Genomic DNA, 144179 nt, shown 5'->3' with positions numbered 1-144179 from the left:
TTACCAGTCTGCAGAGAGGAGAGAGAATTGCCGTCCTATGAAGAGGCGATCAAACATCCGGTGTTGGAAGAGTAAGGAAGTAAGTATTTAAGTAGCGTAAGTAAGTAAGACTACATTTCGTTGTGAAACATCAACTTATTCACCGAAGGAACAGTGTTAGTGGAGTTCTAATATAACTGTTTTTTCTAATCTTGCTTGCTTGCCCCTGCGTTTACTATAACATGAAATAAATATTGGGATCAGTCAATAATGATCCGCATTTAGGGCAGTCGCCCAGGTGGCAGATACCCTATCCTTTTCTTAAATGATTTTCAAGAAGCTGGAAATTTATTGAACATCTCCCTTGGTAAGTTTTTCCAATCCCTATCTCTCCTTCTTATAAACTAATATCTGCCCCAATTTGTCCTCTTGAATTCCAACTTCATCTTCATATTGTGATCTTTCCTACTTTTAAAGACACCACTCAAACTTTTTCGTCTACTAATGCCATTCCAAGCCATCTCTCCGCTGACAGCTCGGAACATACCACTTAGTCGAGCAGCTCGTCTTCTTTTTCCCAAGTCTTCCCAGCACAAACTTGGCAACATTTTCGTAACGCTACTTTTTTTGTCGGAAATCACCCAGAAAAAATCGAGCAGCTTTTCTTTGGAGTTTTTTCCAGTTCATGAATCAAGTAATCCTGGTGAGGGTCCCCTACACTGGAACCATATTCTAGTTGGGGTCTGAACAGTGACTTATATGCCCCCTCTTTTACATCCTTACCACAACCCCTTAACACCCCCATAACCATGTGGAGAGATCTGTACCCTTTATTTACAACCCCATTTATGTGGTTACCCCAATGAAGATCCTTCCTGGTATTAACACCTAGATACTTACAAATATCCCCAACATAAACTTTCACCCCATCAACGCAGTAATTAAAACAGAGAGGATTTTTCCTATTTGTGAAACTCACAACCTGACTTTTAACCCCGTTTATCATCATACCATTGCCTACTATCCATCTCACAATATTATCGAGGTCATTTTGGAGTTGCTCACAATCCTCTAAGTTATTTATTACTCTATACAGAATAACATCATCCTCAAAAAGCCTTATCTCTTATTCCACGTCCTTCCTCATATCATTTATATATATATTAGAAAACATAAAGGTCCAATAATACTGTTTTGAGGAATTCCCCTCTTAATTATTACAGGGTCAGGTAAAACCTCGCCTACTCGAATTCTTTGACACTATTTTCTCGAAATATAGCAACCCATTCAGTCACTCTTTTGTCTAATCCAGTTGCACTCATTTTTGCCAGTAGTCTCCCATGATCCACCCTATCAAATGCTTTGGACAGGTCAATCGCGATACAGTCCATTTGACCTCCAGAATCCATGATATCTGCTATATCTTGCTGGAATCCTACAAGTTGAGATTCAGTGGAATAACTTTTCCTAAACGCGAACTGCCTACTATCGAACCAGTTATTAATTTTGCAAACATGTCTAATATAATCAGAAAGAATGCCTTCCCAAAGCTTACATGCAGATTATGTCAAACTTACTGGCCTGTAATTTTCAGCTTTATGTCTATCACCCTTTCCTTTACACACAGAGGCTATTATAGCAACTCTCCATTCATTTGGTATAGCTAATTCTTGCAAACAATAATCAAATAAGTATTTCAGATATGGTACTAAATGCCGCCCCTTTGTTTTTAGTATATCCTCAGAAATCTTATCAATTCCAGCCGATTTCCAATTTTTTCAACTTTTGTATCTTATTATAAATATCATTATTATCATAGGTAAATTTTTATACTTTTTTATATTTGGTCACCTCCTCTATCTGGACATTATCCTTGTAACCAACAACCTTTACATACTGCTGACTGAATACTTCTGCCTTTTGAAGATCCTGGCATACACACTCCCCTTGTCCATTAATGATCCCTAGAATGTCCTTCTTTGAACCGATTTCTGCCTTGAAGTACCAACACATACCCTTCCATTTTTCACTAAAATTTGTATGGCTGCCAATTATTTTTTACATCATGTTATCCTTAGTTGAATTCTTTGCTAGATTCAATTTCCTAGAAAGTTCCTTTGCAGTTATTCGCAGTGAGGCACTGAAGGCTCGCACATACCAGTCTACAGATCGATAGTGTCTTTCCTAGCCGCGGGCGAATCTCTATTCACCCTGCGTGGAACTTTACAATGAAGGATGACGGAAACTACAGAGAACAAGAAACCTCAAACGTAATTTGTCCATGCGTTCAAAACTCTTTATTCAGAAATTCTCTAATTTAAGTAGTGTTTCCCCTGAAAAACGGTAGCTCATCTAGAAAAGAAACACGCTTGTTATCAATCACCTCTTTCAAAGGAATGTCTTTCAGATCACTTATTGTAATGCCATTGTCTTTCTAGACGTTCAGCATATCGACGGTGCAAGATAAATACCTCGTATCCCCCAATGCTCTTCCTATCCATTATTTTGCTTAAGACTCTGAAAACCTCTCAGCCACACATGCATAGGCAGTGGTAGGGTAATGTCAGGTTTCCGGATCAGGATCAAGTATCGTTCGGATAAGTTAAGCTAAGCTAACCTCACACTGTGGCTAAGGGTCTAACCCAACTTTGGCCTGCACCTCATTCTGCACCTCGTTGCAACTCAATTCGGACCCTCAACTTACTGAAGAACTAGTGATGATCAGGGGAGGATCTAGTAATGATCAGGTGGGGATCTAGTAGGGAGCGGCTGAGGGTCAATTGAGGAACAAGTGAGGATCAAGTGAGTATCTAGTGTAAAAAAGGTGAGGATCAAGTGAGGATCGGGTAAGGAGCAAGTAAGGATCAGGTGAGGAGCAGCCCATTTTGTTAGCTGGAGTGTGAAACCCGATCCTTACCTAAGGTGTAAGCCCCGTTAGGGTATGAGCCTCCAAACTTAGCCAGAGTAAGAATTCAAGGCTCTGCCAGGGTGTGAGGTTATGGCCCTGTCAGGTTAAACTCCTGCAAAGTGTGAGTATAGTCCCATGTGAGGTTAAGCCGTTAGCCAAAGTGTGAAGTTAGGCCCCGCCAAAGTGTGAGGTTAAGCCATTGCCAGAGAGTGAGCCCCGCCAAAGCGTGAGGTTAAGCCCCTACTCTTAACTAGAGTGTGAGGTTTAGCCCTTACCTCGCGTGAGTTTAAGCCCTTATTTAGTGTGATGTTAAGCTTAGACTCAGCTCTAAAGACCTAAGATAACTCAGACTTGGGTCGAGAAAGGCAGCCTGCTGTAAAGAAGGGCAGCCAGTTAGGTTAGAGTGAGGTTAACTTCGCGAACGTTTGAAGTAAGGTTAGTTTAACTTAGCCGAGCAATCCCTGATCCTGAACCTATAGGACGCGGGCAGAGCCCTGACTTTACCTTACTGGCAGTCCATGAGAACTATGTTCGTTGCGTTCAGTTTCCTATGTTGCTTTATAAAGGAAAATGAACCGTATTGTACCTTACCGTTGGAATGTATATCATTGGCTTTCTTTTAAAACCTCGTATATCCCAATGGTCTTCCTATACATTATGTTCCTTAAGATTGGCATCACCTCCCTGCCACGTATTTATCTGCAGACCAACAGAATAACTTTCATTGTGTTCATTTTCCTATGCTGATGTGTAAAGGAAAATGGGCCTTAGCACACTGTGTTGTAGGGATGTTGTTTGCATGGCGAATTTACGCAGTCCTACAGTATAATGCATTTGAGGTCCATTTTCCTTTACACACTAGCACAGGAAAATGAACACAACGCACGTTGTTCTAATGGTCTACATATCCATGTGTGGCTGGGAGGCGTGACTACGGAGGTTAATAAATCGGAAGAGCATTGTGAGATACAAGGTATTGCTCGCGCACAGTTGATATGGAAAATTTACCAAATTAATTTCGGGTGGATAAGAAACAAGCCAATAACCTAGCCATGGTTAAATACCGGATACCGAGAGATCTCCGAAGTTAACTGGCATTGGGTATTGGCACCACGTGGATATCCGCCTCCGTAGCGTAAATCTTAGCGCTATTAGCTACCGTCCTCGAAGGACCGGGTTTGATATTCGGGACTGTTAGAAATTTAAAGAGGGCAGGAAGGCTGGTATGCGATGCGGTTGAAAAGATTCATGCAGCTTACCTCCATTGGGGAGTACCTGAAATAAGCTGCACCACCTTGGAATGGGGATATGAGTTTATATTACCACTTGGGTGGGATGTTCACGCAATGCTGGTTATAAGAGAAGTAGAAAAAAATTATCATTCTACAGTAAGTAAACTCTGCCTCAAAATGCCGCACGAGTGACCTTTGGCCTAGCTAGAGTGATGAATAAATCGCCAACGTCCAAGTTTGGTTGAAGAATTTGGATACTATTATTATCATCATTAGTGTATAATAATAATATTAATAATAATAATAATAGTAATAATAGTAATAATAATAGTAGTAATAATAATAATAATAATAATGATAATAGGGTTCGGACCCATCGCCGGCAGCCCTGAAATGGTTGATAGTGGTTTCATATTTTCATTCCCACTCCTAGCCCTTTCCTATCCCATCGTTGTCGTAAGACCTCTCTGTGCCTGTGCGACGTAAAGAAATTTGTAAAATGAAAAAAATTACATAATGTAAAGACATGATAATAGAAAAGTAAATTGTAGAAATGAATGACAAAAACGAAATTAAATGAAATGAAATAGTATAACATAATAAAAATCTATGTTACTGCATTTATCTTGCGTCCCTTCCATATCGTCCTAGGTATTAAGGCACTCCGTTGTGTCGTAATTTTGTCCGGGACAGTTCTTTGCCATACCACAAAGAATGACACCGATTTATTGCATTTAAACATCCTTAAATGCCACAAACTTCGTTGAAATTTGAACCCACGAAGATGGGAACAGAATGAAAGTGAAAACAGACTGCACCACAGAGTAAGTACCAACTGGTGGTGGTGGTCGTGATGACTTGTTTTAAGAGAAAAACAACGCGATTATCAGCCGTGAGGATGATGAAATACAGTTACTTACATACCAATAATACACGCACGGAAATAAATGTCATGCAGTAGAAGATATACTCTGGATGTTACGATAACCGCCCCCTCCCCATGGCACTACGGCCCTTGAAGGGCCTTGGCCTACCAAGCGACCGCTGCTCAGCCCTAAGGCCTGCAGATTGCGAGGTGTCGTGTGGTCAGCACGACGAAACCTGTCGGCCGTTATTATTGGCTTTCGAGACCGGGGCCGCTATCTCACAGACAGTTAGCTCCTCAATTCCAATCTCGTTGGCTCAGTGGACCTTGAACCAGCCCCCAGGTCCAGAAAAAAAATCCCTGACCTGGACGGGAATCGAACCCGGGGCCTCCGGGCAAGAGGCAGGCACGCTATCCCTACACCACGGGGCCGGCATCTTACGATAATGTTAACCTTAAGTAAATTATACTCGAGGAGTTCGTAAATAAGTCATGCAAACGTACATTCCTATAGCAGGTTCATTTTCCTTTACACGTCGGCATAGGACAATGAACACGCTGTTAGGGTGGACTGCATCTAAATATGTGGCTGGGGGGAGCGTGTCCAGTCTTAAGGATAATAATTGATACGAACTCCATTGCCAGACGGGTGGATTAGAATTAAGCCGTCGGTAAGTATGTTTCGGTTTTGAGCCCAGTTGACCTTATTCCGGTAGGTAGCCTATAGATTACATCTTAAACTGAGGATTGAGCCCCCAGGCACTTTAAAACAATTAAGAGCTTGTTTAGGAATACAGTATAAACAATGAACGACAAACATGCACCGTATGGCAGTATTACGTAAACATAATATCGACGGCTTACTTCTAAAACCTCGTATGTCCCAGTGCTCTTCCTATCTATTATATTCCTTAAGACCGGTCACGCCACCCAGCCACATATTAATATGCAGCCCATCAGAACAATTTTCGTTGTGCTCATTTTCCTGTGGGCGTGTGTAAAGGAAAATTAACCTTAAATACATTATACTGCATGAGTGTGTAATTTCGCTTTCAAACAACGTCGGTACGGTAAGGTCTATTTTCCTTTACACATTAGAACAGGAAAATGAGCAGAACGAAAATGATTCCGATGGACTGCATATAAATATGAGGCTGGGAGGAGTGACCAGTCGTAAGGCATGTAATGGATAGGAAGAGAATTGGGACATACGAGGTCCCAGGACGGGTTCGGCTCGCCAGGTGCAGGTCTTTCTATTTGACCCCCGTAGGCGACCTGCGCGTCGTGATGAGGATGAAATGATGATGAAGACAACACATACACCCAGCCCCCGTGCCATTGGAATTAACCAATTAAGGTTAAAATCGCCGACCCGGCCGGGAATCGAACCCGGGACCCTCTGAACCGATAGCCAGTACGCTGACCGTTCAGCCAACGAGTCGGACATTTTGGCTTTGATATTTGCCCACTATTATTATTATTATTATTATTATTATTACTATAATTATTATTATTATTATTATTATTTACTGCATAATTGATGAGGTACGGGAGCACAATTCCTTCTCCGATTGTGAAACATGGACACTGCACCAATATTTTTGAAGAATAGTTGGCAGTACGTGACGGAAATGTTATAGATTCAAGCCACCTGGATAAAAATGTTTTATTTTACTTTCGTTCTGTTCTATGGGTCACGAGTTTGATCCAAATATGCTGCGGGAAATTTTATGGAACGTGAAGCTGTATCTCAGCACAAGGTAAATCAGAACAAACGCCACCATCCTACCTCACGTAATCTACACACTAGGATGCATTGCCAGTAGTTAAACGTTCACAGGATTGCGTTGGTTTCAATGAATGCATAATAATCCGCGTACCTACGGTCCGTTCGCCGTAGAGAATAGCACAATTTCGCCCAATAACGCTCCTTAATGCAGTTATAAACTTTTCATGAAAATGATAGCGAACAGGATACGAACTCACTTGGGAGAACTAACCAGGTTACATCAAAAACATATGCCATTCGCGGTAGGAAAATAACTCATGATATACAGGCGATATGGAATGCGTTTTTACAGTATTTTATGAAGTTAACCCTGATAAACAAGATGCAATTTTAAACCTAGACTTCCGTAAAATATTTGACAGTGTGCACCATGGATACCTCTTAAGTGTACCGCAGCACATGGGCTTATCCCATTCGCTGTATGAATTAATTAAAAAATATCAGTTCGCTTATTCTTGTGTTTTAGTTAATGGCTTCTTCACTCGACCAATCTCCACTGAAACATCAGTTAGACAAGGATGCCTACTGTCAATGATCCTTTCGTTAAGCGTAGAACCGTTCATAAAAGCTTTTCACGACCTCCTGGAAACAGTTCGCAAAGAGAGCAGATTGTTCACAATCAGAGCGTATGCCGATAACATAACATTATTATTAGACTACAGACTCCAGCCCCTGATCCACAACTAACAGAGATAAGGGATACTTACGAAAAGACCTCAAACGTGCGCACCACTTACAAAAATTCTGAACTTCTACTACTTGGAAATTGCTCTCAGGCAACTACGATAGCTATAGTCGGAATCAAGCAATGAGCAACATTTTAAGGATTAACCTTCATTAGGATAATGGACGAAATAATTGAAACTAACTGGGCGTCGATTATTCGGTATATCGTCGCTGCCGGAACAAAACCGCCTAGGCCTATGTGAAATATTTTAGCTTAGAACTTTGGCCGGTAAGGTTCTGTCATGTAAGGTGCAATATTGTGTGAATATTGTTAAGGCATTCTCGCTCTTCATAATGTGTGTGCTGCGGGTCAGTATATCTCCAGAAATATTATCACATAGGAGGTTTTGTCCTGGCAACGACGATATTCTGAACATTCCGTCAATAGAGTTAAGTAGGAATCTGAACTAAATACAAAGAGTATGGCAGATACAATTATTTTCCCTTTATAAATTATGGTGCGTTGTGCAAGTCTTACGGATGCCAGAAAAGATAGTCCAATGAATTGAACTTTTTATCAGTTGTTATTTATAACTGGGCTAAATATTCCCTGTAGGGAGGCCGTAAGTGAAAATGCCAATGGATCAGGGAGGTTTAGGTCTGATAATAGTATCAGAGAAATTAAAATCGCTCCTCATCAGAGACATACTAAGAAGGATTAAGGGAACATCAGATGAATGGATATCCATTCCTGGTCCTCTGTGCAACAGAACCGTGTGCCACTTCCACGCTGCTTCAGAAAGGTCATGAGGGCGATAGACACTTTACAGTTCAAAGGCGAACCTATACCTAACACGAAGAGAATCTACAAACATATCATAACGAATAACGATATCGCACTGCACATTGTGCGAAGGTAACCGAATAAAAACTGGTAGAATATCTAAATGCAATTCAAAACAGCACAAAACGCAGTGGAGTAGAAGGTAACCGTACTTACAGAACTCGGAACGAAATCAATGCCAAGGAAGAAAGACTGTTTCGCCATACTATGACACAGTCTCCGCTTTGTAGAATATGTTCGTTAATAGATACACAGTTGCACAGACTTACTAACCGCGTGATCTAGAAGTGGATCAGTACATTGTTGAAACAGATGATCGGATCAAATAATCCCAGTGATAAACACCGGACAGAATTGGTGTTGGTCAGGGACGGTGGACGCCAGAGGTTTGCTGAAGTGTGACTTGAGATGGGATTCATTTACTATACGCAAAGACAGGAACATTGTTCAGTGGCATTGTTTAAACCGTATCTAGGAACTACGAAAGACAAGTTGGCAAAACAGAATTTCCACAGTGCTCCAGAATATCTGCAGAAATTGCATGAAATAACCCTATAAATTGCTATCAACAGTACTTCCTAAATTATAGGATGTGATTTGTGAAGAAATTGATGTGAAAAGTAGTGATATAGTAACTTACGAGAGTGTAAAAGTTAAGTGAAACTTGTCGAGTCATTCCCCAAAGCTAAATGAAAAACATTCTTAAGTCAGGTGTATGGTCGTTTATTAAACATGAAATATTTTTTTTTTTTTTGCTAGGGGCTTTACGTCGCACCGACACAGATGGGTCTTATGACGACGATCGGATGGGAAAGGCCTAGGAGTTGGAAGGAAGCTGCCGTGGCCTTAATTAAGGTACAGCCCCAGCATTTGCGTGGTGTGAAAATGGAAATATTTCTTGTCTTTCTTTAATATTTGTAATAATTAGTAATAGAACAGTGTGTTTTATTCTTAAAATTTGATTTATTGAAAATTCTGTTGAAAATAGAATAAGACGAAAGTTGTGCGTAGCACCTATATAACCAATGTTGTGGGAATAGATGGGTGAGGTACAGAATTCTCTCGGAAGGTGGTGTAAACGAATATAAAGAGGACAAACGGAACGAAATATTTATGATCAGTGCAGTGCAGCGTTTCAGATCATGTTATGTGAAAATAATATGTCCCTGTTACTGTATTTTTATCATGTACTAGCAAAGTACCCATGCTTCGCTACGGTATTATACTGAAATTTATAATTGAATGCTTTTTGTTTTAGATATATAATCCGCCGAAATTCGCGATCTGACATGTTTTCAGCGAGAATCCACCAAAATTCCCGATCTGACTCGTTTTCTATTAGATTACGGCACGTTTCCTCCCATTTTTCAATATTCCTTTCCAGCAATCGATTTCGTACTTCCCGGGCTAGGCTCAGGTATTCTTCTCGGTCAGTTGGGTCCGTAAATCTTTGCCATACCGTATTTTCCTATAATCATTTTTAATCTGGATAAAATCCTTCAGGAGATCCGGCGTGGTGTCATATTGGGTGCCTTGGCGGCACTGAACCCGCGGCCGAACTGCATTCTTAGTCATTACCCGTCCAGGAGTGGTTTCCAGCGCGGTCCGCATATTTGACGACGGTCCGGAATATTATTATTATTATTATTATTATTATTAATGTTATTCTTATTCTTCTTATTATTATTACTATTATGTGTTGCTGGGATGAATGATGACAGGGAAAACCAGAGTATCCGGATAAAAACCTGTCCCGCCTCCGTTTTGTCCAGCACGAATGTCAGATGGAGTGACCGGGATTTGAACCACGGAACCCAGCTGTGAGAGGCCGGCGCGCTGCCGCCTGAGCAACGGAGGATCCTTATAAGTACATTAAGAACAGTAAAATCAATTGGTGTCACCTCCTTTTACACTCCACCGCCGTTAGTTTTTACTGCCAACCCCCCCCCCCACCCAAAAAAAATTAAAAGAAGGCGTGTTTCTTTATGTTTAAGGGAGATTCCAAACACCAATGTTCACGTCTATTACCTTCAGTTTTGAGATATAAGTATCCCCATAAATATAATTTACTTTTGTCACTTCATTTCATACTACTCCCCCCCCCCACCAAGTGAATTTTCCCGCAAAAAATACTTGTTTCATTAATAGTGAAGGATCTTCTAAATACCAATTATCACGACTCTAACTTCTTCACTTTTAGATTTATGTGTCCTCATGGAAGGAATTCAACTCCTTTACACTCCCGCCCCCCAAGATGGTTTCCCCCCCAAAACGCGTTTTTCTTTGTTTTTAAAGGAGATCCAAATACGAATTTTCACGTCTGTAACAACTTTAGTTTTTATTAGATGTATATATTCTCATACAATTAAAGTCAATTAATTTTTCAATTCTTTCACCCCCCTCCCCCCGCTTCATTGGATTTTCCGAGAATACGTGTTTCTTTACTTTTAAAGCAGATTGCAAATATCAAATTTCACGTCTGTAACATCTTCATTTTTAAGATATCAGTAGCCTAATTAAAATAATTCAACACCATTTTCAGTCACTTTCACCCACCCTCCACCCAAGTGGTATTTCCGAAAATTAAAAATACACGTTTCTTTATGTTTAATGGAGATAAAAAAACAATTTTTCACTTCTGTAACATGTTAATTTTTTTAGATATACTGTAAAAATTCGCATTTTAAAATTTCACCCCTTTTGGGTTCCCCTTAAGTGGAGTTTCCAAAAACAAATCTTCTATGTTTCTTTACATTTACAGGAGATTCCAAACACCCACTTTTTACGTCTATAACATTTTACGTTTCCAAGATAATCTTTCAAAAAATTCACCCCAATTTGTCACTTCTGTTTAACCGCCATTAATAGGATTTTCCAAAAACTAAAAAAATACGTGTTTCTTTATTTTTAAAGGAGATCCCATGTACAAATTTTCAGTTCTGTAATATCATCCGTTTCTGAGATATATGTATCCTCATTAAAGGCATTCAACCCACTTTTTACCCTTTTACACCCCTCCTATTGGGATTTACAGGAAACAAAAAAATACGTGTTCCTTTATTTTTAGAGGAGATTCTAACTACCAATTTTTACATCTGTAAATTTTAAAGTTTTAAGAAGTAGACACATTCATTTTAAAAAATTCACCCCCCTTTTCACCCCTCAATATTTGGATTTTCCAAAAACGAAAAAATACGTGTTTCTTTACATTTAAAGTAGATCCCAAATACCAATTTTCAGGTCTGTAATATCTTCAGGTTCTGAAATATAAGTAGCCTCATTAAAGGCATTCAACCCATTATTCACCCGTTTACACCCTTCCTATTGGGATTTTCCGAAAACAAAACAATACGTGTTTCTTTATTTTTAAAGGAGATTCTAAATACCAATTTTTACATCTATAAACTGTAATAGTTTTGAGATATAGATACACCCATTTTAAAAAATCACCCCCTTTTCACCCCCCCATTAATTGGATTTTCCAAAAACAAAAAAATACGTGTTTCTTTATTTTTAAAAGAGATCAAAAGTACCAATTTTCAGGTCTGTAATATCTTCAGTTTCTGAGATATAAGTACTGGTATACTGATTAAGGGCATTCAACCCATTTTCCCCATTTTCACCCCTTTTCACCCCTCCTATTGGGATTTTCTGAAAACAAAAAAAATATGTGTTTCCTTATTTTTAAAGAAGATTCTAAATACCAATTTTTACATCTGTAAACTTTTAAACTTTCGAGATATAGACACACTCATTTTAAAATTTCACCCCTCTTTTCACCCCCTTAGCGAAGGAATATCAAAAAATCCTCTCTTAGCGAGCACCTACATCTTAATATGAATATATCCCCAAAATTTCATTTCGTTACGTCCAGTAGTTTTGGCTCTGCGATGATGAATCAGTCAGTCAGTCAGTCAGTCAGTCAGTCAGTCAGTCAGTCAGTCAGTCAGTCAGTCAGTCAGGACAAGTTACTTTATATATATAGATATGTCCTTTTCAGGAACGCAAAACGAAAATATGGGATATTCTATTTCCTTTTCTGTAATTGTACCATTCTGTTTCCAATACAATTCTTGACAGAATTTCGAACATGTCAGGTAAAAGTTTAATATTTTAACAATTCCAATCGAAAATAAAATTTAACACTAGGCAAGGCGTACAAAAACAAAGTAGACCGATTGATTAACAGGATCAGGGATTTCATGTAGTAGTAGGTTAAGATCCAAGTTCGATTCCTTGGCTGAAAGGTCATTATTAAGGTCTTCGGTTCAGATGGTCCCTGTTGCGACTCGCCAGCACGTCGAGGATTTTAATGGCGTCTGATTAATTCCTGTGATTATTTATTTTATTATTTATTTATTAGTACCTTTTTAGTAGCAACATTTACAATACGTCATTTGTTGTTTAGATATTTAAAGACGAAAACCGCCGAAGGACTGGTTTGCTATTCTGCTCTCCCCACAAATGCAGGGTCCGACCCAGAATCTATCGATGATGATAAATCTTCGAAACAGTTACGAATAGTTCCTTGATTACCACTTTGTTCATGTAAATAGACTTTAGGCCATAAATAACTCAGATCTAAGGAAAACGTAAGTGGAAAAATTATATCAGGATGCAGAAGAACATGTTAAAAGATGATCATAATGGCAGTATTGGAACTCCAGAATGATATTATTATTGTATTTATACCCAAACCTGGCCCTCGGGTCGGGGGAGGATAGTTAGTAGAATGGTAGCTTACGAGAGGAATGGAATACACTAGCTTCCTCATAATGGTTATAACTTTTGATTTGTTAAAATGTGCACTATTACTTTCCTTGGTATATTGACTAAGTCTGTAACCTCTAAATGACATCGTGTATGTTAGTGATATACTCAGATTGGAGTAGGGGATTACGTAAAGACACCGGGAAAGTGAATTTTCGAACAATTAATATTAAGGCGATTACAGAGACAGGTGCAATTATTTGCCTGCATTTCATACTTCACAAGCACTTGGGAGAAAGTAAAGTGGCACGAGGCACAGGCTATCGAATGTCAGAAGTTAAGTAATATTTTATAGGTCAACGATTACCCAGCACTATTTAAATGGCTTACAGAATCTTTATTTTAACACAAAGTTGAGTTTTACGGTTGATTAACACGTGGCAAAACTCTCAAGGGGGTGATCAAGTTAAACGATACTAAAAACGCTCATAACATAGAATCGAATTAAAAAAATTAGTAACTGCATAAGTAATTGAGAATAAATAAAATAAAACACACGAAAGAGTTGTGATAGTACATACATCACACCCTCGCACTGTATTTAGAAATGAGAGATATTATCGTCAGTATTCGATTTATTATTATTATTATTATTATTATTATTATTATTATTATTATTATTATTATTATTATTATCAGTATTGCAGTTGTATATTTTGTTATTAATATTTGTAAGCTGGGACGTCTCCATATGTGGTATGAGTAATTAGTTTTGTACGACAGCTGGGAAAATCATTGCTATAAAAACTCAGGAAAATCGTATGACTCCTGCAGGCATCCCAGTCTGATAGGATGGACTTGTTTATATAGTCGGAATCTTCCGATGACTCATGTGGAACACCCTAGAGTCCGTTGATCTTGTGATCGCCTTGTGGCACTGGAAGAGATTCAGTGCGTGGTCTTGAAATGTGGATCTAGTCATGTTTGGCTGGCCGGGATGAATCTCGACGTATCTGTTTGAAAGGACGGGGGAAGCAAAGCTCTATATATGCATGACACACGATACGGCGAATGAGAGACACACACACGATACGGGGAGTGAGAGACAACACTGTACGGGAATGAAGCACTGGTACACTTACAACTGGATACACGGTACTGGAGTGACACTGCTGCAATATACTGGAGCGGACTTCAAACGTTTGTGGAACATAGTATTTTTATGTTTTTGGAACGTGGCTGACCTACAACTGTGGAGTACTTAGGCACTGGGTATTGTATCACTTTGTGGGGGCCTGGTTTTATATGTTGGTGAAAGCTATCTCAGACTTTCCATAATTTATGATCAGGAACGACTAGCGGGTGTTGATCAAGTGAATATATCTTTAATACAAGTGTTATAGTCAGTGACCACAGTATTATGAGGTACAGTACCCGTGTGATATAATAAGTGCCGATTATAAGACTCCGCAAGTCGTGTTGATACAGAGACAGTGAAGGGTACTTATCTACATATATGTACATTGTTCAACGGACTAACTACAAATGGTGGCTTAGTTCTCGCTTTCGTTTTCCCACTGTTTTCATTGTTGTTGTTGTTGTAAATATGGAGTCTTCCAGTAATATTTTTTGTGTGTATTATATGTATATTTTGGTGTGTTGATGAGGTGCTCATGTACGGATTTTATTGAGAATATAGTTAGTTATTTTAGAATCAGTGGAGTTATTGATGAATATAGAAGTATCCGCTGCTCAGGCGGCAGCGCTCCGGCCTCTCACCACTGGGTTCCGTGGTTCAAATACCGTGAGATTTGTGCTAGACAAAGCGGAGGTGGGACAGATTTTTCCGGGTACTCCGGTTTTCTCTCTCATAGTTCATTCCAGCAACACATTCCAATATAATTTCATTTCATCTATCACGCATTAATCATTGCCCCAGGGGAGTGCGAGAGTCTTCGGCAGCCGGCACAATTCCTATTCTCGCCGCTAGATGGTGCCACCATTCATTCCATTCCTGACCCGGTCAAATGCCTGGAAACAGGCTGTGGATTAATCATTGCCCCAGGGGAGTGCGAGAGTCTTCGGCAGCCGGCACAATTCCTATTCTCGCCGCTAGATGGTGCCACCATTCATTCCATTCCTGACCCGGTCAAATGCCTGGAAACAGGCTGTGGATTTTCATTGATGAACCTAGATGCAGTTCTTATCTATTTAGTTTTTTCAGAAGGTTAGGTAGGGCCCGAAGCAGATGTACCAGTACGCAGCTTTCATGTACACGCCCTGGGAGAGAAAGAACTTTTATCATGCTCTATTAAAATTCGAGAGATCCTATCTGGTGATCTCTGGCGGCCATGCTACGGATATGATTAATTATTGTTATTAATTTTATTAAATAATTTTATTTCAATTATTTTATGAAGTTTTTGAGTAATTTTCTTTATGATCATTTATATTATTAACAGGAAAGTTAATGAGTGCTAGGCGGTAAAACAAACAACATAAAAATAAACTGATAAGACCGCTTCCAAATAAAATGTGTTTGCTTCTAGTCAGACAAATTACAGAATATTGAAAATTAAATCGTAACGACGAGTTATTTTAAGGCATTTGGCCTTAGAGAAAACTGATATACAACCAGACGGCCTGAAAGCAACGTCTCGTCAGTATCACGACATCCATAGTCTTAGAACTTGGCTTTCTCGCCGGGTCTACTATCTCCCAAATCAGTTGTTCACTTGCAATCATATGACAGAGGGCCCCGTTCCGGTCTACAACCCAGGATTAGAACACGTGGGACGAGGTAGGAAACGATCCCAATGTAGTAGGATAGCAAGCGGACATATTGCGTACACGCCTCAGGATTGACAAAATTTTGTAACACATATTCGAATAAATATCTACTTTCTTGCAAGTTTCTCGACGTCACAACGACACAAATAGGTATTATGGCGACGATTGGATCGGAAAGCGGTAGGAGTGGGGAGAAGTGGCTGTAGCCTCAATTCCGGTACAGCCGCAGCATTTTCCCGGTGTGAATATTGGAAACCACGGAAACTCATCGTCAGGACTGTCAACAGTGGGGTTCGAACACACTATCTCCCGTATGCAAGCTCACAGCAGTAAAATGAACCCTAAATACATTATACTGTCAGAGTGCGTAAGTTCGCCATGCAAACAAAATCACTACGATACGGTATTGCAAGGTCAATTTTCCTTTACGCTTTAGAATAGGAAAATGAACGCAACGAAAATTATTGTGATGTACTTCATATAAATATCCAGCTGGGAAACGTGACAAGTCTTAAAGAATATAATGGTAGGATGAGCAGTAGGTTCGAACGCCACTGCCGGCAGTTTTGTCAGTCACTACTGATCTGCATTTAGGGCAGTCGTCCAGGTGGCAGATTCCCTATCTGTTGTTTTCCTAGCCTTTTCTTAAATGATCGCAAAGAAATTTGAAAATGATTGAATATTTCCCTTGGTAAGTTATTCCAATCCCCAACCCCCTTCCTATAAATTAATATTTGCCCCAATTTGTCCTCTTGAATTCCAACTTTATCTTCATACTGTGATCTTTCCTACTTTTAAAGACACCACTCAAAGTTATTCGTCTACTGATGTCCTCCCAATCCACCTCCACGCTGACAGCTCGGAACATACCACTTACTCGAGTAGCTCGTCTCCTTTCCCACAGTTCTTCCCAGTCCAAACTTTGCAACATTTTTTAACACTACTCTTTTGTCGGAAATCACCCAGAACAAATCGAGATGCTTTTCTTTGGATTTTTTTCCAGTTCTTTGATCAAGTAATCCTGGTGAGGGCCCCACACACTGGAACCATACTCTAGTTGTGGTCTTACCAGAGACTTATATGCCCTCTCCTCTACATCCTTACTACAACCCCTAAATACCCTCATAACCATGAGCAGAGATCTGTACCCTTTATTAACAATCATATTTATGTTATTACCCCAATGAAGGTCCTTTCTTTTATTAACACCTAGGTACATACAATGATCCCCAAAAGGAACTTTCACCCCATCAACGCAGTAATTAAAACTGAGAGTACTTTTCCTATTTGTGAAACTCACAACCTGACTTTTAACCCCGTTTATCAACATACCATTGCCCACCGTCCATCTCACAACACTCTCGAGGTCACCCTGCAGCCGCTCACAATCTTGTATCTTATTTATTACTCTGTACAGAATAACATCATCTGCAAACAGCCTTATCTCTGATTCCACTTCTTTACACATATCATTGATATATATAAGAAAACATAAAGGTCCAATAATTTTGCCTTGAGGAATTCCCTCTTAATTATTACAGGGTCAGATAAAGCTTCGCCTAGTCTAATTCTCGGAGTTCTATTTTCTAGAAATATAGCCACCCATTCAGTCACTGTTTTTTCTAGTCCAATAGCACCCATTTTTGCCAGTAGTCTCCATGATCTACCCTATCAACTGCCTTATATCAAATCAGTCAGTAATTGCGAACGTGTAATCAGAAATGAATGGTTTCCCACAGCTTACAAACAACACATATCAATTTGACGGGACTGTAACTATCTGCCTTTATCACATTTTTTTCCTTGTCCACTGAGGCTAATATTAAACTTTACATTCATTTTTATCACTCCTTCATGTAAACAGTAATCAGATAAGTATTTCAGATAAGGCACTGTATCCCAACCCATAGCCATTAATAAACTCCCCAGAAATCTTATCAATCCCAGCTGTCTTTTTAGCCTTCAACGTTTATATCTTTTTGTAAATGTTTTTATTATCACAGGTAAATTTCAGTAATTAGCCATTATTAGTTGCCTCCTCTTTCTGGACATTATCCTTATATCCAATTAAATTTATAATGACTTTCCATTCTTTGGATCTTCTGTCTGACTTTTTACTCTAACACGGGAAGTTAAAGCCAAAAATTCAGGAAGCACCTAACTTGTTTACGAAACAGGTCCAATACTTACTCGTCATCGCAGGTAACATCTTCCCACCAGGTTGACCCTAGTTCGACACTCTATTGTTTCCCAAATTTATGACTGGTTTGAAGTTAAATCCAGGGATTAAAGCCCTCGACCATTCTTAAAGTGTATTTCTGTGTCCTACTTCAATTCTCGGTGAATTCTGAGATCCTGCCTGACATACAATATGTTGTACGGTGGTTTCCTTTGAAATCTTAGCTCCAATTTATTACGCACACTCATATCGTCTTTGCCGGGACAAAACCTCCTATGTGATAATAATTTTGGAGATTTACTGACCCGCAGCACATACATTATGAAGGGCGAGAATGCCTTGGCCACATTCACACAATATTGCACCTTAGTTGACAGAACCTTACCGGCCAAAGTTCTAGGCTAACATAGGAGGTTTTGTCCCGGCAGCGACGATATACCAATACAATACCACACTGAATATCGTTATCAGACTTACTTCATTATCTACATACTCTGAGAGCGAATGCCGAGTAAGGTCATCGATGGCTTCTCGCCGAGGTTGCCAGTGAAGCGAAAAGCAATGTCCTTGTAGTTGTATTCCAAGTAAGATTGGATATTAATACGATTTGTTAATAAGAAGGGCATATTTTCCAGTGTCCACTCAGTTAATGTAACTTTAAAGCTTTCCAGCGTGACGAAAGCACTTATTATCACACATATAACACAGGTGTAAAAGGAACACACATTTCTTTTGACATGATGTCAATATTATTCTTATTAATATCAATATTACAATATAACTGTCGTGTATGCACACAAATATTCACTGATGATAGGCCTTAGTGTCCGAAAACTAGTTTAATCGCTTCATGCAAAAAGGCCGTAGGTCCAAAATATCCCCTTTTTGGGAAAACATAAAAATAATATTTTGAAAAAATTATCATCTGAATTACATTTAAAACAAGTTCAATAGGTAGGTTACAGTTCAGTTATGGATTGTGTAAGAACATGTCAATGTTTAGCTACGTCATATTCCATTCAGAGGCTGTCAAAATCACTGGACAGAGGCACCTTCTGCGCAAGTCACGAACAAAAGAAACCAAATTGTAAATATAACAAGAATATCAAGGTTAACACACTCCTGAATTTTAACATGTTATTCAGATACAATAAATGCGTTTCAGAGTTACAATTATTGATTATTGTAAGCTTTCAACTTTAAGAGTCTCTAGACTGAGAAATCTCTGCAGAAATCGCCTATAAATAGCAGCACCTTGGCTTTATGTGGAAGAGGCCAGAATCTGCGACTGAGGGCCTTTTTCCTTGAATAGTGTTGATCGAATCCTCGTTTACTGACTACCATGAAGCCTGACTGAAGTCTTTTGAACACGAATACATGCATTTAGGAGTTTAAAAAACGCTGATATAAAAATATCATTTTTGTAAAAAGTGGACTGAGGCCCTTTCTGCATGAATCGATTCAGTTATGAAGTCAATATTTGTGAGTTATTATGACTGTTAGATCTTACTAATAATACAACCATCAGCACTGTTTATAACAGAATAGCTTTGATATTGTATAATGATTATGATGTCAACAATTACATACAATTGCAAGTTTGTTTGCGACGTTGTATCGTTCCTGCGTATATTATTTATCCAGTTTGTAACATTATTTTCATGCCTTTGCTGGCGAGACCTAGTATTTACAGTGCACTATGTCTTCTGCTATGGGCTAGAGCAATTCTGTTACTTTCACTCATCTGTCTCAGTCTTATCTTTGGTTTTGACAGTATGAAAATGACCGAGGTATGAGCGATGCTAGTAATGCCATTCCTTATGCAGCCAGTCCGCGCTATGAATGGTCTGAACATGTTGCTCATAGGGTCGGTTGCTGTATGCATTTCAGTGGGCTTGGCAGACTGATATGCAATAGCAACATCTGGCTCAGTGAGGAAAGCAACGGGAAACTACTTCACACCTAATTTCCCTAGTACGCCTCTTCAGTGATGGCTAGGCCATCTGTGACAGCTAATGGTGGATTTGATGATGATCCAACCAGCCTTCGGGTAGAGGACCGAACATACACCTTATTTTCACAGAATATCTCTGGGAAGTATCTCACGAAACAGCCGGAATGAAACAAATGAAATTTTGAAATGTTATTTTGACTGGCAGTTTCTAAAATTATGGGAGTTGTCATATTTGACATCCTCAAATACATTTGACTTCAGGCAGGTTCGAGCAGGCTATCATGGAAACGGATTGATGCTGCAGTTCATTTGAATTTTCGGTGGGAAATAATAAGTTGTTATCTGTTCATGTATAATTTAGCCTCGCCCACTCATTGCGTATGTAATCCGCAATGTTAAACTTTATTGTTGTGTGGTTTTGTCCTTGCGTGTGTTAATTTGAATGAGAGATTCTGAAGGACTCTGTCGCTGCCTACGGTAAAGTATAATGTAAATATGAGCACCTGAAGGCGAATATTGCGCTAGACTATTCCACGGATAAGCAAATATCTATTTGCATACGTATGCGGCTCAGATCAGCCTCCGTGGCTCCGGTAGCAGAGCACTGGCCTCTCATCGCTGGGTTCAGTGGTTCAAATACCGGTCACTCCATGTGAGATTTTTGTACAGGAAAAAGCGGAGGCGAGACAGGTTTTTCTCCGGGTATTCCGGTCTTCCCTGTCTTATTTCATTCCAGCAACACTCTCCAATATCATTTCATTTCATCTGTCATTCATTTATCATTGCCCCAGAGGAGTGCGACAGACTTCCGCAATTACAATTACACGCAGGTTCGCATCATATCGTCGTTGCCGGGACAAAACCTCCTATGTGATAATATCTTTGGAGATATACTGACCCACAGCACATATATTATGAAGAGCGAGATTGTCTTGACAATATTCACACAATATTGCATCTTAAATGACAGAACATTAACGGCCAAAGTTCTAAGCTAAAATATTTCACATACGAGGTTTTGTCCCGGCAGCGATGATATGGTGCAAGTAGTGGCAAATGATCTACAGAGATCGACGCCATGAACAAATATATATATTTTTAAAAAAGGGCCGAAGATGATGTATGTACGATATTTATAATTAATTTATTTTCATTTAATTTATTTTTACTTTATTTTATTATTCCAAACTGTATTACCACATTTGTTTAATGTGTACTGTTATTAATAACTTACCATTTTCATGGTGTGACGCAAAACAAATTGTAAAAACCATATTTATGGTGGACAAAATACATAATTTTCCTTAAGACGGGTCACGCTTCCCAGCAACATATAGATATGCAGTCCATTAAAACAACTACCTCCTATGCTAATAAACCTTATCGAACCGTACTGTAGGAATGTGTTGTAAGTAACCCCGACAGGGATAGGTGTTATGGAGACGATGAGGCAGGCAAGGACCAGGAATGGATAGCAAGCGACAGTGGCCTTAATTAAAGTACAGCTCCAGCATTTGCTTGGTGTGAAAATGGGAAGCTACGAAAATTATCTTCAGGGCAAATTGAACTGTTGATTAGCTGTATATCGTTGCTTAAGGAATAATACCGCGTATCCGACAATGCCATTCCTATTCACTATTTTCTTTAAGACTGGTCACGGTTCCAAATAAAATATGGAAATGCAGTCGATTAGAAAAAAATTCCTACGCCAATGTGTAACATTGTAGGGATGTTGTTTTGCAAAGACGTATTTACGCACTCCTATAGTTTAATGCATTTATGATTCATTTTTGTTTACACATAAGCATAGAAAAACGAACACTAAGAAAACTGTTGTGATGGAATGCATATAAATATGTGGCTGAGAGGCTGACCAGTCTTAAGGAGAATAATGGACAGGAGGAGCATACGAAAATGATCACAACGACAGTTGTTTTTGTGTACTGCATGTCTACGACTTTCTTTTAAAACCTCGTATGACCTAATGTTCTTCCTACCCATTATATTTCTTAAGACTAGTCTCGCCTCCCAGGCACATATTTATATGCAGTCCATCAGAATAATTTTGGTTGTATTCATTTTCCTATGCTAATGTGTAAAGGAAAATGAACCTCACCTTACCGCATTGTAGGGATGTTGTTTGCATAGCGAATTAATGCACGCCAGTATTATATACTTAAGGTTCATTTTCCTTTGCACGTTTGCATAGAAAATGAACACAACGAAAATTATTCCGAAGGACTGTACATGAATAGGTGGCTGGGTTGCATGAACAATCTTAAGAAATATAATGCACAGGAATAGCATTGGGACGTACAAGATTTTAAAAGAAAGCCATCGATATCCATGTGTGGCTGGGAGGCGTGACCAGAGTTAAGGACAATGACGGTTAGAAAAAGCATAGTTATAAACGCGTTATTGATTCTTAAGCGACGATATACCACCAGATAAAGACTATAAATATTTATTCTTTGGGAAATTCAGATGTATACTTTTATTGGAACAAACCTTGCGGCCTTTTAATTTATCGTTTTAGACATTCATTTACTAAAATTATGTTTCAACTTGTGAATACTAGGCTTGTCCTGTCAGGGAACTGTGAATTATATGAAGTACCTTTTGTGTTTAATTTCATTTGAATATGAAAAATGAATATAGACGGTGATGACAGTAAATAAAATAACATATACACTTAAGCTACGATAAAACGAAGAATACTTCCTCATGATGCAGAAAATCAAAAGCGACAGAAAGTACAGACGGATGAACCAAATTCCTTACCTTATCAAATTAATCAAGGAATTCAGCGTGTCATGTGAAATTCGGCCCAGTCAGATAGCTAGCAGATATTGGGGTTCCATTTGATCAGCCTGGTGACATCCTCACTTGTATTGCTTGGTTGCCTTCACTGGTTCTGATGCCCCATTATCAACAGCTCTTCAGTGGTATTCTCAAGGCTAAGTAAACCCGTATCAGCCCTACTTCAACGATAAAACAAGCTCAGATGATCCGAGAATCTGAGGAAATCCTTCATAACTGCGCTGGCTGAAGGTAGAGACCTACCTGATAAAATGCAGGTGGTCCATGTTTTAGTTTATAAAGAAACAGCAGTGTTGCATCAATTTGTCTTTCTTGGTAAACAGTGTTTTTTCCTGTCCTTTGTTTGCTCTCTGTGTTCGTGATTACAACAAGAATTATTGGGGCGGAAGTAATGAAAATTATTAATGTTAGAATAACAGCTTAATCATGTTAAGAATCACCATCTGACAGCTGACTGCTGGCGGGAAGAACGCTGGGTAATGAAATCCTGCGCCTGATTGGCTAGCATGGAGTTCGCTGTTTTCGAAACTATGAACGACAACAGCTTGTAAAGTAACGGCGAATTTAATTAATGATATTCATTTGAATCAAGTGTAACTTGATTTTTTAAATACGTAACTTTTGAATGTATATCGTCGCTCGACCGATAAAAGGTTGTATTCCACAAAGCTCTTCCTATCAATTATTTTCCTTAAGACTCGTCACGCCTCCCAGCCACGTATGGATATGCAGTCCATCAGAACAAATTTTGTTGTGTTCATTTCCCTATGCCGATGTGTAAAGGAAATTGAACCTTACAGTACCGTACTGTAGGAATGTACGTTTGCATTACGTATTTACGCACTCCTAGTGTACAATGCATGTAAGGTTCATTTTCGTTTAATCGTCGACATAGGAAAACGAACACAACGGACATTATTCTGATGGACTGCGTATCCATGTGTGGCTGGGAGGCGTGACCAGTCTTAAGAAGAATAATGGATAGGAAGAGTATTGTGGGATACAACGTTTTACCGGTGAAGCGACGATATAGTAAAATTGCATGGAAATGTAAAAATATCTGATGTATTCTTTTTTTTTTCTTTTGCTTCAAGACACCCAAACTATGCGTACCTAATTTAATTTTTGTGGGAGAAGTTTTGTCTAAAAGAAAAACGTAGAATAAAAATGTCTTTATCTGAATATTCAGTATGTTTGATATGACATCGTCTTAATATTTTATTTCCGAAAACATTCACCCATAGTGTATATTTTCATAAATTAGGATGACTGACGGAGCTGTCACATCTCAGAAACAAGTAAAAAATTGAGCCTTGGAATCTGGGATTAATGTTATCCACATGCTGCATTGATTGCTCTGGAGATAGTTCGTAAAATCTCCGCTAGAGCAAGTCGTGTGAATGACCAACCCCTTTCTCGTACCTTGTGCCCCGCCCTCAGTGTTCTACCCAATACACTTTTAATGCCATCTGTTGGTTAAACCGTGTACTTTTACGGTGTCGCTTCAGACCTTGTATTGATCGGTGGCGTGGACGTCGGTAATGCAGTAACTGAAGTACCAACAGTCATAACCTAAAAGGGTGATTACGTAGTTTTGTCGCATTATATCTTCATTTGCCTTAATTGATTGTCAAAATAGTTATTTATGTGTATAAAAAGGCTCCATCGCAATTATTCTGATGAAATATAAAAAAATAGTCATAAAAATCAATAAAATATCAAGAGTTACCCAAATCACCCACAAATTAAACACTCATTTCCAAGTAGGGCCTATGGTATATGAGTTCTAAATATAATAAAATATTTTGATCACTCAAATTTCTTGATATAACGCAATGATTCATTTTTACGTGAATGATGCCATGCTTTGTTGAGACACTGGAAGTTGAATTAACTCATATTTTAACCCATAGGACCAAACATTTCAACAAATGTTGATTTAATAACATCGGTACCTCGCACATAAGATTATATTATAGTTCTGAAAGAGATTATCAGTAATCCAAGTAAACGATTTGATTACGGACCTTGTGAGGTTCTACAAAATACCATGTTCTAATCAAGAACATCTCCGCGGGATGAGATTATTTGAGTTATTTTGGAAACGAATTATATATCTGGTTGTATTTAAGCCCATACTCAGTCAATTAATTCCCTTGAAAAGGAAAATGACATACAGACGTGTACACGAAATTTGATTTGTATATTGTATTTTTGAGTATATTTAACATAAGAAAACAATTGATAACTAGAAATATAATCATGCCACTATGGCGTTTTTAGTTTTTAATACTAGAACGTTAAGGATAAATTTCACCTTCACCAAAATCATGACAATATTCCGAAAATAAAAGAGAATAACATTTCATATATGGCGCGTGTCAATTCTCTTTCCTGCAGATCATAACTACGATTACTTCCCCTAGGACAATGAGTACAAAGTACGTAAGAAGTCAGTAGATGTGAAGAATGAAGGCTGAAATGGGTGATGTTGCTCTTTAGCAATGCATTAGTAGGATATTAATAATCACGGCGCTAGCGTCCGTAGTGAAGGCAGGCATTAAGTTCCTGTAGTGTATAGTAAAGGCTGTTGGCAGCCAGCGCTTCCCCTGCAATGACGTCACTCGCCGACCGGGCAACTGCAGAGACGTTGCCGTGTCGCAATGCGCTCTCGACGTTCTGACGTCATCACTACATAGTTGTGGTTCACTGCCGCACCGCTAGATGTCTCACCCTTCACAACTCAGACCCGACTCCTTCCTTTTGGTTTGTTTATTTTTCTACTGGGTCTATTTTTAATTCTAACTTGGCAGTAACAAATTGCTCTCAAAGAGTTTATTCATAAATTGCAAGTAGGCAGGGATATAGAGCCAAACTGATATGGATATGAAGTATCGAAGTTTGTTAAATTATGGATAATTTCGAATGACACCAATAATCTTTTGCAAGTAAGATAAGTTCAAGTATGCTGTATTCTTATCCCTAAAAGGTTCAGTAGACAGAATTTCATTAGGCTTCGTTATATAGTAAAATTAACTGCCGACGGAAACTCTAAGAATAATAATTGGGACGCTGCTGTAAACGTGCTTTTCGAAGTATTGTTTGCTACTTGCTTAACGTAGCACTAACCTATCGAATGTTTTCGACGACGGAGAGACGGGAAAGGGATGGGAATGGGAAGGTATCGGCAGTGGCCTTAATTAAGGTACAATCCCAGCATTTGATTGGTGTGACAATAGGAAACCACAGAAAACCATCTTCAGGGCTGCCGGCGGTGGGATTCGAACCGACTATCTCCCGAATGCAACCTCACAGCAGCGCGAGTCTAATCGCATGGGCAACTCGCTTGGTGCCTTCGAAGAATCTTTCTTTTATTGTTGATGAATCTAGTATTATTTAATATGATGATGATGCTTGTTCTTTAAAGGGGCCTAAGATCTAGGTAATCGGCCCCTTTTTTAATGATACTTATTCGTGGCGTCGACCTCTGTAGATCTTTTGTCACTACTTGCACCATATGATATGAACCTGCGTGTAATTGTTATTGCGGAAGTGTAAAGTGTTGAATGTGAGGAAAGGAACGTTAAGGACGACACAAACACCCAGTCCCCAAGACTAGGATATTAATAATTTGAAATCATAAACCCGTGACCCGGCCGGAAATCGAACCCGGGGCCACCGGGCGACCGGCGGACGCGTTGCCCCCTACACCGCGGGGCCGGTCCATCAGCGCCTTACTGAAAAATGAAATGGCGTATGTCTTTTAGTGCCGGGAGTGTCCGACGACAAGTTCAGCCCGCCAGATGCAAGTCTTTTGATTTGACTCCCGCAGGCGACCTGCGCGACGAGATGAGGATGAAATGATGATGAAGATGACACATACACCCAGCCCCAGTTTCAGCGGAATTAACCAATTATGGTTAAAATTCCCGACCCTGCCGGGAATCAAACCCAGGACCCCTGTAACTAAACGTCAGCACGCTAACCATTTAGCCATGAAGCCGGACAGCCCCTTACTTAATACATGAAACAAGAAAACGATATTCATCCACTCCAGACGATTGCAAACAATACCACGTTTGCTATTATTAAACTGGCATTTTAATATCATAGAGTCTCCGTGGCTCAGACGGCAGCGCGTCGGCCTCTCACCGCTGGTTACCGTGGTTCAAATCCCGGTCACGCCATGTGAGGTTTGTGCTGGACAATGTGGAGGCGGGACAGGTTTTTCTCCGGGTACACCGGTTTTCCCTGTCATCTTTAATTCCAGCAACGCTCTCTGTTCTCATTTCATAGCATCTATCAGTCATTAATATATCACATTGGGAGTGGCGACCCCATCGTAATAACGGCCTATATATGCTTCATTTATTACATCCCTGACCCGGTCAATGACTGGAAAACTGGTTGTAGGTTTTCATTTTCATTTTCATTAATATCATAAGCATTATTCCCTGCCAAATATTATAGCATTATTCAGAAACATGTGGAAACCTTTACGCATGTCTTACAAACAAGTTCCTTAATAAATAATATAACAATTAAGCAATAAATTATAGCTTTTTCAGTGAGATGAATTTAGAAAAATTGTAAAAATATTTGATCTCTAACCTCTATCTCCCTTTAAGGCCTGTTACATAGGAGTTAGCGATCAATTGCCAAATAAGGAAATTTAGATCAACGTTTCTGCGCGTCCAGATTAGGATGAAATGATGATGAAGACGACATATACACTTAGCCCCAGTTTTAGCGGAATTAACCAAGTATGGTTAAAATTCCCGACCCTGCCGGGAATTAAACCCAGAACCCCTGTGACCAAAGGCCAGCACGCTAACGATTTAGCCATGGAGCCGAACAGTCCCTTACTTAATATATGAAAAAAGAAAATGATATTCATCCACTTCAGACGATTGCTAACATTACCACGTCTGCTATTATTAAACTGACATATTAATATCATAAGTATTACCCCTGCCAAATATTATAGCATCATTCAGAAATGTGTGCAAACGTTTACGCACGTCTTACAAACAGACATAAATGGCTTTTGTGTAAGGTAAATTCCGATAACTTTTAAATGGATTCTTGTACTTCGCAACGGAAAAATCACTATTTTTGGTGAAGAAGTAATTAAAATACCTTTTGATTCAGATTACATAGTTTCACTTGGCCGTGGCATTATTTAAAAGGAATAACACTCACCTGACTAAAGCTAGGCAAGTATTTCATGCAAAAACGAATCTTTAAGTTCCTATATTTAAAAATGGAAAAAAATCGATATATTGTCATACAATTCTTCACAACAGATCAGGAAACGACAGCTGATTGTCACAACACGATCAGCAAGGATCTAAAATCAGTACTGCCTCAGTGACAGCGCGTAGGAACACCACATCATAAGCTACGTAAAGATTTACAACTCGTACTCTTGTCTGTTTACGCATACATTAGAATCAATGCAAAATAAATTTCGGGAAAAGTGACATTTTAGTGTTTCGAAATGTATTATTATTTCACTTGTGTCTATTTTTAACTATAAAACTAGTAAACGTTGATTTCAACATTTAAAAATTCTGCCTATAGGCCGCCTTCTAAGAAAAGCCCTGCAACAGGCTTCTCCTTTGGCCGTACGCCATTATTACATAAAAATTAGTCCGCCTCCGTGGCGTAGCGGTTATTGTTATTAGCTGCCGTCCTCGGGGGCCCGAGTTCGATTCCAGGTACTGCCAGAAATTTAAGAATGGCCAGAGGGCTGGTATGTGGTTCAAATGGTACATACAGCTCACCTCCAATGGGGGTGTGCCTGAAAAGAGCTGAGATGGGATGAGGACACGTGTTTACTTTTACACAAAAAATATTTGTTTTACTATTAATTTACATAATATGAGCTCTGTTATTATTGATGTAATATGAAAGAGGTCCCCGAAGCAAATACCGAAAGAAAATAGTAACTATATTCCGTTAATTTTGAACAATGTTATGTCAAGAATTATTTTTCTTTTTGCTTGCTGTGCACTACGCATTTCAGATTCTTGTTTCGAATTACACAGTTAACATAATGTGACAATATTTGTGAATTTTGTAACAATATTTTGCAGAATGTCCTGGGTTCGATTCCCAGCCGGGCCGGGGATTTTAATCGGGTGTGATTAAATCTTTTGGCTTGAGGACTGGGTGTTTGTGTTTGTCCCAACACTATCATCATCATATTCAGACAACGCACTACAATAACAACCACCACAGAAACAAGCAATAGGGATTACATCCCTCCATATAGGGTTGACGTCAGAAAGGGCATCCGTCCGTAAAACAGGGCCAAACCCACATGTGCGGCACAGTTCGCTCCCGTGACCCCACAGATGTGGGAAAAGCGGTAGAAGAAGAAGAAGAACAAGAAGAGGAAGATTTTGTGTAACGCTGCGTGATTTATGAATAGCTGTGCGATGTCTTTGTAGGCTGCATAGTGATATTCCAGCTAAGGAGGCATATGGCTCTGGAGTTCATTCTGCCTTCAACCGAACTGAGCATCTAGTTAATACCAGGGTAACAAAGGTGGCCAGGAATAGGGTTATTCACTCTGTGCCACTTAGTTCCGGGAATGTGAATAATGTAGGGCATAACCATGTTCTTAACCAGAGCCCTTCATGCCCTGACTTATTTTTGTATAATATTCTATGTCCAAAATATTGGGAAAAATAAAGTATTCTAGCTAACAAATTTAAGTCCCAATTTTCTAAATAAAGATTACATTTTTTAAAAATATTTATATTGAATGTATCAGAGTATATAAGATGAACACAGTAAAACAATTCTGCGTTGTTAGTTGTGATTTCAATTTACAACTACTCAGTCTACAGCCTTGGCAGGAGTTCATTGTGGGCGCTTCTCCTCTGTTCAACCGCGTTCAGTTTTCGGTTCTGACACTAATTTTAGTCTCGAAAGTACTCCAGTATTGATGTTGTTGTTTCATTCTGATGATCACAAGTTCGGTACTGCATACCCAGAAAGTTTGAGGTGATGTCACCAAACAATGGCCATGCTCATTTATGCTGAGATGATAATCAACAAAAATATCATGGAGGATTCCTTCCGACCCAGACGACCTTAAATACACACACCAGTACCAACACTACAGTTATACCGGTTTCATTCTGACAATACAGTTCCAGGCCCGATTAATTATAAAAAGATATGAAAACTTTACGTATTATTAATGAAATGGCGTATGAAGCTTTTAGTGCCGGGAGTGTCTGAGGACAAGTTCGGATCGCCAGGTGAGATCTTTTTCTTTGACTCCCTTAGGTGACCTGCGCTTCGTGATAAGGATGAAATGATGATGAAGACGAAATATACACCCAGCCCCTGTGCCAGCGAAATTAACCAATCGTGGTTAAAATTCCCGACCCTGCCGGTAATCGAACCCGGGATCCCTGTGACCAAAGGCCAGCACGCTAACCATTTAGCCATGGAACCGGACACGTACTATACAATAACGGCCCCACAGTCCACTCAGAAGCCCAGGGTTCGATATCCGGCCAGGACAGGGATTTTTACCAGGGTTGAGGTTCACGCAGCCTACGCGAGGACAATTCAGCAAATATTTGATATTGGGGTAGCGGTCACGGTTTAGAAAACCGGGAAAAACGGCCAAGAACATTCATTGCGCTGACCAGTCGTCCCTTCGTAATCTGCAGGCTTTCCAGCTGAGCAGCGGACAATTCGTAGCCCCTGGCCCATGATAGTTTTAGTGTCATGGTTTTTTTGTATACGTGCTCTAAATATATAGAATATATAGAAATGAAGTGGCCTATGATTTTTAGTGCCGGGAGTGTCCGAGGTCAAGTTCGGCTCGCCAGGTGAATGTCTTTTTATTTGACCTGAGCGTCCTGATGAGGATAAAATGATGATGATGATGAAGACGACACATACACCCAGCCCCCGTGCCAGCGAAATTAACCAATGATCGTTAAAATTCCCGATCCTGCCGGGAATCGAACCAGCTATCCCTGTGACCAAAGGCCAGCACGCTAATCATTTAGCCGTGGAGCCGGACTAAATATATGGAAGTGCAGTTGGAAAGTGATAACTACTTATTTTACGAGCTTTTCCGTACACTTGCGTCATTGTGTACCTACACCGCCCCGTGCACGCACAATTCGTGCAGTTTAATCATAGATAACATCCATGCCACACATAGCAAATGCACTCACTACTTGTTTTTGGAAGTTAGCATGACCTCCAAGGGTTTATGAACTCTATCTTGATGTAAAGAAATGCGGGCTGAGTGACTCAGACTTTGGAGTGCTGGTGTTCTGATTCCAAATTTGCAGATTTGAACCAGGCTCAGTCCGATGGTATTTAAGTGTATTCAAATGTGCCACCCTCATGTCAGTAGATTTTTTTCCGGCACCTAACGGAACTCATCATCATCATCATCATCATCTGTTTACTCTCCAGGTTCGGTTTTTCCCTCGGACTTAGCGAGGGATCCCACCTCTACCGCCTCAAGGGCAGTGTCCTGGAGCTTCAGACTCTTGGTCGGGGGATACAACTGGGGAGTATGACCAGTACCTCGCCCAGGCGGCCTCACCTGCTATGCTGAACAGGGGCCTTGTGGAGGGATGGGAAGATTGGAAGGGATAGGCAAGGAAGAGGGAAGGAAGCGGCCGTGGCCTCAAGTTAGGTACCATCCCGGCATTCGCCTGGAGGAGAAGTGGGAAACCACGGAAAACCACTTCGAGGATGGCTGAGGTGGGAATCGAACCCACCTCTACTCAGTTGACCTCCCGAGGCTGAGTGGACCCCGTTCCAGCCCTCGTACCACTTTTCAAATTTCGTGGCAGAGCCGGGAATCGAACCCGGGCCTCCGGGGGTGGCAGCTAATCACGCTAACCACTACACCACAGAGGCGGACAACGGAACTCATACGACACAATATTGCTTGCATCTCGCCGTCTCTCAGAACTTTAAGAGTAGTTAGTATCATTGTTATTGTAAAGAACGAAATCTTCACCAAGTTCATCATAGCGACACAATATTACTAACACGGCTCAGTCAATTTTATGTTCATTCTCATATTGCCTACGATGAGACAGAGACTGATCAATGAATGTAACAAATTTGATCTGCTTTAGGAGTCAACCACCCTACACAATGCACTATAAATAATATACCACAGCAGAGATCAATCAATGAGTCAATACTGATCTGCATTTAGGACAGTCGCCCAGGTGGCAGATTCCCTATCTGTTGTTTTCCTAGCCTTTTCTTAAATGATTTCAAGGAAATTGGCAATTTATTGTACATAACCATTGGTAAGTTACCCCAATCCCTAAAGCTCCTTCCTATAAATGAATATTTGCCCCAGTTTGTCCTCTTGAATTCCAACTTTATCCTCATATTGTGATCGTTCCTACTTTTAAAGACGCCACTCAAAATTATTATTCTACTAATGTCATTCTACGCCATCTCTCCGCTGACAGCTCGGAACATACCACTTAGTCGAGCAGCTCGTCTTCTTTCTCTCAGTTCTTCCCAGCCCAAAATTTGCAACAATTTTGTAACGCTACTCTTTTGTCGGAAATCACGCAGAACAAATTGAGCTGCTTTTTTTTGTGGATTTTTTACAGTTCCTGAATCAGATAATCCTGGTGAGGGTCCCATACACTGGAACCATACTCTAGTTGGGGTCTTATCAGAGATTATATGCCCTCTCCTTTACATCCTTACTACAACCCCTAAACACCCTCATAACCATGTGCAGAGATCTGTACCCTTTATTTACAATCCCATTTATGTGATTACCCCAATGAAGATCTTTCCTTGTATTAACACCTAGATACTTACAAATGATCCCCAAACGGAAATTTCATCCCATCAATTCAGTAATTAAAACTGACAGGACTTTTCCTATTTGGTTGGACAGAAACATGGAAAATCTTCTTCTTCTAACGCCTTTCACACTCCTGTGAGGTTGCGAGTGCGAACTGTGTCGCACATATGGATATGGCCCTCTTGTACGGCTGGATGCCCTTACTGACGCCAAATCTATGTGGAGGGATATTCCCTGTTGCGTGTTTCTGTTGTGGTTGGAAGTGTGGTGCGTTGTTTGAATATGAAGAGGAGAGTGTGGGGGAAAACAAACACCCAGTCCCTGAGCTGGAAGAATTAATCAGATGAGATTAAAATTTCTGACACGGTCGGGAAGCGAACGTCTCAACGCTGACCATTCAGCCAAGGAGTCGGCCCGTACAAATACAATAAAAATGAAATGTAATATTTTATTGGATCTAGCATGTACAATGTTACGTTTCTCTGAACGCATTTTACAAATTAAACAATTCGCGTTTAGTTATTTTTCTAAAGTTCACATTAGATTAATTTTCAAATATTAGTACCTTCAAAAGTGAGCAACCGCGGATCAGGCGGCTGTGCTGGACAGAGCGGAGGCGGGACAGGTTTTTTCCCCGGGTACTCCGGTTATCCCTGTCCTGTTTCATTCCAGCAACACTCTCCAATATCATTTCATTTCATCCGTTAGTCATTGATCATTGCCTCAGAGGAGCCCGACAGGCTTCGTAGCCGGCACAATTCCTATCCTCGCCGCAAGATGGGGACTTCATTCATCCCATCCCTGACCCGGTCACTGACTGGAAAACAGGTTGTTGGTTTTCATTTAGAGCAACTTCATAATTGTAAAGGCTCTTTTTCCTTACAAGTAAGAGTAGTAGCCCATAAATAAAAGAAGCGAAAATAACCTTTACCATTGATAGGAATAATAAATTATTATTATTATTATTATTATTATTATTATTATTATTATTATTATTATTATTATTATTATTATTATTATTATTATTATTATTATTGCTGTAATTTCGTGTGGTTATTGCTAGCCTTGTACCCCTTGTCAGGCAGACTCTCCGACGACGGTGGGAAACTGCGTATAGATGTGGTGGAGGATAGTGTTGTGTGTGGTTTATGAATATTGCTGGTATGTTGGGAAACGCAGAATAACGAAGTCCCCCAGTCGAGATAATTAACAGTTTAGGATTAAAATCCTCGACCCAGACGGGAATCATACCCGGGAGCCTCTGAATCGAAGGTCACAACGATGACCATTTCAGCCAAGTAGGTGATGATGATGATGATGATGATAATAATAATAATAATAATAATAATAATAATAATAATGTCGCATCGCCTCTGCTGGATTATTTTGGGTTGACACCTCATGTGCGACTTGCTTGTCAATTTTGATGCTTCATTCCCATTACTAGGCTTATTACAATACTAGACTACATTCAGCATTCTATTCGGAAAAATCTTTTTTTTTTTTTTTTTTTTGCAAGTTGCTTTACGTCCCACCGACACAGATAGGTTGTATGGCGAAGATAGGACAGGAAAGGGTTAGGAATGGGAAGGAAGCGGCCGTGGCCTTAATTAAGGTACAGCCCCAGCATTTGCCTGGTGTGAAAATGGGAAACCACGGAAAACCATTTTCAGGGCTGCCGACAGTGGGGTTCGAACCCACTATCTCCCGAATACTGGATACTGGCCGCACTTAAGCGACTGCAGCTATCGAGCTCTGTCGGAAAAATCAAAACCCTTCTTAGAGAGATTAGAATGCTGAGATGGTTTATCCGAATGAACATCTAATGCACCGGCAAGAATTCTTTGACATGATGACATGTATGACAGGTGTGCTATCGATTTTCTCATATTCAAAGATGTAAGTAAAAGGTTGCTAATCAACTCGACCACGGGCTCCGCTAACAAAAAAGTTCCGGGCTGAGTAGCTCGGACGGTAAAGCGCTGGCCTTCTTATCCCAACTTGGCAGGTTCTATCATGACTCAGTCCGGTGGTATTTGAAGGTGCTCAAATACGTCAGCCTCCTGTCGATAGATTTAATGGAACGTAAAAAAACTCCTGCAGGACCAAATTCTGGCACCTTGCCTTCTCAGAAAAGCATAAAAATATAGTTACCACGACGCACAAGAAATGTATTTATTATTAATAAATGAATACGTGTGATTACCCACTATTAACGGCTAAATGCTACAGACAGGCAAACGTTTTCCGTGAAATGTGTTCTAATACTGTACTTCTGCCTAGCCGAGGCGGCTTAGTTGTAACTGATTTACCGTAAGGGCGTGGGTTCAAATCCCCGTCAGGAAGTCGAATGTTCAAGAACGATATTTCGACAAATGGAGAGAAACGCCTTGAGGTTCATTCAGCCTACAACAAAAATGAGTACCTTCTTATGGGGATATAAGTGGCAACGCTTTGAGCTAACCATTCTATCATACTTAGTCCGCAGGATTGTGGGCAGTGGAATCCTCTACCTGTCACTCCTCCAAGGGCATTCATGGCTTGTATGGAGATGGTTTTGCTTTTGATTTCATTTGCCTTTATGACCTATACCTGACTTGAAAACTTGTAACACAAGTTGCTCGTAACTAAACGTCCTTAAATGAGCACACATCGCAGTAGTATTTGATCACGCGGCCTTCCGAGTGAAACTAGCACGTGACAAGTTTGCACCGGACAGCCAAACTTCAACGTCAGTGAACTTATTAATAAAAAATAAAAACCCCATGGCGCAATAGCCCTGAAGGGCAATGGCCTACTACGAAGCGATCACTGTTCAGCCCGAAAGCCTGCAGATTACGAGGTATAGTGTGGTCAGCACGACGGATCCTCCCGGTCGTTAGTCTTGGCTTTCTAAATCGGACCCGCCATCTCACCGTCAGATAGCTCCTCAATTGTAACCACGTAGGCTGAGTGGACCTCGAACCAGCCCTCAGAATCAGGTAAAAATCCCTGACCTGGCCGGGAATCCAACCCTGGGCCTCCGGGTAAGGGGCAGACAAGCTACCCCTGCACCGTGGGGCCGGCGAACTTGTTAATACATGCCATTTTATAATGTAGAGTCAATTAATATGGTTTGGGATACATTTAGAAAGCCCCTCTTGAAGTTCGGCCAATAACGATCAAGCAATGACTGTATTCTCAAACATTCTAGCATTACGTCGGTGGCCTTTTTAAAACCTTGAAGCTAATTGATAATTGACAAATATTCCAGAATGTATTTTATGAATACGCACTCGTGAGCCATGAAGAGAGAGGAGAATATTGATGCAAAGCTGTAACCAGTCAGTCGTCCTGCTCCGTGGCAAAATTGTTAGCGTGCTGGCCATCGGTCAGAGGGGTCCCGGGTTCGATTCCTGGCAGGGTCGAGAATTTTAAACATAATTGGGAATTCCCCTAGCACGGGGACTGGTTTTAGGCATATGTGCCGTCTTCCCCGTCATTTCATCACGACGCGCAGGTGGCCTAGGGCCCGATGACCTACGGTGTCAGGCCCCTTAAAACAACAAAGAACATCATCAGCATACAGGTGGCCTACGGGCGTCAAATCAAAAGACCTGCACCAGTCCTATTCCGAAGCCACACACACACACACACACACACACACACACTCCAACCAATCAGGGAACTGCAAAGTAAAGAACATTTTTTAAATCAGTCATCATATCTGAACGCTTTGCTGTACGTAACATTAGGGGTATTAAAATTCGAAATTTGGCGATTCGATCCTGGTCCACGATGTTCTTTGGTTTCTGTCCTTGATGAAGTTTTGCTCCTTTTATATTGCCATTACAGTCATATTCTGAGATCTTTCCTCAAACTAGCATAGTCACGTTTCGTTTAAGACATTGACGCAAGTTTTCACACACAGTATGAATACTAGTTTGCTAGCCCCTGACCAGTTGCCCATTGTACACTCACCTCCTGTTCTTCAAGTTTCTAACCTGAATATGGATTGAATTTTTGGACTTATCTCCCGTGCAACTTACTGCTGTGAGTATTTCCATTCGAAGTTTAGTTGTCAACATTTTCCGCTCATCCCAATTATACATTAACTGGTATCCAAAATGACCCATAGGGTCAACATCAAATCGAACAGTAAGAAACAATGCAGAAATAAACATCTAGAAGGAGAGGAATTTATTAAAAGTGTTTTGGAAGAATACAGAAGAGGGGATACTACAAGCATTGAACCCCGTTCTAGTGTGGAATGCAGGCATTCTGACTTATTTTAAGATAGCGGGTTCAAACCCGGCAGGGGTAGTCAGACGTTTGGAGGGCGGAAAAAATATATTCGACACTCCATGTTGTAGGATGTTGGTAAGCAAAAGACATCTGGTGACACATCTGGTGTTTATCCTACAAAATTATTACAAACTCAGTCATAGACGTCCAAATGGGATTCAGTTTACTCAGCCCTCCAGTACGCCTAGAGTAAAACGAAACGTCGAAATTGACGAGCAATGGCTTCAAATTGAAATGCTTGGAATCCTAAATGGCTAATTCACTTGGCTCATGGACTGCGTTGTTTTGTTTTTTCAACATCCCTGCAACTCGTACACCACACACAATAATATACTTCACCGGTTTAACACGCAGTTTTCCATACGCGGAAGATGTCACCACTCTCGTCGGAAGGTCTGCCTTACAAAGGGATGCACCAGGCTAGTAATAACCCCAAAAATTGTAACACTCAATTATATTATTATTATTATTATTATTATTTTTACTTCGTCTATGGGTCAGTAGTAACAAGTCAGCTTCATGGTCGCAAGATGTCGTGTATCAAGTAGTCGTATATTTGGAGAAAGGAAAAAATTCATTTGGCACTTCATGATCTCTGGTGACACATTCAGTATTTACCCGACAAAATTAATTAAGAACTCACAAAAAATCTCCCAGTGGAGATTTAGTTCTCTGTCATCTAGTAGAGTGCAATGGAAAGTCAAATTTGACACGAAGACTGTCTAAATACACAAATTCAAAATGCTTCCGTATGATAGACGAGACCATATAATAATAATAATAATAATAATAATAATAATAATAATAATAATAATAATAATAATAATAATAATAATAATAATAATAATAATAATAATAATAATAATAATAATCCGGGTGAGTTGACCGTGGGATTTGGGTCGCGGGCATTCAGGAGATGCTGGGTTTGAATCCAACATCGGCAGCCCTGAAGATGGTTTACCGTGGTTACGCATCTTCACATCAGGCAAAATAATTCTGGGGCTGGGTCAGGGTCACTACCATCCCATTGCTATCACTTTCCCACACTTGCGTCGCCGAAAACATTCGATGCGTTACTGCGACTTTAAAACACCCTCGAATAATAATAATAATAATAATAATAATAATAATAATAATAATAATAATAATAATAATAATAATAATAATAATAATAATAATAATAATAATAATAATAATCATTGTCATCTAGACCTTAAATGAAAAACAACAACAATTTAATTCCTTTCATGCCTTTCTTCTCATCTTCTTTGGCGGAGAATTCCTTTAATAGAAATTCCGGCCGTCAGATGCATGGGAACTGGTTTACATTCTTTTATAGTAAAAAGACATTTTCCAATTAGCGTCGAGACAGGACTATTCTGGTACGCGACTGACTGTCTCGAAAGAAAATGAACATTTATTAAGCTCTAATGTTTCTTCTTCCCAAAGGAATATAGGGTATGAGAAATTGGCGGGTAATACGTGAAATATAATGTTTCACATATTACTTTTACAAAGAGTAGTATCATACAGAATTTATCGTGAATATGTAAAAATTGATGAACTCCGTGATGAAATCGGCATGTCGTTGATGTTCCGAAGGTAGTTTGTTCGATTCCAGATGGGGGGTGGTAACGACAGCTCCATACAGCTGGCTTCCGGCACGTTAAAAATCCTGCGGGATAAAATCCCGACATTTTGGTGCTTCATAAAAACTACAACTGAGGGTACGGTAGGCCTCACTTCTATTATTGTAATACACTGACTGACAGAGCAAATGCAACACCAAGAAGGAGTGGTCAGAACTTTATGCCAATTGCAGGGTAGACTGACGTCACTGAGGTATGCTCATGATGTGAAATGCGCCGCTGTGCTGCGCACGTAGCGAACGATAAATGGGACACGGCGTTGGCGAATGGCCCACTTCGTACCGTGATTTCTCAGCCGACAGTCATTGTAGAACGTGTTGTCGTGTGCCACAGGACACGTGTATAGCTAAGAATGCCAGGCCGCCGTCAACGGAGGCATTTCCAGCAGACAGACGACTTTACGAGGGGTATGGTGATCGGGCTGAGAAGGGCAGGTTGGTCGCTTCGTCAAATCGCAGCCGAAACCCATAGGGATGTGTCCACGGTGCAGCACCTGTGGCGAAGATGGTTGGCGCAGGGACATGTGGCACGTGCGAGGGGTCCAGGCGCAGCCCGAGTGACGTCAGCACGCGAGGATCGGCGCATCCGCCGCCAAGCGGTGGCAGCCCCGCACGCCACGTCAACCGCCATTCTTCAGCATGTGCAAGACACCCTGGCTGTTCCAATATCGACGAGAACAATTTCCCGTCGATTGGTTGAAGGAGGCCTGCACTCCCGGCGTCCGCTCAGAAGACTACCATTGACTCCACAGCATAGACGTGCACGCCTGGCATGGTGCCGGGCTAGAGCGACTTGGATGAGGGAATGGCGGAACGTCCTGTTCTCCGATGAGTCACGCTTCTGTTCTGTCAGTGATAGTCACCGCAGACGAGTGTGGCGTCGGCGTGGAGAAAGGTCAAATCCGGCAGTAACTGTGGAGCGCCCTACCGCTAGACAACGCGGCATCATGGTTTGGGGCGCTATTGCGTATGATTCCACGTCACCTCTAGTGCGTATTCAAGGCACGTTAAATGCCCACCGCTACGTGCAGCATGTGCTGCGGCCGGTGGCACTCCCGTACCTTCAGGGGCTGCCCAATGCTCTGTTTCAGCAGGATAATGCCCGCCCACACACTGCTCGCATCTCCCAACAGGCTCTACGAGGTGTACAGATATTTCCGTGGCCAGCGTACTCTCCGGATCTCTCACCAATCGAACACGTGTGGGATCTCATTGGACGCCGTTTGCAAACTCTGCCCCAGCCTCGTACGGACGACTAACTGTGGCAAATGGTTGACAGAGAATGGAGAACCAACCCTCAGGACACCATCCGCACTCTTATTGACTCTGTACCTCGACGTGTTTCTGCGTGCATCGCCGCTCGCGGTGGTCCTACATCCTACTGAGTCGATGCCGTGCGCATTGTGTAACCTGCATATCGGTTTGAAATAAACATCAATTATTCGTCCGTGCCGTCTCTGTTTTTTCCCCAACTTTCATCCCTTTCGAACCTCTCCTTCTTGGTGTTGCATTTGCTCTGTCAGTCAGTGTATATTGACGGCCTAGTTCTTCCTTTCCATTATTCCCCTTAAGACTGGCCACGCCTCCCTGCCACTTATGGATATGCAGTCCATGAAAACCAGTTTCGATGTGCTCATTTTCCTATGCGGCTGTGTAAAGGAGAATGAACCTTAAATACATTATACCGTTGGAATGCATAAATACGCCACCCAAACACACATTCGTGCAATACGGTACGGTAAGGTTCGTTTTCCTTTACACATATAGGAAAATGATCACAACGAAAATTGTTATGATGGACTGCATATCCATTTGTGTCTGGGAAGCGTGACCTGTCTTAAGGAAAATTATGGATAAAAACAGCATTGTGAGGTACGCGATATTTGAACTATATAAGATGCAAAACCATGCTACATAGCATCACGTTCTTTCAAATGGTGTTACTCATCAGAAGGTATCGAATAAATTAAGAATCGGAAAAATGATTTGGATTAAAAATTATTCACCACAGATTACAAAAGTGAGATACATTTTTTTTCAATTCGTGATCAAAAATGAAGCATCCTATTACGTCTAGCTATCATCATTTTGTGCGGTAATGTTCTACAATATACTAAAAACATACGTAAAATATGGCTAAAACAAGCTACTTGAGTCTTTATCATAACAAATGTATTGGCTTCAAAACTCTTAAGTGTCGTAGTAGCGAGGAAGGCACTATTCATAATTATGTTATTCCAAAGTTCAGGTAGTCAATAGGCAACGATTATGTGATATCCTGTGTCAGCCCTGAAATGATAGTCTCGCCCCTAAATTTCTCGTCCACCTGACGGGAATCAAACCGGTGAACATATGAGTGTACCATGCAGGCTTTTACATCCTCGGTTAGGTAGATTGAAATAATAATAATAACAATAGAAAAAACCGTGAACTATACAGCTTATTAAGGTCAGTGGCTCTGTTAAGAAGAAGGCTGTAACGTCAAATGACCTACAAATACTGGGGTACACGTGGTCATTGTGACTACTGGCAAAATTCATTTTGGTTGCATTGGACAGCTTGTCAGTTGAGCTCTCGAGGCTGGATCAATTTAGTTCCAGCTTTCAGAAATAATGTAAGTCCTTGGACAAACTAGGATCGTTTGACCAAGAAGTAGATTCAGTAATGCTATAACACTGGTTTGCCCATAATAATAATAATAATAATAATAATAATAATAATAATAATAATAATAATAATAATAATAATAATAATAATAATAATAATAATAATAATCATTAACTGACGTTGCCATCATGCTAGTAAGTTGAAGATAATGGGGAGATTGTTCTTTGTCAATCTCATAGTTACAACTAAGGTATTGAGCCTCAGAGATTGCCTCAAGATGTTTTCTGGCTGGCAGAAAGGAACACGGTGAAAAAATGAAGAGATATTGGGAAGAAAAGAAGAAGAAACATTGTGCAAAATAAGTTCAAACGCGCTCCACAGCTGGGCACAACGAATCAAAAAATAATAATAATAATAATAATAATAATAATTGTAAAAAATTATAATACAGTTAATAAAAATCATGTGTTAGAACATTCCTTCCATTAAAACTACTATCGTGTATGAACATAGCGTCAGAGTATAGTTAATGTAGCCTCAAGTTAGGACTGAGGAAAAGTACGCGATCAAAGCCAGGCGTCCATTATACCTTCCTTCTTTTGCCTTCGTTTTGGTCGTAAAGGAGCGATTGCTCAAGTGGATTTTGGGTAGTGGGTTATGGATTGAGTTCTTGACCAAATGGAATTTGTTCGAGGTAAATCACGTAGATGGCATCCGTCATCCCTGCACTCAGCGCTTCACTCTCTCTAGGTGATCCACAATGGACTATTTCCGACGCCATTCACACACTTTCCAGAAAGAAGTCCATTACGATGAACACTTTTAGCTACTGTTCATATTGTTCTTGTCATTTCTTTACTTCCCGCTTTAATTCAGAGAACTAAATGATTGTTGAACATTTATATTCAGAAGGGAAATACTGAGGAAAATACAGTCGCTCAAAAAAAAAAAAACAATGAGGGCTCGATCTTATATTATAATATCGTCACGGCTGTGCCAAAACCGAAAATCTGACTATGCAATTCCTATCCATAATTTCCCTTAGAACTGGTCACGCCTCCCTGCCACGCCCACCAGAAAAAATTCCCTTGAGTTCATTTTCCTATATGCACGTGTAAAGGAAAACGAACCTTACTGCGCAGAACTGTATGAATGTATGTTTTCATGTTATACTTACCCACTCCTAGAGTATGATGTATTTAAGATTCATTTTACTTTTCACACGCGCACAGGAAAATGAACTCAACGAAAATTGTTGTGATGTGCATAGCTGCACATGGCTGCGAGGTGTGACAGGTCCTAAGGGAAATAATGGGTAGGAAAAGCATTGTCTGATTTGCGGTTTTGGCAGAGGAACGACGATATTGTAATTCATATAGGTATATTTTCCTCAGACACAATAAATATAACAATAATTATAATTTTTCTGATGAGTATTAACAGAATTTTGTATTTACATGGCATATGAATCGTAGATATTTCTACTGAACTCTGAGAAATATTAAATCGAGGGACATACACTACAATGCTGTAGTAATTTTCTTGAGTGACTGTACACGTAAAGTAGACGTATACTGCATACTATCTGGCCCAATATGCGCAAACTTGGGATTTTCTCCCGTCTCAGAGACTTTAGACTTGATATATGCTATGTCAGCTTACAGATCGATTAATAGATGGATGATATTGAGGAAGGGAGTGACTGACATTATGGAAGACAGCCATCAAGTTAATCGTTTGCCGGAAATCTGAAACTAAATTTATATTTTAAAATTGGTCAGGACTACTTACCATCACAAAGATACGTCAATGAACGTTTTATTTTTTATATATCTATAAGCATATATTTGTAGTTACAAATGCCGTTGATTTAACAGAAACAGTATATACTCATCACTACTCTTCATTACGTATTTTCTATAATAATAATAATAATAATAATAATAATAATAATAATAATAATAATAATAATAATAATAATAATAAATAATATACCCGTCTGGTGGCCATGATCGTTAAGGAGTTGAAGTCTAAACGTTCTGACACCATGGTTAGCAGGTTCGAGTCCCGTTGGTAGAAAAATTTTCCCCATCAGTATGTTGGTCAGCAGGGTAGTAGAGGTGGTGCTATACAATTTCTAATCACCAGATTGTGTGCCAAAAGCATGGATTACATTTTAGAACCTCTCCGCAGTGCTCATATGGAGTGAGGGTATGTGACACGTTTGGTGGTGATTCGTTCATCTGATGGAAGGTTAAGCCTTGAGCAGACCCCCTAGCAGACCTTAAATACATTATACTGCACGAGTACGTAAATTCACTATGCAAACAACATCCCTTCAATACGGAATGGTAAGGTCCCTGTTCTTTACATATGAACATAAGAAAATGAACACAACGAAAATTATTCTGATGGACTGCATATAAATATGTGCCTGGGAGGCGTGCTCACTCTTAGAAATATAATGTGTAAGAAGAACATTTAGACACACGAGGTTTAAAAAGAAAGCCATTTTACTGTTCGTATCGTCGGCACGAATTGCAATAGAGTGGTTAGCTCTAAGTCTGGGCGGGTATTTTCTTCTCACAAAGAGGAATTCTCGTTTCTAGATATTTCGACTTTATGACGAAAGTTGAATCCACGTCATTCAAAGTGATCCGATCGTTGTTTACCGCTGAGCTCGGCTGCCCCGACAAGATGCTACAGCTATGACTTATGCCGGAATGTTTTGTCCTCTGAAGTTTGTTAATTACAGTAATCAAATGTGCGATTTCATGAGAGATAAATTCACACGAGGCAAATGCTGGGGCTGTACCTTAATCAAGGCCATAGTCGCGTCCTTACCATTCCTAAATCTTCCCCATGATCAACGTAAAACCTAATGCGACGTAAAGTAAACTGTGAAAAAACTAAAGAAAGAGAGAGATAAATGTACGTGCACTGGATCCTTTTATAGAGAGCCAACATTCTCTTCATGAAATTAATAGAATATCAAGTTCCAAATAAGAGTTTAGGAAACTGTTACAGATGTCAGTAGGCCTATATATCCATGGATGAGCGAGGGAGTACTTTATCTGAAGTGCAATGTTAAACTAGCAATAAAATAATAATAATAATAATAATAATAATAATAATAATAATAATAATACCAGTGATACACATACCCCAGTAATGGCCTCGAATCTGCTGGGATGACTGTTGTCAAATCAGATTAGCGACAAAATCGATGAGCACATTGTCAATGTGGAAACTTCCTCAGCTATAATATTGATATACACCGAGTTGCCCTTTGAATGTAAAATATGAAACTTCCAGATTATAGAAACAGCACAGGATTCTCACTCTCACTCTCTCTCTCTCTTCTACAGGGTCTAGTGGGGTACTTTCAGTCTCAAATATGGAACTTGCTTAGAGCACTTTCACACCCACTAGCTCTTGAATAATGACTTATTTTGCGATGGCGTTCTTTTAAATCCTCTTATGACTCAATGGTCTTCCTACCCATTACATTCCTTAACACTGGTCACGCCTCCCAGCCACATATTTATATGCAGTCCATCAGAATAATTTTCGTTGTGTTCATTTTCCTATGCTAATCTATAAATTTAAATGGATCTTACCATACAATTATATAGGGATGTTGTCTGCATGGCGAATTTACGCACTCCTGCGATATAGTGTTCATTTTCCCTTAAAAGTAAGCATAGGAAAAGTACACAACGAAAATTATTCTTATGGACTGCACATAAAAGTGTGGCTGGAAGGCGTGACCGGTCTTAAGGAATATAATGGGATACGAGAGCAATGAGACACACGAGCCATGAATATAAAATGTATGCATAATTAATACTACATAACTACAAATTTAGAAATTATGATACTGAATGTATGGTACAAGAGGCTTGCGCTACGGGGCAGTAGAATTTTGTTGAGTGTAATATTAAACACTACGAGAGAAGTTTGACTTCATAGTTCCTCACCTGTATTTAATGGCTCATACACAAGAATTATTGTTTAAATATTCAGCTTTAAGACAGCTTAATTCTATTTTGCATGCTATAATATATATACGTAGCCTCTACATCTGAGCCTACTCCGGCTCCATGGCTAAATGTTTAGCGTGCTGGCCTTTGGTCACATGGGTCCCGGGTTTGATAACCTTAAATTGTTAATTTCGCTGGCACGGGGGCTGGGTGTATGCGTCGTCTCCATCATAATTTCATCCTCATCACGACGCGCAGGTTGCCTCCGGGTATCAAATTGAAATATCTTCACCTGGTGAGCCGAACTGGTCCTCGGACACTCCCGGCACTAAAAGCCATACGCCATTTAATTTCATCTGAGTCGAGATTTCTTATGTAACCTTATCTTGAGCTTTACCTTATTTATCTATTTTTCATTTTAAAACTGCAACAAAATTTGGCAGGCAATATGTTCTCTAATTTTGATCAAAACTCACCATAGATACCAATTTCTTTCCTCCCTTGGATATTCCTTGATTTTCAAAATGTATTCCATAGTGATTCCCTAACGCATTAATGTTTCATGCTTCAATTATATACTTATATTCATGCATACATTACCCCCTCTTCAGTACCACGAAACGGCGAAAGACTACACATACGAGGAAATATATTTTTACCTACGTGTAATTTTGACTGTTACATGATCATTCTTCTCATCAACACAGAATGTACTTCCAACAAATCCCACTCCAATTCTCTTGCACATTGACGCCATCTTGTTACTGTCTTTTCATTATACTCCACCTTTACTGACCTAATATCATCACACTCCACTGCTCTGTGACACTGTAATTCATTTATTATCCTCTTAATTTCCAAAGTCAAGACTCACTTCCAGTTTTGACTCTCAGTATTACAGACACGATATCAGTTTACTCTCTAGAATTTCTCTAAATACCGCTTCCTCTGATCTATGCATCCGTCAGCTCCAGAATTAATTCATCTTGCATGTCAGAAAAACTGCTAAATTCTATTTGCCGCCCATTGCATATGTTTTAAGTTCTTCATACATCTTTGGATTCCCTGTCACCTGACCATACATTTGAGCGTTGTTTTCATCGCATTCCTTTGAATTCCTTTTCCACCCTACAATTGTTTATTTGGATCAATTTATTTCTTCTTTCTAATTTTTCCCTACTTACACTATCTCATCTTTTGAGGTATTTTGTAAACGTAATTTGTACATTTAAATATTTTCTTGACTTCACTCTTCCGGCAGAATATGCCCCATTCATATTTTCTCGCACCGTATCCCTAATATGACCTATTAATTTCACTATCCTATATTTCATTAGGTTCTGTTCTTTGGAACCGTATTCTGATCATGTTTTATCTAATGATGTACGCAATTCATCGGCACCTGTTTCAGGATGCACCGAGAATTGCAGTGGTATACTATTGTACACCTGAGTTTGTATTGTGTATCTCACTATAGCAGTGTCTTGTGCTTCTAATATTTCCACATAAGCACAGGAAGATCGGTCGTACATTTGAATGTTCTATCCGGCCTCGGGGATGGTGACTTAACGTATATGAGTGGCCTAATTAGAAATCCTCGTATCTCCCAAATGCTCTTCCTGTCCATTACATTCCTTAAGACTAGTCACGCCACCCAGCCACACATAAATAAATAAATAAATAAATAAATAAATAAATAAATAAATAAATATCGCTGTGTTCATTTTCGTATGCGAATGGGCAAAGAAAAATGCTTTTAATACATTATACTGTAAGCATGCGTAAATTCGCCATGCAAACAACATCCCTAAAATACGGCATGGTAAGGCCTACTTTCCTTTGCAAGTAAGCATAGAAAAATGAACACAAAGAAAATTATTCTGATGGACTGCATATAAATACGTGCTGAAACAAGTGACCAGTCGTAAGGGACATAGTGGGTAGGAAGAGAATTGGTACATACGAGGTTTTAAAAGAAATCCATCGATATGGATATGAAGTCCATCAGAACAATGTTCGTTGCGTTATTTTCCTATCCTGTGTATGAAAAGAAAATGAACCTTAAATACAGTATACTGTAGGAGAGCGTAAACACATCACTCAAACATACATTCCAATAGTATGGTACGCAAGGTTCAGTTTCCTTCACACACCGGCATAGGAAAATGAACCCAGCGAAAATTGTTCTGATATCCATATTTGGCTAGCAGGCGTGACTTGTCTTAAGGCAAATCGTCGTTGCCGGGACGAAACCTCCTATGTGATAATATTTTTGGAGATATACTGACCCGCAGCACATACATTATGAGGAGCGAGAATGCCTTGGCAATATGCACACAATATTGCACCTTATATGACAGAACCTTACCGGCCAAAGTTCTAATCTAAAATATTTCACATAGGAGGTTTTGTCCCGGCAGCGACGAAATATTGTATATTAAGAGCATTGGGAGGTACGAGGTTTTCTAGTTAGGCCATCGATATGAGAATAATGTATATATGTTTTTAAAAAAAATAACATGTGCTGATGTATGCTTCTCCCATTTAATATTTCATTAAGCTTAATTTTAATTATCGAAATTTAAATCGCCTCCCAAGATGATACCAACTCTATGAAGAACAACAGCGGACATTATACTTCCTAGCTCGGTTGTTTCCAAGGAGTGTGCCTGCGATGAACTTATGCATTACCATGTACTCCTTCTTTTGAGTGAATGTACTTATGTCCAATTACGGTCGCCGAGGACTAATAATAGAATCGTCCGTAATGAGGAAGGGACTTGCTGCAGAAGATCGTTCACAAAAGTTATAGAATGTTAGAGAACAATGTTATAAAACAATTTCTCTGTTGAGTTCAAGAACTAAAGCCGCGAGAGATGTTTATATCTTCAACATACATTGGAATATCCACCCGATTGACGGTTGGCTCTTTTCATATTAGAATTTTTTGGAACTTACTCCAAATGTAGCCATTACAATCGATGAATTTCATTTTAGGTCACCTTGATAACTTTATTCGTCTACGAGGTTTTTACGTTTCCAATTCAGTTATCCTCTGTTAATTAACTGTATTACACATGCCTTCGCCATATTTGGTTCCTTAGAACGTAATCGAGGAATATTCTTACGATTTTTAACCATCCCCGGACTGTCAGCAGGGCAATTGTAGTAATCCCAACTCCTTCTAATAGAGATCATTCCGTCATGCTTTCATCAACAACCTTCAAATTTCATGAGCTGTTATATTTTTCGCGTAGTTTGAAATTTGCCTCTAAGTGTGTCCTATTTTAACTAGAAATACAATAGTTATTGAAGCCTCCGTGGCTCAGGCGGCAGCACGCCAGCCTCTCGCCACTGGATACTGTGGTTCAAATCCCGGTCACTCCATGTGAGATTTGTGCTGGACAAAGCGGAGGCAGGACAGCTTTTTCTCCGGTTGCTCCGGTTTTCTCTGTCATCTTTCATTCCAGCAACACTCTCCATTAACATTTCGTTTCATCTGTCAGTCACTTATCATTGCCCCAGAGGAGTGCGACAGGCTTCGGCAGCCTGCACACTTCCTATCCTCGCCGCTAGATGGGGCTTCATTCATACTATTCCTAACCCGGTCAATTGACTGGAAACCGGCGGATTTTCATTACAATATTTATTCCTCTAAACAGTATTAAACTCCATAGCTACTACCGATCTCAAAGGTGCAGTTAGTTGGGCTTTGCCATTCTGTTCTCAACATAGCGGGTTAGATCCCGGCTGGGGTCATTGGCTTCACACCACTCCATATTTTTGTCGTGCTGCTCATAAAATGACGACACTCCATAGTCCCTTAAAGTCTATAGAATTTCATGGGACGCTAAGGAAAGTTACATTATTGTTATTATCATTATTGATATTATCATCATTAATTGATTAAACATCTTTTCGACTCGTTGGCTGAAAGGTCAGCGTATTGTCCTTCGATTCAGAGGGTCCCGGGTTCGATTACCGACCGGGTCGGAGATTATAACCTTCATTGGTCAATTCCAGAGGCCCGGGAGCTCGGTGTTTGTGCTGTCCCCAACATCCCTACAACTCACACAGCACATATAACACTATCCAACACCACAATAACACGTAGATACCTACTCATGGCAGATGCCACCCACCCTCATCGGAGGGTCTGCCTTACAACGGCTGCACTCGGGGAGAAATAGTCACACGAAATTATTATTATTATTATTAATTAAACATCCGCATTTTCATGGTTCTCCAACTTCTCATAGCTGTCATAGCTTTCCTTCATTACGATAAGGAGCTAGTTCTTTGTATATCCATGCCATCCTTTAGAAACTTCGTATGTCCCAATTCTCTTCCTAGCCATTATATTCCTAAAGACTTGTCACGCCTCCCTACCAGTTATTAATTTGCAGTTTATCAAAATCATTTTCGTAGTCTTCATTTTCCTTTGCTAATATGTAAAGGAAGATTAATCTTAAACATTATACCGTAGGAGTGCATAAATTCGCCATGCCAACAACATTCCTACAATACCGTATGGTAAGGTTCATTTTCCTTTACATGCCAGCATAGGTAAATTAACACAACGAAAATTATTCTGATTAGCTATATATAAATATCGACGGTGCGAGAGCAATACGTCGTATCCCACAATGCTTTTCCTGTCTATTGTTTTCCATATGACTGGTCACGCCACCCAGCCACACATGGATCTGCAGTCCATCACAACCATTTTCACTGAGTTAATTTTCGAATGAATTTTTTAAAAAGGAATTGAACCTTAAGTACATTATACTGTAGAAGTACGTAATTAAGTCATGCAAACATACATTCCTCGAGAGCGGTATAAGTTAAGGTAAGGTAAGGGTGTATTCTGCCCGAAGGCAGGTCTGAACCTCCGCAGAGGTGTGCCTGAGCCGGAGTTTACGTGCGGTATGTTGGCCAGTTCCTTTCCACTCCTCCATTCCCTTACCCCTACCAACAGCGCGTGGCAACCCATCCAAACCTTGACACACCCAGTGTTGCTTAACTGCTGAGATCTCACGGGATCCAGTGTTTCAACACGGCTATGGCCGTTGGCAGAGCGGTATGGTAAGGTAAATGTTCCTTTACAGGTAAGCACAGGAATATTAACACAACAAAAATATTGGTGTGATGGATTGCATGCCCATATGTGGCTGGGAAGCGTGACCAGTCTTAAGGAAAATAATGGATAGGAAGAGCATTGGAAGATATTATGTTTTTCCCGAACAGTGGCAGTATATTTTCGTAAAGTATTTACGCATTTCTACAGTAAAATGCACTTGAGGTTCATTTTCCTCTCCACACTAGCAGTGGAATTTGAACACAACGAGTGTTATACTGATCAACTGCATAACCATGTGTGGCTGGGAGGCGTGAGCAGTCTTAAGGAGGATAATAGACCGAATGAGCATTGTGTGATGCGAGGTATCGCCCGCGCACTGTCGATACTTGGCTAGGAGACTTGGCATTGGTACATACGAGGATTAAAAGAAAGTCATCGATATATACATACAGTAGATACATTTAACGCCGTACAAACACATACAGGTTTTCCGGACTTTGTGTTAAAGAAAGACTAGGACTATTAAAAAAGAAGCAGCTACGAACATAATTAAAGGATAACCCCGGCAATCACCTGGTATAGGAATATTAAACTGAGGGTGAACGATCTTGTTCGAATTCACTAACTCTCAAAAGCAAGTTTACAGCTCCATGACATATACCACGCAACTAACTTACACGGTATGAAAAAATGTATCCACATGATATACTGGATTATTGGCCATCACTTTTGCGGCACCATAGAGTCGTCTTCTCCACGCATCAGAAATGGTATAGAGGCAGTTGTTTTATTTGTGCTGCATGGATGTTCCAAAGTACGGCTAAACAGCAATAAAATCCTGAACGTTATGAATTTGTTCTTGCAAGAGGAAGGATGATCTGGGAAGACGTGAAGACTACCCATTGTCCTTTGCGAACAGTGTTGAAGCAACTGGAAACACTGTAAGGAGGAAGGATAAATTATGTCAGCCAGATTTTGTCTGGATACCTTGTTAATAGCCGGTATTTCTTTTGTAATATTTTTGTCTTCGCAAGGGTACGAAGTGAAAGAAAGACATTATTATTATTATTATTATTATTATTATTATTATTATTATTATTATTATTATTATTATTATTAGTAACCGAACAGGTGGCGGTGTGGTTTGGGTCATGTAGCTACCAGCATGCATTCGAGAGACAGCAGGTTCGAACCCAAATGTCGGCAGCCCTGAATGTGGTTTTCCGTGGCTTCCCATTTTCACGCCAGGCAAATGCTGGGACTATAACTCAATTGAGGCCATGGTCGCTTCCTTTACACTTCTAGTCTTTTACTATCCCATAGTCGCAATAAGACCGATCTGTGTCGGTTCGACGTACAGCTGATTGCGTATTATTTTATTTGTCGTTATTGCCTTTATTGTGAATGATGAGAACATAGAACCATCCTTTATTTTCATCCAATTAAGATGAATAGCTGGACAAAGCAGCATTAATCAGGGAGTGTTTCAGTACAAGTTCCCAACTTGCTCGCAGCCAACAGCAGTTAACAAGAAACACACCCAGTGCGGCAGAGAAACTTAAGCGAACACTTGCAGTTTCTGTCGCGAAACAAGTTGCGTTTGCTGCTGCTATTGAACTCTAAAGCGCATTACTTCAAGCGAACTTATCTCACGCCACTGCATTGCACCCAGAGTCGATCTATTGTACCCTGATTAAGTTTGTTTTGTTCTACCAGTGACTCTATGGTCGAGATTTTCTCGAGAACTTCAATTTATTTGGATTTATAAACATAAGAGCAATGCGTCAAGTTGAACATCGACGTAGCTTTTCTTCTCTTCTGTCACAGTAGCAGGTTAGAGGAAATCTATTCAGTTATACGCTTTGAGGATTCTGCTATGCCTTTTGAGCTGCATAATGCGTATACATATGATGATGATGATAATGATGATGATGATTATTATTATTATTACTATTATTTTTATTATTATTATTATTATTATTATTATTATTATTATTATTATTATTATTATTATTATTATTATTATTATTATTATTATTATTATTATTATATATTTTGAGCCCCCGTGGATCAGGCGGCAGCGCTCTGGCCTCTCACCGCTGGGTTCTGTGGTTCAAATCCCTGTCACTCCATGTGAGATTTGTGCTGGACAAAGCGGAGGCGGGACAGGATTTCCTCCGGGCACTCCGGTTTTCCCTGTCATCTTTCATTCCAACAACACTCTCCAATATCATTTCTTTTCATTTGTCAGTCATGAATAATTGCCCCAGAAGAGTGCGACAGGATTCGACAGCCTGCACAACTCCTATCCTCACAGCTAGATGGGGTTTCATTCATTCCATTCCTGACCCGGTAGAATGAATGGAAGCAGGCTGTGGATTTTCGTTATTAAAAACAAACCGAACAAACCGCATGGCACAACAACCCTTGAAGAGCCTTGGTCTACCAAGCGACCGATGCTCAGTCTGAAGGCCTGCAGATTACGGGGTGTCGTGTGGTCAGCACGACGAATCCTCTCGGCTGTTATTCTCGGCTTTCCAGACCGGGACCACTATCTCACCGTCAGTTAGCTCCTCAATTCTAATTACGTAGGCTGAGTGGACGTAAAACCAGCTCTCAGGTCCACGTAAAAATCCCTGACCTGGCCGCGAATCGAACCCAGGGCCTCCGGGTAAGTGGCAGGCACGCTACCTCTACACCAGAAAGGCGTTCATATACGCCAGCTTCATGTCGGTCGATTTACCACGTACCTGAACTCCTGTGGGACGAAAACCTTAAAGTTAGTTAGTGGGACTTAAACCCATTATTATTATTATTATTATTATTATTATTATTATTATTATTATTATTATTATTATTATTATTATTATTATTATTATTATTATTATTATTATTATTATTATTATTATTACAATTGTATTTACGTGCACCGACACAGATAGTTCTTATGGCGATGATGGGACAAGACAGGGCTAGGAGTGGGAAGGAAGCGGCCATGGCACTGGATTCCCTGTGGGGTCGAGGTTTTAACCTTCATTCGTTTATTCCTCTGGCTCAGGGGCTATTTGTGCCAATGGACGACATGCTAACCAGTTAGCCACCGAGCACAATGGCATTGCCAATATGTAAGTGAGTGTGGTCCGAGCGATGTTAACTATGTCATTCCTTATGGAGCTATTCCCTGTGATGAATGGTCGGTTGGTGTGTGAGTTTCTGTGGACTTGACAGATTGATACGTAGTAGCCTCTACTGGTTCAATAAGGAAATAAACGATAAACTACTTTACTCCAGATTTGTATAGAAAACAATTTCAGTGGGGCACAGCATTTTTGAACAACTGATGTTGGAGTTTTTGGACATTCAACCAGCCATCGAGGTGAAAACACTTAAGTACCGTAAATGTATTTTCTTGTTATTCTTATTCTGATAATAATAAATTATTATTCTTATTATTATTATTATATTTTTATTAATGCTGTGTTGCTTAGCAATTTTAAGTTGATTCCTTCGTATTTTCTTAAATTTTGAACATGTTAATCGATGGTTTTCTTTTAAAACCTCGTATGTCTCAGTACTCTTCCTACCCATTATATTCCTTACGACTTGTCACACCTCCTAGCCACATATTTATATGCAGTCCATCAGAATAATTTTCGTAGTATTCATTTTCTTATGGTAGTGTGTAAAGGAAAATGAACCTTAAATACATTATACTGTAGGAGTGCCTAAAATCGCCATGCAAACAAGATCCCTACAATATGCTATGGTAAGGTCCATTTTCCTTTACACCCAAGCATGCGAAAATGAACACAACGAAAATTATTCCTACGGACTGCATATAAATACGTGGCTGGGAGGTGTGACCAGTCTTGAGGAATATGATGGGTAGGAAGAGCTTTGGGACATCATCATCATCATCATCTGTTTACCCTCCAGGTTCGGTTTTTCCCTCGGACTTAGCGAGGGATCCCACCTCTACCGCCTCAAGGGCAGTGTCCTGGAGCTTCAGACTCTTGGTCCGGGGATACAACTGGGGAGTATGACCAGTACCCCGCCCAGGCGGCCTCACCTGCAATGCTGAACAGGGGCCTTGTGGAGGGATGGGAAGATTGGAAGGGATAGGCAAGGAAGAGGGAAGGAAGCGGCCGTGGCCTTAAGTTAGGTACCATCCCGGCATTTGCCTGGAGGAGAAGTGGGAAACCACGGAAAACCACTTCCAGGATGGCTGAGGTGGGAATCGAACCCACCTCTACTCAGTTGACCTCCCGAGGCTGAGTGGACCCCGTTCCAGCCCTCGTACCACTTTTCAAATTTCGTGGCAGAGCCGGGAATCGAACCCGGGCCTCCGGGGGTGGCAGCTAATCACGCTAACCACTACACCACAGAGGCGGACGCTTTGGGACATACGAGGTTTTAAAAGAAAGCCATCGTAGTGTTGTACTTTCTGGAAAAATGGAATAGGACAGGGGTGGCGAATCTATGACCCGCGTGCCGCTAAGCGACACGCGAACATGACTTCTGCTGCAGGTCAGACAACATACTAACATTTCAATGTTTTTAACATAATAAATACGTCTGAAGTCTAGCAACATAGCATATTGAAGGTGCGCGACAATACGTCGTATCCTAAAATGCCTTTCCGATCTATTATTCTCCTTAAGAATGTTCAAGCCTCCCAGCTATACATGGGTATGCAGTCGATCAGAACAAACTTCGTTCTGTTCATTTTCCTGTGCAGTCGTGTAAAGGAAAATGAACCTTGACTGCATTATACTTTAGGCGTTCCTTTACGTATTGGCGTACCGGGCGAGTTGGCCGTGCGCGTAGAGGCGCGCGGCTGTGAGCTTGCATCCGGGAGATACTAGGTTCGAATCCCACTATCGGCAGGCCTGAAGATGGATTTCCGTGGTATATCTCAATTAATTCTATGGCCATAATTTGTCGCAAATGTTGTTAGGTTAAAGCAAAAATATACCTTATTCTTAAAAGTTACCTGTTTTTAAATATAATTTTCAGTAATTTTTGCAAAAGATTCAGCCGAATAGATTAATAATAATAATGTTATTTGCTTTACGTCCCGCTAACTACTTTTACGGTCTTCGGAGACGCCGAGGTGCCGGAATTTAGTCCCGCAGGAGTTCTTTTACGTGCCAGTAAATCTACCGACACGAGGCTGTCGTATTTGAGCACCTTCAAATACCACCGGACTGAGCCAGGATCGAACCTGCCAAGTTGGAGTCAGAAGGCCAGCGCCTTAACCGTCTGAGCCACTCAGCCCTGCGCCGAATAGATTTATATGAAATGCAATCTAATACCTAAATGAAGTCAGAAGATGGGTTTCACGATGTTTTGAAAAGAAAATAGCCGATTGCACAGTAGACAGTAAAATATTATAAACAACAACTTAATTGACCTGCTAGTTGGTAAAAGTTTGCCATCCCTCAAATGAGAGGTCTCACTGCCTTAACCTTCATCATCATCATCATCATCATCATCATCATCATCTGTTTACCCTCCAGGTTCGGTTTTTCCCTCGGACCTAGCGAGGGATCCCACCTCTACCGCCTCAAGGGCAGTGCCCTGGAACTTCAGACTCTTGGTTGGGGGATACAACTGGGGAGTATGACCAGTTCATTTTGTTCATCAAAAATTGATTTCTCCTCTTTTAGGCTACATTCTCTTCCTTCGTCTTCCCTTTTCTCGTTTCCGTTATTCCTTTCCACGTTTGTGTTATCTTGTCTTTTCTTCATTTTTGCGTTCTTCTATGCTTTAGCTCCACTTTGATTTTCCCTTCCGCTGTTCCTTTGTTTCCTCTTCTATCACCTTTTATTGCCTTGTTTTCTGTTTCTTCCGCCGGCTGCCATGAAGATATTTCTCCGTGGTTTACCATTTCCAAACCAGGCATATTTTGGGGCTGTATGTTAATTAAGGCCATGGGCGTACCTTCCAATTCCCAGGCCTTTCCCACCCTTAAGACGCCAAAACATTCCATGCGTTCGTGCGACGTTAAATCATTAGCATAGAAAACCTCTTTCTTTGTGTTCTGTTACCGTGTCTTGTGTTTTTTCTCTTTCGTAGTCTCCTTTCTATGTCTCCTCTTCTTTTGTATTTGCTCTCTTCTCTTCGTTTCCTTTCATTCGCCTAAGAGTCATATCCCTCCTCCTCTCTGCTCTTGTGTTTCTTTATTCCATTGTCACCCCCAGCTTTGTCTTTTCCTTTACCCCTACTTCTATTGTCTTATCTATCTTTTCTATGTTACCTGTTAATTTCTCTTGTTTTGTTTTCATTTGTGTCCCCTTGTTATTCCTGCGACCCATACGAAATTCTTTTCTCCGAGCAGTTTTCCAGGCTTCAGGGTTCACCCCTGAGGATTTAAATCTAGGCTTGAGTCTTGGATATAGTCCACTCAATTTCGTATGAAAATACCACTGGACCGCTGGACCACGACCACGAATCTCTACTCCTATTTTCATCAGTCAAACACTTTGGTCTGTGCATAAGCGCACTCTTTGATAAAAAGTGGTTCTCGTTTTCTGTGATATAACATACACACAACTGCACATCGTTTTCAGCTCGCTTTATGCTGAACGTACTGTGTTGGAGGGGAAGATCTTCTCGGAATGTAATCCACTTAAGAGTTACTGCAGCAGGGAAGTGTCTTGTATAGTTTGTCTGTAGGGCGCGAAACACATCAAGTCAGAAAAGTTGAGCAACCACTTGACTTTGGTCATGTGGCGCCTCCATCCATGACCTATAAAGACTGGATAACATTGAGGATGTTCTTGGACAAGCAATGAGAGCTGCGATCAACCGTGATAGAATCATGTTACTATTCACTACTACCTGAGGTTACTAGTTTGATCAAATTAGTGATTTTGCACGTAAACGAATTCTGCAGCCTTTCCAGAGACCATATTCGAACTTTCCTAAAAATGCTTATGCAATTCGGAGCTTTCGAATACACTTCATGAAAATATCGGTGGCCTTCTTTTAAAACCTCTTAAGTCCCAATGCTCTTCCCGTCCATTATTTTCGTTAAGACTGGTCACTCCTCTCAGCCACATATGGATGTGCAGTCCATAAGAACAATTTTCTTTGTGTTCATTTTCCTATGCGTATGTGTAAAAGAAAATTAACCTTAAATGCATTATACGGCAGGAGTGGGCACATACCCCACGCAAACTCACATTTCTACAGTACGGTAAGGTACACTTTCCTTTACACGTTCGCATAGGAAAAATGAGCTTAGAACTCTGATCAGAAAAGTTCCGCCGAGCTGAGTGGCTCAGACGGTTAAGCGCTCGCCTTCTGACCCCAACTTGGCAGGTTCGAACCTGGCTCAGTCAGGCGATATTTGAAGGTGCTCAATACGTCAGTCTCGTGTCGGTAGATTTACTGGCACGTAAAAGAACTCCTGCGGGACTAAATTCCGGCACCTCGGCGTCTCCGAAAACCGTAAAAGTTGTTAGTGGGACGTAAAGCAAGTATCATTATTATTAGGAAAGTTCTTGGATCTAAGGTTCCGTATTACGTGAACTGTATCATCGATTTTTTCTAAGTGATACATGTCCTGCGGTTCAGTATTGCGCCCTTCAACATTGTCATCGAGGCACAACGATAGTAAAATGGATTGAGTCATGGTCCGCGTGATGGCTTCCTCAGCCGTATTGTTTGTGATTCTTCATCGGGTACACTGCCTTTCATAACAGAAAGCTTCCCACTTGAACTAATAAGACTGAATGAATAACGTTCCTTATCTACTGGAATAAACTAATTTGATTCACCACGAATCGAACTCAGGGCTCAAGTAAAATGCTGGTATACATCTGAAAACCAAGGGTTTCTCTGCCCATTTTCCCACACATTGGCCTAGTTTTATGGCCGAATTCACCCTATACCGCCAATCCAATGAGAAGGGGTACAATTTAATATTGTCTTCTTCTGTGGTCCAGTACAGTTTGATTCGCTGTGTGTAAATGAAAATGAGTGATAAGATAAACACAAACTGCCAATCCAATAAGTAGAGGAATTATCTGGAGGTGAGTAAATTCGAGTCCGGCAGGCAATCGAACCTATGATCAGTAAAACACTAAAGTCGGTCAAAAATCATGAGGGTATTTTTGCCCATCACATTTAATATTTTATCAGATGTTTTGTGTTCGCTTTACGTCGCACCGACACACATAGGTCATATGGCTACGATAGGATAGGAAAGGGTTAGGAGCGTGAAGGAATCGGGCGTGGCCTTAATAAGGGTACAGACCAAGCATTTGCCTTGTGTGAAAGTGGGAAACTACGGAAAACCATCTTCTGTGCTTCCAACAGTGGGGTTCGAACCCACTATCTCCCGAATACTGGATATTAGCTGCACATAAGGGAATACATTTACCGAGCTCGTTATTATCATTATTATTATTATTATTATTATTATTATTATTATTATTATCGGCACTGTTATTGTTATCTTCATCTTAGGTTTCTTTCCGATTTTTCTTTTCTGGTCACAGAACAAGCAAGGGAGTACAGTATTCTGTGCCCGATGTACTCAGCACCGACAGATCATCATCATCATCATCATCATCATCTGTTTACCCTCCAGGTTCGGTTTTCCCTCGGACTTAGCGAGGGATCCCACCTCTACCGCCTCAAGGGCAGTGTCCTGGAGCTTCAGACTCTTGGTCGGGGGATACAACTGGGGAGTATGACCAGTACCTCGCCCAGGCGGCCTCACCTTCAATGCTTAACAGGGGCCTTGTGGAGGGATGGGAAGATTGGAAGGGATAGGCAAGGGAGAGGGAAGGAAGCGGCCGTGGCCTTAAGTAAGGTACCATCCCGGCATTCGCCTGGAGGAGAAGTGGGAAACCACGGAAAACCACTTCCAGGATGGCTGAGGTGGGAATCGAACCCACCTCTACTCAGTTGACCTCCCGAGGCTGAGTGGACCCCGTTCCAGTCCTCGTACCACTTTTCAAATTTCGTGGCAGAGCCGGGAATCGAACCCGGGCCTCCGGGGGTGGCAGCTAATCACGCTAACCACTACACCACAGAGGCGGACAGCACCGACAGATACGCAATATAACTCCAAGCAATACAAGTTTTCAACTTATAGTCTAGTAATTGCAGACAGGCCAGGCCACCTGCGGATCAGCACGTCTCCTGTGGTGCAAGGACGTAGGATAAGTGACGGTGTTTTCATTTATAGCTTGCGGAGGATAACGACGTACTTTCATTAGCTGACACACAGCCTCTGTGTAGCACTTTGTTTAGCACTGGTGTAAGACATGCTATGCCAACAAATATTAACCGCAGAGAGGCTTGCCATCCTTGTTTGTTCGGGGCCGCCTGGATATGACAACATTCCAGAAGAGAAAATGAACCGTACCAGCAAGTGTGGAGATAGCCTCCTCTACAACAAACTTTGTGATGCTATGAAATATAATATTCCAGGAACTAGTTAGTGCTTTAACGTTTCTCGATTAGTTATGTATTTATTTAATTATTTCTGGCTTTGTGAGCAGTGATGTTAAGCGACATAGCTCTCACATTCGCTTTCTCCTTAGATATGAGTGCTATTATTATTATTATTATTATTATTATTATTATTATTATTATTATTATTATTATTATTAGGGTCGGTTGGTGCATGCATTTAAGTGGGCTTGGCAGACTGATATGTAATAGCAACGGCTGGCTCGGTGAGTAAAGCAACGGGAAACTACATCACTCCTCATTTCCCTAATACGCCTCTTCAGCGACGCCTAGGCTGTTTATGACAGTTGTTGGCGGAGCTGCAGAGGATCAAACCAGCCTTTGGGCTGAATACCCAACATACATTATTATTATTATTATTATTATTATTATTATTATTATTATTATTATTATTATTATTATTATTATTATTATTATTATTGTTTCCTTCATCTTATATTTCTGTCCGGTTTTTCGTTTCTGGTCACAGAACAAGCAAGGAAGTACAGTATTCTGTGCCAGACATACTCATCACCGACAGATACGCAACATAACTCCAAACAATACAAGTCCTCAACTTCTCAATCAAAGAAGCAGCAATCCAGAAAGGAGTGAGGCAAGGCTGCAGGTTGTCCCCCTCTTTTTCAGTGTTTACATAGAACAGGCAGGAAAGGAAATCAAAGAAGAATTTGGGAAGGGAATCAAAATCCAAGGAGAGGAAATCAAAACCTTGAGATTTGCCTATGATCATGTTATTTTATCTGAGATTGCAGAAGATCTGGAGAAACTGCTGAATGGTATGGATGAAGTCTTGGGTAAGGAGTACAAGATGAAAACAAGTAAGTCGAACGAAGGCAGGTGATGCAGGTAATATTAGATTAGGGTCTAAAAGGAAGTAGATGAATGTCATTACTTGGGTAGTAAAATAACTAACGATGGCAGAAGTAAGGAGGACAATATGCAGGCTAGCACAAACAAGGAAGAGCTTTCTTAAGAAAAGAAATTTTCTCACTTCAAACATTGATATAGGAATTAGAAAGATGTTTTTGAAGACTTTCGTGTGGAGCGTGGCATTGTATGGAAGTGAAACATGGACGATAACTAGCTCAGAAAGAAAGAGAATTGGAGCTACTGAAATGTGGTGTTGAAGAAGAATGCTGAAGGTGAGATGGATAGATATAATCACGACTGAATAGATACTGTGTAGAATTGGTGAAAGGAGATCGACTTGGCTAAATTTGACGAAAAGAAGTGATAGAAAGGTAGGACACATATTAAGACACCCAGGACTTGTTTAGTTGGATTTCGAAGGAAGTGTATGTGGTTATAACAGTAGAGGTAGACCAAGGTACGAATATGACAAGCAGATTAGAGCAGAAGGAGCATTCAATAGTTAAGTAGAAATTAAAAGTTTAGGACAGGATAGGGTGGCATGGAGTGCTGTATCAAACCAGTCTATGGGTTGATGACTCAAACAACAGCAATGAGTGCTACGTATTTTCAGATGACAGAAAAGAATTCCATGGATTAATTACTTCCACAACAGTGCATCTCGTCATGGTTTTGGGTCAATCGAACCCATCCGCTGTATAATGTGGTTATACATGAAGAAGTAACTATATATTTGGCCCATGCATCCCCTCATTCTGATATATTTTGAATAACATTTTTCTGTTCTATTAATAATTTTGAAGCGTGTGGTACTGCAAAATCAATTTTCGATCCAGTATCCTACACCTTCAATGTGGCTGAATTGTTGGGAATGTCAACATAGTCATCTTCTGTTTCTGAGTAAGAGAGAAGTTTAATTTGAACTAGGCGGTCAGAAGGTAGACTGACTGAAATGTTGTGTCGGAAAATTTCTCTAACAATTACGTGCTCATGTGAGGTTTTAGGGTCATCAGTCCATAGACTGGTTTTATGCAGCCTTCTATGCCAACCCATCCTGTTTTAATCTTTTCATTTCTTCGTAACTACTACATTCAACATCTACACTAATCTGTTTGTCATATTCATACCTTGGCCCACGCCTGCCGCTTTTACTGCCTACACTTTCCTGAAGAACTAACTGGAAGAGACCCGGGTGTCTCAAGATGTGCCCTATAATTCTCTAGCTTCTCCTGGTCAAATTTCGCAAAATAGATCAGTTCGATTCAATATCACCTGATTTGTGATTCGATCTACGTATCTTACCAACAGCATTCTTCTGTAACACCACATTTAAAATATTCTGAGCCTCCATACAATGCCACGCTCCAGACGAAAGTGTTCAAAAGCGTCTTTCTAATTCCTACTTCAATGTTCGAAGTGAGCAAATTTCTTTCCTAAATACAGGTCTTCCGTGCTTGTGATAGTTTGCACTTTAAGTCCCCCTTACTTCTGTCATCATTAGTTATTCCACTACCCAAGTAAAAATATTAATCTACTTCCTTTAAGAGTTCATTTACTAATCTAATATTTACTGCATCACAAAATTTCATTCAACTTCACTCCATTACATTTCGTCATTGCCGGGACAAAACCTCCTATGTGATAATGTTTTGGAGATGTACTGACCCGCAGCACATACATAATGAGCGAGAATGCCTTGACAATATTCAAACAATATTTCTCCCTAGATGACAGAACTTTACTAGCCAAAGTTCTAAGATAAAATATTTCACATAGGAGGTTTTGTTTCGGCAGGGACGATTTGTTTTGGATTTATTTATTTTCATCTTGTACTCCTTGAACTTCTTCTCCATACACTTCGGCAATTTCTCCAAATAATCTGCAGACTCAGATAGAATAGCAATATCATCTGCAAACCTCAGAGTTTTCATTTCCTCTCCTTGGATTGTGATTCTTTCTCTAAATTTCTCTCTGATTATCTTTATCGCCTGTTGAATATAAACGTTGAAACGGAGATGGGACAAAATGTAGCCTTGCCTCACGGCTGTCTAGATTGCTATAGCTTTTTCATAGACTTCGATTCTTATCACTGCATACTGGTTATTGTACAGATTGTAGATAATCCTTCTTTCACGGTATCTGGTCCCGATCACCTTAGGTACAAACGAAATTACTATTTCTGGTACAGGAATGTAAAATAAGAGATAACGAGGGTGCGCGAGCAATTACTCGCATTCACCAGTGCTCTTCCGGTCTATTATTCTCCTTAACACTGGTCACACCTCCCAGCCACACATGGATATGCAGTCCATCAGAACAACATTCGCTGAGTTCACTTTTCCTGTGCGTGTGTGTAAAGGTAAATGAACTTTAAATAAATTAAACTGTAGGAGTGCGTAAATACTTAATGAAGATATACATTCCTACAGTACGATACAATGATATACATTTCCCTTTATTAATATCATAGGAAAATCAATGCAAGGAACGTTGGTCTGATGGACTGCATATTTATGTGTGGCTGGGAGGCGTGACCAGTCGTATGGAAAATAATGAATAGAAAGAACACTGTGAAATACGAGGTATTGTTTGCGCACCGTCGATAAGTACAAAACAGTCACCCAGTTCCCAGTTGTAAAATGTATAATTTTTATGTTTAACGATCACCGATGATCCTCAATGAATTTGAGAAAGGCAGATATTACTTCAGTACCTCCCGCAATATCCGTGAGCACGGACTTGTTATCATACATAAGAAACTTCATATTCGATCAGTATTGACGCTCTTTTATTTATTTATTTATTTATTTATTTATTTATTTATTTATTTATTTATTTATTTATTTTATGCCTTTGTATGTGGCGAAATTAGGTGAGTAGCCTGCAACGATGCAGAAGGACATAGAATTAAAATATCAAAAGTCCGGTTATATTTTATGTTGGACATATCTAAATTGTTTGCTGTGGGGGATAGCGTGCTTTCCTCTTACCTAGAGGTCGTTGGCTCGATTCCTGGTCAGTCCACGTGATTTCAATAGGGACGTAGTGCAGGAATACGTTCATTCGGGCTTGTGAGGCCAACTGAGGTGTTGCCTGATACGTAACAGTTAAATTAATCCAACTGGGGAGATCTGACTCTGATCAGGTGTTTTTTTAAATATATAACTGTAGTCAAACTAGGCAGCTATTATCTTGATAGACAAAGTTTAAATTGCCCATACGTGGCACGGGTATATATCTTTAATCAAGTCACTCGCTGATAAGTATTATGTTTTGTTTTTTATGAATGCATGATCTTACGTAATAATAAGATATTTTGTTACTGTGGGACTGCTTGACTGATGTGGTATTTTCGGTTCACCCGGAGGAATGTATCCATGATTTAATTCAGAGAACTGAAAAGCACAGCGTTGCAGAAGTCATGGAAAGTACTATACAACGTCTACTTCCGAAGTGTAGTATTAGCTGTTAATGGAAAACCTTGTCTTATGGCAGTAATATTTGACGAAGTAGTCATTGTCAGAGTTTACACAATGATCAAAAGAAACTTTAACTTGCATCATGATCAGTGAGTGAACACCGAGGCTGTGCAATCATCACGGAAGTTCACTTCATGTGAATCGAATGTGAAAACATTCGCTGCACTATTTTATTCAGGACGTCCATATATTTTTTAAAAATGGTAATTCAATAGGCATTCTTCAAGAGTATGTATAAACAGGCTGATTGTTCTAGGGTTGGACATATGAGAGGTAATTGGATAAAATAACTGTATGTATCGGGTCGTTATCACTTTGTGAGCTTCTGAAGTTAGCCAATTAGATCACTTCGCGAACGATTTCAGATGTCCTTTGCAAGGTGGTGTTGATAAATCTACACGTGGCTTATGACCGGCTTGAGAGCGCCTTCAGGGGAGGGAAATGAACAAGGACCTCCCTGCTGATAGGCTCGGCCTATAACAAGCACGCTACGGTGCCAGTGACTGAAACCCATGGTGTTTTGATGTTTGTTGCTCATGTCTTGAAATGGCTCTCAAGATCGAACAAGCCACGTGCAGATTTTGGGATACCGCCTCGTAAAAAATAAATTTTAATTTCGTGTGGCTATTTCTAGCCGAGTGCAGCCCTTGTAAGGCAGACCCTCCGATGAGGGTGGGCGGCATCTGCCATGTCTAGGTAACTGCGTGTTATTGTGGTGGAGGATAGTGTTATGTGTGGTGTGTGAGTTGCAGGGATGTTGGGGACAGCACAAACACCCAGCCCCCGAGCCATTTGAATTAACCAATGAAGGTTAAAATCCCAGACCCGGCCGGGAATCGAACCCAGGACCCTCTGAACCGAAGGCCAGTACGCTGACCCTTCAGCCAACGAGTCGGACGACCGCCTCGTACAGTCCACTGGAATTCGCCCGAGAAGCTATATGATTGGCTAACTTCAGCAGCTGATAAAACGACACCGGCGCGAGATATCGACGTATTTTTTTCAAATTACACATCAGTATGACCAACGATCTGACGCCCATATACTTGGTTCAACGTGTTTCCGACAACCCGACCACACGTTAGCATAAGAAAATGACCTCAACGGCATTCGTTATGATGGACTACATATCAATATGTGGCTGGGATGAGTGACCAGACTCAAGGGAAATAATGGAGGGAAAGAGCATTGTCACATTCACGGTTTTAGCACAGGAGTGACGATATGATCGCCCTGATGAAGTTTTCTTTAGGTAGATTTAACTTTTGAGGCAGAAGACAGATCGTTACAATATATCTTCATTCACTGCTCATGGTACAAATCAAATGTTGGCTTCATGATTTTATAAGCTCCGACAACAACTAAGTTGTGAAATTTGACTCCTGGATCCTGTATGATTGTATTCAGAGACAAAGACTTTTATCATCACGCAAAGTTAAATTTCCCATTATTGCCGTTTGAATAAGATTGTCCATTAGCTGCTAACATTGTGCACTTGACCTAGATGACCTAGACTTAAACAACTCCGTGCTTTCCCGACCTCGAAGACGGATAGGTTCCTTGTAAATGTCGAGGTTGTGAAAGCTCCACTCGCCCGGCTGGTGCTACCCTGCTATTTTTTCTAATTTACTTCATGAACACATTTATAATCATTAAATTAATTACACGCCTACAGTAATTGGTCATGGTAATTGACGCGCTGAACAACAGAAAAGAACGTATTTTAGACTTTAAATATACAACCCGAGAATACATTGCTCCTAATCTATCACTCTAAACCTTTGTTTGACAAATTGCTTCATTCTACTCAATTAATTTAATTAAATCCTCCCATTATGAACTTCATGCGGTTCACAATGAGTAACGACGCTAGACACTCGCTGTTTCCTGTAAGGAGGATCACTGTTAAATATTAAGTCATTCCGCGGATTTTTATCTCATTGAGGTGTGACGAGATTAGTTGTTCCACCAGTAGATTTACTACTCTATGAATAGACAGTTTTGTTACGTTTCCCTACGTAATTTCAGACTTCTAATATGAAAGTATCATGAGGGTTCAGAACAAATGTTCGAGTGTGATCTTGAAGTTGAAAGATTTACGAACATATCACAAACGTGAGGGTAATCAGCTAGTTCTTCTCACGGGCTTTTGACCCAGTGTCCTAGAGTGGTATTTGCATTTGTTTGGCCCAGTCCTGACGCTAACCCTAGGGGCTTATGTCTAGCGATACATTCCCTACGGCGTGCTTAGGGGTAGGTATAGTGGTGTGATGTGTGTACATGAAGAGATGTGCATTAGGAAGAACACAAACACCAGTCGCCGAGACAGAGGAATTAACGATAAGCAGATAAAAGTCATGGCTTGACCGGGAATCAAACTCCGAGCCCTCCGGACCGAAGGCAATTACCCTCCCCATTGAGGCAAGAAGCCGAACAAAACGGGTATGGTATTTGGATAGAAATTATTTCTTGTGTAAATGATTAAGCCGGCCGCGTGGTGTAGGGGTAGCGTGTCTGCCTCTTACCCGGAGGCCCCGGATTCGATTTCCGGACATGTCAGGGATTTTTACCTGGACCTGAGGGCTGGTTCGAGGTCCACTCAGCCTACGTGATTAGAATTGAGGAGCTCTCTGACGGAGATATAGCGGCCCCGGTCTAGAGAGCCAAGAATAACGGCCGAGAGGATTCGGCGTGCTGACCACACGACACCTCGTAATCTGCAGGCCTTCAGGCTGAGCAGCAGTCGGTTGGTAGGTCAAGGCTCTTTAAGGGCTGTAGTGCCATGGGGTTTAGGTTTTAGTAAATGATTAAGGTGGCAACAAATTTTAAGCTTAAGTATTTGAGGCCCCTACAGTCAATCACCACTGATACGCATTTATGGCAGTCACCCAGTTGGCAAATTTCCTATGCATTTTTACCAAGCGCTTTTCTTAAATAGTTGCGAAGAATTTGGAAATTTATTGAATATCTCCCTTGGTAAATTATTCGATTCTCTAACTGCTCTTCCCATAAATAAATGTTTACCCCAATTTGTCCTCTTTAATTCCAACTTAATCTTCATGTTGTGATCTTTCCTACTTTTGAAAACACCGCTCAAACTTATTCGTCTAATAACGCCATTCCATGCCATCTCTCCACTGACAGCTCTGAACATACCACTTAGTCGTACAGCTCGTTTCCTTTCTCCCAAGTCTTCCCGGCACAAACTTTGCAAAGTTTCCGTAACGCTACTCTTTTGTCGGAAATCTCCCGGAGCAAATCGAGCTACATTTCTTTGGATTTCTTCCAGTTCTTGAATCAAGTAACCCTGGTGAGGGTCCCATACACTGGAGCCATACTCTAGTTGGGGTCTTGCCAAAGAATAATATGACATCTCCTTTACATTCTTACTACCCCCGCCCCATTACACTACAGCCCTTGAATGGCCTTGGCCTACCAAGCGACCGCTGCTCAGCCCAAAGGCCTGCAGATTACGAGGTGTCGTGTGGTCAGCACGACAAATTCTCTCCGCCGTTATTCTTGACTCTCTAGACCGGGGCCGCTATATCACCGTCAAATAGCTCCTCAATTCTAATCACGTGGGCTGAGTGGACCTCGAACAAGCCCCATGTTAAGGTAAAAAATCCTGACCTGGCCGGGAATCGAACCCGGGGCCTAGGGTAAGAGTCAGGCACGCTACCCCTACACCACGAGGCCGGCTTTTACATCCTTACTACAACCCTTAAATACCCTCATAACCATATGCAGAGATCTGTACCCTTATTTAAAATACTGTTCATGTGATTACCCCAATGAAGGTCCTTCCTTATCTTAATATCTAAGTACTTCAAGTGATCCCCGTAAGGAACATTCACCCCATCAACACAGCGATTAAACCTGAGAAGAATCTTCTTACGAGAGCTACTGATTGCCAAAGGTGACTTAACTCACAGTTAAGTAACTGCACAGCAGCAAAGCCAGCACTGCCTTGTGTGTCCTCGCGCCAATGTACAGTACCTTACTGTGGTGAAAACGCAACCAGTCACTTCGCACCACGGATACGAGCACCATCAAAATCGCAGTGCAATAAGAGCGAGGCGAGAAACAACAGTTTCCTTTAGAAAGTAACATTGAATTTCTTTGATTAAATTAAGTATATATCAGAAGAATCCACCTTGCATGATTTATTTGCAAATGTACTCAAGATATTTATTTCATCGCCGCAAGAATCGCTAAAATCAGTCATGAATTTATATTCATTTATTGTAATTATTCTTCATGTTGTGTATGTATGTTGTCTTCAGCCCTAAGGCTGTATGGATCCTCAACAGCTCTGCCATCAGCTGTCATAGATGGCCTAGGCATCACTGAAGAAGCGTACTAGGGAAATGGGGAGTGAGGTAGTTTCCCGTTGCTTTCCTCACCGAACCAGAAGTTGCTATTACATGTCAGTCTGCCAAGCCCACAGAAACGCATGCACCAATCGACCCTATGAGCAACCTTTTCACACCATTCATAGCAGGGACTGGCTGCACAAGGAATGACATTACTAGCATCGCTCATACCTCAGTCACTTTCATATTGTCCGACTCGTTGGCTGATTGGTGAGCGTACTGGCCTTCGGTTGATAGGGTCCCGGGTTCGATTACTGGCCGGGTCGGAGATTTTAACCTTCATTTGTTGATTCTAAAGGCCCGGGGTCCTGGTGTATGTGCTGTCCCAAACATCCCTGCAACTCACACACAACACATAACACTATCCTCCGCCGCAATAACACGCAGTTACCTAACATGGCAGACGCCGCCCACCCTCATAGGAGGGTCTGCCTTACAAGGGATGCACTGGGCTAGAAATAGCCACACGAAATTATTATACTTTCATATTGTCAAAACCAAGGATAAGACAGAGACAGATCAATGAAAGTAACAAAATTAAGTAAATTAAACTCGTGTCCTCTTCTCGATGTGGTGCAGCCCGTTTCAAGCAACCGCCAATGATGGTGGGAGGCATGTGCCATTTTAACCCCATACCAGCCCTCTTGGCATTCTTAAATCTCTGGCAGTACCTGGAATCGAACCCAGATCTCCGAGGATGGCAGCTAACAATGCTAATCGTTACACTACAGAGCCGGACATTCCTCGTGTTTGAAAGTGGCATCGAAGAGGCTAAAGCAACAAAGATTATTTTGGGCTTCTTCGACAGCCTTCCACTCTGTCCATGCAGTAGGCTGGAGTTAAAGACCAATGTTATTTGAGCACGCTGTAGTACACCAGTTAAACATACATTGAATGCCTTCCTTCATTTTCGAGGAAGAAAATTCAGCAAGTTTTAGTTTTCCTCTTTTGAATGTCCCCTATATTTCTACACCTCTCTACTGCCTGTTAGCTTTAGTATCGTTTTATCAACGTGTATACCTTGGAAATCTGTCCAGCGTATTACGAAGTAGCTTGCTGAGCGCTATATTATTACAGACTATAGAATTTAGGGGCTGACTAACCGAGAAAGTGAGGCATTCTCGATTCAAGTGGAATGACTTCGATTCGATTCCGTGAGAGGAAGTGGACACGTTTAGGAAAAAAATATCCATTTCAGAAAAAAAGTGCATTGCCCTGAGGTTCACTTAGCCTATAGCAACAATGCGTACCAGGTTCATTCCTGGGGGGTGGGGAAAATGTGAATGGGCTTGGAGAGTTAAATATTCTATCCTGGTTAGTGCCGAGGATTTTTATAGAATGTACATTAATCGTGTAATCTTGTCTCCAACAGTACGGAAGTTAATAATGATAAATCAGGGAGGAGTTTTCTTTATACTCATCTAATACAAGTATGAGTAAAGAAATGTTGTGGCAAATTGTTTGATGCGAGAGAGAAAGTCATAAATAGCAGATAAATATTGATAAGTAGTATCTTCAATTTCCATATCCACGGCATTTTTAAAAACCTCGCATGTCCCAACACTCTTCCTACAGATTATATTCGTTAAGAATGGTCACTTTTCCCAGCCACATAATTATTTTAATGCAGTCCATGAGAATAATTTTCATAATGTTCATTTTCCTATGCTAATGAGTAAGGAAAATGAATCTTAAATTCATTCTGCTGCAGGAGTGCGTGAATTCCCCACGACATGGCAAGTCGGCCGTGCGGTTAGTGGTGTGCAGCTGTGAGCTAGCACCCGGGAGATTGTGGGTTCGAACTCCACTGTCGACAGAACCGAAGATGGCTTTCCGTAGTTTCCCATTTTCACACCAGGAAAATGCTGTGGCTATACCCTACTTAAGGCCACGATCGCTTCCTTCCAACTCCTAGTAATTTCCTATCCCATCGTCGTCATAAAACTTGTGCCAGTGTGACATAAATAAATTTCTAAAGAAGAATACCATGAAAACAACGTCCCTACAATACGGTATGGTAAGGTCCATTTTCATTTACATGACAGCATTGGGAAATGAACGCAACGAAAATTGTTCTGATGGACTACACATGCATATCGATGGCTTTCCTTTAATACCTCGTATGTTTAATTGGACTTCCTACCCATTATATTCCTTAACACTGGTCACGTCTCCCTGCCACATATAGCCTATGCAATCCATGAGATAATTTTCTTTGTGTTCATTTTTCTGTGCTAGCCTGTAAAGGAAGATGAACCTTAAATACATTATACCGTAAAAGTACGTAAATTTGCTACGCGAACAATTCCCAACAATACGGTATGGTAAGGTTCATTTTCCTTTACACATCAGCATAGGAAAATGAGCACAATGAAAATGATTCTGATGGACTGCATTTAAATGTGTGGCTGGAGGCGTGACCATTTTTAAGGAATATAAAGAGTAGGAAGTTCATTGGGACATACGAGGTTTTAAAAGAAAGCCCTTGTTATGGAGACGAGTCGAACTGTCAACATTTGAGGCCAATAATAATAATAATAATAATAATAATAATAATAATAATAATAATAATAATAATAATAATAATAATAATAATAATTTCGTGTGGCTATTTCTAGCCGAGTGCAGCACTTGTAGGACCGAACCTCCGATGAGTGTGGGCGGCATCTGATTTGAGGCCAATAAATAATGATCATTAGTCATGTTTACGAGAATAAATGGAATTTAGACATTGTATCCTATCCTACTTCATTGCGCCCCGCCTATACAAAGTCGCGGACACTGGTTGACAGTACCTTACAATAGAGAGTGCTGAAATGGTATCTGTGTTGAGTAATTCGCAGAAATTACACCACACGATATTGAGCCAACAGCTTCATGAATAATGGAATACAAGGAACTGTTAATGTCACGCAAGGCTTCTTCTGCTGTATGATTGTGTGTATGTGTGTGTGTGTGTGTGTGTGTGTGTGTGTGTGTAGAAGAGGAGTGAGAGAAAACAACTTCATTTTTAGGGGAAATATTTATTTTAATATCTTTATTATAAAACCAAAAGACCTTGTTGGCGAATGAAAACCAACAAATATTCCAAATCTATTATATTAAATCCTTATATTTGTCACATTTTCTATAATACACGCCATCGTAACACAAAACAATAGCGTTAGAGAATAATGTTCTACTTACATTGGGTGATCAAAGAAGAAGGAGAGAGTACTGAAACTCATTGGTGGGGAAATAAATTAATTCCGTGGAACCACAACATTCGTCTGATGAAGCGGTACTCCTGCAATACAGCAGACAGACAAGTTACTGACTTCATCATAAACATGGGTACATTATCATAGCTGTTCGTTTGGTTTTATTATGCTCATTACTGGAATAACTTTCTCAGGTTTTCGGACATTCTATGCCAGCATTCACAGGTTTTACTTTTAAAGAAATATTTTCAGACAGAAATTTTGGAAACCAATTCCGGCATGTCCACTCAGCTACAGCTTTGTCACCATAAACAGCGCACACCTTACTCTGGCTGTGTACACTCATTTTACCCTTGCGACACTGAAATAGTGTTAGGTGCCTTAAATGCTCCTTTGAACTTTCCCTGTGGATAAATAATACTTAACAGAACTTTCTTGCGATATCAGTTATAACACTAAAGAACAGCAGACGACACTGACCGTTGGTTGTGGTGATGTCGGAATATTCTCAATTTTGGTTGTGTAGTGGGTGTGCAGATTCCACATGGAATCGCAATGGATTCGAAATGGAATAGTGATCCGGAACAAATCTGATTAGCGGAATGATCAATTTTTCTTTTCCCCATACTTAATCAAACGAGGGCAATATCGTCGCTCCTTAGCCAAATCCACGAATTTGACAATGCTTTTACTTTCCATTATTTCCGTTAAGACTGGTTACGCCTCCCAACGACATATTTATATAGAATACAGTCCATCAGAACAAATTTCATTGAGTTCATGTTCCTACGCTATCGTGTTGAGAAAACTGAACCTTACCGTGCCGTACTGTAGGAATATATCGTCATTGCCCGGACGAAACCTCCTATGTGAAATATTTTAGCTTAGAACTTTGGCCTGTGATGTTCTGTCATCTAAGGTGCAATATTGTGTGACAGTTGTCAAGGCATTATCGCTCTTCATAATGTATGTGCTGCGGGTCAGTATTTCTCCAAAGATATTAACACATAGGAGGTTTCGTCCCGGCAATGACGATATGTTTGCGTGAAATTTTACCCGCTCCTAGAGTATCATGTATTTATGGTTCATTTTACTTTACACTTGCGTAAAGCAAAACGAACTCAACGAAAATTGTTCTGATGGCCTGTATATCAATATGTGGCTGGGAGGCGTCAACAATCTTAAGGGAAATAATATAGATTAGAGGAGCATAGTCAATTTCGCGGTTTTGGCATAGGAGCGACGATATGAAATATATCACAATATTTTATCAAAATGTGAATATGTATCACAAAATCTGGAAGAACTAATTACTCAGAGCACTATTTAATTTTCAACCATTTCACCATTAACATTCAAATATTTTTACAATGTTTCACAAGTTTAATTTACTCAATGAAATATAATGAATTTATTACAGTTGTATTTCAAACAAGTTACTCCATTGGACTACTTTCAGTCTGCTATAGGGTATTCGAAGTTTTCAAGTGAGTTATGTAGAATTTAACACGCAATCTACATTTTCTTCCATATCGAGTTACGAGTAAAGGGATGTTCGTTAACTTAAAGTGCAAATTTTCCAATTCCTTAACTGCAGCACAGTTGTTATTTGCATAGCCCTCTTGCCATTTTATCTATTCTCCAGATTATCCTTTCTTGTATAACCTTTGAAACTGGAATCCAAAAGCGGAATTTTTAATTTTGGTCTTGTCCCAGATCATTATTCAATTTCGTTCAACAGACTCGATTTGAAACACACAAACACACACATACACACACACACACTCACACACACACACACACACACATAAACACGGAAACTTTTCGGTTTAAATCGTTCTGATATTAAACAGGCTGTTCAATATCGTTCTAATTCACTATTTGTACTCGCAAAAGCACGATAACTGCACCTTGGAGTACTTGTGAGTAACGTCGGCTACTTTGCTCGCCTCAAAATGAAGCTGGTTGAGGGCGGAAAAACAACAACAACAACATGATTCAAACTGAATAACCAAAATAGCTCATGGAGTCGAACTTGGGCACCAATTCATTTTAAATCAACTGCTGTGCCTTTCTCACTTACATCTCTTTGAGTTCTCATTCAGAGTAATGTAAGTCTTCTCCGCAACAGACTATTGTCATGCAAGAATGAGCTAATAACTAGTTCTCCTAGAGACTATTCGATGGCTCCCTTAAAAATATGTCCCAATGCTCTTGCTAACCATTATACAGCGTGTTAGGGGTACACGTGCAGATATTTTGCAAGTCGGTAAAGAAAAGTACATCTCACAACACAAACTATGTACGTTTTACCTTGTCCTATTAGTTTCCCTATAAACGAGCCAAATATTTCAGGACCTGGTGTGTTTTGAATTGCCGTAGTAGGAAACGCTGGTTATGTCATAGTGTACTCGTGTCGTTCAGTCACGTGTTAAACTACAGTAGCAGAGTATAGGAGTTGTTGAACCACTTTGCAATCGTAGGCCAATGCATGTTGGTGTGCTCCTCCCCTTTTCGCTGGGGAAGAGGGGTGACAGCGAGACGATGTCATGCTGTACTCGTAAACAGGTCTAGCTTTCGTAATAATAATAATAATAATAATAATAATAATAATAATAATAATAATAATAATAATAATAATAATTGTTACCGTGTTTTTGCGGTTGTTATGCGTGAAAGAAGGTGCGGGGTGGTGAATAGGTCTCAAGCTACGAAAGTAAAATTAATTTAAAATTTAACAAGGTTATATTTTTCTTTCAAAATAAAGAAATAACAAGCATGGCAGGTACAGAGTAGCAAGTCAAAAGGTAGTTACAATATTTACAGGATTTGGGCTTCGAGCCCCGAATTCACATTTCTAGGGCAATTAGCCCAACCTTACTCCAAAATAAGTTTTACCAGAGGGGCCGAAAACCCCATTCATGTCCCAGAGCACTTGCTCCAAATTACACAGAAAAGCCTCCTCGAGGCATACAACACTCAATTTTCGAAAAGAGCCACTCGCTCTCAACTTTAAGCCTCTCAAAGGCCACACCAAACTCCACCTTCAAGTTGTCCTCTCGGGACATAGACACAGGGGTAAAATACCCAACCTACTGAGGTCTATTAAATGAAAAAGGGTAATTACATGACCTCTAAAATAACAATTTGAGAGGAGGCGATCTTGCGCTCCTAATACGCTTTGTTTAAAACCTACTTGGCACTAGGCCGTTAATACAAGGGCTAATCCCATACTAAAGAGGTGACTTAATAAGGAAATAATTTACATTAAGTCGAAGAAGAATAGGTTGAGAAAAATATAAGTTCACGTCAAAAAATATGAGTGGGAGCTCGAGAGGGTTAAGCACTCTCTATCCCAATATGTAGTTTAAAAGATAGAATAGATAGAAGTTTCTTTACATTTTAAGGAAGGTTACATAATGGAAAAACTTCGGACCCGCCCCGAGAGTTAAACTGCTGAGCAAGCAAGAAAAGAAGTAATTAGTCGGCCATTACCTGCTTGTTGACTGTCGCCGAAGAAAGAGGCGCTTCCCGCCCCCTGCTATGTACTTTACACACTGAAAGATGGAACAGAAGTGGCCCGGAGACCCAAAAATCAGCAGTTTATATCCTCTCGCGGAAGGTTCCAGGCGTTAGGGGAATGAGAACACCCTCCCACAAAAACTTTTATTGGGTAGGATACCGCAACATATTCCAGTTGGGGGAAGCTACATTCAATTGGTCAGAAATAAATTAAAGAAATTCGGGATAGGCTAAATACAAAACAAGGGGAAAGAGAGGGGTATACAGCCAACTTAAGCAATAACAGAAAGAAATTTAACAAGAAACAAACTTTTGAAATAAAAATTTCTCCAAAAAAAACCCCAGTTCTTTCACTCCGCACTAGGGTGCACTATTGTTGATCTTCAGTAGTGTCCTCTAGAAGAGAAAGTTCACACTTCTTACTACAAGCAAAACAAAAATACGTCGAAAATGACATAGTTCAAAAACTCCAAATTTTCCACGTAGTGACATCTTCTGAGAAACTTGAAAATTAATACCATCAATAAAGTTCAGACTTCCTCCAGCAGAGGAGTTTCAATTGGCGCACATTTTAAATTAGCGGCGTGGAGGTGTACCGCCCGGTACAATAATAATAATAATAATAACAATAATAATAGGTTTCAGGTCCCACTAACTACTTTTACGGTTCTCGGAGACACCGAGATGCCAGTATGTTGTCTCACATGACTTATTTTACATGCTAATAAATGTACTTATGCTTGGCTGACGTATTTGAGCACCTTCAAATAAGACCGGACTGAGCCGGATCGAACCTGCCAAGTTGCGATCAGAAGGCCAGCGCTCTACCATCCAGCTAATCAACGCATTAGAGCATTCGTTTCACCATATTTAAGGCATTATACACCCGTTGAGATCCATAGTTATAAACGTTGATGAGTGTCATATAGGCAGAGTATAAAATATGAGTAGACAGTTCGTCTTCTTCCTATTATTATTATTATTATTATTATTATTACACATGCCTTCGCTCCATTGATTTATTCCAAAATGCATTCTAGTGTTTATTTTAGATGTAATATGTTTGAATCTCAAGACACTGTTAATTCTACTTATACCAATCACATGAAGAAATGATCTTACGCAGCTGTTATGCAAACAATCCCAGTGACGTTATACTCAGCAGTAATGCGTGAACAAGTGAATGCGACACTGGATGTAGACTCCACTCTACCTGGCCCTCTGTCATTTCTATCAAGTTGTTGCTGCCTGTCCCTCAGTCGTAGGCTAACATCATCACTGAAAAGAAATGAAATGGCGTATGGCTTTTAGTGCCGGGATATCCCAGGACGGGTTCGGCTCGCCAGGTGCAGGTCTTTCTATTTGACACCCGTAGGTGACCTGCGCGTCGTGATGAGGATGAAATGATGATGAAGACAACACATACACCCAGACCCCGTGCTATTGGAATTAACCAATTAAGGTTAAAATCCCCGACCCGGGCGGGAATCGAACCCGGGACCCTCTGAACCGAAGGCCAGTACGCTGACCGTTCAGCCAACGAGTCGGACACATCATCACTGTAACCAATTTATTACATAACGGTAACATTTGCATGTGCCGATTTAGCTGATATTCACCTCGTTTACGGAGCTGATTAGACAAAGATTTCCAAACCGCCGCGTATCCGATAGCCGAACGTTCGCCGCTGTGTGCCGGAGGCTCTAGGACTCAGGCTCGCCTCATTCTCAGATCGACTGCCATGGATCGCATCGCGATCCCTCGGAGCTTCGGCGGGAAGAAAGATTTAAAAGAAAACTTGTTCAAGAGGGACCGACTATAAGCAAGACAAGGAGGCACATCTAACTAGACTGCTCATCGTACATTGCGCGAACAGCTATTGTACCCACAGCACTACCACAAAGTTCAGCATCTCAGCAAGCAAGTAGCCGCGTGGTTTGGGTCATGTATTATCAGCTTGCATTCGGGAGATAATGGATTCCAACCCCACTGTCGGCAGCCATGAAGATGGTTTTCAATAGCTTCCCATTTTCACACCAGAAAAATGGTGGGGCTGTATCTTAATTAAGGCCACGGTTGCGTCTTTCCCATTCCTAGTCCTTTTCTATCCCATCGTCGCAGTAAGACGATGGGATAGGAAATTGTAAAAAAAAAAAAACAGTTGAGCAACTCCAAGTAGCGGATTACATACCAAGAGCTACACTTGGATCTTGTAACAATGTGAAAGTAATGCAGACGTTCCGCGCAGTGAGTTGGTTACAGATTTGGCATCCTTTACCGGGGAGGGTGGTTATAATTATTTCTCACAATGCGCATACATGAGCAGAGGAAGACCCTCAATGACATTCACCAACGTCATTTCCAGCACAGGTTTTCTAAAAATATCAAGACTGAAAATTCGGGTGATCTGTTTCTTGGACCATTAGAGCTGCTTGCACGACTGACTGGCTCTAGTTATCTCCATTTTTTGCAGTCTTCTCTGCCAGAGCCTCTGGATGACGTTCCACTACAGATGCGTAAGCGGCTGTGGCTCATGCACGATGGAGCACCTCCTCGCCTCGGTATGTATGCGCGTTGATCACCAGAACGCCGTTTCCCCAATCGGAGGGTTTTGTCGGTATAGTCCCGTCAGCTGGCTATCGAGTTCATCCGAGTTCAATCCACTAGATTTTTATTTCTGAAAGCACCTCAAATACTTGGTGTACCAAGTGGAAATGCCGATGAATTTACTGAAAGACGACGTATTGTGGATGTCATCGTAACTGTGAGAGCTGACATGGAGGTGTGGAGGTGGGTGAGGAATTTATGTCACCACATGGAAATCTGTCATCGAGTTAACGGACGACATTTCGAGCACCTCCTATGAAGGAACAGAACAGTAACTTCGAAGTACATGTTCAAGTGATTTCAGAGTCGTGTTCAGAGTTATGATTACCAATTGGGATAATAATTCGGAGTTGTTGACGGATAGCTTTTATTTTAATAATAATAATAATAATAATAATAATAATAATAATAATAATAATAATAATAATCATAATAATAATAATAATAATAATAATAATAATAATAATAATGTTATTTGCGTACGTCCCACTACTTGTTACGGTTCTTGGAGACTCCGAGGTGCCGGAATTTTGTCCGGAGATCCGAGGTGCCGGAATCTTGTCCCACATATATTCTTTAACGTACCAGTAAGTCTACTGATAGGAATCTGACGTATTTGAGCAGGTTGAACGTTGCTTACCACCAACTGAGCCAGGATAAAGCCTGCGAAGTGAAGGCCAGGACGCCAATGCTTTAACCGTCTGAGCCACTCAGCCCGTAAACTTGAATTTTGATGCGGTTAATAAGCACTGCAAACGCAGCAATAAGTTGTTCTACCATTACACATGTTCGTTTCGTTAGGAAGGATGAACTCTAGTTACTTTAATTTATGTAGTTTAATAACATGTACATTATCCATTTGAAACAAAATGTTCCATGTGCTTTAATAATTCAAGTTCAATACTACTAATTTGGATATCCTATCCCATATATTATTTCCTTGACTCAAGGAACGTTGTTTACGTATACGCCAGCATGATTTTGCCTTTTCATTCTCCATTTATGCAATGACAAACGGGGATAGTAGCATACTTCATGTCCTGGAGTACCTATGGTAACACTACTCCCAAATAATTATAATAACACACAATCTTACAGACCCGTACCGACACAGGTGATCAAGCCATTTCCACATTCACTAGAACAGGGGACTGATGACCACGAATATCCCAATCGCCTAAAGGACCTAACAGCAACAGAACCCACATTAACACCGGCTATTCGATACATCTCCATTAAACGAGATTGCAGACCAGGGGCGTCTGAAGGTCTTGAAAATGAAAATCCACAGCCGGTTTCCAGTCATTCGACCGGATCAGAAATGGAATAAATGAAGACCCATCTAGCGGCGAGGTTAGGAAATGTGCAGAATACCGAAGCCTGTAACACTCCTCTGGGGCAATGGCCTGCACCTGGCGGTTCGAACTTTTCCCTGGGCATTCCCAACACTAAAAGCCATACGCCATTTCATTTCATTAATGACTGACAGATGAAATGTTAATAGCGAGAGTCGCTGGAATTAAAGATTACAGGGAAAATCGGAGTACCCGGAGAAAGCTGTCCCGCTTCCGCTTTTTCCACCACAAATCTCACATGGAGTGACCGGGATTTGAACCACGGTATCCAGCAGTGAGAGACCGACGCGCTGCCGCCTGAGCCACGGAGGCTTCCTGAAGATCTTGAAACGGAAACCAAATGCTAACAATTTATCGTGGACAGGCTGCTTGTAAATAAACAAAAGTGGTTTGGGAATAATGTTACATAACATATCATGAACCAGTTAGCACCAGCCATCAGCTGTTATCTTGGACAGGATGCACATACCCGTAAACAAAATCGGTTTGACGAGATTGGTTCGTAACTTGTCATGAAAGAGTAGCACCAGCCTTCAGCTGTTATCTTGGACAGTCTGCCCAAACACGTGAACAAAACCAGTTTGGCTGGTTTGGAGCATAATTTGTCATGATCCAATAGCACCAGCCTTCAGCTATTTTCGTGGACAGGCTGCCCATATACATAAACAGAACAAAGCTATCCTTTCACATCAATGATACGTATTAACGACTTTAAAACGTCATATCGCTTTGCTGACGAAAGTAACTTCCGACGATTATTAAAAACTTGATATATATATATATATAGGTTCGACACATCATTCTCGATTGCTACAAGAAATATCTGCACCTATACCCCTAACACTCTGTATACCTTAAGTTTGGTCACGACTGGCAGCCACATCAGTCCATATCATATACAGTCCATCACAACAATAATTTTCGTTGTGTTCACTTTCCTATGCTAATGTGTAAAGGAAGATGAACATTACCATGCCGTATTGTAGGGAAGTCCTTTGTATGGTGAATTTACGCGCTCCTACAGTATAATGTATTTAAGGTCCATTTTTGGTTAGCCCACATTAGCCTTTAATTCCAAGTGGTTAAATATTTCTTGACTCGTCGGCTGAAGGGTCAGCGTACTGGCCTTCAGTTCAGAGAGTCCCGGGTTCGATTCCCGGCCGGGTCGGAGATTTTAATCTCTTCTGATTAATTCTTCTGGTTCTGGCACTGGGTTTATGTGTCCGTCCCAAATATCTCCTCATCATATTCAGACAACATATCACAGTGCCAACCACCACAGAAACACACAATAGTGCTTACATCCCTCCATATAGGGTTGGCGTCAGGAAGGGCATCCGGCCGTAAAACAGGGCCAAATCCACATATGTGTGAAGCATTTCGCACCCGCAACCCTACAGATGTGGGAAAAAGCGGTAGGAAAAGAAGAAGAAAAAGAATAAGATACGCTGCGACGTAAAGCAACTAGCAAACAAAAAAGAATAAGATATTAAGTATTTCCCGAACACTCATGATATATCAGCAAGTGGCGAAATACCCATAAGCGACCCCGAAAAGAAGAGGTAAACAAGATTGCCACCAACCAAGCCGAGGTAAAGTACGATGCGCCATAACCTGATTAAATGGTTCAGTATGTATCTATGTATTTAACTCCTTATCGACGGCTTACTTCTAAAACCTCGTATGTCTCAGTGATCTCGCTATCTATTATATTCCTTAAGACCGGTCACGCCTCCCAGCCACATATGAATATTCAGCCCATCAGACCAATTTTCGTTGTGCTAATTTTCCTCTGGGTGTGTGTAAAAGAAAATTAACCTTAAATACATTGTATTGTAGGAGTGCGTAATTTCGCTTTCAAACAACGTCCCTACAATACGGTACGTTAAGGTCTATTTTCCTTTACACAACGAAAATTATTCCGATGGACTGCATATAAATATGAGGCTGGGAGGCGTGACCAGTCTTAAGGCATACAATGGATAGGAAGAGCATTGGGACATACGAGGTTTTAGAAGTAAGCCATCGTTATGTATGTATGAAATGATTCTCTACAGCAGTGAGAATATTTCTATATGATATTTATTTGGTTTATTTCTGTTTGTGCGTATTTCTCTTCATAGGCCCTGGAGGGACAGTTGAAACACAAGTTGTTTGATAGAAATTAACAATTGCTTGTGCAATTCATACAGTTTTATGATCAGTAATACCTTCCTTACTGCGATTGGAATTCGCCAATATTGGCTGACATACGAACTACGTAAGTGGAGGTAATCCCAATTCAGATTTTCCAAGCACGAATCCCTGAATGGATTATGTGATTATTTCCATGACGTTTACTCCGACCTTTCTTCAGCACTGGGATAATTAATAACGGTCTTATTAAAGTACGAAGGAACTTTACCTGACTCGTACAACTAATGCATCAAATGGAATAAGCTAGCTGGAGATCCTTAGCTTAATCTGCTCCTTATCGATTACGTGTGCGTCCACGTCTCTGGAAGCGATGTTTGAATTTTGCAACAAACCATTATTCTTGGTGTCGTTGACGTGTCCAGCTGCCTAAAAATAAATTGACAACCTACTGTTTTCATAATAATAATAATAATAATAATAATAATAATAATAATAATAATAATAATAATAATAATAATAATAATAATAATAATGTACCGCCTTTCCTAACTGCATCGCACAGCTGGATTTGGCCCTGTTTTACGAACGGATGCCCTTTCTTTTGCCAACCATGTATGGAAGGATGTAATCACTATTGCTTGCTTTTATAGTGGTTGGGAGTGTAGTGCGTTGTCTGACTATGAAGAAAGTGTTGGGACAAACACAAACACCCAGTCCCCAAGCCAGAAGAATTAATCAGACGCGACTAAAATCCTAGATCTGGCCGGAAATCTAACCCGGGACCCACTGAACCGAAGACCTCAACGCCGACCACTCAGCTAGTAATAATAATAATAATAATAATAATAATAATAATAATAATAATAATAATAATCATAATAATAATAATAGTGGCATGGTTTGCCGTTCATAAAAGAAAGTGGTATTGGCCTCAGCTGTGGCCAGATTATTCTACCGTTTTTGGATTGATAAGCATTTTTCGTGAAACCAACACATGAAAATGAAAGGCGGACAAGTTAAGTCTCATATTGTGATTGCTGTTTTTAATCTTTTTTCTTCTTCTTCTTCTTCTTCAACTACTCTCCATGGCTAAATTATTAGCGTGCTGGCCTTTTGTCACAGGGGTCCCTGTTCGATTCCACGCAGGTTCGGGAGTTTTAACCGTAACTGGTTAATTCGCCTGGCACGGGGGGCTGGGTGTATGTGTCGTCTTCATCATCATTTCATTCTCATCAAGACGCGCAGGTCGCTTATGGGTGTCAAATCAAAAGACTGCATCTGTCGAGCCGAACTTGTCCTCGGACACTCCCGGCACTAAAAGCCATACCCCACTGTCGGCAGCCCGGAATATGGTTTTCCGTTGTTTCCCATGTTCACACCAGGCAAATGCTGGGGCTGTACCTAATTAAGGCCACGGCCGCTTCCTTCCCACTCCCAGTCCTTCCCTGTCCCGTCGTCGCCATAAGACCTATCTGTGTCGGTGCGACGTAAAGCAACTAGCAAAAAAAAAAAAAAAAAAAAAAAAAAAAAAAAAAAAAAAAAAAAAAAAAAAGAAGCCATACGCCATTTCATTTTCTTCAACTACCTTTTCTTCACACCTGTGCGTTGGTGGGTGCGAACGTGTCGCACATGTTGATTTGGCCCAGATCTAACCGAATGCCCTTCCTGACGCTAAGCCTATGTAGAGGGATGTAATCACAATTCGGTGTTTCTCTGGTGGTTGGTAGTGTAGGGTGTTGTCTTAATATGAAGGGTAAAGTGTTGGGCAAACACATAAACACAGTTCCTGAGCGAGAAGAATTAATCAGACACGATTAAAATCCCCGACCTTGCCAGTAATTGACCCGGGGCCCGCTGAATCGAAGGCTTTAACGCTGACCATTCAGTCAAGGGGTCGGACGAACGTGTTTAAATCAACTTATAACACCAAGTATTCAACAAATTGTGGAGTCACAACGACAGAGAAAAACGGAGTTAAATCATAGTACATTGAAGGGAAAGCAAAGCTTTGTTCTTGTTTCATTTTTTTTTCTTAATCCGTTTACACCCCAGGGTTGGTTTTTCCCTTAGACTCAACAAGAGATCTCACCTCTGCCGCTTCAAGGGCAGTGTCCTGGAGCGTGGGACTTTCGGTCGGCGGATACAACTGGAAAAGAGGACCAGTATATCGCCCAGGCGGCTTCACCTACTATGCTGAATAGGGGCCTTGTTGGGGGGATAGGAAGGAGGAAAGAAGGATGCGGCCGTGACCTTTAGTTAGTTACCATTCCGGCATTTACCTGGAGGAGAAGTGGGAAACAACGGAAAACTACCTGGAGGATGGCTGAGGTGCGAATCGAACCTCCTTCTACGCAGTTGTCCTCCCGAGGCTGAGGGGACTCGTACCATTTATCAAATTTCTTGACAGAGCCGGGAATTGAACCCAGCACTCCGGGGGTGACAGCTAATCACACTAACCACTACACCACAGAGACGGATATTTATTCACTTCACAAGGTGTGTTTATAGGTGTCATACTGAGTTCACTTTTGTATAGCTCTTAGACACCAAGTTAGGTCTTACCCCAAACAGTCTGACCATATCTCGGAATATACTTATACCCCATGTTTCTGGATAATAAGCCTACGACTGAACTGTGCTTTAATCACGCTGGCCACTTGGACGACGTAAAGAAGTTTAAGAATAATTTCGGCTAAGTTACCAGTAGTGATCTTCACGCGGGAACGCGGGACAGTTTTTACTACACTAACTATACTATTGTCTCTTATTCAGTCTCGTTTAAATCGCGTTTCAAAAACTTGTGGCTGTTTGCGGACAGCAAGTCTGCATGGAATAGAACTGTTGAGCCTAACATAAAGAAGACCAGCCGTGCATTGAATGGTTTTAGCACTACCGCACGTACTTAGTAGGGAACAGAACCATGCAGTATCGAATGATTATACTATGCATCGGCGGTATGGCATCTTAGCCGACAAATTCTCGCCTAGTAGAAGCAAACAAAACGCCTTTATCTCATAGAAGACGAATAACGTTGTTCTGATGGACTGCGTGCCTACGTGGCAGAGAGGCGTGACCAGCATTAAGGAGAATAATGGCTAGCAAGAGCATTGTGAGATATGAAGTTTTGTCTCTTCATCCCCGAATAAATATATAATAAAGGTCCTTGGCTGATCATTGTTTTCAAGACTACATTAGTGTTTAATCTGGTCGATTGTAAAGTTATCTGCAGTGTTCTAAAAAGAAAAGCAAAGTCATCACCATACAAGCCATGAAGGTCCTGGAGGGGTGAAAGGTGAAGGCTTCCACATCGACTACCTCCTGTCTGAAATAATTCCTGTTCGAATCGAAATCATGATTAAATGCCACTGCACAAATACCAATTTCTCTGACGATTTTACCACCTTTTTAAGATGATCGCCGCAAATGTAAATAAAAAAACCAATTTCCAAATAACATATATTTATTTTTTGCTAGGGGCTTTACGTCGCACCGACACAGATAGGTCATATGGCGACGATGGGATAGGAAAGGCCTAGGAGTTGAAAGGAAGCAGCCGTGGCCTTAATTAAGGTACAGCCCCAGCATTTGCCTGGTGTGAAAATGGGAAACCACGGAAAACCATTTTCAATGCTGCCGATAGTGGGATTCGAACCTGCTATATCCCGGATGCAAACATATATTTAAGGAAGTATAAATTTGCAATTGTCACTCTAGTTTCACTCTGCCTTATTCGTTCTCAATATGACTAGGTGCTCGCCTCATGCACATGAGATTATGGGATTGAATTGCGTAACACTTGGGTACCATTGAAAAGTAATTAAATGAAAGAGACTTGTGTCTACTGGCTTGGTACAAACCGGCATTTAAAGGAATTTTCTGCCTCCTCAAACGGGCGGAAGGACATGATCAGTTATAATAATAATAATAATAATAATAATAATAATAATAATAATAATAATAATAATAATAATAATAATATAATATAATACTCCCAGCATGCACACTTGCAGTTTCTTATGCCTTCTATAGCATCTAGTTTTTCAGATATCCTTGTACGGAGAGAATACAAACGAAGTGCATATTAAAATATATGAGACTGAAACTAGTATTATTAATATTATTATTACTAGTATAACAATATGGTAGGAGGGTTCCGTACTCGAAGTAAAGATTTAAAGGGGTTTTAGGAATCAACTCGATGGATGAAACTGTAGGGATAAATCGGTTTCTGGGTCACGTGGGGCGAATGGAGAAGGAAAGGTTGTCTAGGAGAATATTGGTGGTCAGGGAGGGTAACCATTATAGAGGAATACCAACCCGACAATAGGTAGACTCGATTTTTAATTATTTCATAATCAGGCGTTCGGAATCAAACGATGCCTGAGAGCTCGATACAAATAGAGAATTATGGAGAAGTTCAGTTAATTCACGGATCCATGCAGACTAAACGCTGAATGGCATAATAGTCTATAATGAAGATATATTCATATTATTATTATTATTATTATTATTATTGTTATTATTATTATTATTATTATTATTATTATTATTATTACCGAGTGAGTTGCTACGTAGTTTTGGTCACGTAGTTGTCAGCTTGATAACGGGAGATAGTGTGCTTGAACCTCCATTGTCGGCAGCCCAGAAGGTCATTTTCCGTAGTTTCCCATTTTCACACCAGGCAAATGCCGTCGCTGTACCTCAATTAAGGCCACGGCCGTTTCATATCCACTCCTAGCAATTTTCCTATCCTGTCGTCACAACAAGACCTATCTGTGTCGGTATTACGTAAAGAACATTGTAAAAGAATTTATTATTATTATTAATTTTATTATTATTATTATTATTATTATTATTATTATTATTATTATTATTAAAACTATCACCTGAAATATCGCATCGCATGTAGGATGATATTAACTCCTTTACCCGTAGAGACGCGGTATATTCACGCTGTGATACGTGATTGATGAGTCATTTTTTTATTGATTATCTCGGCCGTGCAATATCCACCCGTAATTAAATATGCATTAACATTTTGACTTGTACTTTTTGTGATGGTTTCTTTTTTATTAGTTATTGATTTATGCTGACACTAATTGATTCCGCTTTAAAAGTTAGTTTTCATTTATTCAGCATCTGCCGTAACGCAGACTCTCCCAAGGGAGGAGTGTGTCTATTGGCTGAATCATTCAGTCATTCATTCCTTAGAAAACACCCAGCTTGAGAACTTCATTTTTGTTCTGCTGGTATGCTAAGCTATAGCTATCGGACGTATAATACACCGTATTTTCTGATGAAAGATGAGGGATTCCTAACATTTATTTATTTTGTCATTTGGAAAGTAATTCGCATTACGAATTTTTAATGTTTTAGAAGTATCTAATTGGCCAATGATTTTAACAAGAAATAAATGCCCGAAAATGAATCGTATAAAAACTAAATTAATACAAATGATTAATAGAGTAACATCCATTGATACTGCAAGGTTAAATATAGACAATTATGTATCAAATAATGTGCCTCAGTGGCTCAGGCGGCAGCGTGCTGGCCTCTCACGGGTGGATTCCGTGGTTCAAATCCCGGTCACTCCATGTGAGATTTGTGCTGGACAAATGGAGGTGGGACAGGTTTCTCTGCTGGAACTCCGGTTTCCCCCGTCATTTCTCACTCCAGCAACACTGTCCAATAACATTTAATTTCATCTTTCAGTCATTAACCATTACCTCAGAGGAGTGCGACAAGCTAAGGCAGCCGGCGCAATGCCTATCCTAGCTGCTAGATGAGGCTTCATTCATACCTTTCCTGACCCGGTCTAATGACTGGAAACAGGCTGTTGGTTTTCAATTCGATATCAAATAATAATAATAATAATAATAATAATAATAATAATAATAATAATAATAATAATAATAATAATAATAATAATAATATAATCCGGAGCCTGATAGTCGAGTGGCATTTTCACTGTCTTTAAAGCATGGTGACCGCTGTTAAAATCCAGGCCAGTGCCTTTTTATTTCTTGTTGTTTGACTTCCAGATGTAAAATATACTGTATAAAAATATCAGTTAAATTCTCGTAAACCCTGACCGACTGCTATGGGATTTGATTTTCCAACCTTGAGCAAAGGGAGCGAGCACCCAATCAGACATCGTACGGAATTATGCGGAAAGCAAATTGACTTCCTAGTTCTAATACCATATATCTGATGAAATGAAATTTCGTATGGCTTTTAGTCCCGGGATATCCCAGGACGGGTTCGGCTCGCCAGGTGCAGGTCTTTCTATTTGACACCCGTAGACGATCTGCGCGTCGTGATGAGGATGAAATGATGATCAAGACAACACATAAGCCCAGCCCCCGTGCCAATGGAATTAACCAATTAAGGTTCAAATCCCCGACCCGGCCGGGAATCGAACCCGGCAACCTCTGGACCGAAGGCCAGTATGCTGACCGTTCAGCCAACGAGTCGAACCACGTATCTGATAATGATATTCCTTTCTATTATTCTCCTTAAGCTTGGTCACGCCTCCCTGCCCCTGCCCATCATAACTATTTTCGTTGAGCTCATTTTCCTACCCGCATGTGTAAAGGGAAATATTAACATTAAATACATTATACTACAGGAGTGCCTAAATACGCCACGCAAGCACACATTCCTACAGTACGATACGGTAAGGTTCATTTTCCTTTATATGTACGCATAGGAAAATGAAAAAACAACTAATATTGTTCTGATAGACTGAATATCCATAGGCCTATGTGGCTGGGAGGCGTGACGAGTCTTAAGGCAAATAATGGACAAAAACTTCATTGTGAGGTACGTGGTATTAGAACTAGGTCGTCGAAATACTGAACACATTTGATGAAGGAATGCATTTGACCCGAGGTAATTGATAGGGCAACTGTAGTACTAATAGGTTAGGATATTTAGCTAGTAGCTACCGGCACAGGTTTGGTTAGCCGCTTACTGCGTTCGAGTAGATTTCACCAAACACTGTGATACGAAGGTGTATATATGTATGTATGTATGTATGTATGTATGTATGTATGTATGTATGTATGTATGTATGTATGTATGTATGTATGTATGTATGTATGTACGTACGAATGTATGTATGTGTTTATGTACATATTGAACCCATGACCTTTGGACCACCAAGTGTTCAATATGTACGTATGAGCGGGATCAGCTGAAACCTGTCCGAGCCCCATTACTCTCTCAGCAGCACTTGAATCAATGACCTGTTGAAGGTGGCCGGGAAAGGGAAAATTATAATTATAATTTTCCTGCAGGAGTTGGCAATTAGCGTACGCCCGTTGGCTGTGAGGGCAATCAGTGAAACTGGTAGCTATTCCGAATTCGTCAAAGCTCGCCTCAACAATCAGGAGGAAAAGTCCCGATGTGTTGTCGTCAGGGGTATTTCCCTTTTTTAACAACACACGCCCATGTAAGCAAGGATCTTGCAGGAAGTGTTAGTGAATAAATCGTCAGAGGTTCTCAGTCAACCAACCTACTTGTCTCATTGTTACTTCCATTTCGACGGCCTACTTCTAAGACCTCGTATGTTCCATAGCTCTTCCTACCCATTATATTCTTTAAGACTTGTTACGCCTACAAACTACACATTTATATGCAGTCATTCAGAAGTGCTAATTGCGTAAAGGAAACTATACCTTAGCATACCGTATTGTAGAGATGTTGTTTGCATGCGAATTTGCGCACTCCTACATAATAATGTATTTATGGTTCATTTTCCTTTACACCCAACCGTAGGAAAATGAACACAACGAACATTGTTCTTATGGGCCGCATATCCATATGTGGCTGGGAGGCTTGACCAGTCTTAAGGAATATAATGGGTAGGGAGGGCGTTGGGACGTACGAGGTTTTAGAAGTAAGCCATCTATTTGTTAAGGTCAGTAAACAACGCTCAAAAACAAACACTGAAGTGGTTCAAACAGCAAGTACGATCATTCTTTTCGGACATACTCTTCGTGATGCGTTGGTATAGGTACCTAAAAGCTCAGGGTGACTTTTCCACCTAAAACTGTACAGCATACTCCTTTCGTACACATTGCTGCCGCGTGTTTATTTTTTAAATTCATTGTTTATGTAAATAAATAGTCCTAGGCGGGTTTCAGTTGATAACACGTCATTGTATGCAAGTGATAACTGTTTAGCATGTCAGATATTTTCCATATAATTCGTGCCGTGCTGATTGGCCCTGATCTTCTGACCCCAACTTAGCAAGTTCGATCGTTGCTCAGTCCGGTGGAATTTGAAGGTGCTAAAATACGTCAGCCTCTCGTCGGTAGATTTACTGACACGTAAAAGAACTCGTGCGGGATTAAATTCCGCCACCTCGGCGTCTCCGAATACCGTAAATATAGTAATAGTTATGTAAGGCTAACGACATTTCTTTCTTTCTTTCTTTCTTTCTTTCTTTCTTTCTTTCATTCTTTCTTTCTTTCTTGCGAACCGGCCAAACTTAGAACCACGCCAATATCACTTCACTTCCTTATCATCCCTTCTTCCTTCCTATTTCTCCACAGTGCCTTCATTCTTTCAGAAATTTGCGCTCTTCTCTCTTCAGTCCATCTTCCCCTTCTGCGCTCTTTCTTTTCTTCAACAAGAACTTTTATTTTCGAAAGTCTTTTCCTGAATTGGTCTCTATCACGACATTATTCATCTGCAATTCCTAACCTCTTGAGTTCTTCCTTCATCTGCTTGGCATATCCCCCCTGGCTCTTCAAGTAGTATATTTAATTAAAAATTTGTTTATTTAACCTTGCTGGATCCATTATGACCATTTGACCGTAGAATCGCAGCCGTCTTTTCCTTATTTTTGTTTCCAGGTCTTCTGTTCTTTTGTATATCTCCTTATTTGATCGTAATCGGTAGTTTCCTTCTACCACCATTGGGCCGTAAATCCTCCTTAATATTCTCCTTTCAATCTTTAGTAGTTTTTCCAGATTCGTTAGTGTTGCTGTTTCCCCCTCCCCCCATACAGAATCACTGGTTTTACCACAGCGTCACAATGACTTAGTTTGGCATTAATGAAAATATTATTTTTGTTGTAAATGGCTTTGGTGGCAGTGTTTAGCCTTTCCAACTTAAGTCCCCTACTTTTCATGGACTCTTTATCCATCCTGTTGCTGGTGATAATCTCTCCTAGGTATTTAAACTGCTTTGTGACCTTAATTTTGCCATATTTCGTCTTAATTGTTCTCTTCACGTAATTCCTGTCCGAGCACATCATCTCTGTTTTTGTGAAGGAGATTTTTAAACCTGTTTCATGGTAATAGTGAATGGGATATAATGGGTATATTTTGAACTGATATTTTATTTCAGTTTACGTTCAGAGCGATGTGTCTCTTCTCGCCAAAGATATTTTTGTTAAGGAATGTTCTAATAGCCACGTCCTAAGTGAAGTGGGAGATGACTTGCCGAGTCTGTTAGCACATAATTAGTGGAACAAAGCGCCGTACGCATTAAGAACCTCACTCGAGATGACGGATCGTCTGGAAGTTCGCCAATTAATGAGTGTATAAATATTAATTGGTAGTTAAATTATCTGCGTTATGAATTTAAAGCGAGTTTATGAATAAATTCTCTGTCCATGTAACACCGACTCAGCAAGTAACAATGTAGTACTCACTGAAGTTTATATCGTTGCTGCTAAGCCAAACCGCGAATATCGTCGTTGCCGGGAAGAAAACCTCCTATGTGATAATATTTTTGGTGATATACTGACCCGCAGCACATACGTCATGAAGAGCGAGAATGCCTTGACACCATTCACACAATATTGCACCTTAGATGACGGAACCTTACCGGTCAAAGTTCTAAGCTAAAATATTTCACATAGGAGGTTTTGTCCCGGCAGCGACGACATACTCTTCCTATCCATTATTTCCCTCATGACTGGTCACGCCTCCCAGCCACATATTTATATGCAGTCCATTTGAATTATTTTCATTGTGTTCATTTTCCTATGCTGATGTGTAACGGGAAATGAACCTTCCTCTACCGTACTGTAGGAATGCTTAACACGTAAATACATTATACTGGAGGAGTGCGTAAATTCGCCATGCAAACAGCATCGCTACGAAACGGTATGGTAAGGTGCATTTTCCTAATGTTTATGCAAATCTCATAACAGATCTGTTGTGCAGAGTAGAGTATGTTTGCATTCGAACCAATTAATTACTAACCACCGGGTTGTATTGTGAACTATGTCGCAAATGCGACCTGTGTTGCGGCCTGATGTACTTCTTGGCGCTCTGTGCAAGGGTTGTAGACTATTCTCTATTGCATGTCTCTATGGAGGGTGGTAGTGTGGTGTGTTGTATGTGTACATTATGTGTGTATATTAAGAAAGGTGTGTTTGCACAAACATAAACATCCAGTCCCCGAGTCCGAGGAATTAACCAGGCAAGGTTACAATGCAAGACCCGGTGAAAACAAAACTTCTGCCACGTGCTGAGGAGAAATTGGTGAGGTGGACTGATATAATCTCGCCAGTAGTCAAGAGGTGTAGAACTAAACGAGGTTACAGGGTTAGTTTCCGATTGAGATTGTGGAGGCACTACGTCTAGACTACTAAAATGTTTAATTACGTATCCTGATGCTGGTTGGCAGGCTTCTTAGAACGTGATATTCAAAGTGTGGTACGCGTACCACTACGGGCACGCAGGGTCATATTTATTGTAGCTTCTAACTGTTTTCAATGAGAAGTTCAGAAAAGAGTTGAGCATGTTCATTTTCGGTAAAATCCCTTTTTGATTTAGTGTTTTCATCTACCATTACACAGTGTCCCTTTTCGAACTCTTCATTGTAATATATGTGTCAGTTTGTACCTCCAATTGGCTAGGTATGTAAAATGCTTAATTATGTTGCATTGCAGTCTTTTCATTTTTTTCGAAATCGACTCACTCACTTCATTCACTCGATTGCTAGAAAACCATGTTTCTTCACCTGTCTTGCGAAGCCTTTACGTGTTGCCTGAGAAGGGGACAGAAGACGCCAAAGGTGGAATTACAGGGCTATCATTAAGCAATGAAAATGCCAGGATCCGCTCTCCGGCCATAGCTGACCAGTCTGTTTTGAGCTCCTTCCGTAAACCTTACTGCGAAGGAATTATGAGTCCTTTTGACCAGCGACGATATTTATATATATAAAAATAATTAGTGTTGTTATTGCAGAATAGAGTATTGTAACGGCTTAGCTGCTTGCCTGTATTGCCGGCCTCCGTAGTTTGATTCCTGCTTTGCTGGGGTGGGATCTTCAGTTCAAAATATCATGGTGTCAGGAAGGGAAAACGACCTTCAATCCCCGGCCAAAATTCTTTCATGCCCCACTACGTGCAGGGACTCTGATCAAGCGGAAGAATCTGCGCATGATGATGTTGATAATGATTATTATTACTTGGCGTCCAGCAACAATCATGTCATCGCTGTCCCTGCAAAACATCGTATTCCACAATGCTCTTCATATCCATTATTCTCCTTAAAACTTGTCACGCCTCCCAGCCACATATCGATATGCAGACCATCAGAACAGTATTCGTTGTGTTCATTTTCCTTTGCCCACGTATAAAGGAAAATGAACCTTACCGTACCACACTCTAGGAATGTATGTTTGCATGACTAATTGACGCACTCCTCCAGTATAAGGTACTTAAGGTTCATTTTTCTTTACACGTCAGCATACGAAAATGAACACAACGAAAATTGTCCTGAAGGACTGCGTATCAATATGTGGCTGGGAGGCGAGACAAGTCTTAAGGAGGATAATGGACAGGAAGAGCATTGTGGGATACGAGGATCTGTCGGTGCAGTGACTATTTGTTAATTTTAGTACAACCGCAGTATACTCGTACTTCGGCGGTACGAAGGTAGAACAACAGGATTTTGGTTTTGGGGTACGCGAACCAAAACGTTTGAATGCCACTGTTCCAGACGGTAACCCTGTCTCTCATGCCAGGTAGATTTGTATCGGAGGTGTGATTTGCGGGGAATATACGATGAGTGCGGTCGTTGCCTACAATAGGAAGTGTCCTGGTATTCGCCTCAGTGCTGGAGAACAGAAGGCATTCTCAGGACAGCCGATGGTGGGGACCAGTACTCTCGCCTCCCGAATGTAGAACAGCAGACGAGAAAAATCTAGCCGCTGATAAGCCAAGGCTTATTCTATTCGGTCGTGATAACACTTAATTCACAGATACTTGCAGACTGAACGTTGGAAGGTTTAACATTCGATAATGAAGGCGGATGGATGTTGGTATATAACAATGAGTTGTTGAAGTCCTATGACGTCTTTACGAGTGTTAATATCACTTAAATGGCACGAAGTCACTTATTGGCACCGTTTTCGTTACGTTCCGCTTTAAACTTCAGCGTAGTTGACGAGATTGAACATGACATTTTAAGAGGATTTCCCGTTAGAAAGTAGTGCCATAGAACAATTCTGAGGGTCCTTACATAAAGGAGTACTTTCCATTCACGCTGTAAGACAGAGTAGAGCATAACCCGGGGCGAAGACGTCAGGAGCACAATGGAATGGGACAAAGACATGGCGACTTGAGGATAATGAACTCTGAATTACTAATTCCAGTTAAAGTACTGCGACGAGATTTCTAGTACAAACTCGTGTTAAGGTTGGTCGCTGACCATAAGGAACGCACGACCTAATTAGATTTAGTATTATCGCTTTTATAGAATTCGAGACATTTCTATTGTAGACCCGTGCAAATGTGTGTAAAACATGGTAAATGCGAACAAGTGTTTGGATATAGGATTATAAGGGAATGCACCGAGACCAGAATTGGTCATTTCTCTAGAAACGAACGTGGCATAACCACAGCAACGGAGTCAAATGACGTTAACTTCAAGTGTTCTAAGCAAAGCTAAGTAGGAGATTTGTTTCAACTTCAGTGTAACTTTTTTTTGTTATTTTGCTTAAGTCTCGCCGACACAGATAGGTCTTACGGCGACGATGGGACAGGAAATACCTAGGAATGGGAAAGAAGCGGCCGTGGTTTTATTGAGGCACAGCCTGGTGTTAAAATGGAAAAACAAGGAAAAACTTCTTCACTATATCCCGGATGCGAGCTCACAGCTGTGCGCCCCTAACCACACGGCCAACTCGCATGGTTTAGTGTAACTGTCATAGAAGAATCTTACATAACCTAAAAGATGTAACTTATATTTTAAAATTGCTCGTATACTGACCTGGAAAAGAACCACGCCTGTCATAGTCAGAATTAAGAGATTCGTAATCAGGCCCGTTACATTTGATGTAATGACATGTTCATGAACTCTCTACATGGCAAACTTCCACCATTCTGACGTATGTAAAACCATCAACTATTAATGTGTCGTGATATTCATTAATGATGGTGAATTATTATTATTATTATTATTATTATTATTATTATTATTATTATTATTATTATTATTATTATTATTATTATTATTATTATTATTATTGTTATTATGTGGGAATGCGAAGACGATACCTAGTCAATCGACGCAAATATATAATATCGGCAGTTAAGAGACAACCTCGTATCTCACAATGCTCTTCCTAGTCATTATTTTCCTTAAGACTGGTCAAACCTCCCAGCCACATGTGGATATGCAGTCCCTCAGAACAGTGTTCATTTTCACATGAGGAACTCTAACGAGACGCTCAGATTTTAGTGACTCACTGAGATGTGGTGTAAGGCACCAACCTCATATATTCAAGTGTCCCATTAGCTTACACTCGAAATAATGAAGTCATGCGATGGAATAACTTACGCGGAGTTTTCTACAGCCTAGTTACTTCAGTGTGAACGTCTCTTCGTTAAACGCTACTACTGCTCCTAGGGGAGCTGACTGGACATGGCATTTCCAAACAATAGTCTTAGGAAGTTGAGAAGTAGTTAATGTTCATAATGGATGGTAACGTACGTTCAAGTAAGAATCATTTCAGCACTTTTCACTCACAATACATTTACCATTTCAACGATTTTTCCTTCAAACATGATGTCGATTCTGAGACATCGTGGCTGTTCTTGGTTTGCACAGCACAATAAATGTTATATAGCTTTCTGCATTCCTTTTCTTAACTAAATCAGGCCTGATTTAATCCTGTATAGGGAATCATAATTAATATGGAAATTTTCCCCACTAAAAGGCCACAAAATGAGAACCGTCTTTCGAAAAAATGCATTTCATTTCCTAATTTATTAAATGGCAATATTTTATTGATAGCAAGTTTACTGAATTACAAAATCGACGGCTTTCTTTTAAAACCTCGTATGTCCCGATTCCTTAGGACTGATCACGCCTCCCATCACATAATTATATGCAGTCCATCAGAATAACTTTCATTGTGTTCGTCTTCCTATGCTCACATGTAAACGATAATGGAGCTTACCACACCGTATTTTATGGATGATATTTGCACGGCGAATTTACGCACTCCTGCAATATAATGCATTTGAGGTTCATTTTCCTTTACACACCAGTATAGAAAAATGAACACAATGAAAATTATTCTGATGGACTCTATATAAAAATGTGCCTGGGAGGCACATAATAATTATGTGAAATTTGGTATTTGAAATCTCCTATAAAAATAAAGAAACATGTATTACTATTTGTTTTCGGAAAATCAACTTGGGAGGGGTCGGGAATTGAAGTAGGTGTTGAATTCTTTATTAATGAAGATACTAATATCTCAAGGATAGAGATGTTACAGATGTGAACATTGGTACTTGGAATCTCCTAGAAATATAAACATGTATTTCTTTTGTTTTCGGAAAATTCAATAAAAGGGAGAAAGGAATTGAAAGAGCAGGTGAATTCTTAAAATGAGTATATCTCAAAAACTTAAAATATTACAGACATCAAGATTGGTATTTGGGACCACCATAAAAGAAGGAACATGTATGATTTCGTTTCAGAAATGCCATTTAACGGGGGTGAAAACAAGTAAAAGAGAGTTGAATTATTTTTATGCGAATAGTTATATCTAAAACTGAAGATGTTACAGACGTGGAAATTGGAATCACCTTTTAAAATAAAGATACACGTATTTCTTTTCTTTTCGGAAAGTCCACTTAGTTGGTGTAGGGGGTGTTTGAATAAGGACTGAAAAATGGCTTGAATTCTTTTTATGGGTATACTTATAACGCGAACACTGAAGAAGCTACAGACGTGGAAATAGGTATTTTCAATATCCTTTAGAAAGCAAGAAACACGTATATTTATTTTTCGACTTCAGAGAAGATTACTTCTCACACGGCTATGTCGCATATTCCAGAGTTAGCTGTGCCAGTAGCCTGGTCATCTTAGCCTCAAAGGCTCAAATTGGGAATCATATGATCAAAATATAGGCTCATTTCATTGTTTCAGTTTCAGTGGTAAAAGCCAAATAAAAACAGTTCATTACCTCGTGAAACTGTGATGTTTTCCACAGTCAAATAATTTATTTTGATATGAAACAGACTGATTTTTGAAACAACATTCTTCTGTGTACGTTTTGAAGCAGTGAGGCCCTAAATTTAGAGGTTGAACATTTATAGGACCTTGTTTTTCAACAATTGTATTCCTGATAAAACTGTCTCATGTTCGATGCTCATGCATTGGTAAACCACTGACATATTTCTTCAATTTTCTCATACTTGTAAAATTAACATTGTAGTCGTTCTACGTACTTGGCACCTTGTCTCCCATCACCTTCAATGCTAGAAACAAGCGAAGGGCCCTACCATTGATAATAAACATAAATAATAATTTAAAAACTGTATTATCTCGTGACACCTTGGTGTTTCTCACGGCAAAATAACTTCATTTCATCTAATACAGACCGATTTGAAAACAAATTTTTTTTACCTCTTGAAGAAGTGGAACTCTAAATTGATTGTTTTCTTTACCGAGCTAGTTGGTCATGTAGCTCTGAGCTTGAATTCATCATACAGTGGGTTCGAATCCCACCGTCCTCAGACCTAAAGAGGGTTTTCTGTGGTTTCCCATTTTTACACCAGACAAATGTTGGGGCTCTACTTTAATTAAGACCACGGCCACTACCTTTCTAATCCTAGTCATTTTCGACTCTTGCGTCGCCCAAAACCTTCGATGTGTTAGTGCGACCTTAAACCACTAACAAAAATATATTTTCTTTCCTGGTCCTTGAACGTCACTGAGCACCACAATTGTTGTTTACAGCAAGCAAAGCTAATAGAACTGAAATCTAGTGCAGTTGCTCTTTGGCTGGAGGGTACAGTGTTCTCACCCCAATATACTTACTCTTAGCATTGGAGTAGCGAATGACGGTGAGCCACGAACTGTGTAACCTACCTTAGCGTTGGAAAGGTAAACAAAACGTTAGAGAATAACTGAGGTTCTCTTAAATGATGTGTGTTCTGCTATGATTGTAAGCTGTTATTCATTAATTCGTCTCTTTTTAATAAAACGTTGAAACAGATTCATTCAAGAATACACACAAAGGATTTTAAAATGAACCGAGACTGCAGTTAGAAAGAAATTACGAATGCTGTGTACATGACAATGAACATTGGGTGTGAATGAACTATAACACCAGTTATTCTTACGTATGCCGCACAATAAATGTTCACCTTATCGATTAAATTATTTTAAAACCTCGTATGTTCCAATGTTATTCCTACCCATTATATTCGTAAGATTGCTCACGCCTCCCAGATACATATTTATATTCAGTCCATCAGAGTAATTTTCGTTGTGTTCGTCTTCCTACGCTAATGTAAAAAGGAAAATTGACCTTACCATACCGTAATTTAATGATGTCGTTTGCAACGCGAATTTACGCACTCGTACATTATAATGAATTTTATGTTCATTTGTCTTTACACAAATGCGTAGGAAAATTAACACGGCGAAAATTATTCTGAGGGACTGCATATAAATATGTCGCCGGGAAGCGTGACAATTCTTAAGGAATATAATGGGTAGGAAGAGCAGTAGGACATAAAGAGGTTTTAAGGGGACCCAGACCTTCCTATACCTCCAATGTTAAATGTAAGGAACGTTTTCTTCTAAAATGTTAATACTAGAATGAAGAAACTTTGACAATAGTAGGTAACTTTTTTACCATAATGTACCATGGGAATTTTGATATACTGGTATTTTCTGGGAAGATATTAATTATTTTGTTGCTGAAAATAATTGAGACATGTTTTTACATATTATATTTGACATACAATTTATCATCAATTAAGTAGGAGAAAATGGGTATGATTGAAGGTGTATATAGGCATTGTTTACAATCGCTGAAAATATGAGGTCTGTATCTCTAACAATTTGGGAGAAAATGTTCCTGATATGGCAAAAACAGTGAACTTATGTAAAACGAGGTTCAAAGTTTAACTAAATTTCTAGTGGAGTCCAGCACCATAAGAGGGTTTATCACTGTCAGTAGACATCTCCTCACCTAGCCTTCACCTTACGCCCTCCATACTTTGTCTGGCCTGCCTCTCACACTCAATTTCTTTCCTTACAGCATTCGTTTTCCTCTCATTGTCTATCGACATCATAGCAGCGACCATGTATTTTCAGGGCATCACTCGTATCTTCTGCAGCAAGTCAGACTTTAGAATTTTACCTGCATTGCATGTAGCAATAGCGTCATATACACCAAAATGAAGAGTATACATTTCCAATGACACACTCTTTGGGATTCTGGCCCAAATTATATTATTCACACTCTCAATTTGATTTTGAACTCCTTTGTGTCGCTTAGTTCATGTCAATGAAATTTCGTTCACTGTTCCAATAAAGTGGAGTATTTTTCAGTTGATCCATGCGACTTTTTGTTTGTGCTAGAGACAGGAGAAGATATCACTTCATATATAAATCTACTAATTTAATAAATCATTCCCTACGGTACTAGAAATTGTCTCAGTTCCATTAGCGCCTCCAAGGAGGATTTTTTGTCTTCTTAACTCTATTAATAAATCGAGGATTGTTCGATAAGTTCTAGCTACACAATAGAAATAATGCAATGTAAATCTTGAACTAACCACTAAATGTTTACTCAATGTAAACAACGATAACCAAGGAATGCAGCCACGCAGATAAAACAATAGCCTGTCAAATCAAGAAGCCAACACAAGAAATATGCCAACATACTTAATATAATGTCTTTGGTAAGACAGGCAAATTGGAATAAGGATGTTTACACCTAACACGTGTACATGGAAATTTTATGTGGTGACGCACCCACTACGCCACATTATTAAAAAAGTATTTTTTAATACTTCGGGTTGAGCTACCGGAAGGATTAATATATCATTTTAAACAGGAAAAATGTAGTATTTTATTGGGTAATAAACTGAAAATCCAAAATTTCATCATTTTCAGGGTCCGGATTTCATTGAAATGAAATGAAATGTCGTATGGCTTTTAGTGCCGGGATATCCCAGGACGGGTTCGGCTCGCCAGGTGCAGGTATTTCTATCTGACTCCGTAGGCGACCTGCGCGTCATAATGAGGATGAAATGATGATGAAGACAACACATACACCAATCCCCCGTGCCGTAGGAATTAACCAATTAAGGTTAAAATCCCCGACCCGGCCGGGAATCCAAACCGGGACCCTCTGAACCGAAGGCCAGTACGCTGACCGTTCAGCCAACGAGTCGGACCAGGGTTTCATTAAAAGAAAGCCATCGTTACGTAATCTGATATTGATTATATCATCGATCCTATGCCATAACTACGAATGTGACAATGCTCTTCCTATCCATTACTTCCCTACAGACTGGTCACGCCTCCCAGCCACATATTGATATAAAGTCAATCAGAACAATATTCGTTGAGTTCATTTTCCTAAGCGCACGTGAAGAAGAAAATGAGCATTAAATACATCATACTCTAGGAGTGGGTAGATGTGCCATGCACACATGCATTCCTACAGTACGGAATGGTACACTTTAGCGTAGGAAAATGAACTCGACGAAATTTGTTCTGATGGACTGCATATCAGTATATGGCCGGGAGGTGTGACCAGCCTTAAGGGAAATAATGGATAAGAAGAGCATTGTCACATTCGCGGTTTTGGAATAGAAACGACGATATATCGTCGAAAATACCGAATTCGCAGAGTGACTGAATGTATGTAATGGAAATTACAAAAGGATATTTTGCTTTTGAATTATGAAATTGATTTCCTGCGTTTCTTCGTTTGACTGAAGTACACTCATCTTAATAAAAACCAGAACACCTTGAAAGACTAGAGATAGGAAGTTCATATGCATACGACATGTGCATTTGTATGTTCTGAAGAAATCATTAGCATTTGAAACATGTCGGTCCTCAGGTTCAAGGTCCAAATCGTTATCTCGGCGCACCACCACCGACTGGTAAAACGTGTCCGTGGTTCTCGTTGTAGCTGTTAACCGAAGGTAGTGAATCAGTGTGACTTGAGCAGACGTCCAGGATGCCTCGCAGACGTATATGAGAACCGTCCTGGAAAATAAGTGAGTTTGAAAGAGGGCGCATAATTTACATGAGCGGAAGTGATGCATCTATCCAGGAAATTGCTGCTAGTGTGAGACGAATTGTGTAGGCAGTGCAACGGGTGTGTACAGAATGGTTCACAGAAGGCCGTTGAACACGACGAGATGGGTCTGGTCGCACCAACCAGACCATTCCCCGAGAAGAAAGACACCTCATCCGAACGGCATTGCAGGGCAGATCTGCGTCCTCTTCGGCTCTGGCGCAACAGTGTAACAGTGTAACACTTCGTACAATACCGCGAGTGACAGTCCGTCGCCGTTTATTACGGTCTGGGTTACCGGGGCATCGTCCAATTCTCCGCCTACCTTTGACTAATGTGTATAAACGTGCTAGACTGCAATGGCGTATGGAACGACATCATTGAGGACATGAATGGCATCCGATAATGTTTTCGGACGAATCCATGTTCTGTTTGTTTGAAAATGATGGCCGCATTTTGGATCGCCGCAGGCAGGGGGAGAGGCATCACACTGACTGCATTTCGCACAAGACATACAACGCCAACTCAAGGCCTTATGGTGCGGGGTGCTGTTGGGTACAACCACAAATAGCAGTTGGTGCGTGGCCAGGGCACTGCGACCAGTTTGACCTACGTGAATGACATCCTGTGACCCGTACACGTACCCTTTCTGCATGACACCCCAGATGGGATATTTCAGCATAATAATGTGCGACCACTTGTTGCTTCACGTACACGTGCGTTCTTGTCGTCAGACGATGTCAGACTATTGTCCTGGCTCGCCCGATTAACGGACTTATTGCCAATGGATAATGTGTGGGATGTGGTGAAACAAAAGGTGCGGTGCTGTGACCCAGTGCCAACCACCAAAGAAGAACTGTGGAACCAGGTGAATGCAGCATGGATGGCTATACCCCAGAACGCCATTCGCGCCTTCTACGCGTCGATGCCGTCACGCATAGAACAAGTCCTCAGTGCCCATGGAGGACCAAGTGTCTACTAGGCAACAGGAGACATGCTGAACCTAGGTGATTGACATGCTAATTGTTTCTGCAGAACATACTAATGAATCCAAGGAGTTCTATTGATTACGAACATGAGTAAATCATCCCAAAATTAACAAAAAATAACCATGAGCAAATTTTGAGGCAGCATGAACAGCGAGTGACCGGCTCCCCTCTCCGCAGCGTAACTACTCGGTACAGGTTGCGTATGAACTATGATTAACTTTGCACATCCCAGGCATTGTTCTTCCCAGTATTAATAGTAGTACACTTTACCACTAAAAATGCTGCGAATTCTCTGCACATCCTCCCGGAACATATGAGATATTGAGCAGTCAAAAACGTTCATTTAATACTAATAATAATAATAATAATAATAATAATCATCATTATCATCATCATCAAACCCCATACTGTTGCAGCCCGTAAGGACAATAGACCACCCAGCAACCACAGTTCAGCCCGAAGGCCTGCAGAATGCGGGGTGTCATGTGGTCGACATGACGTATCCTCTCCCCCGTTATTCTTGCATTTCTTGACAGGGACCAGTATCTCCACAAAATTGTAATCACATAGGCTGGGTGGTCCTCGAACCTGCCCTCAGAACCAAGTTAAAATCCCTGGCCAGGCGGGGAATAGAATGGAATTTGAAAATAATAATAATAATAATTATAATAATAATAATAATAATAATAATAATAATAGTGTGATTCTTATTCTTCTTCTACTGCTTTTTCCACATTTGTTGGCTCGTGAATGCCTGATGGCTTTTCTGACGCCAACCTATATGGAGGGATGTAATCACGATGGTGTGTTCCTGTGATGGTTGGTAGTGAAGTGTGCTGTCTGAATATGAAGAGTAAAGTGTTAGGACAAACACACACATCCAATCCATGAGGCAGAATAATTAATCGACCTGGACCCTCAACGCTAACCATTCAGCCAATGAGTGGGAAGATTATAATATAACTATTTATTAATTTATTTATTTTACTCCGTTGTTATAGATGTTAAGTGATTCCAAAATTTCGGAATCATTTTCGGCACGAATTACTTAATGTGTTGGAAGCCAATGACAGGTACTTTTCATATTTAACCGCTCAACTTCGCTGGGATCTAACCCAGTGTCCTCGAAAGAAAATGACCAGGACTGACCGAACGTATCACTCAGGTCAGCTAATGATTATATAACTAATCGTCAATTATTTCTCAGAAGTGTCGTTTGAATGCCCACCAATATTTCTGAGATCCTTGAAATGAAATCTTCATGTCGTAGTAATGTGGATTCCATGTAAAATTTGGTAATGACGGTAACAATACTCACGTAAAACCATGCTTGCTGATTTTCATAAAATGTGAAATATGGATTCTGGCATACGGATATAAAATGCTTGGGTACGGTACGCTCAAAACATTCTGTACTTTATTTTTGAAAAACTTTCATAATCCTTTGAATAATATCATTAAAAATAAAGGCACAAAAATAATTTTTAGGCTTATATTGCAAATGCGTTTCAACTTGAGAATCCATTGACCTCGATAATTTGCTTCAATGGGGTTTCCTCATACCTTGTCTCTCATCAACAAACAGAGGACGCATTCTGCCGTATATATGGATTCACTTTGTGGCAACCACTTGTTGAAATTTCCCCTTAAACTTGATATTCTATTCACCTCCGCCCAAACAGAGGTTGTGGTTTTGGTACACTCGCTTCCAACAAAGTCACACGACACTATGACACTGCTTTCATGACCACATTTGAGGAAATATGCAAACTGCAAGCTTAATTCCTGCTCTGTGAAAACGTCAGTAGTGCGGTTCAATACATACCTGTGTCCAAAACTTAGAGTCCAGTATTCCATGAAGATAAGTACTTCTAGGACAAAGAATGTGGCAGTGAGGGCGGAACATAACGTAAAATTAAAAGTAACTGAAGGTGATGACAACTTGCATGTTTATTTATTTATTTATTTATTTATTTATTTATTTATTTATTTATTTATTTATTTATTTATTTATTTATTTATTTATTTATTTATTTATTTATTTATTTATTTATTTATTTATTTATTTAGTTTTCATTTGCGTGGCTGAATTTCCAGCGCAGTGGGCTTCCGTTCAGTGGGCTACAGGTTCAAATCCCGACAGGACCGAGGATTGCAACCAGGTCTGGTTAACTGCTCTAGCTCGGATATTGGATGTTTATGCTTGCCTCAACACACATATCGATGGCTTTCTTGTATAACCTCGTATATCCTAACGTTCTTCCTACCCATTATATTCCTTGCGACAGGTCACGCCTACCACCCACATATTTATATGCAATCGATTGAATAATTTTGTTGTGTTCATTTTCCTATGCTTAAATGTAAAGGGAAATGAGCCTTAAACGCATTAAACTGTAGGAGAGAGTAATTCGCCATAGTAACGACCTCCCTACAATACGATATGGTAGGGTCAATTTTCCTTTACACATTAGCATAGGAAACTGAACCCAACGAAAATTATTCTGATGGACTGTATATAAATATGTGGCTGTAAGGTGTGACCAGTCTTAAGGAGTATAATGGGTAGGAAGAGCATTGGGACTTCGAGGCTTTAAAAGAAAGCCATCGATATGTGTGTAGGAGAGGTGGCCAGTCTTAAGGAAGGCAATGGATAGGAAGTTCGTTGTCAGATACGCGGTATTGCTCGCAAAGCAACGTTTACTTACAGGAAGATATGACCTGTAAACGAACATCGTAGATCTGTTGCCTGGCTTGTTCTATTCCCTCCATAGCTTCGCGTTTACGGACCATCGATGACCACACCGTTTATAAAACATTAACGACACGCACACGCACACGCACACGCGCACTCACACACACACACACACACACACACGCCATGAGATAAGAGTGCCTCTGGACCCTAAAGGATTTAACACTTCAGCCGCATCCTAAAAGTCCCACTAAAACTGACCGACTTGCGGAAAAATTATATTCCACAATAATGTCTATCAGGCAGATCTTTCACTGAAATACAGTAGCGGAAATGGAAAGTGTTACACCATAAATGCCTTGACCGAATGCCACCAAACTGATACTCCAGTATTTTCATGCCTGTATGATATGTTGATTAAAATTTCATCCTCATACGACCTAACTTTTAGTATTAAAAAAAGCCATTCGTAAATATGGTGGCTGGTGTGTGTACCTGAGTGTTGTTGGGTGTGGCTAAGGTTGGTGTCTCTTTTCAACTACAGTTCGCAACATAGCATGACCAGACGACGTGCACGGGCAGCTTATGGCCATCTTTCGGACTCTGCGAAATGTCGAATCATTAGCATTTGGGATATGGGAGCATCATACCGACAGATTGCTGTAGTGCAATTGCTTCAGAACGAGTAGTGGCGAGATGGTTTCGGGACGGCAGTGTGGCACGAAAGAGCAGGCACGGGTCATTCCAGAAGGACTACACGACCAGAAGAGCTTAGGATTCGTCGGCAGTCTCTGACGAACAGGCGGATGACAACACCTGAAATCCGGGCAGAGGTTACAGACGGAGTGGCACCACAAACCGTCGGGAACAGATTACTGGAGGCTGCGTTGAGATCTCGAGTTGCCATGCGTTGTTTACCACTGACACCGAACTACAGACAACCGAGACTTGCAATGTATAGAACCAGAGTCAGCTGAGACATCGAGTGGCATTCTGTGGTGTTCGGCGATGAGTATCGCTTCAGTTTGTGGAGGTCAGATCGGCGTGAACATGTCCGTAGACGACCTGGTTAAATGTCACAGGAAGAAGCTGTTATCGAGGCTCATACCTCTCGGACTCCTGGAATTATGGTGTGGAGAGCAATTGGATATGACAACAGGACGGATTTGGTACTTGTTGAAGGGGGACTAAATGCTCGGCGGTACATGGCAAGATTCATGAACCCTGTTGTCATACACTTCATGACGAGGGTTCCAAATGGCATATTCCCGCAAGAAAATGCAAGAGCCCATAATGCAGATCACACCAGAAACGCCTTGAGGAATGTACGGATCCTTGAATGATCTGTCTTGTGCCCTTATTCGTCACCCATAGAGCAAGCCTGGCATGTGCAGGAAATGCGTATATGGTCATACCAACTCCCAGCCAGCAAACTTCATGAAGTGACACAACATGTGTTTCAGGCATGGCAAGAAAACCCTCAAGATAACTTTCGGAGGCTCTTTGCCTTCCATGCCACACCGAGTATAAGAACATATCCGTTTCCGTGGGTGGTCATACCTCATACTGATGATTATGGTGATGGACAGTTCCGAACAGGCTGAAAGTTTAATAATTTAATACCTGCTGTGTTATGAACATCTCCACGAATGTTGATAATTATCGGAGAGGTACTTCATGGTGTAACACTTGCTATTTCCGCTAGTGTATATTTACCAGTACATCCTTTCCTTATTTTGAAGAATATGCATATAATATCTAAACAGTCCACCAGGAGAGAAGTTACGTCTTTCCGTTCCAGAACTTGACTAAATAATAGCGTGTGCAAAATACATTCGTTTGCAGTGAAAACAAAATGGAAACTCCCTTTTCTTACGTTTGAAGCACGTTTATTACCGTGGTATAGCACGCAAGCCTATTTATCAGAAGCTAATATAACTGGGTAAAGCAATCCTCTCTCGTGTTGTAAAGTTTTCCCTACATTACCATACTTTCTCTCATTACGCCATGAGCTTCTCTGTCGGAAACATTTGATGTTAAAAATCAATCAATCAATCAATCAATCAATCAATCAATCAATCAATCAATCAATCAATCAATCAATCAATCAATCAATCAATCAATCAATCAATCAATCAATCAATCAATCAATGATATTGATTCAGGGCTGCTGTGATAGTGGCAGATTCCCTATCAGTTGTTTACCTAGTATTTTCTTTAAAAAATCAAGGAACTTGGAACTTATAGAATATTTCCCTTCATCAAAGATTTGAATTCCCGGTCCTATAAAAGAATGTTTGCCCTAATATCGTCACTGCAGAGAAAACCGCGTATGTGATGATGATCTTCCCGTTCATTATTTTCCTTAACACTAGTCGCGTTTCACAGCCAAAAATGGGTATGCAGTCCATCAGAACAAGTTTCGTTATGTTAATTTTCCCATGACGACAAGTAAAGGAAAATGAACCTTACCGAACCATATTGTAGGAATTGATGTTTGCATGATATATTAACACATTCCTAGAGTATGATGCATTTACATGTTCATTTTCCTTTACACTTTAGCGTAGGGAAATGAACGCAACGAAAATTGTTCTGATGGACTGTATATCAATATGTGACTGGGTGGGGTGGCTAGTCTAAGAGAAATAATTAATAGGAAGAACATTGGGAGATACGAAGTTTTATAATTAGGCCATCGATAAACAATAATAATCAGAAATATAAATTACTTACGATTTAACTTAATGGGATACCAATGGAGATAATTACAGTAACGAAGTGATGGACGATGGCGAATGATGATGATAATCACGATATAGTAAGAAAATCTACAAAATATTGACGTAGACAAACCTAATGCCTTGTACTTAGCAGCTACAAATTATCGAAAATCTCATTTCTCGAATACTGTATTTTCATTAACTGGCTTTTGAAGATTATGACACATTACGATGCAGGGTAATCATCGTTAATGCTAAGACACATCCCAGTCGTTTCTGTGCAACGTACAGTGGTAAGGTGACTAAGGAAACGTGATGCCTCTCATTGTCTTGATGGAACAGACTAACCTGACTGTTCGCTAGTTCTGACATCTCCTTTTAATGTACCATGCAATTTTTAATGATAATATTATTAGTTTACGTCCCACTAACTAAACTTTTTGGTTTTCGGAGACACCGAGTTGCCGTGATTTAGGCCCGCAGGTGTTCTATTATGTGCCAATAAATCTACCTACACGAGGCTGACGTATTTGAGCACCTTCAAGTACCACCGGACTGAGCTAGGTTTGAACACGCCAAGTTGGGGTCAGAAGGCCAGCGCCTCAACAGTCTGAGCTACTCAGCCCGGCAGCATTTTTTCCAACTATCTGGAGTGAATTTTCGAAGAGGTTGTTTGATTACGTGAGATTAGTTCACGAAGTAGTTGCCTTTGAAATACCACCATATACAGAACAGAACCTAGATCAATAAATAATCTGCAGACTACTTCAAAAGCGTCTGCACCCTCTCTTGGTATAGTATTCTCTTTATTCACATCGCAAGCATAACGTGATTCTATCTGCAGCATATTTTTAATTACTTCATCACCTATAAATCCTTGTTATAATTCCCCGGTACAAAACCTTGTGACTTATTTCGCTGCTGAATAAACCATATTAAAAAACACATAGTTGGGAATTATTATTACAAGATATTAGAATCATTCCGTATTGACGGTTTTCACTTTACGAAGGTGAAAAATGAGAGTATCCTCCTAATTCAATACAATAAATATTCCGTCATTAGACGGAGTAAACAAATTCAAACATGTTTCGGCTCGTTTGAGCCACCTTCAGTGAAAAATGAGGGTAGATTTGAAAAAATTACAACATATAACTTGAATAATGCTAAAAAACATAATGAAGGAGCAAATGAAAAAACAAACAAAAGATAGCCTAGACGGAAACAAAATTAGGACAAATATACAATACTAGCAAGATACCCGTGCTTCGCTACGGTATTATACTGAAATATTTAATTGAATGCTTATTGTTTTATATATAATCCGCCGAAATTCGCGATCTGACTGGTTATCTGAGAGAATCAGCCAAAATTCGCGATCTGACTCGCTTTCAAATAGATTACGGCAAGTTTCCATCCATTTTTCAATATTTCTTTCCAGCAATCGATTCGTACTTCCCGGGCTAGGTCCAGGTATTCCACCCGGTTAGTTGGGTCCCTAAATCTTTGCCATCTTTTCCTATAAGAATTTTTAATATGGATCAAATCCTTGAGGAGATCCGGCGTGGTGTCCTCTTGGGTGCCTTGGCGGTACTGAACCCGCGGCTGGACTGCATTCTTAGTCATTACCCGGCCAGCACCCGTTTTCAGCGCGGTCTGCACATTTGACGACGCTCCAGAACATTATTATTATTATTATTATTATTATTATTATTATTATTATTATTATTATTATTATTATTATTATTATTATTATTATTATTATTATTATTATTATTATTATAGATGTTCTGGACCCCATAGCAAGATGCAAGACCGCTACTTGGCGGTAAATTACATCTGCTGCCACAGTCATTGTTAACAATGTGACCAGCACCATTGTCGCGCGTAGCCAAGTGTGCGGGATTCCTGGTGATACGAATGACATATTCCGTGCATTGTTGACCTTATTATAGAGGTGAACAATTGGACGATCAATCTCATTCCTATCGTTTATTTCAAAGGTGTTTAAATTTTTTATTATATGCCAAGAGAATGTACTGTAATCTAAGAACGTTCTCCGAAGAAAAAGATGGCTCTCGAAAACGAACCCAGGAAAGATTAAAAATGATCGGTTTATGATCAGAATAAGTACATCGGAAATCTACAGCCTGTTTCCAGTCATTCGACAGGGTCAGGAATGGTATGAATAAAGCCCCCATCTGGCGGCGGCAATAGGAAATGTGCCGGCTTCCGAAGCACTCCTCTGGGGCAATGGATAATGAATGACAAATAAAATGAAATGATATTGTACAGTGTTGCTGGAATGAATGATGACAGGGAAAACCGGAGTACCCGGAGAAAAACCTGTCCCGCCTCCGCTTTGTCCAACACGAATGTCTCATGGAGTGACCGGGATTTGAACCACATAACCCAGCTGTGAGAGGCAGGCGCGCTGCCACCTGTGCAACGGAGGCTCCTTATAAGTACATTATGAACAGTAAAATGAACTATTCTCACCTCCTTTTACACCCCACCGCCGTTAAGTTTATTTACCCCCCCCCCCACGAAAAATAACAGAAAGGCATGTTTCCTTATCCTTAAAGGAGATTCAAAACACCAATGTTCACGTGTATTGCCTTCATTTTTGAGATATCAGTAGCTCAATTAAAATAATTGCATTCAACCAATTATTCACCCTTTTACACCCCTCCTATTGGGATTTTCGGAAAACAAAAATACATGTTTCTTTGTTTTTAAAGGAGGTTTTAAATACCTAATTTTACATCTGTAAACTTTTCAAGTTTTAAGATGTAGATACACTCATTTTAAAAATTCACCCCCCTTTTCACCCCCCATATTTGGATTTTCAAAAAACGAAAAATACTTGTTTCTTCATTTTTAAAGTAGATCCCAAATACCAATTTTCAGGTGTGTAATATCTTCAGGTTCTGAAATAAAAGTAGCCTCATAAAAAGCATTAACCCATTTATCACCCTTTTCCACCCTTATTACAGTATAAGGATTTTCTGAAAACAGAAAAGTACGTGTACCTTTATTTCTGAGGGAGATTCTAAATACCAATTTTTACATCTATAATCTTTAAAAGGTTTGAGATATAGATACACTCGCTTTAAAAATTCACCCCCTTTTCACCCCCCCAACCCCAATTAATTGGATTTTCCAATAACAAAAAAAAATTATGTGTTTCTTTATTTTTAAAGGAGATCCCAAACACCAATTTTCAGGTCTGTAATATCTTACGTTTCTGAGATATAAGTATCCTCTTGAAAGGCATTCAACCTGTTTTTCCCCCGTTTTCACCTCTCTTGATGGGATTTTCCGAAAACAAAAAATACGTGTTTCTTTATTTTTAATGAAGATTCTAAATACCAATGTTTACATTTGTAGACTTTCAAAGTTTTGTGATAGAGATACACTCATTTTAAAAATTCATCCCCCTTTTCACCCTCCCATTAATTGGATTTTCCAAAAATATAAAATACGTGTTTCTTTATTTTTAGAAGAGATCAGAAGTACAAATTTTCAGGTCTGTAATGTGTTCAGTTTCTGAGATATAAGTACCGGTATCCTGATTAAAGGCTTTCAACCCCTTTTTCACCCTTTTTCACCCCTCCTAGTGGGATTTTCTGAAAAAAAACACGTGTTTCCTTACTTTTAAAGACGATTTTAAATACTAATTTTTACATATGTAAACTATTAAAGTTTTGAGATACAGATACGATCATTTTAAAATTTCACCCCCCTCTTCACCCCCTTAGCGATGGAATATCCAAAAATCCTCTCTTAGCGAGCACCTACATCTTAATATGAATGTATCCCCAAAATTTCATTTCATTAGTTCCAGTAGTTTTGGCTCGGCGATGATGAATCAGTCAGTCAGTCAGGACAAGCTATTTTATATATGTAGATTTACATCAATATGCAGAGCAAAAAACAACTCGCTGTGACAAAATTCAGTGAAAAGGTGTTAATTTATAATAATAATTGAAACTAAAAACTGTGTTAACCTAAGAAAACATAGTTGGGAATGTGTGAGATTTGGTAAATGCAGCAGGGATGAGGTTTAAGGAAGCAGAAAAGTTTTATCAGTTGAATACTGTGTAGGAGGGATATCGACTGGAAGTTGATTGGCGATTTAAATGAGACTAAGTGGTGGATATGTGGGAAATTGGGATTGAGATTTCTAGATCCTAATGGGTAGGTTGGAGATAGGGATCTACACTCAGATGGCCTTCACTGAAACCGCTGCGGTACGTATCAGTCAGGAAATTTGTTTATACCGCGTTATAGGGAGGTGCATTCAGGGAAACGGCGTGGTCTAGGGAGCGGTGTATATCATAAGGGTAGGATAAGAATGGTAGAAGGGGGAGTGTTCATTCTGGTGAAAGAAGAATTCATAATCTACGAAATAGTTAAAGATAACAAACATGAAATTCTATATGTAAGGATCATCTCTAAGGACAATAGGCAACTTGGTGTTTTTGAAGTGTAAAGACCGGGAAAGGGTAACGCTGACGCGGATTCGGATTTACTTGATAAGATGATCAGCTATGTGGGAAACGATATGGAAAGGAACGTTATTGTAGGAGTGATTTCAATTTACCAAATGTTAATTTGGAAGGTAATGCGAACGACAGGAAGCATGATCAACAAATGGCAAATAAGTTAATGTGGTAAGGACAGCTGATTCAGAAAGTGATGGAACCAACTAGAAAGGAGAATATTCTAGACGTGGTGCTGGTAAAACCAGATGAGCTCTACAGAGAAACCGAAGTAATAGATTGTATTAGTGATTACGAAGCTGTTTTTGTCGTGGTTGGGAATAAATGTGATAGGAAGGGATGTCTTACAAGTAGGACTTGTAGGCGGTACCATACGGCTGATAAAACAGGCATGAGGGAATTTTCAAAAAGTAACTATGATCGGTGGAAAACGGTAAATAAAAAGGTCAAACGACTCATTGATGAGTTTACAGCAGCAATTGATGCGGAATGTGAAACAGGTTCCTACCTATAAAGGTGGTGAGGAATGGTAAAGACTCACCATATTTAACAGTGAATTAAAGAGACTAAAAAGGAGGTGAAGGTTGGAAAGACAGTTAGAAATGGCTGTGGAAGTAAGAAGAAATTAAAGGAACTTTCTAGGAAAAAGAATCTGGCAAAGAAGTCAGCTAAGGATAACATGATGGCAAGCATAACTGGCAGTCATACAAATTTTATGCAAGGACCTTCAAAGGCCAGACGTATTCAGTCAGCAGTTTGTAGAGATTGTTGGTTATAAAGGAAGTGCCATGTAGAGAAGGTATAATAATTATAATTTCGTGCGGCTATTTCTAGCCGAGTGCAGCCCTTGTAAGGCAGACCCTCCGATGAGGGTGGGCGGCATCTGCCATTTGTAGGTAACTGCGTGTTATTGTGGTAGAGGATAGTGTTATGTGTGGTGTGTGAGTTGCAGGGATGTTGGGGACAGCACAAACACCCAGCCCCCGGGCCTTTGGAATTAACCAATTAAGGTTAAAATCCCCGAACCGGCCGGGAATCGAACCCGGGACCCTCTGAACCGAAGGCCAGTACGCTGACCATTCAGCCAACGAGTCGGACATGTAGAGAAGGTGACTGATACTAAAGCAGTATTATTATTTACCAATGATAACAAGGACGTTTACAATAAGATACAACATTTGCAAACTAGAAAAGCGGATGGAAACGATAAGATTTCGGGGGATATACTGAAGACAATGGGTTGGGAAATATTACCATACCTGATGTACTTATTTGATTCTTGTTTGAATGAAGGAGCTATACCAAATGAATGGAGAGTTGCTATACAAGTCCCTGTGTTTAAAGGTAAGGGTGGTAGACAAAAAGCTGAAAATTACAGGTCAGTCAGTTTGACATGTATTGCATGTAAGCTTTGGGAAAGTATTCTTTCTGATTATATTAGTCACGTTTGCAAAAGTAATAACTGGTTTGATAGAAGTTAGTTCTGGTTTAGGAAAGGCTATTCCACTGAAACTCAACTTGTAGGATTCCAGTAATATATAGCATATATTTTAGATTCAGGAGGTCAAATGGACTGTGTTGGGGTTGACCTGTCTAAGACATTTGATAGGGTAGACCATAAGAAACTACTGCCAAAAATGAGTGCAATTGGACTGGTGAAAAGATTTACTGAATGGGTTGCTATATTACTAGAAAACATAACTCACATAATTAGAGTAGGCGAAGTTTATCTGACTCTGTAATAATTAAGAGCGGCATTCCTCTAGGCAGTATTAGATGATCTTTATATTTTTTATACACTGACTGACAGAGCAAATGCAACACCAAGAAGGAGTGGTCAGAACTTTATGCCAATTACAGGGTAGACTGACGTCACCGAGGTATGCTCATGATGTGAAATGCGCCGCTGTGCTGCGCACGTAGCGAACGATAAATGGGACACGGCGTTGGCGAATGGCCCACTTCGTACCGTGATTTCTCAGCCGACAGTCATTGTAGAACGTGTTGTCGTGTGCCACAGGACACGTGTATTGCTAAGAATGCCAGGCCGCCGTCAACGGAGGCATTTCCAGCAGACAGACGACTTTACGAGGGGTATGGTGATCGGGCTGAGAAGGGCAGGTTGGTCGCTTCGTCAAATCGCAGCCGATACCCATAGGGATGTGTCCACGGTGCAGCGCCTGTGGCGAAGATGGTTGGCGCAGGGACATGTGGCCCGTGCGAGGGGTCCAGGCGCAGCCCGAGTGACGTCAGCACGCGAGGATCGGCGCATCCGCCGCCAAGCGGTGGCAGCCCCGCACGCCACGTCAACCGCCATTCTTCAGCATGTGCAAGACACCCTGGCTGTTCCGATATCGACCAGAACAATTTCCCGTCGATTGGTTGAAGGAGGCCTGCACTCCCGGCGTCCGCTCAGAAGACTACCATTGACTCCACAGCATAGACGTGCACGCCTGGCATGGTGCCGGGCTAGAGCGACTTGGATGAGGGAATGGCGGAACGTCGTGTTCTCCGATGAGTCACGCTTCTGTTCTGTCAGTGATAGTCACCTCAGACGAGTGTGGCGTCGGCGTGGAGAAAGGTCAAATCCGGCAGTAACTGTGGAGCGCCCTACCGCTAGACAACGCGGCATCATGGTTTGGGGCGCTATTGCGTATGATTCCACGTCACCTCTAGTGCGTATTCAAGGCACGTTAAATGCCCACCGCTACGTGCAGCATGTGCTGCGGCCGGTGGCACTCCCGTACCTTCAGGGGCTGCCCAATGCTCTGTTTCAGCAGGATAATGCCCGCCCACACACTGCTCGCATCTCCCAACAGGCTCTACGAGGTGTACAGATGCTTCCGTGGCCAGCGTACTCTCCGGATCTCTCACCAATCGAACACGTGTGGGATCTCATTGGACGCCGTTTGCAAACTCTGCCCCAGCCTCGTACGGACGACCAACTGTGGCAAATGGTTGACAGAGAATGGAGAACCATCCCTCAGGACACCATCCGCACTCTTATTGACTCTGTACCTCGACGTGTTTCTGCGTGCATCGCCGCTCGCGGTGGTCCTACATCCTACTGAGTCGATGCCGTGCGCATTGTGTAACCTGCATATCGGTTTGAAATAAACATCAATTATTCGTCCGTGCCGTCTCTGGTTTTTCCCCAACTTTCATCCCTTTCGAACCACTCCTCCTTGGTGTTGCATTTGCTCTGTCAGTCAGTGTATATATAAATGATATCGAGAGAAAGTGGAATCAGAGATAAGGCCTTTGCGGAAGAAGTTATTCTGTATAGATCAATAAATAAGTTACAAGCTTGTGAGCAACTGCAAAGTGACCTCGGTAATGCAGTGAGATGAACAGTAGGCAATGTTATGATGATAAACGGGGTTAAACGTCAGGTTGTGAGTTTTACAAATAGTAAGAATCCTCTCAGATATAATTTCTACGTTGATAAGGTAAAGGGTCCTTACGGGGTTCATTTTAAGTACCTAAGTGTTAAAATAAGGAAAGAACTTCATTTGGGGTGATCACAAAAATAAGATTGTTATTAAAGTGTACAGATCTCTGCACATGGTTATGAGGGGATTTAGGGGTTGTAGTAATAATCTAAAAGGGAGGGCATATATTTCTCTGGCAGGACACCAACTAGAATATGGTTCTAGTGGATAGGGCCCTCTTCAGGATTACTTGATTCGAGAACTGGAAAAATCCAAAGAAAAGCAGCTCTATTTGATCTGGGTGATTTCCGACAAGGGAGTAGCGTTAGAAAAATGTTGCAATCTTTGGGCTGGGGAAACTTGGGAGAAAGGAGGTGAGCTGCTCGACTATGTGGTATGTTTCGAGCTGTCAGTGGAGAGATGCCGCGAAATGACATTAGTAGATGAATAGGCTTGAGCGGTGTCTTTAAAAGTAGGAAAGATCACAATATGAAGATAAAGTTGGAATTCAATCGGGGCAAATGTTTATTTATACGAAGAGAATTTAGGGATTGGAATAACATACCAACAGAGATATTCAATAAATTTCCAGTTCCTTTGCAATCTTGTAGAAATGGCTATGAAAACAACAAATATGGAATCTGGCACCCGCGTGACTGCCCTAAATGCAGATCAGTAGTGACTGATTTATTGATTGTGTGGTAGATAATATGTGGCTGGGAAGCATGACTATACTTAAGGCAAATAATGGACAGGAAAATCATATGCAGACCTTCAGAACAGTTTTCACTGTGTTCGTTTTCCTATGCGTGTGTGTAAATGAAAATGAACCTCAAGTACATTATACTGTAGGAGTGCCAAAATACGTCATGCAAACGTACATTCCTACAATAGTGTACGGTAAGATCCAATTTCCTTTACACGTACGCATCGATGTCTTTCTTTTAAAAACTCGTATAATAATAATAATAATAATAATAATAATAATAATAATAATAATAATAATAATAATAATAATAATAATAATAATAATAATAATAATAATGGCGTATGGCTTCCCGAGAGGCCTGGTGCAGGTCTTTTTCTAGTAGACGGCCTGTTAGGCGACCTGCATGTCTGTGAAGATGAGGACCTACCTAGGATGATTTCTAATGTTGAATACGCCACCCACACACACCCAGCCCCCGAGCCATTGGAATTAACCAATTAAGGTTAAAATCCCCGAGCCGGCCGGGAATCGAACCCGGGACCCTCTGAAACGCAGGCCAGTACGCTGGCCATTCAGTCAACGAGTCGGACAAAAAACTCGTATGTCCCAATGCTATTCCTACCCATTATACAGTGTTCCTTAATACTGGTCGCGACTCCCAGCCACACACACACACACACATATATATACTAGTTGATGTACCCGTGCTTCGCTACGGAATTCTATACAGGATTCTATACATTGTATACAGAATTCTAGGCTAGGTAGTGTACACGTTGTGAGCACGATTGTATTAAATTGCATAGCTCTTAACGTTACCCTAGAAACGCGACGGGGAAGTCACCAAACGTCTTTTCTCATATGAAGACTGTGTTAGGGAATTTTCATTGTAAAGATAGGCCCGCTTGCCTACCATCAGTTACCACCAGGTTGGGGAGTTTTCATTATAATGGCAGACACTCACTCTCCACCAGCCATTTTACATCCTCAGAAAGACTGCCTTAGTGGTTTTTCCAACTGAAATGAACATAGGTCATTGCAATGACGTCAGTAGGAATGGCGCGATTAAAAGCAATACTTTCATATGAAATACTCCATCAAATGAAAGACCACACACTTTCTCACTTTTAACGAACAGTACTATGCTGGAATTCCAGAGCTGGAATGACCAAGTCCCAGACAGTTCTGATCCGTGAACACTCTTCGTCTTTTTTCTGCGGTGCGGGGGTAGTGGGGGGAAGGCGAATAGTGGAGAGTCCCAGGGCAAAAACTATGCCTTTTTACTAATCTGTTTCCGAGGAGTACCCGATGAGTCGGAAAATCTCAGTTCACTACAATGGCAACGGAAAAACCTATCTGATTTGGAGGCAATTTTTTCCTCCAAGCTAGAGGAGAAGCACCCTCTTCACTGCTAATTTGGAATTAAATGAATGAAGAATTTAATAAAAGTGAAGAGGAAGAAGCTTTTCTTAAGAAACGGCTCTTTTCAGGGTTGAATTTTGAGTTATTTAGTGAATTGTGGTGCTATAATTTGAAATAGGCTTAAATAGTAATTCTAGACCAGGTCATACTACTACTACTACTACTACTACTACTACTAAGTGAGCCTCTGCCGTAAGTGTGCATACAGCTCGTTCAAAACAGTGCGTCAGAGTAGGGATCGAATAACTGGAATACTATGATGAACCAGTGTGTTACGTACCTGCAGTATCATAATATGTAAGAACGAGAAGAAAATAAAAATGAAAACCTACAACCTGTTTTCCAGTCATTGGCCGGGTCAGGGATGTAATAAATGAAGGGTTTTACTAATAAAAAGTCCTTATACCGTTGTTTAACTCTTGTTTAGTTATACAGTGAAAAACCCGGTATAAGCGTTTTACATTTTTCTTACTAATAAACGAGGTATACGCATTGTATTACTAAACAACACGTATACACTCGTTCCAAGGAGTAGGAATCTCTTCCTGCAGTTCACTGACGTATTTCGCACGTTCACCGCCTTTATGATCGCTTCTGTCGGTTATCTACGAGCAAAACTTTCCGGAAAGTCGCACAGTAGCACGACATATCGAAAAGGCAGTGGCTACACTAAGTGAGACAGCTGGAAATTCGCTTATACTGATATCAACATTTCTTCAGCTTGCTTGTGTAATGAACGCCAAAAAAATAAATGGAATGGCTTAAGAAAAGATCAATAGCTCCTAACTGGGGTAGTACGGAAAACGTAATCAATTGTAATTGAATCGGCGAGTTGAAAAGGGTACACATTCCAAAATCCTTACTTTTCAGGAGAAAGGAAAACCTGTTTTGTAGCTAAACGAAAGGTTAGATTAAAAAAAGTTTCTATTAGGCATTTATACATCATATTTCTACGTATTCAACTACAAACTATGGAAATCATATTACGTACGGTTTTCAAGTTATACCATTTTTTTTGTCAAGGAAAATGTCCCTTTTTATACTCAAATTTGAGAAAGATCTAAGATCTTTGTAGAGACAGATAATGTATAATAAACTCGCAATTTTAAGTCTATTAAGCAGTAACACATTATTACACAAACATACGCCCAACCATCATTTCTTTTATAGTTATTCATTGTCATTCCGTGTACACATTCCAAAATCCTTACTTTTCAGGAGAAAGGAAAAACTGTTTTGTAGCTTAAAATAAAGGTTTGATCAAAAAAGTTTCTATTAGGCATTTGTACATCATATTTCTGCATATTCTACTACAAAGTATGGAAATCATATTACGTATGGTTTTCAAGTTATGGCACTTTTTATCTCGAGGAACATGTCCCCTTTTATACGGTAGGCTAGGTACTCAATTGAGAAAGATCTTTGTAGGGGCAGGTAGTGTATAATAAACTCGTAATATCAAAGGTCTATTAAGCTGTAACACGTTATTACACAAAAATACGCCCAACCATCATTTCTTTTATAGTTATTCATTGTCATTCCGTCTCTTTAAAGTGTTTTACTTTACGAAGATGTCTAGCTTCCATAACCTCTGAATGGTGTACCGTATGTCTTCTATGTTTAAAATATCGTGAAGATCATCAACGTCATCGTCCATTCTTTCAACGTGTGTTCAATGTTAAATGGATAAATCGAATATTTCACAACGATTATATTACTGTCGACAATAAATACCACGAAAATAAACTGATCACTCGTTTCTTTTTTCCGCTACACGCTGCTATACAACGCTTATACAAGGGTCCTGGACTGTATAAGCAATTCAGTGAATAACTATAACAGATGTATACACAGGAGGCGTATATACGGTTTATTAGTAACGAATTTCGCGTAAACGGTGTATAAACCTTGTATAAAAGTTATACACCGTTTATTAGTAAGACGGGAAGCATATATATAGCCTGTTAGTACGATGGGGTTGCCACTCCCAGTGATACATTAATGACTGATAGATGCTATGAAATGAGAATGGAGAGTGTTGCTGGAATGAAAGATGACAGGGAAAACCGGAGTACCCGGAGAAAAACATGTCACGCCTCCGCTTTGTCCAGCACAAATCTCACATGGAGTGACCGGAATTTGAACCACGGTTACCAGCGGTGAGAGGCCTACACGCTGCCGTCTGAGCCACGGAGGCTACATGAACCAGTGGAATGGCATGCTCAAGAAGAAAGTTTTCCATCTCCCCAGCTATTTCCCGCCAATGTTCAGTCGGGCTGTTATACTCGGTACGCAGTAGTAATCCCATCTATCGGAGTTGAGCGGGACCATAAGAAACGAAGAACATCACAACAAACAATGGTCAATGTAAAGTTATTGTTGATCAGTAACAAACAATGGTCAATGTAAAGTTATTGTTGATCAATGTTATGCGCTTTCGATATTGTACGCCTTCTGAAATACCACTCTTATCATAGTCGGTACAGTAAAACTGAATGAAACATAAATGACCGGAAATTGTATTGTCTATAACTTTTGTTATGTAGTACTTTTCGATAGCACCAATAACATAGGTACCGGTATTTAAAAATAAAATTTTAGGCGCCTTCCCCAAAACTACCATTTCATCTCGGGCGAATAAAATTATTTACAGCCTAGACTGTAGTTTCTTATTCTCCGACTCTATATAGTGGTTTTTATTAAATTCTGTTAACCTATTTTCTCGTGGCTAGGCGTTGATATGGACTTAGCAACAAAACTACGAATTCATTAATATCTGTGTTATGAGAGCCGGTACGGTAAAAATGTGTAAGACATAATTGATTGGAAATTTAATTCTATATAAATTTAGTTATATAGTATTTATTGATAGGACCGCTAATAATATAAATATTCGAGAATTAAATTTAAGGCCTTCCCCTAAACTACCATTTCACTCGACGTGAATAAAATTATTTATAGCCTAGATTGTAGTGGCTCATACCCCGACTTTACATACCGATTTTCATTAAATTCTCTTTAGCCGTTTTCTCGTGATGCGTGTACATACATACATACATACATACAGACAGACAGACAGACAGACAGACAGACAGACAGACAGACAGACAGACAGACAGACAGATAGACAGACAGACAGAAATTACAGAAAAGTAAAAAGTACATTTTCTTGTTACTATGGACATGACCGATACAGAAATACCATTATTTTCAAATTCTGAGCAATGTACAGACAAAACTCTTATTTTATATATACCGGGTGCTACAGCTGCCCCTATTTTTTCCCGAATATATGCAACCAGCTAGGACGTAAATGCCTCTTAGTCCCATCTTGCGCAACACCTTACAGCAATGTTATGTGCAGTTAACCCGATGTAGACTTCTCCGCACAATGGAAAAATGGTACAAGAGGCAGTAAGTGAGGTCCATCTCAAAAACACTGTACCATTGTATGTAGAGCGATGTCCAATACTCTACTAATTTTTACAAAATGTTACTATACTGTACAAACCATAAACACGCCTATAGCTGTCGGTAGAGAATTGCGCACCTGATTGGTCCAAGAGGCCATTTTCTTTTGAAAGAAAGGGCGGTCGTGGTATCATAGAAAACGTGATAGGGTAAGACCAATTACAGACATGTCAATGCACCACCATTTTGTACAGTATCATCACATCGAAATTGATAGAAACGTGTTTTGCACTGTAGTTTATAATCTTTGGCACGCAAATGCTGTACAACAGATGTGATAGCTTACGCCATGTAATTACTACCGTTAGAGCCATCAAAAAAGGCATAAAACGGGACCATAAGGCTGTAACTCATCAGCAAATTGTCGAAGCGGCAACTTCCGCACTCCTCGTGAATACAGAGTTACAAGGATGGCGCTTGTACGTTGCAAATGGCTGCGCGGAATGACGTATGGAAGACGTACCTCGATAGGTTACTTGAAGCAGGAAGGGTTCCAACCATTCTTGAGTCATGCATTTTTTAATGTCATTTCGTATTCGCCTAGGCATCGTTTACGAAGACCTTTCTGAAGTCTCCGATATTCTTCTACGGAAGTTATAATAAACAGGTATCATAAATATCGCCACATACGCACCCATTGTGAATACCACCTGAAACATAACGCTGGACTCATTCAACCAAGTAACGCGTAGAAAATGGTTGCAACTATCTGGGCGTAAGAGAGACGCGATTCTTTAGTTCACTGTGGTGTTTGCACATTCGAGTTCAGAACTTTTAACATCAACGATCAGTATCGAAGCGATAGCCTAGGTAATTCCATTAGTACAGAGCTACGAGACCAATTCTTTGTCGCCTGCAGTGGCTACATAGCACCAATCTCAGCGAGCATACGATATGTTAGCAGGCATTTAGAGTTCGAATCTAGTTACGAGCTTTTCAATTTTATTTTGATATTATACTTGTAAGGCCATTCGTAATAAATATTTAACGTTCTTAAGTCTCAAAAGTAATTTGCCACCTTTACAAAGAAAGCATACATACGAAAGGAATAATAACATGCGACTTCCATATGGCAAACGACTACAGGGAATGAAGCGCAGTGCACGTGTTGTCAACATTCTGACCCACCTATTCAACCAAGCAACTGCGCACGTTCGACTCGAAGACCAACTAACAGCGGTCTACACTTCATACGTAGGGCACATGAAACAGCATATCGTAATCCTAGCAGCACCGTGTGAGCACGTACTGTACGGTTAGCACGAAAGCAAACATTATGTATTCACGGGATGATTATGTGAATGTGGTACTACTTTATGGAGAAGCAAGGCAAAATGCACGGGAAGCCGGACGCTTGTATCAAAACGATTTCCTGGACGAAGGCTGCCAACTGCAGATACATTTCGACGTGTTGAAAGACGGTTGCGTGCAACGGGGTCATTTCATACATTACCCCCCGTTCGGGAAGCTCCAGTGACGTCTGGAAATAACGACGAAGCTGTTCAAAATGCAGTTGCATACAACCCGCACACAAGCTCACGGGCCGTAGGAAATGAACTGAACATCAGTCATGTATCTGTACTGCGAATATTGCACCGCCATAAATTCCACCCTTTCTATCAACAGCTGCACCAGGAACTTCACGGAGATGACTTTCCAAAACGGATAGAATTTTCGCAATGGATATTACAAAGAGTTGAAGCTGATGCGAATTTCTTAATGGACATTCTCTTTAGTGATGAATCCAGATTTCACAACAACGGAACTGTTAATCGTCACAACTTCCATTACTGGAGCGTTGAAATTCCTCACTGGATCAGGGGAGCTCGATTTCAGGTACAATGGGGCGTCAACGTGTGGTGCGGGATACTAGGTGATAAGATAATTGGACCATATTTCTTCGAAGGAAGCCTCACGGGACGACGCTATCTACAGTTTCTTCGTGAGTACCTCCCACTCTTATTGGAGGATGTGCCCCTTATGACACGGTTACGGATGTGGTTCCAGCAGGATGGAGCTCCCCCACACTGGTCGTTGGCAGTACGGAACCACTTGCATAGGACATATCCTGGACGATGGATTGGACGAGGGGGTCCGGTCACATGGCCGGCTAGATCACCTGACCTTACTCCACTCGACTTTTTTCTCTGGGGTTATTTAAAGGAAATAGTCTATGAGCAGGAGCCTGAGAGCCCGAATCATTTACGGCGGCTCATCACGGAAGCCTGCAGGCAGATTCAACCACATACGTTGCAGCAAGCAAGAATGTCTCTCCTCCACCGTGCTCAGATGTGCATTAACGAAGCAGGTGGTCATTTTGAACATTTGCTTCCTTAATCGAATGGCCATGCATAAGCCCATCGCACCGCTGTCGGTACAATCTCACTTTATTGCAAATAGCTCTTTTAACAGCTCCTTAAAAAACAAACATAGCTGAGTACCTGCAATATGAGAACTGATCATGATTTAGATTTGTCGTCAACAACACGACTCTCACGAACATCAACAACACTATAAAAATATTTGTCGTACACAGCACTCGAACCACCTACTAACGAACAGCGGTACTCTCCTCTAACTTTTAGCAAGCTCGGCTATCACGGCTTGCTGTTTAGCGCTGTTGTGTTGCTGCTACTTCTAGTCATTCACCGATAATACTCTCTGTACAGGACGTTTCTGCGACACATAATTTTCACGATTCTTTACCATCAATCGGTATTTTATCATTAATGCTGATTTGCTTGACACGAATAAACGAATTATGGAAAGCGTTGTAAGAGCAGACATTGTAGTGAGTAGTCAAGGTCAATATTTTTAGGTTCGACTATAATCTGCGGGTTGCATAAAACTGCGTGAATAGGGGCAGCTGTACCACCCGGTATATATATATGCAGTCCATCAGAATAATTTTCGTTATGTTCGATTTTTAGGCAGATGTGTAAAGAAAAACGAATATCAAATACAATATACTGTAGGAGTGAGAAAAATCGCCAAGCAATCAACATCCGTACAATACGGTATGGTAGATTCCATTTTCCTATATACATCAGCATAGGAAAATGAGCACAATCTTAACAGACTGTTCTGATGGACGGCATATCCATATATAGCTGGGAGGCGTGAAGATCTTAAGGAAAGTAATTAAAATCGAATTACACGATGCTATTTCTAAAACATTTGATTACACAATTATGTATCACGTTATTTTATACCTCGAAATCAAGTGCTGTTCTTGCTGGGAATGAGAATGTTCTTTGCTTACCACAGCGCCAAGGACTGAGAACATCGATCTGCCGATTTGAGTGACTTAAAAGTTAGCTGCTCAGTGCTATAATAGTGTAATAAAATGCTGCTGTTATACCAGCCACAGGGTGGCGCGTGCTTATCAGTCACGAAACACCAAAGTATACCCATACACTTCACGCAAGAAGTACTTTGAGCGTTACTTTGACCTACGAATTACCAGGCACGGTGCCAACAGTTTCGTTTAGCGGGAAAAGATTTGTGGGGATGAATTTAAATTGAAACCCTTTGTAAATACAGCGCCTTCATTATTATAATCTACAGCCTTGATAACAGTGATACGGCGATGATAATGCAAACATTTGAGGTCAAAGTTCGTTGAAAAAATAGTTGATAGGCAAACGAAGAACTATCACATTGTCCGTAAATTCTAATCCTGCAGCAATTCCAGCTGGTGTTTCATTTCTTACATTCAACAAAATTCTCACCGACTCGTTGGCTGAATGGTCAGCGTACTGGACTTCAGTTTAGAGGGACCGGATTCGATTCCCGCCCGGGTAGGGGATTATATATAACCTTCATTGGTTAATTCAAGTGGCCCGGGGGTTGGGTGTTTATGCTGTCTTCAACATCCCTGCAACTCACGTACCACACATACCATTCTCCACCAGAATAACACGTAGTTACCTACAGATGGCAGATGCCGCCCACCCTCATCGGAGGGTCTGCCTTACATGGGCTGCACTCGGCTCCAAATAGCTACACGGAATTATATAACAACATTCTCAGAGAATTGTTTTCATTAAATATAAGGTAATTCAGAGTACCAAGTCTTATGATGCCCATCCTTGGTTGTTGTGACGTAACATTCAACAATCAACTATAAGCACAACACTTTCCGCAAAAATTCAACGAGCCCATTATGTACGTGTTAGATTTATCCTAGATGTGCCATTGTTCGATCATATCTCCCAAGCAACCTCCCAACGCTCATGGTTCACTATATCACTATGATTCATAGTGATCCTAAATATCCAGGAATAGGTTACCTTTCAGTTCCATTACTTGTCAACTTTTCTCAGGCCATAAACGAGACCCTCAGCTGGTTATACACTAAATATACCTTTACGCCGAGCAGTTGGTCTTAGTTGTATCCGCAGGCCCAACCTGGAATTCCCTACCTGCTCACATTTCGAGTAACTCAAACTATACTGTAGCCTACTTTAAGAATCAATACAGAAAATAGATATTCAGAAGTACAGCGGCTACCAGGAGAAAAGTAAATTAACTTATCGATGGCTTTCATTTAAAATCTTGTATGTACCAATGCCCTTCCTACCCATTCTATTCCTTAAGCCTCCCAGCCAAATATTTGTATGCATTCCATCAGAATAATTTTCTTTGTGTTCATTTTCATACGCTAACGTGTAAAGGAAAGTGAACCTTAAGTACATTACATCGTAGGAGTGCGTAAATAAGTCATGCAAACATACATGCCTAGAGTGCAGTAGAGTAAGGTTAATTTTTCTTTACACACACGGATTGGAAAATGAACACAACGAAAACTGTTCTACTGGACTGCAAATCATATGTGGCTGGGAGGCGTGACCAGTCTTAAGGAATGTAATGTGTAGTAAGAGCATTGGGATATGCGATGATTTGAAAGAAAGCCATAGATATAGGTCTAATAGAAATTTTAAACTCTATTTATGTACCAAGTTTAAATCCATCATTTATACTATAACTTGTATATACCTAGCTGTAAGTATTAATTATAAGAAAAATTAGTTCAACACACTTTAAATCCAAGTAAATGTATGGTAGGACAGAATTGCAGGTCACATAGCCAGATTCCTCTCATGTAGAATAAAATTTCGATGCCCTGGTTCTAATACCACGCATGTAAAACTTGCTGTTTTTACCCATTATTTCCCTTAAGGCTGGTCACGCCTCCCAGCCATATATGGATATGCAGTCTATCACAATAATTTTCGCTGTGTTCATTTTCCTATTCTGAAGTATAAATTAAAATGAACCTCACCGTACCTTTCCGTAGTAATGTTGTTTGTATGACGCATTTGCGTATTCCTACATAATAATGTACTAAGGTTCATTTTACTTTGCACGTAAACATAGGACAGAGCCAAAACTGTTTTGATGGACTGCATATCCATTTCGACGGTGCGTGAGCAATACCACGTATCGCAGAATGTTGTTTCTATCCGTCATTCTTCTTAAGACTGGTCACGCCTCCCAGCCACACAAGGGTATGCAGTCAGTCCATCAGAGTAATGTTCGTCCATTTTTCTATGCAATTATATAAAGAAATATTAACCTTACAGTACCGCACTGTAGGAATATATAGCTTCATGAAATATTTACGCACTCATAGAGTGTAATGCATTTCAGTCACTACTGATCTGCATTTAGGGCAATCGCCCAGGTGGCGCTTTCCCTATGTGTTGTTTTCCTAGCCTTTTCTTAAATGATTGCAAATAAATTAGAAATTTATTGAACATCTCCCTTGGTAAGTTATTTCAGTCCCTAACACCCCTTCCTATAAACGAATATTTCTCCCAATTTGTCCTCTTGAATTCCAACTTTATCTTCATATTGTGATCTTTCCTACTTTTAAAGACACCACTCAAATTCGTCTACTGATGTCATTCCACGCCATCTTTCCACTTACAGCTCTTAACATACCACTTAGTCGAGCAGCTCGTCTCCTTTCTCTCAAGTCTTCCCAGCCCAAACTTTGCAACACTTTTGCATCGCTACTGTTTTGTCGGAAATCACCCAAAACAAATCGAGCTGCTTTCCTTTGGCTTTTTTCCAGTTCTTGAATCAAGTAATCTTAGTGAGGTCCCCATATACTCGAACCATAGTGTAGTTGGGGTTTTACTAAAGACTTATAAGCCCTCACCTTTACATCCTTCATTTTCCTTTACACTCAGGCACAGGAAAATGAACACATCGAACGTTGTTCTAATGGACTGTATATCTTTGTGTGGCCAGGAGGCGTGAACACTCTTACGGAGGGTAATGGATCGGAAGAGCATTGCGGGATACGATATTTTGCGCACTGTAGATGTGTGGCTGGGAGGCGTGACTAGTCTTAACGTTAATCTTCGATAGGAGCAGCATTGTCAGACACTTGGTATTAGAACTAGGCCGTCGAAATATAATTAAATAAAAAGTAATATGCAATAACACTTCTGGGTAATGCGATCTTCTTCATCATGTCATTCCCAAGAATATTTACTCACTAATTTCACCTAATAAGAACAGAAGTATAATATAAACGCCTGTTTAACAGCGACGTTCATCTAGTTCAATAGTTCTCTGACTTTTTCCAAGCACTAAGCGTGTATTATACACTTACCTAATTAAACCAAACTGCTCGTCCCAAATATTCAATTTGCTTCTACTCATGAAGTTCGTTAGAACACCATGCTGTGGATCCCACGATACTCAGCATGCACGGGGCTCCAGTATGATACAGACTGAATAATCACAGCTCATATGGGAGTACAGAAAATAACGTAAATGGAGACGGTGACGATGGTATAATTTGTTTGGAAAACGAGGTCTAAGTATCGCAGGATTTTTAGTAAAATGGTATTCTTACCGGAGTTTCTTATTGTGGATACATTCTTACGTTTTTTTTTTGCTAGTTGCTTTACGTCGCACCGACACATATAGGTCTTATGGCGACGATGGGACAGGAAAGGGCTAGGAGTGGGAAGGAAGCGGCCGTGGCCTTAATTAAGGTACAGCCCCAGCATTTGCCTGGCGTGAAAATGGGGAAACCACGGAAAACCATTTTCAGGGCTGCCGACAGTGTGTTTCGAACCTACTATCTCCCGAATACTGGGTACTGGCCGCACTTAAGCGACTGCAGCTATCGAGCTCGGTATTCTTACGTTCATGACCGACGAGAGTGTACTTCAAATTATCACAGTACGTCTCCATGGCGTGCTCTAAAGTCCGGCGTTGTATATGGCCCCATGTTGTGTTCACTTTCATTCTCTCTCTATGTCAACCATATTGTATCTCAAAATTTCAGGTATTGCAAGCATCATGTGTATGCTAATGACCAACATGCTTACATGCACATGATTCCAGATGAAATTCGCTTAGCTCTAGATTATCTAAACCAATGCCAATTCCCTACAGCATTATGGTCCTCTTCAAATTAACCCTACTAAGTCTCAAGCAAACACATCTAGGATATCCCAAACTGCTATCGAAGTTAACCGACCTTTCCCCCAACTTCATTGCTTGTAACAGTAGAATATCTCTCACAACTTTGTGAATTACTTTTTCATTGCCTTGGATGAAAATCGTCTTGAACTGCTCGAGATTCAAACATAATGAAACGATTAGTTTCTTCTTTTCGCTCTAAAAGCAGGTTATTGTTCATATTTTCATACAAACTAAAACTGACAATCGTCGGAGAACTTGTATTGAACGATTCTGATTAGTGTGATATTGTGAGAAGGTACGCAGGAGTGAGTCAACAAGTTCAACTTCAACGATACACTACAGTCTAAAGTACTTCGATCATGTACCGCCATCATTTCCTCACTTATGCCGGTTTGTCCAAGTGTGCTACGTATATATCAAAACCTAAGAATCCTTCAGAAAATACCGAATTATTCACAACCCTCCTACCTGAGAAATTCCTTCAAATACCTCTCATAACATGGCATAAATGCCGGACATGTAACACCAACCTGCTTGCATTGCCAACCCATATAACTACAACGTCAACCGAATCCTGCACAATTTTCATATTCCTAGGAATATCAGGGCTATACAAAGAGGGGAAGCTTTGAAAGCAGCTGTGTAGTTTGTTTCTTATTTTTTTTTTCTTTACAACTTGTTTTAAGCACAGATATGTCTTATGGCGAGCATTGGACTGGAAATGGCTAGGAGTTGGAAGTAGGTGAACGTGTCCTTGATTATGGTACACACCAGGCGAGTTGGCCGTGCGGTTAGAGGCGCGCGGCTGTGAGCTTGCATCTGGGAGATAGTGGGTTCGAATCCCACTGTCGACAGCCCTGAAGATGGTTTTCTGTTGTTTCCCATTTTCACACCAGGCAATTTCGAGGGTGTACCTTAATTAATTCCACGGTCGCTTCCTTCCAACTCCTAGGCTTTTCCTATCCCATCGTCGCCATAAGACCTATGTGTGTGGGTGCGACGTAAAGCCATTAGCAAAAACAAAAAGATATGCTACAGCTGCAGCACTTGTCTGGCGTGAAGATAAGAATAATATCAATAATGTTGTTTCTTTACGTCCCACTGACTGCTTTTACGGTTTTTTCTCTTGGTCCACTTGCCATTTGTGAATTTTGGATCTGAAGATCACCCTGATGGAGGTGCCGGAATTTAGTCCCGGAGGAGTTATTTTACGTGTCAGTAAATCTATCGACACGAGGCTGGCGTATTTGAGCACCTTCAAAGACAACCGGACTGAGCCAGGACAGAACTATCAACTTGGGGTCAGAAGATCAGCGCCTGAACCGTCTCGACCACTCAGCCCCACATTGTGAAAACAAGAAACCATGGAAAACAATCTTCATGGCTGCAAAGCTCCTCCAGAAAGCAAGCTGACAGCCATGTGACTCAAACCGTGTATCCACGCTCTTGGTATTATTATTATTATTATTTTTATTATTATTATTATTATTATTATTATTATTATTATTATTATTATTATTATTATTATTATTATTATTATTATTATTATTATTATTATTATTATTAATCAGACATATATGTCACAGCCCATTCTGGCTCCGTGGCGAAAGTAACTCCTCATATCCCCAGCACGTAATTTCATTGACCCATAAGCTTTCCCATTGACAGCTCATTTTGGATTTCTTGGGGATTCGATCAGCCTTCGAGCTGAGGCCTCATTATATATAAACAAATACGCCCATTAAGACTACGAAAAGAACTTAGAGGTGTGCGTTTGCCTTTATTTGTGCCCACATTTCTTTCATTCTTTTACTGAGGGCTTCCTATCTGTCTTTAGACCAGGTTGTTCCAGTCTTCTTCTGTGGGCTTTTCTCTTGGTTCACTTGCCATTTGTGAATTTTGGATCTGAAGTTCACCCTGTTTTGGATATATGCTGGCGTAATACCTGCCTGTTTCAAATCGGTTTTGATTTCGCCACTCCATTTCATTGTGTCTGCTTGAGCTTTACTCCGGATTTCGTAGAATTTGACTATTTGTTCAGTAAGTCTTTGTGGATTCATTCTTTGAATATGTCCATAGAATTTTAGCTTGCATTTTATAATGCCACTGTGAATATTTGTGTATTGTTTTATTTCCTGTCTGCCTCTAAGTTGGTATTGTGAGTCAGGTAGGTTTGGGCCTAGAATTTTTCTCATAACTTTGCGTTCATTTTCCTCATTATTGTCAATGAATTTTTCTCCTCTTCAAAATTAGCGCCTCTGATCCGTAAAGACATTCTGGTTTAATGAGTGTATTGTAATGTCTTAAATTTGTGTGCTTGAAGATACATTATTTTTACGGATGTTATGGGTTAGTCGATTAGCAGTTTCCATCTTTTGCCATGAAATATTTTGGCTTTCGTTTCGAGTCCATTTTCCAGAATTGTTTCGCCGAGATACTTAAATTATGGTATTCGTTTAATTTTGACATATATTTCTCCACAAATTTTGGTGCTTGTATATTGCAGATCGTGTATTCTGTCTTTTCAAAAGATATATGAAGCCTGACATCTTCCGGAATTCCTTTCTGGAACTCAATCTGATTTTGTGTTGTTGAAATGTTTCGGAGTTAATATTGCTAAACCGTCCGCATATGCTAGGCAATCTTTCGCTAGTTTTTCTCTGCCTAAAGTGATTGTTTGGTGAATTTTTCGGACCAGTTTCTATACTACTATTATTATTACTATTATTATTATTATCATCATCATCATCATTATAATCATCATCTGAAAACTCATTACGTGTACACTGTGTACACTTGATGTGTCACATAATAAAATATAGAAATGAACGGACCTTAATTTACAACCATATAGACCTACTTTATAGCCGTGTATGCTAGACTAATGCGTATGCTCTTTCTATCCATTATGTTGCTTAAGTCTGGTCACGCATCCGAGCCACATATGGATATTCAGTACATCAGAACAATGTTCTTTGTGTTCATTTTGCTTTGTGGGCGTGTAAAGGAAGATGAACCTTAAATACAGTAGTCTATACTGTAGGAGTGAGTAAATTCATCGCGCAAACATACATTCCTACAGTACGGTACGGTAAGGTCTATTTTTCCTTCTCACAAAAGCATAGGAAAATGAACACAACTAATATTGTTCGGATGGACTGCATATCGTGACCAGTCTTAAGGAAAGTTAGGGATAAGGAGAGCACTGCGACTTAAGCGATTTGATTTCTTCAACGACGGTATGTGGACTTTTGTCATGTTTTACAGCTGGGTACCCTCCCTGACGCCAACCTTATGTGGAGGGATGTATTCAATATTGCTTGTGTGTGTGTGTGTGTGTGTGTGTGTGAGTGTGAGTGTGTGTGTGTGTAGAGGATTGACTTAGGACAACCAAAACCCCAGTCCCCGAATCAGAGAAATAAACTACACGCAATTAAAATCTGTGACTCGACCAGGAATCGAACTCGGACCTTCTTTAACAAGCCCTTGAGACTGACCATAAAATCAACGTGCCGGATTAGTATTTAATAACAATACGTACGTAGTTTTTTACCATTTATTGTACACGCTCTCAACATCAAACTACAGAGTATAACATCTGTACTACAAACAGCAATGCCAAATTAATGTTAACATTTATTACTTTTCCTAAAATGTATGGCAACTGTAAGTCTCACTAAGTATTTCTGTCTCACTTAAATTAAAAGTGAACTTGTCGAATTTTGATACTTGAACCTTGAGCGTCGAACGAAAAACACTACAGAGTCATTCACTTGGATTGAGTGAGATCTTGCCCACGTGATGTTCGTATGGGGGAGTGTATTTGAATATGTTGATAATAATATTTGTTTAATTTCACTTCACTTGTTCCAAATTTTACGTGACGCTACAGTGTCGAACTTTTGTCTTATAGGAATTCTTCAGCATACAGGAGGCCTTAATAAGGTACAGCCCAATCATTTGTCTGGTATAAAAATGGGAAACCACTGGAAAGAATCGTCAGGGCTACCAACTGTGGCATTCGAACACACCGTCTCCCAAATGCAAGTTGACGGCTACGCAACCAAAACCGCAATGCCAACTACCTGTACCCTATTATTATTATTATTATTATTATTATTATTATTATTATTATTATTATTATTATTATTATTATTATTATATGCGAAAAAGACCAGAAAATTGATCACGCAAAGCTCACTTAGAACTTGTGCATTTCCTTCTTTGTTAGACAGCCTTCAATTATTCTGTCATCATGATTCTTCGTTCTTCTGTCCACTTGGCTCAATCCTTCTCTTGTTGTTGTTTCTCTCTGATTTATTATAATTATTATTACTAGCTGACCCGACAGACGTCGTTCTGTCAAAAATAAATGACAATGGAACGAACTCAAATTCAGTCTGTACTGCACGCAAAAATCAGAATAATGCAAATGACTATATTAATCAAATCAAATTAGTTTATTTTCTTCTGCTACCAAAAGTTAGTAACAAACAACTGGAAAAACGTGTATTCATTACCTGCAATATTAATATCTTGATTGTGAATAAGAAAATGCTCAAATAGCTCACAGCATATCACTACCCAGAAAAAACCCTGATTGACTGTAACGTATAAGGGAACTGTTCAGCAGGTCTTCAAATCCCTCACAGAGCCATAATTATCCCCCGTTGCAAATCAAGTAATTTGATAAGTTGATGGCGGGAAGATAATGTGGCGAAACTTACTCCTCTTTCTTCGTAGGAAATAACTATTATAGAAGAAACACTGGATCCAATCAACACTATGAAAATATTTTTCATTGTAAAGCTTCAAGGCACACGATATTTCTTGTTTGATTACATGGCGCGTAAACAAAAAAAGTTGATGGTTTTCCAACACGGGAACAGGCAACATACAATTGGCCATGCGAGAAACATGGCTTTTCAAGATTAATGTCGCAAACACTCAATGACTGCCCCTGGGATTTATTTATGGCCATAGCTAAAGCAAGCCGCAGTGGAAACTGCAGTCGTTTAAATTCAAATGGTATGTCAGTCGGAATCATAGTGATGCGTGGTATCAAAATGTCTTCTCCTTTATACTTCCTCGTTAGAATGGTTGCTTCGATCACGTTATTCAGCAATGTTTTCACCGCTAGCCGTGTGCCATTACAAAGACGTGGTTGGTTGATATTTCGCAACATTATGACCATTGATCCGACCTTTAATTGAAAAATGTGAGGCGGCAATCCCGGCAAATCCAGCGAGTTCAAAAATTCGGGTGGATCTTTGACATCATCTTGGTTAGTAGCGGAATCAACCGGTTTGTATGTCCTCAATTCACCAGTAATTTCATTTTGAATTTTGAAATTAAATTCATTTACATCCATGTTTTTGGCAGCCAATATAGCTCGTTCGCTCAACCAAATATGATCTGTGTAATTTTGAGCAATGTTTTGGAACACCTCTTGAATGAGTTCGGTTTTGGATTCAGTAAACTGACAAAAATTGTCAGGAAAAGTAATGCAGCCATTCAGAACGTCTGCAGGGAATTTTCCATTACCAATATCAATTAGTTCTTTTGAAAATATATCTCCAGATTGAACATTTTGCTACTCGACAAGCATATTCTGGATTAAAGTTAGTATTTTGACGTGTTTCCACAAAAGTGATGACTTTAAACATGCATTAAGTTCATCAGCTGTCGTTGACCGTGGAATCACTGGCAATGTTTGACGAAAATCTCCTGCTAGCAAAATCATCGCTCCACCAAATCGGCTTTGATTGTTCCGCAGATCTTGCATGTTTCGGTCTGATGCCTCCAAAGACTTCTTATGTGCCACGGTGCATTTATCCTACACTATCAATGTACTTTGCTGCAAAACCTTTGCCATTGCAGAGTTCTTCGATATGTTGCAGGTCGGAGTTTCGTTGCTTTGCATATTCAACGACAATTTTAGCGCTTAATGGGCTGTTCGACCGCCTTCCAACAATGTAGCTGCAATGCCTGATGAAGCAAGTGCGAGTGCAATTTCATTGCGTAAGCGAATTGCTGCTAATATCAATGAAATTAAGAAATATTTTCCTCTACCCCCGGGAGAGTCCAAGAAGTAAATCCCTCCAGTTCCATCATTTACAACGTTGATTAGAGTATCAAATCTCCTACGCTGCTATCTTCGTCTTGTCGCGATGTGGGAGTTTGCGTGCCTAAGTGATCCTGAGAGCTATGCCAGCTAACAACCCTATATCGGAAAAACAACTCGTTACGAAACTCATAGACAAGAATAGCCGGACTGATGACAATGGTAAACCCATGCGAACGGAAATATGATATGTATATAGCAACCTGAAACGTACGAACCCTGAATAAACCAGGAGCCGTAAACAGTCTAAAACAAGAAATGGAGAAATATATTGGAATAGCAGCAATTCAGGAAGTCAGATGGAAAGGAAATTGTGTTTTAAGGAAAAACAAGGAATTGGAAGAACTCTATGGACATCCAAGTGTCGTTACCGAAATAAAAAGCAACAGATTAAGGTGGTTGGGACATGTGGAGAGAATGCCAGATAACAGGGCTCTCAAGAAGATCTAGAGGAAATCCAGGTGGTAGAAGATGGAAAGGAAGACCCCGGAAAAGATGGCTGGATGATGTGGAGGAGGATTTAAAAAAGATGGGAATAAGAAGATGGAGGAGGCGTGCAGAAGATCGTGAAGATTGGGCTACAATCGTCAGGGAGGCCAAGGCCCTACAAGGGCTGTAGCGCCGAGGAGTAAGTAAGTAAGTATTAGAGTATCAAATACATACTTTTGTTGTTGGTTCAACAGCGGAAGATTTACTCGAACTGATTCTTTCAAAGCATCGAGATCGTACAGTTTTTCGCGTTGCAACTCTTGATTAAAAGCGTTGTGCATCGGGCGATTGGGCGCAGCCATGCCTAATTGAGATAATACTTCGTTTGACATCATCAAGCACAAGTTCTCAATTGATATCAACGCCTCATTGTACATTTCTTCACTGATTTGTAAATTTAGATTTCCTGTTGTGATGCACATTTGATGCAAGATATCATCACACATATCATCTTTGTGTTTGATCCACAAATCAATTGGTTTTGATGAACAGCATGTTAATATAATTATAGAAAACAATCTTCGTATTTGGCTTGTAACATTTCGAGTTCTTCGGCCGAAGTTGCTCCTCCCGCGTCTTATAGGCGGCATGAGTCTTGAAATGAGTATACTGTATATGGAAGCACACACAAAATAAACCAATCAACCAAAGTAATCGATAAAGTTGTTTGTTGAGAAGCGAAGATTTGAAAACAGTCAGGGAAGACAAAGGTCTCCAACAATAACAAAACACGAAACTGCATGCGACTGTCTGAAGAGCGTACGCGTGAAACCAAAACCCAAGGAGACATTCTTCCTGTCACAAACTGAGAACTAAACGAGATAAGAACTTGGAGTTTGCTTTAAAAATGACTTCCATATCTGAAGACCATTAGCCTCGCTTTGACCCCCGATGCAAATTCAATAGCAAAGATGTTGGCCAGCGACTGTCTTTTTCGTGCCTGCACATAATAATCTGTGAACATGCCTGAAAAGAAACACAAATAGTGAATGTTCTTACCATTTAAATTTAAAAATAAACTTATATACGTCGAGCTGAAATGTTTCTTTACCAGCAGTGAAAAAATGACAAATAAGGTTAATTTAAATAGGAGTTATAACATGATAAGTTCTATGCAATGAAGATTTTATATTTGAGGTAACATCCCATTATATTAACATTTTCACACTCAATGATTTTGTAAACCTCTTTTTGTTAACGGCATCACATTCGGCTTGAAATTTTGTACATAATCCGATATTCACCCATTTTAACCGATAACATTCAGATTTACTGACATTTGGCAAAAGCGCTGGATTAGAGGAGGGCAGCGCTAAGCGCAAACGTGGGAAAAGGAAAGAGAGACGAACAGTTTCAATGTAAAAAGAGAAATGGGGCTTTTACGCTTTTCCTGGCATTTTTCAATTTTTCCCTTCGTAAAAACCTTACTCGGACTTCCAAGAATACTTGAAAAAAATAATTAGCCGAATTGGTCCAGCCGTTCCCGAGTTTTATGCTTAGCAACACATTTAGCGATTCATTTTTATTTATATAGATTATTATTATTATTATTATTATTATTATTATTATTATTATTATTATTATTTTTATTATTATTATTATTATTATTTATTGTATTTTAAATTTTTCTGTTTGAGTTTCAGTGTACCCTATATATCAGTACTTAAACACAGTGATGTGACTGATGTCTAATATTGTCCTCCATCTCTTGTATCAAGAAATTTCAACAGCAAGATTCATGGAGATGTGTATGTGATCATCACTGCACGTCTGGCTGTGTGTTTGGTCACAAGATTAAAAAAAAATGACTTAGTTGAAAAATTTACTATTCGTGGACATGCATTTTCCGCAGCAATACGAAATAAGTACACCGTCCTGCAACTCATTCAAGTCTGTGTGATTTTTGTTTCTAGAAGAATTCTCCCTACAGAAGTGAGTGTTAAGGTTCAGCTGAGGGCAGGTGTTGAATCAATATCTGTTATTGCTAAGGCTGTGGCGAAGTCACAGCCCGCAACAGCATTCCCCGCACTGCAGGGTTCACTAGCTGGACCGCCAGATACTTCTTTCTTACCACGACTGGTAGACGTATATCGCGTTTCATTACACCATAATTGCTGGATGTATGCACCGTTGTTGGCGCAATATAATTTCAATATTTTATGCATTACGAAATCCCGAGGGGATTTCTATGATTATTTTAGAAATGTGTTGTCAATAACACTCTGGGTTTAAATGTTACCGGTATCAGAAGCAGTGCTAGCCAAACATCGACATTCCACTGGAATGTATTGTAGTCACTTAGGACATCGTAATTAATTACCTCTGAGCCTTCTCGGCTCAGGCGGCTGCTCGCCGGTCTCTCACTGCTGGGTTCCGTGATTCAAACCCCAGTCACTGCATGAGAGATTTGTGCTGGACATACCGGAGGCAGAACAGATTTCTGTCCCGGTACTCAGGTTTTCCCTGCCATCATTCATTCCAACAACGCTCTCCAATATAATTTCATTTCATTTTTCAGTCATTAATAATTGCCCCAGAGGAGTGCGACAAGCTTAGGCAGCTGGCACAATTCCTATCATCGCCCCTAGATGGACACGTTAGAATGACAGGAAAATGGCTGTGGATTTTCATTTCCTATTAATTACCTCCATCATGAATGTTTCAGAATTGTCTGTATATTTCGGAAATTACCGTCACAGTTATTTCTAAAGAGAATGTTTAGTCATAGGCCGAAGTGGTCCTAGACAAGAGTGCCATACATAACTTCCGGGCATTTGGACCAAGGTTCTTACAGCAATATCACGCGCGACCACATACCACTCTCTCTCCGTCCGGAATGTTATGCTGGCCACGAAGTGACAACTAATCCACGTCCTCCATTTCCTTCTCATATCGTCGCTCCAATGTCAATACCGCGAATGTGACAATGCTCTTCCTACGCATTATTCTCCGCCCCCAGACACATACAGTCTATCAGAACAATTTCCGTTCAATTCACTTTTCTATACGCGTGAATATACCTTAAATATCAGACTCTAGGAGCGGGTAAATATATCATTGCAGCGCGTGGTGGGGCGGGGGGAGGAGGGTGTGCAGCTGTGAGCTGGCAGCCCTGAAGGTGGTTTTCCATGATTTTCTATTTTCACACCAGGCAAATGCTGGGGCTACTAACCCTTTCCAATCCCATCGTCGCCAAAAGACGTCTCTAAAAGTCGATAATAGACGAATAGACGTGAAAAGTATTGTGTCAGTGCGACGTAAAGCAAAATTATAAAAAGAAAAATATATCATGAAAACGTACATTCCTAGAATGCGGTACAGTAAGGTTCATTTTCCTTTACACAGCACCATAGGGAAATGAACGCAAGGAAATTTGTTCTGATGGACTGCATATCAATATGTGGCTGGCAGGCGTGACTAGTCTTAAGGTTTGGATTGGAAGACCATTGTAACATTTGCGTTTTGGAATAGGAGTGACGATATGTCATCGTGCAACATCTTCTTCGTCTTCTATCTACTGAAAAGAACGTGTAAAAGGCGATGGCATTAGACGGAAAGCATACCGGAAGTAGCTTATTCTGGATACTTCAACGTCCTTCGAAATCGTTGTCAGCAGTGTATAAACAGTGGAAGAGGCTAGCTACAGGGAACCATTATCCGGCAAACTGAATTTATTTCTTACAGAGCAAGAACCGAAGCTTTTATTACAATGGCTGAATATTTGTCAACACGCTTTTGTGCTTTTCATGAGCGATCTTAAGACCTTTGAGAATGCTGTGTCCGTACTGGCTTGCGTATTTGTAATTAATTGGGAAGGAAGGGAACCGGACTTGTATGTGAGGTACTACCCTGGCATGCCACTGAACCTGAGGTGGGGGAAGAAGAGGAAACCCCTTGTACCTATCCGTAAACTAGCACAATGAATGTTAGAAGACTACCGTATGTCAAAATATCTTCAGGAGTGTTGAAAAATATCCTCTTTTTCGGACAAAATTCAGGCACCCCGGCGCATCTAAATATCGACAATAGATGAATAAACGTCAAAATTATATTATTATTATTATTATTATTATTATTATTATTATTATTATTATTATTATTATTATTATTATTTTGCTATTTCCTTTACGTCGCACCGACACAGATAGGTCTTATGGCGACGATGGGATAGGAAAGGCCTAGGAGTTGGAAGGAAGCGGCCGTGGCCTTAATTAAGGTACAGCCCCAGCATTTGCCTGGTGTGAAAATGGGAAACCACGGAAAACCATCTTCAGGGCTGCCGACAGTGGGGCTCGAACCCACGATCTTCCGGATGCAAGCTCACAGCCGCGCGCCTCTACGCGCACGGCCAACTCGCCCGGTATTATTATTATTATTATTATTATTATTATTATTATTATTATTATTATTATTATTATTATTATTATTATTATTATTATTATTATTATTATTATTATTACACTTTCAAGATGACTGAGACTGAATTCACACTATCCAGTTTTGTTGTATGCACATCTTTCAAAGGCATTAAAGTAGTTTGTAATTCGTTCATGTGGGAGGAATTGAACTTGGTCAAACTAGGCGGGTAGCTACAATGTTGCTTCCTAGATCACGTCATTTGGTGTAGACTAATATACTAAAGAAGGTGCTGGAAATCGGCTAGCCGTGGAGGTCTTCGTGGCATCTTATGATGTGTTCTTATCCAGCCAGCATTTTTCTCTTTAGTTCTTGGATTAATTTCATACTAGATAATACGGTATAACGGTTCTTCAGACTTCGAGGTGACGGAATTTTGTCAAGCAGAAGTTTACTTACGTGCCATTAAATATTGGGCTCGGATGGCCAACTCTCAACCGTCTGAGATACTCAACCCGGCGTACTATTTTCATTGTCTCGCAACTGAAATTATTTTCAAGTCAAACAGTCCGAAATAACTGGAGAAAATAATTATATTGACGGCTTACTTCTGAAACCCGGTATGTCCCAGTGATCTTACTATCTGTTATATTCCTTAAGACCGGTTACGCCTCTCAGCCTCGTATGAATATGCAGCCCATTAGAACAATCTTTGTTGTGCTCATTTTCCTTTTGAGGTGTGTAAAGGAAAAGTTGACCTTAAATACATTATACTGTAGGAGTGCGTAATTCTGCTTTCAAACAACATCCTTACAATACGGTACGGCAAGGTCCATTTTCCTTTACACGTTAGCACAGAACAATGGACACTACGAAAACTATTCCGATGGACTGCATATAAATATAAGGCTGGGAGGCGTGACCAGTCTTAAAGGATATAATGGATAGGAAGAGCAATGGGTCATACGAGGTTTTAGAAGTAAACCATCGATATCCATTTTAAACGCATTTAAACTTGGTTTAAATAAGATTTAACAATGAATTAATTGAGCTACTTCCAAAATTTGGCAATATATTTTTAAAAATTTTATGATTGTACCTCCTAAAGTACACTTTTAAAAAGTTCTGTCTCTAGGAGTCTATATCTCAACTGCTATATCTTCAAAACATCCAAATCGTACCACATTGACTAATAACAGCCAGGTTCCGGAGATAGTAGGCCTACCGTATGCAAATTTTTCCTCTGGGCTATTTTACTAGTCATACAAAAGGCAATTCTTACCAAGAATTGAGTTCTCTGGGAGAATGGAAAAGTCGTATTTCATGGATGCAATTCAATGCGTGGTGAGGTAACTGCTCGTGTCGTCTGACTACTAACTGGATGACTTTTAATTCTGACTGACTCCGTGGCCAAACGGTCAGCGTCTTAGCCGTTGGTTCTAGGAGAGCTGCGATTGATTCCCAGTTGGGTAGAGGGATTTTCAGCATAAGCGGTCAATTCCCTTGACGCGGGTTCTGGATGTTCATACTGTCTCTAACATTCCTGCAACACATACACCACACAAAGCACCATCCTCCAAGTTTTCCACACACCCTCATCAAGGATTACACTAGTCTGGCAATTGTCACAAGAAATTATTATTATAAAACCAATTCTAACGAAATGTCAAAGATATTTTCTACCACTAAGAGAGCGCCATTGATGAGTGCGAATGAAACGTATGGTGAGAACTACTTTTAGTGTTGTCGACATTAGAGTTCGAACTCAACTATTTCTCAAATGCATATTGACCCCTACGTTGGCCAAACCACGAAGCCACCAGCTCGATACAAGATGAAAAGCAAGTTTATTGTATTCCAACCTTGATTTCAAATCAGTGTCTCTAAGACATTGAATTATTAGGAGGTAAATATTTATGTCATTTATGAACCAAAGAGTTGCTCACAGCAGTCACGAAAGTATCACACTTCAGCAACTAGACAGCAGCAAAGTTAGCACTGGCCTTCCTGTCCGCAACTCCATGCAACTCTATGAGCCAAAAACGCAGCCGCTCTCCGTACGCTACGCGTGTTCGTACAGTCAGAGTTGCAGTGCGATAGGAATGAGGTGAGCTATAGCAGCCTCCGTACGGAAACAGTAGAAACATTATTTGAAAAAATCGATGGTTGCAAAAAGCCAGCAATGTAGGAATTATTTACGAATGTACTCAACAAACTGATTTTATCGTTGTAAAATTCACTAAACTGGCTGTCTACAATGCCAGGAATAGTCAGGACGCTCAGCGATTTAATTATATATGCTCCCAATCCAATGGCTATAAATATAGCACGATTATCATCCCAACCTTAAAATATAATACAAAATATGAACACATTGGTGGCATCATTACTCTTTCAACGATTCCTTGCCTAGTGCTCAGGGGTATAAAAACAAAATTGTTACGAAAACATTAGTAAATCAACAATTTTATTTTTTCTAAAAAAATTGTCATGTCCCTCTTTAAACATAAATCACGTATCGTCGCTCCTCTGTTCCTGTTCCTATCTGGAGAATGTTTTAGTTTACGTAGTTTGTGATAAATAAGGCCCGGATTTTCATGCAGTAATAGGTTAGACTGCAAAATAATTTGGTTAGTAGGAAGTGTCGGCCACCCGCTGTTCCATAGTGTGGCTAGAGTAACATAAATTATAGTGGTTCTGATGGGCGTACCCCTCATGTTTATGCAAACCCCAGAGCATAATCGTTGTGAAGGTAGACTATACTTGCTTCTCGCTTCAGTAAGTTTGCATTCTAACCTATTAATGCATAAAAATCCGGGCTCTAGTGATGAAGCATAATAGCCAAGGGATGTGCAATTCTACTGGAAATATAAATCACATGGACGGAATTTCCCGTTTAAAAAAATGGCACATATCGATGCCTTTCTTTTAAAACCTCGTATGTCTCAATGCTCTTCCTACCCATTATATTCCTTAAGACTAGTCACGCCTCTCAGCCACATATTTAAATGCAGTCCATCAGAACAATTTTCGTTGTGTTCATTTTCCTATGCCTACGTGTAAGGGAAAATAAACCTTAAACATATTGTACTGTAGGAGTGCGTAAGTTAGCCATACAAACAACATCCCTACAGTACGGTGTGGTGTGGTAAGGTCTATTTTCCTTTACACGTCCGCACAGGAAAATGAACACAACGAAAATTATTCTGATGGACATGATATCAATATGTGGCTGGGAGGCGTGACCAGTCTTAAGGAATATAATGAGTAGGAAGAGAAATCGGACATACGAGGTTTTAAAGAAAGCCATCGATATGCTGACTGGGATTCTATTTCATAAGGTGCTAGTGATAGTGTTACTCCTCAATCACAACCCCAAATGCCCGTATAACGTCTTATCACGTACTGTTCAGGTAGGTAAAAGTCACCACGTATCAAAAATCAGTTAAGTGATTACTAATTCACAACAACGTCTGACCTCCCTCGGCCAACTGTTGTTATCACCAGCCCCGACTGCATTGAGTTCAGGAGGCTTAGATATTTTTTATTTATTTTCAAGTCCTCTGTGGCACTTCCGTCTCTCTTACGGATACCGCCATTCTTCGATGTATCAGCCCTCTTTTCTTTTCCGTTTCTCATTAGACTTGAAAGGCTATCTAGATGCAGTTTCCCTCAAAAAATAATCACAGCCATCACCAACGATACCACCCCATTAAAGAGGAAGTTGAGGAATAAAAGTACAATTGTTGAGGGTGTCCCATATTTCTTTGGGGTTGGATATCCTTGATTGTGACTACTTGCTGAATTAGCGGTTTCTGTCATTGCTGAGATGGTGAAATTATCGAGGATTGACTTCTTCAGATGATAAGTGGAAGAGCACTGCTGGATAGCATTGATCATTCGATAAAGCACGTCTTTCACTGACGTATGTGATGCAATGCTCTCTCACTTCATTTAACCTTGAACATAATGGTGCTGATACAAATGCAATTGTTGTTCTCCTACTTAAGGTCGTCAGATTTCTTACGTTAACTCCTTATTTACTTCAGGATCGATACTAGAAATGAAAATCATAGATCAAAAGTTTGTCATTGAGACGTAATGAAAATAAATCGTCTTAGATACTTCAGCATGGTGGCTGTGGTCATTTTATTGCGGTCAGTGTATATAGAGCCTACGTTATATCGTCGCTACAATGTCAAAACCACGCTCTTTCTATCCATTATTTCCCTAAGACTGGTCTCGCCTCCAAGCCACATGCTGATACACAGTCCATCAGAACAATTGTCGTTGAGTTCTGTCCTATGCGGGAGTGTAATGGGAAATGAACCTTAGCTATATAATACTTTAGGAGTGGGTAAGTATATCATGCAAACATGCATTCCTACAGTACGGTGTAGTAAGGTTCATTTTTATTTACACACCCGCATAGGAAAATGAACACAACGGAATTTATTCTATTGGACTGCATATGTGTGACCAGTGTTAAGGAATATAATGCGCCATACGAGGTTTTGAAAGGAAACCATAGATATGCAGAAACCTGTATGGTTATTGTGTGTATACTGGTGAATAACTAGGTGGATTAGTTAGGAAATTGCTCGGCAATGGACAGTAATATTCACCGATGTAATGAAGCTAATCAACAAAATTTGGTGAATTATATTCTGATGACGATTTAAAACTGTTACCGTAGTGTAGGCTACGAATTACATCTATGGTGAACGTGCAATGTGATTCACTTTTTGGGCATGTAGTATGATATTGTCGCTCCTATGCCAAAACTGCGAAGGTGACAATGCTCTTTCTATCCATTATTTCCCTTAATACTCGTCACGCCTCCCAGCCACATATTGATGTACAGGCCATCAGAACAAATTCCGTTGATTTCGTTTGCTATGCATGTGTGTAAAGGAAAATGAACCTTAAGTACATCATACTCTAGGGTACAGTAAGTTTCATTTTCCTTTACAATTCGTTATAGGAAAATGAACTCAACGAAATTTGTTCTGATGGACTGCATGTCAATACGTGGCTGGGAGGTGTGACCAGTCATAAGGGAAATAGTGGATTGGAAGAACA

Source organism: Anabrus simplex, chromosome 2, assembly GCF_040414725.1.
Source record: "Anabrus simplex isolate iqAnaSimp1 chromosome 2, ASM4041472v1, whole genome shotgun sequence".
Lineage (NCBI taxonomy): Eukaryota > Metazoa > Arthropoda > Insecta > Orthoptera > Tettigoniidae > Anabrus > Anabrus simplex.
Note: the sequence above shows the minus strand (reverse complement) of the source record.